At 35.9% G+C, this 144179-nt stretch overlaps 14 protein-coding genes across 21 annotated transcripts; 7 read left to right on the forward strand and 7 right to left on the reverse strand.

The window, feature by feature from the left end:
* Positions 1-3717: 3717 nt before the first annotated feature.
* On the forward strand, positions 3718-5060 carry LOC123691174 (GTP-binding protein 10 homolog). Its single transcript, XM_045635453.1, has one exon. It carries the CDS (start codon positions 3826-3828, stop codon positions 4990-4992), a length of 1167 nt encoding a protein of 388 aa, XP_045491409.1. The 5' UTR covers positions 3718-3825; the 3' UTR covers positions 4993-5060.
* Positions 5061-8966: 3906 nt separating this feature from the next.
* On the reverse strand, positions 8967-22807 carry LOC123691123 (BTB/POZ domain-containing protein 9). 3 transcript variants are annotated; one of them, XM_045635362.1, is made up of 15 exons: positions 22566-22807; positions 22088-22192; positions 21490-21653; positions 20706-20769; positions 20443-20599; positions 19984-20083; positions 15805-15933; positions 15366-15525; positions 14773-14995; positions 14007-14166; positions 12194-12321; positions 11001-11240; positions 10708-10786; positions 9873-10344; positions 8967-9518 (listed from the first exon to the last, which is right to left on the reverse strand). In XM_045635362.1, the coding sequence occupies exons 2-15, from the start codon at positions 22167-22169 to the stop codon at positions 9370-9372; spliced, it is 2307 nt and encodes a 768-aa protein (XP_045491318.1). In that variant the 5' UTR covers positions 22170-22192; positions 22566-22807; the 3' UTR covers positions 8967-9369. The 3 variants fall into 3 exon arrangements, with proteins under 3 accessions (XP_045491318.1, XP_045491317.1, XP_045491319.1); XM_045635361.1 differs by having other exon boundaries at positions 9873-10359; XM_045635363.1 differs by having other exon boundaries at positions 10242-10359; positions 22566-22806.
* Positions 22808-23782: 975 nt separating this feature from the next.
* On the forward strand, positions 23783-63798 carry LOC123691455. Its single transcript, XM_045635858.1, has 12 exons — positions 23783-23912; positions 24198-24419; positions 24498-25286; positions 26582-28657; positions 29248-29473; positions 56731-56870; positions 57696-57867; positions 58303-58456; positions 58938-59003; positions 59136-59196; positions 60103-60267; positions 62780-63798. Exons 2-12 carry the CDS (start codon positions 24270-24272, stop codon positions 62966-62968), a joined length of 4188 nt encoding a protein of 1395 aa, XP_045491814.1. The 5' UTR covers positions 23783-23912; positions 24198-24269; the 3' UTR covers positions 62969-63798.
* A 1807-nt stretch (positions 63799-65605) lies between these two features.
* On the forward strand, positions 65606-68416 carry LOC123691457 (post-GPI attachment to proteins factor 3). The gene is made up of 8 exons (XM_045635860.1): positions 65606-65645; positions 65722-65923; positions 66206-66360; positions 66524-66679; positions 66881-67005; positions 67335-67468; positions 67819-68023; positions 68291-68416. The coding sequence occupies exons 2-8, from the start codon at positions 65806-65808 to the stop codon at positions 68361-68363; spliced, it is 966 nt and encodes a 321-aa protein (XP_045491816.1). The 5' UTR covers positions 65606-65645; positions 65722-65805; the 3' UTR covers positions 68364-68416.
* LOC123691456 lies at positions 68404-71717 on the reverse strand. The gene is made up of 3 exons (XM_045635859.1): positions 71407-71717; positions 69169-71327; positions 68404-69100 (listed from the first exon to the last, which is right to left on the reverse strand). Exons 1-3 carry the CDS (start codon positions 71489-71491, stop codon positions 68528-68530), a joined length of 2817 nt encoding a protein of 938 aa, XP_045491815.1. The 5' UTR covers positions 71492-71717; the 3' UTR covers positions 68404-68527.
* Positions 71718-72354: 637 nt separating this feature from the next.
* Positions 72355-75678, reverse strand: LOC123691475. Its single transcript, XM_045635886.1, has 3 exons — positions 75579-75678; positions 73371-75499; positions 72355-73294 (listed from the first exon to the last, which is right to left on the reverse strand). The coding sequence occupies exons 1-3, from the start codon at positions 75664-75666 to the stop codon at positions 72446-72448; spliced, it is 3066 nt and encodes a 1021-aa protein (XP_045491842.1). The 5' UTR covers positions 75667-75678; the 3' UTR covers positions 72355-72445.
* A 916-nt stretch (positions 75679-76594) lies between these two features.
* On the forward strand, positions 76595-78444 carry LOC123691311. The gene is made up of 2 exons (XM_045635640.1): positions 76595-76910; positions 77973-78444. Exons 1-2 carry the CDS (start codon positions 76635-76637, stop codon positions 78165-78167), a joined length of 471 nt encoding a protein of 156 aa, XP_045491596.1. The 5' UTR covers positions 76595-76634; the 3' UTR covers positions 78168-78444.
* Positions 78445-80654: 2210 nt separating this feature from the next.
* LOC123690903 (D-glucuronyl C5-epimerase B) lies at positions 80655-96618 on the reverse strand. Of its 2 annotated transcripts, none has more exons than XM_045635031.1 (8): positions 96431-96618; positions 95363-95480; positions 94927-95069; positions 87478-88053; positions 86830-86964; positions 85128-85312; positions 83540-83704; positions 80655-83070 (listed from the first exon to the last, which is right to left on the reverse strand). In XM_045635031.1, exons 2-8 carry the CDS (start codon positions 95469-95471, stop codon positions 82704-82706), a joined length of 1680 nt encoding a protein of 559 aa, XP_045490987.1. In that variant the 5' UTR covers positions 95472-95480; positions 96431-96618; the 3' UTR covers positions 80655-82703. The 2 variants fall into 2 exon arrangements, with proteins under 2 accessions (XP_045490987.1, XP_045490986.1); XM_045635030.1 differs by having other exon boundaries at positions 95363-95483.
* Positions 96619-98333: 1715 nt separating this feature from the next.
* LOC123691184 lies at positions 98334-113269 on the forward strand. 4 transcript variants are annotated; one of them, XM_045635465.1, is made up of 5 exons: positions 98335-98519; positions 105908-105972; positions 107270-107366; positions 108872-109045; positions 109824-113269. In XM_045635465.1, exons 2-5 carry the CDS (start codon positions 105952-105954, stop codon positions 110774-110776), a joined length of 1245 nt encoding a protein of 414 aa, XP_045491421.1. In that variant the 5' UTR covers positions 98335-98519; positions 105908-105951; the 3' UTR covers positions 110777-113269. The 4 variants fall into 4 exon arrangements, with proteins under 4 accessions (XP_045491423.1, XP_045491421.1, XP_045491422.1 ...); XM_045635466.1 differs by lacking the exon at positions 98335-98519 and adding an exon at positions 105349-105625; XM_045635467.1 differs by lacking the exon at positions 105908-105972 and having other exon boundaries at positions 98334-98519.
* Positions 113270-117274: 4005 nt separating this feature from the next.
* LOC123691171 (myeloid differentiation primary response protein MyD88) lies at positions 117275-128192 on the forward strand. The gene is made up of 6 exons (XM_045635445.1): positions 117275-117591; positions 118077-118294; positions 119311-119492; positions 120130-120295; positions 126858-127017; positions 127344-128192. The coding sequence occupies exons 1-6, from the start codon at positions 117452-117454 to the stop codon at positions 127636-127638; spliced, it is 1161 nt and encodes a 386-aa protein (XP_045491401.1). The 5' UTR covers positions 117275-117451; the 3' UTR covers positions 127639-128192.
* LOC123691172 lies at positions 123414-124472 on the reverse strand. Its single transcript, XM_045635446.1, has 2 exons — positions 123901-124472; positions 123414-123803 (listed from the first exon to the last, which is right to left on the reverse strand). Exon 1 carries the CDS (start codon positions 124458-124460, stop codon positions 124053-124055), a length of 408 nt encoding a protein of 135 aa, XP_045491402.1. The 5' UTR covers positions 124461-124472; the 3' UTR covers positions 123414-123803; positions 123901-124052.
* Positions 128193-130357: 2165 nt separating the features above from the next.
* LOC123691351 (probable elongator complex protein 2) lies at positions 130358-139756 on the reverse strand. 2 transcript variants are annotated; one of them, XM_045635682.1, is made up of 12 exons: positions 139538-139756; positions 138964-139255; positions 138571-138783; positions 137944-138153; positions 137309-137520; positions 136720-136870; positions 135976-136167; positions 135212-135331; positions 134550-134715; positions 133172-133436; positions 131924-132132; positions 130358-130722 (listed from the first exon to the last, which is right to left on the reverse strand). In XM_045635682.1, the coding sequence occupies exons 1-12, from the start codon at positions 139664-139666 to the stop codon at positions 130584-130586; spliced, it is 2298 nt and encodes a 765-aa protein (XP_045491638.1). In that variant the 5' UTR covers positions 139667-139756; the 3' UTR covers positions 130358-130583. The 2 variants fall into 2 exon arrangements, with proteins under 2 accessions (XP_045491638.1, XP_045491637.1); XM_045635681.1 differs by having other exon boundaries at positions 137935-138153.
* Positions 139757-140047: 291 nt separating this feature from the next.
* Positions 140048-143130, forward strand: LOC123691288 (regulator of telomere elongation helicase 1 homolog). Its single transcript, XM_045635605.1, has one exon. The coding sequence runs from the start codon at positions 140141-140143 to the stop codon at positions 143048-143050; it is 2910 nt and encodes a 969-aa protein (XP_045491561.1). The 5' UTR covers positions 140048-140140; the 3' UTR covers positions 143051-143130.
* A 111-nt stretch (positions 143131-143241) lies between these two features.
* On the reverse strand, positions 143242-144005 carry LOC123691289 (39S ribosomal protein L21, mitochondrial). The gene is made up of 2 exons (XM_045635607.1): positions 143836-144005; positions 143242-143761 (listed from the first exon to the last, which is right to left on the reverse strand). The coding sequence occupies exons 1-2, from the start codon at positions 143891-143893 to the stop codon at positions 143286-143288; spliced, it is 534 nt and encodes a 177-aa protein (XP_045491563.1). The 5' UTR covers positions 143894-144005; the 3' UTR covers positions 143242-143285.
* Between the last annotated feature and the right edge of the window lie 174 nt (positions 144006-144179).

Genomic DNA, 144179 nt, shown 5'->3' on the forward strand with positions numbered 1-144179 from the left:
CGAGATGCAATAATGTCTCTATTATTTCTGTCTACATTTCTCATCCTCATCCTTCTATTATACCTGATCTTTCACTTATACTTTCCTCCGTACCGTCTCCTCTTTTAGTATTGGGCGATTTTAATGCTCAGCACACTTCTTGGGGATCTTCTGTTTGCAATACATTTGGGCACCTGCTAATGGATCTGCTTGATGACCTTGACCTCTGTGTAATTAACGATGGATCTCCCACTAGGAGAGTCTTTCCTAATCAGAGTCTCTCCTCTGTAGTCGATCTATGTATCTGTTCTTCCTCCTTGGCTCCATCCCTCACCAATTTAACTCTTTCTAGTACTCACGGTAGCGACCATTTTCCTCTTCTTTCTTCTCTTTCCCAGTCTGTTATCCCATTGACTTCCCCTTTTCCACCCCTTCTCATGTATAGACTTTGTAAAGCAAACTGGCAGGATTATGCTACTGGTCTTGACAATCTGGTTGAGTCCCTTCCTTCTGTTTCTCTTGATAATAATCTATGTACTTATTCTGACTTTGTGGATTGTATTAAAAACGCAGCTGCGAATAACATCCCTCTTAAGTCTGTTTCTAACTCTGGTTCTCGCAAAATCTCTCCGCCATGGTGGGACGATGAATGCTCAGCTTCTGTCAACTCAAGGAGAGAGGCCGAAATTCAGTATAATGCTTCCATGTCCGTTGACAATTTTATATATTATAAAAGAATAGCCGCGCGTACCAAACTTTTTCTTAAAAATAAAAAGAAAGCAGGCTGGCAAACATTTTGCGAGAGTCTGTCGCCTAGAACACCTGCAACAGTTATTTGGAAGAACATACGCAAATTTCGTGGCTCTCTTTCTTGTAACGACATAGACTCCAATGACTCCTCAGTGTGGCTTGAGGAGTTCGCTGATAAGTTCTCCCCTCCCTTTGTTCCTTCTTTAGATTCTTTCCCTATGGCCACTGGTCCGCTCGTCTCGTCTCATGATAACAACATGGAAGCCATATTCTCCCTGGAAGAGCTAAATGTAACCCTCAGCGGCCTCTTAGACTCTTCTCCCGGATTAGATGGCATTCCTTATTCTTTCATACGCCAATCCGGTCCCATAACCAAACAGTACTTTTTAAACTTAGTAAATTTCTTTTATGAATTCGGTTACATCCCTGACTCTTGGAAATCACATCTCATAATTCCTTTACTAAAACCAGGCAAACAAGCCTCTAGTGCCGACTCCTATCGACCAATCGCTCTTTCTTCGTGTCTGTCTAAGATAGCCGAACACATGGTTAAAAATAGACTTGAGTGGCTTGTTGAAAATAGGGGACTGTTATCCAGGTCTCAATTTGGATTTAGAAAGGGTATGAGTGTACTGGATTGTTTGGGCATTTTATCCACAGACATTCGATCGGCCTTTGAAAGAAAACAGTATTTGGTAGGCGTCTTTTTAGATATAGCGTCCGCCTACGATAGCGTACTTCTTCCGTTACTCAGAAACAAATTGTTACAGCTGAGTATCCCAGTGAGGATGATACGTTTTATCTGCAATCTTTTAATGTCAAGATCCATTCAAGTGCGCCATAACTCTCATATTTCTTCCACTAGGCTTACCTGGAAGGGGCTCCCTCAAGGATCGGTATTAAGTCCTCTCCTATATGCGATCTACACTTTCAACTTGGATACGACAGTCACATCTTTCTGTGACATACTTCAATATGCAGACGACATCACCCTATTTGCTCATTCCCATGACATGGATGAAATCACCTCGCGCCTTAATTCAGCTTTGTCGTATCTTGGTGATTGGCTATCAGAGCATGGTATGTCTGTGTCTGTACCAAAATGTTGCGTTGTAGTTTTCACTAAAAAGCGTCACATTCCCGCACCAACCCTAGTACTTGGCGATGAACCAATTCCAGTCACCAATAAAGTTAAGTATTTAGGCGTTATATTAGATTCTAGGTTATCGGGTTCCCCTCATGTTAACTACATCAGTCAAAAATGCGAAAAAGGGATTAATATATTACGTTCTCTGGCAGGAGTGTGGTGGGGGGCCCACCCATACTGTCAGAAACTTATTTATAATGCCGTGGTGCGTAGTCACTTAGACTATGCGTCTTTCATACTCGATCCATGTAATAAGACGGCACTAAATAAACTAGACAAAGTGCAATCTCGTTGTCTGCGCTTGATTACCGGAGCAATGAAATCTACCCCGATTAACGCCCTGCAGGTTGAGTGTGTTGACCCTCCCCTGGCCCTTCGCAGGCAGTATCTTTGTGATAAATATTTTTTTAAATCTATCTATAACTCTTCCCATATCCTTTGGCCCAAGCTCCATAATCTCCTTCAAATCTCCACTAGTCAAAATCTCCGTCCCTCTGTTAATTTTTCTTGTTTACTGAAAAGCTTCATAAGATTCTCCCGTCTGCCTGATCCTACTGTTCAGTTTGAACTATACCCTCTCTTCTCCGTTAACTTCCAGTCCCTTACGTACAATCCACCTATACTTTTAAATTGTGGCATAACTAAACATACAATTAATGCAAATGCTACATTTAATGAAATTGTAGCCAATAAATGGCCCAATTGGCACCTCTTTTTTACCGATGCCTCGAAAATGTCCGATATTTCATGTGTGGGAGTCGCTGTTTGGTACCCTCAATCCAGCATTATTCTTCAGTTAAAGTGCCCCCCTTTATCTACTGTTTACACTGGTGAAGCTACAGGCATTCTCGAAGCCCTCACTTTCATTAGCTCTCACAACCTTGATAAAGCTGTTATATTTTCTGACTCATTAAGCTGCCTCCAGGCTCTCCTATCTAATCCCTTTCGATCCAGATCATGTCACCCCTTGATCTTAAGAATACGTGTGGTTCTTTTAAATTGCCTCAATAAGGGTCTCCACGTTCAAATAACTTACATACCAGGTCATATTGGTATAGGGGGTAACGAGATGGCTGACTCTTTGGCTAAGTCTGCTACGCAAGTGGGTTGCAATACTCACTTTAGTAATTACAGTCAAGACCTTGTCCCACTATCAAAATCACGTCTAGATAGGAAGTGGTTGAATCTTTGGCAAGAGTCCAGCCGCACGAAAGGTAAATTTTATTGGGACATTCAGCCTACTATTCCACACAAACCGTGGTTTTTCCGTTTTCGCAAATTCGACAAACCAGTAACATCCACTATCTGTCGGCTGCGCTTCGGCCATGCGTGTACTCCTGTCCATCTGGCGAAAATCAGAGTACGTGACCATTCTATTTGTGAGTGTGGATTAGATGAAGGTACTACTGACCACCTGTTCTTTGAATGTACCAAGCTCCGTTCTTCATTACTGGATGTCCTCCCTCCTGAAATCCCTCGTCCCACAAATTTTAAATGTCTGTTGTCCTTAGTGCCTTCCAAATTTGTTGAAATACTATCTAAATTTATTTCCTATAATAAACTAAAGTATTAACCCCTTATTATATTTATAAATCATATTAGTGTATCCTGTAGTTTGTAATGTAATAGAACCTGTATTGTCTTATGTGTTTGTTCTAGCCGCTCCAAGTTGATCAAAATTTCTGCATTTTCCCACTCAGTTCCAAATGTTAAATGTCACAGCCGTATAAGTCTAACTGACTGAAATTTGAGTCCTGTCTCTCCCATATACACTGGACATTGGCGAAGTCCCTTTTTATTGGGTGAAGCCATTATTTAAGAGAAGAAGAAGAAGACATTGACAATAAATATAACCTCTTAAAATTCGAATGACAAATTCTTGTTTAATTATAATTTGTATTTCTTGTGAAGCACACATGTAAGGAAACTATAATATCAGATATAACAAAATGGTTTTAATAAGTAGGATTTTGTTTAGTGTAAAAGAGTTAAAAAAGCCTAGGAAGTATCTACGAACTAAATTTATAGATACAGTGAGACTTCACGTTAAAGGTGGAACAGGAGGAACAGGCCTACCAAAATATGGGGGAATGGGAGGGCAAGGCGGTTGCGTATATTGTATTGGAAAGGAGGAAGCAAATTTGGGAAAAATTATGAGTCAACATCGTGCCAAAACAATAAGCGCTGGACACGGCGAAGATAGCCGTAAAAACAGAATTGTTGGAACACCGGGAACCGATGTGAAACTGGAAGTGCCTCTCGGTGTCACTATTTACCGTGAAGATGGCCATGTTATAGGATCAATTGATGAGGAAGGTCAAACTGTCATAGTAGCCAGAGGTGGCCCTGGTGGGAAGCCCGAAAATAATTTCTTAGGTCATTTCGGTCAGATTTATCACATACGGCTAGACCTTAAATTAATAGCAGATGTTGGTTTAGTTGGTTTTCCCAATGCAGGCAAAAGTTCACTTTTAAAAGCTATATCAAGAGCAAAACCTCGAATAGCAAACTATCCGTTCACAACAGTCAAACCAAACAAAGGTGTCATACAATTTGAAGACATGAGACAGATATCTATTGCCGACTTACCTGGTCTCATTGAGGGAGCACACAACAACATTGGACTCGGACATAAATTCCTTAAACATGTAGAGAGAACAAAATTATTATTATTCATTGCTGATGTGGAGGGATTCCAACTTAGTCCTAAATATGCAAAGCGAACATGTTTAGAAACTGTTTTACTTCTTAACAAGGAATTGGAGCTTTATGATCCTGAACTATTAGGCAAACCTGCAATTTTAGCTGTCAATAAAATGGATATTGAAGGATCTGATTCAATCTTTAAAGAGATCAAAGAATCTTTTCAAAATATACAAGATGTGATAAACAGACTGAGAATACCCGAAGAAATTATTCCAGAAAATATCATATCATTTGAGGATATTATTGGAATATCAGCATTAAAAAGAGAGGGCATAGATGACCTTAAGAACCTACTTAGGAAAAGATTAGACCAATATGCAGAAGAGAACAATCCAGATATAGTAGATGCAAGTGAATTGTTTAAAAAGAATAAAGATGTTGTGAGGGAGAGGGGACCTAGAGTCACTTAAATTTGTACTATTGCTAAATATATCGCGTAAATATTACAAATTGTTATAGAATAAATTGTATAAACTTACATTATGCATATTTTTATTTAATGATCCATAAATTAATAATTTCTTTTTTACTATATAGTGGTATCAACACTTCAATTAATAATTAAGATGTTTTACGATAGATAGATTTTCATCTTTATTGATCAAAGAATTTCACAGATTTAGGCTATTATGAATTACTATATATGAATTCTTAAAAATATCAATTGATACATTGTTCATGTAGTAAATAAAACACCTCTCACAGATTATTTATTTTATTATAATAATGTTCTACAGGATTCTTACAAAACTACACATCTGTATTACCACTACTTATGCTATAACATTCAAATCTATCACAGTCCATACCTCTGACCACGCCGGGACGCACAGAGCCGCGATCCTTCAAGCATAACATTAAAACAAATTGTTCTGACTTCTGTGGGATTTACACATTATAACTGTATTTTATTAAACATAATATATTATGATCACGTTTAGATTTCAAAAAAGATTTACAACAATTTGTAGATATTATTCAAAAAAAGACAATACAAAGTTATGTTTGTTTTGTCTTAGTTCAAGTGTTTAAAAAAAAAATACTTCTATTCTGTTCTTACGTATTGATATAATCTCTTTGTTGGTGGTTGATAGCCAATATTCAAGTAACTGCTGGTACAATAAACATTCGGTAGGCCTATCTTGTACTTACATATTGCCATTTCTACACAAATAAGTAAATTATTATAAATTCTAACATACATATAACTGCATTCCTCTATAATATTACACAAAACTTGATCTTATAGGCTTATAGCTAAAATTATAAGTATTCATGATATTAATTAACACAAATATTTACTACATTTCAGGTAAATTTTATTTCTACGTTGATATTTTTATAAAGAGTTGTAAAGAGACAAAATTGTTCAGTCATAAAATTATGCATCAAGTTGTCGCAGATTGTCCGTGGATGTTCCATTTTGTGTAAATAAAAACATTAATCACAACCACTTAATAAAAATAATATACCACTAAGTAATTGGAAAACAAATACATATCAAACCTAACTATATACTTATACAGGGTGGCCCGTTTACAGTGGTCCAAAAATTTTTTTCAGCTTGAGAGCATCATGAGTAATCATTTAAAACAAACTTTAGTTAAGCGAAAACTTATGGTTTAGAAATTATGATTTTTTTTTAAATAATCCGAAGTTTCAATGTTTTTGTCACAAAACTACTCTGTTATGAAAACTACTGGACCGAATTGAATGAAATTTGGTATAGGTATAGCGCAATAACCTACCTATCGCGCTATAGGCTCATCTTGTGTAAATAATTACACTGAATATTTTTAATTTAACTTTTTCTGTAGTTTTTTTAATTTCTCGGCAAAATGTCGTTTTCGAAAAAATCCTGTGAAAAATAAATGTACCACCAAGGTTTTGCTGGTACTGCTAAAAACTTCCTTAACATAAGGTTATTTACAAAAAATAATAGTTGTCCTTCGATTGTAACATCTTCAAAAACAATATCATGTGCATTACAGCCATTAAAGAAAGCCGGCAGCCATTTAATAGGCTGCGAAGAAATTTCTTACGCAGATGCAGATTATTATGTTTAGCGAAAGGCGGACGGCATTTCGAAAACCTTTTGTAAAAAATAAACAATATGTTAATTAATATTTATGTTGTTTTATTGATTCTCCAAACCTTTTATTAAGATTTAAACCTAAAAACTAAATAACAAAAAAAAAAACTCTATAAATTGACATTAGAATGAAGTAAAGTTATCTTGGCTAGCAGGTTAAAATTTTATTTCATTCATTTTAACTTTTATAGCCATGTGAATACTGACTTGTAACGACTTTTATGGCAATAAATGGTTCTTTAACCAAAAATTGGCCGTTCCAAATGATTAAAATTGAATTATGGTAAATTTCGTAATTTTTCGATTTTCATGTGTTAATGCACATGATATTGTTTTTGAAGATGTTACAATCGAAGGACAACTATGATTTTTTGTGTAAAGAATAACCTTATGTTAAGGAAGTTTTTAGCAGTACCAGCAAAACCTTGGTGGTACTTTTTTTTTTCACAGGATTTTTTCGAAAAATCGATATTTTGCCAAGAAATTCAAAAAACTACAGAAAAAGTTAAAATAAAAAAATGCAGTGTAATTATTTACACGAGATGAGCCTATAGCGCCATAGGTAGGTTATTGCGCTATTCCTATACCAAATTTCATTCAATTCGGTCCAGTAGTTTTCATAACAGAGTAGTTTTGTGTCAAAAACATTGAAACTTCGGATTATTAAAAAAAAATTCATAATTTCTAAACCATAAGTTTTCGCTTAACTAAAGTTTGTTTTAAATGATTACTCATGATGCTCTCAAGCTGAAAAAAATTTTTGGACCACTGTAAACGGGCCACCCTGTATAAATAAAATTAATCGCTTAATAATGTGCATTAAGATGCATAGATAGTAAATATTTATTCTATAGTACTGAAATCAAAGGGAAATGCGTTATTAGTGTAAGAACTAATTTTAGCTACTTCAACTATATTGCTTAGGCACATACAGTGTTGGCGCCAACGCGAACGTTTAAAACAAAAAAGTGTAATCTTCGCCTTAGTTTATTATGCGCAAATTAATAATTAATATTATTGCCTACTTGTGTATATTTAGTTTTGTTGCCATATTTAAAATTATAACAGTGTTAAGAGATAAAATAAATGTATTATTATAAATCTTCCAAGAGCAGGCAGAAAAAATTATTGTTATAATAATATGACGACTTTAATCTCCATATTTTTACTTGAGCGTTATAAAATCTTAATCAGTACATACTGGAACTAGCTAAAGAAGCATTCATTAAAAATAGTTAACATTAATTGAATATATAAAATAAAAGGTGGGTTAGTTATGGTATCTTCTATTAACATATTTTTCTGCCTGCTCAGGGAATATAGACATGCATTCTACATATTTACAGACTAGACAACACTAATAAAACTTATATATAAAAACATAACTTAAAACCATAAAATAACATTTAGTTCTTACTGTAAAATGATACCATAGTCTAGGACCACAGTCACACTGTTATCCCTTATTTATAAAACACATTTAGTCATTTTTCCGATAACTTATGCCTACACTTTTTTATATTCGATGTTGTATATTTTAATTTTTAACATTATTATAGAAGATAAGAATGCCTGCCACGAAACATGTCAATTGATTTTACAAATAAAAAAAAAAATGAGTTTTAAGATATAAATTTGAAGATCCGAAGGAGTCCCTTAAAACAAACAATAAGTGATATTCTTTGAAATTAAAACATTAAAAATATTATAATTAAAAAAAAAAACCGAAAAGTAGTAAACCGTTAATATAAGTATGTTATATTGTTGAAATTGCAGTATAATTTGATAATTATTATAAGTAAACTGATATGAATATGAGTCTTTTTACAAGTTTTGGAATATTTTGCAATGTCAAAACATCACATAATGTTTATATCACAAATATTAAATATTACTACATTTTATCAAGGATTTTTATTATGCAAGACAATTCGTGCTTTTTTTTAACTCAAGCTTTCTCATATTTAAGTAATAGCTCTAAATTTTCGTATCTCATCATCACATCATTTAAATTTAAAGGATTACTCACAAAAAAAATGTTGTTTTTTTATATTTTGACATGTAAATTTTTAATGAACAGTCATAAACAGATCGTTATCATTTAAAATTTTATAATAATCTTATTTGTAATTAATTGTTTCTTATGAGTTCATATGAGAAACTCATAGACGATTCGACACTATTGAAATTTATTCAATGCTTAATCGCTTAATTTTACCAATTTATCAATCGCGACTGGTGCACTAAAATCTCAGTGCACTGTTGCACTATAATTTTCCAAATCAAGTGAAAAGTTAATCCCTTCAACGGTTAGTTTAATATATTTAAACATTCGAATGAACAGTCCTCCTCCTCACTGTAAATCGTATAACGCTTATAAGAAGTAGGATAAGTGCGCTATTATATTTTTACACTAGAAATCATCACCACACCAGTTGGAAAACAAACACATTCCCTGTGGAAAGTGTGATTAGTGCACTATAGTTCTCTCAGTCCCCACTTACACCATAAATAACCAGTCAATATTTATATACTGACTATTATGAAGTACTAGTGCACTATATTTTTCCCACGTGGTGAGTCCACACTCACTACTTATGTAACCGTCTTTAATAACAGTCTGTATGTAATAAGTATTAATGCACTAGAGTTGTTGATGAGTCACGATTCACCAGCTATGCAACCACAGGAGCAGTTAATCGATCGCTTCGTACCGCTCCTCCGCTTCAGTGGCTGTCTCGGCTACGGGCAGAGCCCTACGCGGGGGCTCGGGGGCTGCGCCCTCGCGGGCTGGTGATGGGGAACGGCGCTCCTGGCTGCTGTTGCTCGTGTTGCTGCTGCTGCCTGTGAGCGATGTAGGTTTGAGTTTAGTTTAGTGTGGGGGGGGGGGGGGATCGTAATATAACTTTAAAGGAATCGTTAATGAAACTCTACTTTGACTTGATTGACTTAATAAAAAATGATTATCTGAATTTAAAAATAAATAAACGTTATTCTTATTCAAAATTATTTAATAATACCGTCACGTCATGGAGTAATGTGACGATTTTTGTTACTTTGAAACTTGTTTAACTTTTCACGTTTTAACGTCACACATGCTTTTTTGCTTGTTACACGGGCCACTAAACAGCTGGAACTCCACCTGCGCGGGGCACTCCAGGTGCACGAGGTGCACACCTGCACTGCAGAGCCACTCACCTTGCGGCGCGAGCCTGTCCCCGCCCTCGGCGCGCTGCTTCTTGGCGGCCGGGTCCTCGCGCTCCACCTGCGCGGGGCACTCCAGGTGCACGAGGTGCACACCTGCACTGCAGAGCCACTCACCTTGCGGCGCGAGCCTGTCCCCGCCCTCGGCGCGCTGCTTCTTGGCGGCCGGGTCCTCGCGCTCCACCTGCGCGGGGCACTCCAGGTGCACGAGGTGCACACCTGCACTGCAGAGCCACTCACCTTGCGGCGCGAGCCTGTCCCCGCCCTCGGCGCGCTGCTTCTTGGCGGCCGGGTCCTCGCGCTCCACCTGCGCGGGGCACTCCAGGTGCACGAGGTGCACACCTGCACTGCAGAGCCACTCACCTTGCGGCGCGAGCCTGTCCCCGCCCTCGGCGCGCTGCTTCTTGGCGGCCGGGTCCTCGCGCTCCACCTGCGCGGGGCACTCCAGGTGCACGAGGTGGAACACCTGCACATGATCAAACTCCAGCCTCCGTATAGACATTATTTCATAGCGCACACAAAGTCGAGTGAAAAGTTAACCGTACAGAATACATAAATTCAAAGTAGTTTTTTTTTTAATTTATGTAATAGCTTTTACAGGTGTATAAGAATACTTAGGTTTAACAAATAAAAGGGCCCAATTCATAAAAATGTTTACATTAATTAGAACCAACAAAATGAGACCCGTGGATGTATATGGTCGTGTATTTTGGTCCTTCGAGTCGGATTTATACAATCATTCGGTACAAAATATTAGTTATGAAAGTCGCTTATTGCTTACATCTTGTCATTTGCAAGAAATTTCCATGTTATCAAATTCAATACTCACTTCATTGACAGAATTGTTAGTGCCAACTACACGAATGATGGACACCGGTCGGGGCGAGAAGTAAATAACTTGCCAGGACCTAAAAATATTGTTATATTTATTAAAAACACACACGAGTCACGATAAACATAATTATGTACTACCACACTGTAATTAGTTGTGAGGGTAGTTGTGAGTATTCAAGTCTGAACTGTATTCTTGCATGAATAGGAATGCACAATGTATAATTAATGTAGTGATTTGTGTGCATGATGCCTGCGTGTATTGGCTTGCATGTATGTTTGTGTACATACCTGCAATGATCCCTCGTCCGATCAGCCACCATATCCCAATGCCAGTAGTTGATGGACACCTCGACGTAGTACGAGTAGTGCCGGTAGTCGCAGTCCCAGAGCAGCATGCGTATGGAGGACAGCAGGTAGGGCTGCGCGAGCTGCACCACGATGGCGCCCGAGCCGAGCTGGTGGCACGTGTAGCCCTGCTCCCAGTCGTAGTGCTCCGTGTCGCCGTTCAGTAAGGCGTTACGGGAGCGGCTGTGAACAGAAATATTTTACAACGAAGTTCCTTATCGCGCCTTGTGAAAGGGGGCTAGTCGGAAAAAATTGTCAAGAAGTTGTAACGACACTTTTTGCGACAGAAAGAGACACGTGCACGTGTTTCTCTGTTTGTCTCCCTCTCTCATAGAAAGAAAGTCAGCTATATTAGTAACTTCGTTCCATCCGGGTGTCCCTGACAACTCTCAAAACTATAGTTTATTACATTTAATTCAGGTAACAGACAATAAATTGAACAGACCCATAGAATATGTACCTTACAGACTAATACACACACATTAATAATATGAGTCAATTTAATGGTAAGAAGTGGAGATGTAGGTCAGGAAAGTAGATTCTTGACAATGAAGCAATTTGAGTATTGACAGAAGCAGTACCTAGTAATGCGTAATTATGAGGATGATTTTCGTGTAACAATAAAAACTATCCTAAAAGTAACACTACTAATAATTATCATAACTAAGCAATTTTTTACGGCCTAAACAATGAAAATCCACACACGTTTGAGATGAAACGTGACAGAAATCCTGAAAGTTCAATATAACCTTTTTTCCGTCTCTCTTACTGCTGGGTGTTGGCAAAAATGATAATATATGTTCACAATGAAAACACTATAAGGAGGCATTTTCATGTATCTTTAGTTAATACTAGTTAATCGCCCGCGGCTTCGCCCGCTTTGTATAGAACCTAATAAATTATACATACTAAAACCTTCCTCTTGAATCACTCTATCTATTAAAAAAAACCGCATCAAAATCCGTTGCGTTGTTTTAAAGATTTAAGCATACAAAGGCACATAGGGGCAGAAAAAGCGACTTTGTTTTATACTACGTAGTGAAGATTTTTTTTTGTTCTCTGTCTTTGTCTCTGTATGTTTTCCAATAAATAAAATAAAATAACCCCCCTCCCCTCCTACATATAACCCCACGCACCTGATGCCCTCAGCGACGACGGCGGACAGGTCGACGGTGGCCACGTTGTGCAGCGGCTTGATGAGCCCGTCGCACAGCGGCGGCACGCGAGCCGTGTGCATGGCCTCCAGTGACACCGCGTGGAACACCTAACATGTAATACCATATTAAAAAATAGTTTGGAAAATCCAAAAGTGCACGCCTCATAATCTCATCCTTTACAATAAAATTGATTATTTATAAAGAGTACACTATAAATATAAAAAAGAAATAAAATAAAACAGTTGGAAAAGTAAAGAAAGCGGTACCGTAATAATTGAGCTATTTTTCTTGTGGCCCCACCTAGATGTGAAACTGCGCAGGTTTAAGGGACTGACTACCAACTTATTTTTTTAAACCTTGGCTTATAGTATAAAGAATCGAGTTTATAATGGTGAATTTTGAGTACACTATAAATGTAAAAAAAAAAAATAAAGAATATACATATATAGATATACTAAAATTATGGAGAACAGTCGATATTTTTTTTTTGTTTATTTAATAACAATTAAACCACATCGAATCAGACCCTGAAAAATGAAAGGGTTCTATTCCTGAGCATACTCAAGCGTAAGAGAAAAAAAAGACTCGATTAGTAAAGTATTTCGGTCGCTATCGTGTTAACAAGAAAATCCTCCGCACATACAGACACACGGACGTCCAAGACAGAACTTTTTTAAACTGTTTTTTAACTAGTTTAAATAACAAAAATGACATAAAAAATATCATGAATGTTAAAAATAGTGTTTTTTCTTAATATGTGTGTGTATGTATTATCTTACAAGTGCAATGTATGATACATAAAGACATTTTAAGTTTGAAAAATCAAATGTTTTGCGCGAAGTGACAGTAGTACCCACCTCAACGCTTCGCTTATGAGGCGTGCAATAATAAAAATTTGTGCGTGTACTGGTGTACACACGTAAGAAGTGAAACTTCTTTATGGCGTTATTTTTCAAAAAATAATTTACTATATGCAACTTTTCAGAAATACGTCGAATCACGTGTGGTAGGGATAAGAAAAAGATGGCGCGTAACGGAAAAATGTCACGCGTAACGAAAAAGTGTTACACTAAATTTTTTTCCAACCCCGATAAAGAAGTTTCACTTCAAAAAGCGAAAACTTAGTATGGGATCAGATCGTGCCGTGTGTGAAAATTGACCTGAAATATTTATTATTTTTATATTTATACCAATTGTTTAGGAAACGTTCGTAATAACAGCTCTCAGAAAGCTTCTGATAGCAACTTTTAAAAAAGTTGGAATAATAATTTGGGAAACAGTCGTAATATGGACTTACGAAACGATTGTAATAAGACATTATGAATCGGTCGTAATAGTAGATTACGAAACACCATAAGTGAATAGTATGCATGAGTGTGTAATAAAAGCTCGCAAAAAGTTTTAAAGATTTTGAAAAGCTTGTAGTAACAACTTTCAAAATGAGTAGTTATGAGAGCTTTTAAAAAGATCCTACCTTGCAAAGCGGTCGTAATAACAGTTTACTAAGGTATCGTAATAACAGTTTACGAAGCAGTCGTAATAACAATTTACGAAACAGTCGACTTACTGCTTATGACGCTATCATAACAAAATAAAAAAAATGAGTGATAACAACTTTTGTTGAAAGCTAAATAAAAGCGCATTAAATGTGATGCTATCAGCAACTTTAAGATATCTGGTAACAGATAAAGGTATTCAGCGTAAGGGGTGGATAGTTCTTAGCGTAAAAATTATTAAATATTATATACCAACAGATTACTTACAGTATTCGCTAGTGTTTTACATCAAATACCTTGTTGACCGTGTTGCTGGTGCCCACAATCTTGATGTACTGCACCACCCTGGGCTCGAAGTACAGGTTCTGCCAGGAGCGGCAGAAGTAGTTGCTGTGGTCGATCACGCGCACCCAGTCCTTTTGGTCGATTGATACTTCTATGTAGTACGCGTATGACCTGTAAATTATCAAATATGTGATTAAAAAATTTTTATCTGTCTGTCTGTCTGTATGTGAAGGCATCACGTAAAAACTAACAGTTCGATTTCGATGAAACTTGGTATAATTTTACCTTATTAACCTGGGCATAAAATAGGATACTTTTTATGACGGAAAAATACGTAGAAAAAAAATAAATCTTAATTTCTCTTAATTTTTCCGCGCGGACGGAGTCGCGCGAAGCTAGTGATTAATAAACAGAGAGAAAGCAGCTTCTACCGGAAATATTTTGTTAGGTAGACCACATTCTGGTGACTGAGCAAAGATCAAAATGGAGCCCAATTTCAAACTTTATTCGGGCAATGTTAAGAAAAGTCTTCACATTATCCGAATAAAGTTTGCAAGTCGTGTATGCAAACGACAATAATTTGAACCAAAATTATACACACAAAGTTAAAATAAGCTGTACAAATGTTCTGTTTGGTCAGTATGTGGAATAGATTCTTGTTCATTTTATGCCGCTAATTTTAATTGCAATAGACTTATGTCGACAAAATATTACATTCTAAAGAACATTTTGTGTCAGAATTCAGTTTTTTAGCTAGCCTTTTTCTTCTTCTCCCACCTATTATCCCTATCCCAGAGCAGCAGCCGCAGATGATTGATGATGGTGGTGGTGGCCAACCGCACCACGATGCCCGGGTTGTCGGCCGCGTCGGATATGGTGTGGCGCGTGTACCCGTGCTCCATGTCGTAGTTGTCCACGTCCCCGTCGAGCAGGGCTCCCCTCATGTCTCCGGTGAGGACTCGGGCTCCACGTTTTGCGGTGGCTACGTTTTCTTCTGGCACTGTTGGGAGATAAAATTGTGAAGGATTACATTTTTGCCATTTTTTGTTGTCGCTACATAAGCAAGGGCGAATATTTTTTTTAAGAATGTGGTGTAATTGTTGAATTATTTTTCAAGAATATTAGAACATTTCATCCTCGTTAAGGCAGACCGATAAAAACCTTTGAGAAGTAATCTTTTGGAAAATAAAGGCATTGACAATACATTGTCTCCAATACAAAAATATACTATAAAAACTCCCTACTTAGTTCTAGGAACTGATTTTATCTATTGCTATCTCTTGTGGAGTACTATATTCGAAACTAAATTGCTACAAATAAGGATTGTTTTGCTCTCCCAATGTCTAAATTGCCCAAGATATTGAACTCACACAAGAGCCCTCTATGCGGCAGACCGGTGCTGTTCGTCTGCGTCTTCTCCTGTATAGCATCTAGCAGCATATCAGGTGTCACGAGGGAGAAGGGACGTACAACTGTGAGCAGTTCCTCCAGGCTCATCAGGGTTAGACGGACACACTTTAGGATCTTCTCCTGAAATGAGGAGTGAATTTACTTTTTCCAACGTAATTTGGAAATATTTATTTGGTAAAACTTGGACAAATTGACTTCGACTTCGAAATACTAATAAGCACTCGGGAATTATCGGCACTGGTGAAAGGTGTACAAATAGAAGAAGAAAGAGAGGCTTCGTGTAACAAGGAAAGGATTAAAAAAAAATATAATTCGTGTTTGCTAAATCACGCCAAAAAATATGAATTTCATCTTTAGAAACGAATACTTTGCAATATGTTTAAAATACCCTACACTCACCGATTGTGCCATCCCGCTCTCTGATTTGACCCACTGCTGGTTGGCATTGAACCAGTTACACACAGCTTTGAATATATCCACTTCTGGGGCGAAGAACGAATCTCTCTCTAATAGACCTTGCAGCGCTTCCTGGTTAATACATACATATTTTTTGTATTGAGAATTTGATATTTTTGGTTTAATGGCATTCAAATCTATACTAATATTATAAATGCGAAAGTATCTGTCTGTTACTCATCACGCCTAAACTGCTGTACTAATTTTCATAAAATTTGGTATGGAGATATTTTGATACTCGAGAAAGGACATAGGCTACTTTTTACTTCGGGAAATAGGATAGGTTTTATCCCGGAAAGCCCACGGGAACGGAAACTATGCGGGTTTTTCTTTGACTGCGCGGGCGAAGCTGCGGGTGGAAAGCTAGTGCTTTATAAATATAAATTTATAAAGAATAGAAAAAATTCGATCACGAGGCGGGACTCGAACCCGCATTCTTTCGCGCTAAACCGGCCATTAAACCAAAAATATCAAAAATTCAACAAAAAAGTCCGTGTTCCATCGTTACTGTGGAGTGAGTGTGATTCCTATTTTATTGTATAAGAAATATTTTTCTCACATGTCTATAACGCCTACTAATGTTAATTTAAAAATGTATAACGGGCACAGTGTTAAGCCGATGGGTAAAATAAAATGCGATATTTTGTACAAAAATAAAAGTGCTTATAATTTAGATTTAATTATTGTCGATAGCGATGCGACTTCCGCTCTGTTGGGTCGGCAGTGGATGAAAGCATTAAATATTAAATGTATTAACATTAATAGTTTAGAACCGAATAAATCGCATGACGACATTGACGCAGTTCAGTTAATGCGGCACGATGACATATGTAGGCAATTAATGCGTAAATATCCGAATGTATTTAAATCTGGAATCGGTACCTATAATGGCCCAGAGGTTAATTTAAAATTGAAATCAGACGCACGGCCCATTTTCTGTAAAGCTCGTTTGATTCCATACTCACTTCGTAACGCGGTCGATAAAGAATTAGCCCGTCTCCAACAAGAAGGTATAATCTCACCCGTGGACACCAGCGAGTGGGGTACTCCTATTGTACCGGTTATTAAAAGTAATGGAGATATTCGTTTGTGCGGGGATTTTAAGATAACATTAAATCCGGTGTTGTTAGACGACAAATATCCGATTCCTAGAATCGAAGACATTTTTTGTGAGTTGCAAGGAGGTAAATTATTTAGTAAAATCGATTTAAGTCATGCGTATCAGCAATTGAAGCTGTCGGATGAATCTAAACTCATGTGTTGTATTGTGACTCATAGAGGTATATTTTGTTATAACAGATTACCGTTCGGAATTAAAACGGCCGTGAGTATTTTTCAACGATTTATCGACAAATTAATTAAATTAAAGTTTGTTACAACATTTATCGACGATATTTTAATAACGGGTGTTGATGACGCAGATCATATGAAACGATTAATGAGAGTGTTTGATATTTTATCGCAAGCGGGCCTTAAAGTAGCCCCTAATAAATGTAAATTTTTTCAGAGATCCGTTTCATACTTAGGACATGTTATTGATGCGCATGGATTAAGAACGGAAAGAGTGAAAATTGATGTAATTGATTGATCAACGCCTGTACCGTGTAATGTGTCACAATTAAAAGCGTTTTTAGGTCTCGTTAATTACTATGCAAAATTTTTACCCAACCTTAGTACTGTACTATATCCTTTGCATAATTTATTAAAAAAAAATGTTAAATTTATTTGGTGTACTAATTGTAATAACTCTTTTAAAGAAATCAAGAGAATGTTGTCAGATGACCTGGTGTTGGTCCATTATAACCCTAATTTACCATTGCGCTTATATTGTGACGCGTCGCCGTACGGTGTCGGCGCGGCCCTAATGCAGCGCGACGCTAACAATGCACCCGATTCCGAGCGTCCCGTGGCTCACGCGTCGCGTACCTTGACTGCGTCCGAACGTAACTATGCTCAGATTTGTAGGGAAGGCTTAGCGGTTATATTTGCTGTACATAAATTTCATTGTTATTTGTATGGCAGACAATTTACTCTAATCACTGATTGTAAACCGTTAGCAAATATTTTTTATCAAGAAAAAAGTATTCCGCGCATGGTGGCGGGGCGGTTGCAGCGTTGGGCGGTTATTTTAGCGGAATATAATTATAGAATTGAGTGCGTTCGATCAGATAAGAATTGCGTGGCGGACGCGTTATCGCGATTGCCGTCCAAACAATTAGACGCTGCGGTATGTAACAATGAATCATTTGAATTTTTAAATTTTGTTGAAAGTTCTTTATCGATAACTTACCGCGACATAGCTCAGTCTACAAAGAAAGACATAATTTTATCTAAGGTACTTATATTTTTAAGGCAAAACTGGGAATTTTGTTTAGATGATAAATTTAAGTTATTTTGGAAAGTACGTGACGCCCTAAGTATTGAACAAGAATGTATTATGTTCGGATTACGAGTAGTTATACCGAGTGATCTACGTGAGCGTGTATTAGCAGCTTTGCATTCAACTCATCAAGGTATCGTGCGCATGAAATCATTTGCGAGAAGTTATGTGTGGTGGCCGGGGTTAGATAAGGATTTAGAGCGTATTTGCAATGATTGTCGTACGTGTGCGATGGTTCGGCCGGCGCCGGCGCGTGCGGCTACCCATCCGTGGGAGTGGCCGCAGGTAGCTTGGTACAGGGTTCATGTAGATTTTTTAAGCCCAAAACTGAACGTATATTATTTTATTCTCATTGATGCATACTCTAAATGGATTGAAGCATTTTTGGTTAAATGTACAAGTGCCGATGTTACTATTAACTGTCTTAGAGGGATTTTCGCTCGTTTCGGTTATCCTTATGAATTAGTTTCGGACAATGGTCCACCATTTAGTAGTAAACAATTTGCTGAGTACCTAGGTGTCGTCCATGTTAAGCATATTTTAGTTTCTCCATATAAACCAAGTAGCAATGGGGCGGCTGAGAATTCTGTTAAATTAATTAAAAATTGCCTTAAGAAAGCGGAATTAGATGGCGTAGATTGTGATGAAGCCCTGCAAAATTTTCTATTAATGTACCGTAATACAAAACATTGTACCACAGGGCGTTCGCCATCTGAGTTGTTGCTTAAAAAAAATGTTAGGACTGCGTTTGATTCACTTAAACCCGATTTGAATGAAATGATTCGACAGAAACAACGCAAACAAATAATATCGAATAGACCGACTCGTGAGTTCTCACTTGGTGATAAAGTACTATTTAGAAAATATAGAAATAATAAATCATTTTGGGTAGAGGGAGTTATTTTAGATAGACTGGGACCCCTTTCCTATAAGGTGGGAGAAGGGGAAATGGCACATAAAAGACACATTGATCAACTCAGAGCTTATAAAAATTATTCGGGATCCGTGGAGCACAGTAACCAAGAAGACGTTGAGTGTAAAATTGCTTCTAAAATCGTTACTACCTTTCCCACGGAAGGTGGCTTAATGTCATGTCGACCTGATACATATAGTGTCTTGAATGGTCGTCCAGTCCGGGCTCGCCGAGCCCCGGTTAGGTACGGTTTCGAGTAAAATCTATTGCGTTAATTATATTATGGTCTTTGTTTCATAGCTAAGTTATTTTTAAGATGTTCTACTAGCATAAGTTCAAGGTTGTTTTAGTTTGTGTAAGAGTGCTCGATACGGCTATGTTTGTAGTCATATTTATATTCTTATATATTTCGATTGGTGTCGGGGAGATGTGGTGTATTAGCATTATGCATTATCTGTGGATCATAATTGCTATGTGGGTATTTGTAAAATAAATGTCAGTCTTGATCTGTGGTCTTGTTGTACGTTATTTATTCCCGTGTTAATTCCTTAATTCTATCTTATAAATATCTTATAAATATAACAGTTACAATATTGTATTCACTGATAAGTGTTTCATATTGGTTGAGATGGTTGTTAATCATCACAATAGATGGCACGCGGTGTGTCCCTTAGACACATAAAACTGAAAGATGGGGTAAAATTAAATCATTAAAGTGGTAATTTACTGGAATCCTGTTTTATTTTGTTACACCAAACTTATACCTTTAGAAGGAAATTATTATTAGCAACATCTTTAGCAGTCAATTTAATCATTTGGCAATACTTACGACGGACAACTGAAGGAAAGTGTCGTGCTGTAAGACTTCCGTGGCATTCCTGTCCAGGAAATTGTAGCAGTAGTCCATCAACGCTTCCAGACCGTACAATCTGTGAATAATTGTAATTGTTGGTGATATCATTAAGGATCAGAACGCACTAGGCGTAACTACGCGGGAGCGTAGCGACACGACGCGACAAAGCTTAATATAATTTCAATGAAACTGTATGAGGTATAACGGACTACGGAAAATATATCGCGAAGTTACACCTAGTGCAGTCTAACCATTCTAGAGTTACCAGAATAATTACTATTTTCAGTTTAGATCGAGAATTTCATAATATTTATGATGAATTTGTTACATTTCCTCCCCACCGGGTTACGGGTACCGATAGTGTCACTTCAAAATCCATACCTATATACCAATATAACAAACATAAGATATTTTATACCACATAAATATCTGTACCTGGCAGCATCCAGCACAGCGCAAACATTCCTAAGCGCCAGAACTTGTCGCAAATAATCCGATATGGCCGCTTCCAATTTCTGGAAGTTGAACTGGTGCGCCAGACCCAGCATGTCCAGAACTGTGTCCTCACGAAGGAGGGATAGACCCATGTGACCTGCGTACAGGAAAGATGGTAAATGTAAGCGCTCAACGCTGCTTCTGGGAATAATTTATCCAATGTGTAATATAATAAAACATATTATATGGAAATTATTCCGTACCTGAATACACATAGCGCAGGAGAGCTTTGAAAGCTTGCAACGGCGCTTGTAGCTCTACTTCCGACTAGAATAATATAAAAAATATAATTCATAAGATGTTTGTTGTTATAAGATGTAAATGACAACATTTTTATTCTTTTCAATACAAAGACCAAAGTTTGGTTTTGTCCTTATCAACTAGAGTAAATGAAGAATGTCACCTCTAAACATAAGTGAGTAACATTCTATTCAAATATACAAAAACAAATTGAATATCTGTCTCCTTAGCATCATTTATCAATATGTTAATTGTTAAGCACTTTTTTATGAATAGGTTTCAATGTAATTTCAGCAAAATTTAAAACTATTTGCCATTTTTAACAAAGAATTCAGTTTATTGACACTGTACCGTAAAATATAACTTCATATTAATGTGACTTTCCTAATTGCGCTAACGTCGCGTGCGCAGTTCGCGCGAAGGTCGTTTAGTCGAATTTCACCTTCTTTTTAACCGACTTCAAAAAAAAAGGTTATCAATTCGGCCGGTATATTTTTTATTTTATTGTTTGCATCCAAAATTAAATTCCGTATTTATTAAATAAAATTAATTGACAAATTGTGACTTTATTACTAGGCATTATTGTTGAAATCAGGTTAAACTAAAACCTGTTTTAAATATTTCTCTTTGCTAGGAATGAAATATACTAGACAGAATTTAGCTTTAATTTTTCACATTTAATCTAGATGGTATTATTGATTTAAGTTTCTGAAGTTTACGAAATTCACAACAAATAACAATTCCTACCTGATTGGACTCCCGCATCCCTCCATACAGCAAAGCCCTGAAGTAATCACTACTAGCAGCTAGAATAACTTTGTGTGCGGGGATCCTCTGCCCCTCCACTATTAGTGTCACATCTGAGTACTCTGATGACAGGCATAGTGACCCGATGTGCTCTGACAAGTGACCTGTTGAGCATTTGTTTACTGGTTAGCTGCTTCTATTAATTATATCATGTATTTGATGTTCCCAGGGCAGTATGTACTGTCGTCGTCCACTGCTGGACAAAGGCCTGTACCAGAACAAAGTATGTACTGGTCGCGGAAGAATTCCAACCAATACCCGCTGCCATCTACTGCCCAATGTACTGGCATCTAGGCTTTAATGTTCATAAACATTCAATCTATGTGGGAATATTAACTTATTGTAAAATTTAGTCTGGAAAGCTATTGAAGTCATCTAAATTGCCTTTTTTTTCACAAAGAGCTTATTAATTTACAGATTGTAAAACATAATGAATCGAAATATTCATTGGTGCATTTCAAATTATGTTAACAGTATAGACAATAGTGTATAAATTATGTTAACAGTTAGCATCTGCTATATATAAAGGTTTACTTACTGATATGTTCAATTTCACCAACACGAGTGCTACATCCGCTGTTGACGGACATGTAGTGGTGCTGGTTGGTCATCTTGTCCATCTTGATGACTTATAAGTTACAACCTGTGTCAAAATTATACTATTCAGACTTTTAAATCTAATTTTTCGTTGTATTCCCCTAATAATGACATAGACCCAGTAAAGGAATGTGTAATGAACCAAATTGCTTTTTTAAAAAATATGTTGAAAAAAATCTCCACAATAATGCTCAATTGTACATGATTGAGTCTACGAACGATTACAAATATGTATACGTTGAATCTAATGGACAGTGTAATCGAAACTCATAACTGTGTCATAGTACGTATTATTCTGTATTTGGAACTTTCTAGAGATCTTCTAAGTTATAATCGAAAGTTAAATTGTATGCAGTGAAGATTCCTAAGGTCGAAGTGCTAAAACATGTTTCGATAAATATATATAAATAAAAACTCACTGATATCGTATAACATTGATGTTAATTCATACATAGACGACGTATAAATAAATATTGAATAATTTACACGATTGCTCACAGCATTTCACGTTAATCAATTGTCTTTACATATATGTTATCTATATTAAAATTTTATATCCTTAATTGTAAGGTTGATTATTAAATAAATAAGCAAATGAATTACGAAAATATTGCGACGGCACTTCATGAAAAATATTTTGATTTCAGTATGTTTTTACTTTTTGCTGTCAAGCACCTGTCAAGTGTCATATATCATCCTATAGAACGCTTGTCAAAAAGATAATAAAATGAAAAAATCGAAATTAAGTAAGTTTCCAATAAACAATAAAAAAAAAATATCCAATAATATTTTATTGGGACAAAACGAATTATTTAATTTAATAACTTGGAAACTGTCAATAGAATATAAGAATTTCAAGTTTTAATAATGTGCTGCATATATATTATAATAGTTATGAAATTTTGATTCAGCAGTAAAAGTGTGGAGTGGATCTTATGTTAGATAAATCAATTTTTTTGTTTGGTTAAAATATGATAATTACTGTCTTAGTGAGATTTTATCATGGTATACCTATGTATTGTATTGTTGTACGTGTATCCGATCGGTAAACTTATGTATAACGGAAGCTCAGGAACCATTATATACTGAGAAACACGAAAAGAACAACGAATGAAAACTAGATCCCTCTCATTTCCGCTTATCGTTTAGTGTTTTTTATATTCAATTTTATGCTGAAAATTTGTTGCATTCAATTACAAATTGCGTAACGATATGAAAAATAACGATAAATTTAATTAATACTTGCAAAACTTGTAATTGTTAATCTACATCAAATAAAAATAAAATATTTTATCGTGGCTGCGATAACATATTTATATTATTATTACTTTTAATAGCCTTAAAGTAAGTTTTAAAGATTACTTAGCGCAATATACTGTCTTGAATATATTTATTAATTTGTTTATTTATAAGATAAGGGAAAACTCAACAGAAAAGTAGTTAATTGCATAACAGTTAAGTTCGTATAGAATTATTATTTGAGTATCTGTTGAGCATTCATTTTTTTAGCTGAATAATCGGGCGCGAAAGCTTCGTCATGAAAATGCAAGATAGTGATTGGCTGAAAATTTTGAGAGTACCAACATTAAGGTATTGCATTGAATTTTGGTTATGTTGTCAGAATTATTACCAGTTGTGTAGGCAGGTAAAATTCGTCGCTTTGCTGAATATAATTTATTTTCTTAAATGGTTTTCAATACGATTATGGCTGTAAAATATTTAGAATATTACCTATGAAATGTTTCTTCATATAATTACAACAACAGGTTCGTAATAAATTATTGTTTTAGTGTTTCAATAACTTTTCTTTTTAAAAGGTTGTGGTTCTGCAAAAGTAGCTGCACAATTGATAGAGTGCGATACTCGCGAAAGAAAAATGTTACGATTATGTACTACATTTTATATTTATCCTGAAAAATACTTTTGGTTTCTGATTATTGAAATTTAATTTTATTTGGATATAACTTTTACCAGATGGGTAAATATTACCAAGATTTAGTGGAGTGCGTTTCTATTTCACACCAAAATATTTTATTTTTATTGCATTGCAGGTCGTATATAATGAATTGTTTAAGATAATAAAACATCTGTAATGATTACGGAAATGTTTTGTACGTCGAGAAATGGAGCGACAACATTGTAATACACTTCAAAACTTTGATGAACCAAAAACTGAAATATTAAAAAAAAGATTGCTGAAGGCTACGAACACTTCCGCTAGTGTTAATATTCCTCAGAATAGTGCGCACAATGTGCTATTAAACACATTGCGTGTAAGTTTTAAATATTTCGATGTCTAAATGCGATTATAAATATATGCGCCTTCAATGACTTTGTTTGTTACGTTCCAGGCGCCAACCTCGAACAGTATGATTGTTACCTCGGTGCAGGCGCCACAGAGCTCCATGCCCATAACTCATAATCTCGTAACTCATTCAATTGCTCCTGTGAAAATACACACAAACAACTCCCCATATCCTTTACAACTATCCACAGTGCATGTGCCAGTTCAGATCCCTGGCTCCACTTCTAACATTAATGTGCCTGTGCAATTGTCTGGTACAACTAGTACTGTTCCTTTGCAAATCACTCCCGTTAGTCTTCCAATACAAGTTTCCGGAACAACTAACGTCCCTGTTCAGTTACCAGCTGGCGAAACAATAAATGTGCCACTACAAATTCCTACAGGAAATCAAAACATCCAACTAACAGGACCCACTTTACCTTCTATGCCCCTTCTCCAAAACACAGCTCAGCCACTTCACAATTCTATTATACATTTACACATGGGTTCAAATGCTCGACCAGGCAACCTAGAAGGTAATTCAGATATGAATGTACCGAGCACTCAAATTCAACTGCCAGAATCAGGAGTGCAGGTTAAAATGAATAATCCCACAGTGACTCAAGGACAAATGGGGTCGAATATAGTTCAAATACCCAATTCATCGAGTAGTTCTATACAGTTGTCTCTCCCGAACTCATCAAATTCTGGAGCAGTTTTGAGAGGTGCGCCGAGAACAATGCCTCATGTGGTGTACATTCAAACACCAACAGGACTGAAGCCAATGACTAATACAGAGGTGATTAGCCAAGCCAGCACGAGTGGCAATCCTCCACAGATTATTGTCCGGAGACCTGTAAGTATTGCAAATTATTTCTAATGTCCAATAATTATTCCTATTTAACAATTATTATACCTCTATTAATAGATTTGATTAAGACTTTCATTAATTCATCAATTATGCATAATACATATCAATAAGCTGCTTACATGAGATGTTGTTTACATTCTAAGTAAATCAATAATTGTAGCGGAATTTTACAGAACATTCAGTTTTCAAATTAATAAAGAATATCTTTTTATTTTTGTGCACATAAAATATTCAATAATAAAGAAATTGTGATGATATTAATGTAATATTTCTATGGAAAAATAAACTAATTATACTTTGATGGATGTTCAGAGAAAATAAAATTGATACATTTTATGAAACTGGGAATCTAAAAATTCTGTGTACTAAATATGTATAATATGTATTTGCATAGTAATTGTTATTTATCGTGAGATTTCCACAATATTCTTGTGCCATTTTTTTTGGGAAAAATTAATTTTACATTATTGTGAGAGGCATATGACAAAAAGTTCACAAAAAATTGCATAATTAAATGAATTTCTTAATAATTCCTTAATAATGCGTAGGTAGTTATACCTAAATATAAAATGGAATGATTGGTGGATTATTCATAATTTTGTCAATGAAATTACAGTATTCAATGAAGGAGAATACAATTACTTACTATAAAAAATGATACCTTGTGTAGTTATTGTAGTATGTTTATACGAAAACAAATATAATTAAACAAAATGTTATCTATACTAATATTATAAAGCTGAAGAGTTTGTTTGTTTGTTTGAACGCGCTAATCTCAGGAACTACTGGTCCGAATTGAAAAAAAAATTGGTGTTAGATAGCCCATTCATAGACGAAGGCTATAGGCTATAATATATCATCACGCTAAGACAGAGCCACGCGGGTGAAACCGCGGAGCGCAGCTAGTTAAGGCATAAAAATTTATGTTAACAACAAAATTATGTAAATAATGCTTATTAGGTATTAAAGCAAAGCTTCAATCTAGTTATTATTTCAGTATTTTGACTGGTATGATATGTGTTCTATGTTGCTTCAAATATTTCAGCTTTCATTTCATCACAACAACTTTTGTAATTAAATTCCATTGTTTTATTTGTATTTGAACTAAAAAAGTATTTGACAAAGGTTTTGTTTGACCCTTCTTTGTTTATTTAAATTTATCACAGAGATTAAACATACATTTATTTTTATATCTAGAATAGATAATTGGTATTACCTTAAGATAGTGAAGTGCATACAATATTGTGAAATAACTATTAATGATAATTCTTTTCTTGCAGGTAACAAGCAATTCAAATATCCATTTAATATCAAATGTTGGAAATAAGCCCAATATTGCTCCAAAGCTTCCAGGACAAAAAGGTGCTTCAATACTTGCACCAGCTAATACAGCTCAACCGATTGTGATTCAAAAACCGAAAGGGAATGACAAGATGATGGTTCCAGTCAGTATCGCTCCTGGCACCCAGGGAAAACAAACTATTGCATATTTAAGCTCAGTTAAAAAACCCAGCACAAAGAGCATAACGGAAAACCAATCAATACTGATATCAAGCAATCAAACATCTGTTAATACAAACAACCAAAAACTTTTTATAACACCCATGAACATGCCAAAGATTCAAAACACGAAATTCATTTTACCCGTCACTCTCCCTGCTACTATGTCAACTAAGGGACCTGTGATAAACCTTCAAATAGCTAACGGACAAATACAGAATGATCCTCAAGGGAACATAACAGTCATGCGAGATACTCCAATGGAGTCTTCTGAAGTGCCTCCATTACAACCACTAGGGAAGATAGTTACTATTAATGGCAAGGATGGTTCTATACCTCAAAGTCCGAAGACAGACAAAGGATTTACTATATCCATTCCTGGCTCTAGAGCTGAGCCCACTGGTGAGCAGGGCGAGTACACCTTATCAATACCAGAGACTAATGCATCAATGAATGATGACATTTACACTGTGTCCATTGCTGATGACGATGGTGGACAGAGTCAAGAGCAATCGTTTACATTGGCAATTCCTGAAAAAGGCAAAAGCCTTTTAAACAAAAACATCTTAGATAGAAATGACATAGCACCTGTTACAATAGCGGCTCCTGCCATATTACGGCGTTCCAACTCCGATAATAGTGAACGGAAAATAAACAATGCTAATATTAAACGTCGGATTTCTCTGTGTGTAGAGAATCTAAACAATAAAAACTTTAAACTAGGTCCGCCTCTCATGAAGCCAATGAATAAATCCGATGAACACATAGATACTGATAATAACGACGATCATCGCGTCCCGTCCCTCTTCTGTGATGAAAAGCTAGACAAGGATAGAGATTCAGACAATGAAGATTATAAAGAGAAATCTGACAAAAGCACCGCTAACGATATTACGTACATCACTTTGAAACGTGAAGATCCTGCCATGGAAGAAGATCCACCTGGCTTGATATGGAATAACGGAGTCGCAAAGCTGCAAGGAAGCAGCATACACTTCAGGACTAATGAATTTGGTATCATTGATTTGATTGACGGCAACAAAGACGACAATTCAGTCGGGAAATATCACACGCCTTTGAAGCAAAGAATTGATAAGACAAAAGAAAAGAAATTGTCATCACCTGAAGACCTCTACAGATGTGACGGGTGCGGATGTCACGGCATGGCCGCGGAATTCATCAACCAAAACTTCTGCAGTGTTACATGCCAAACGGAATATCAGAAGCTAAACCACAAGAAACGGGAAAGAGAAAGAATTGAATTGGCGAAGAAGAGGAATAAAATGAAAAAGCTTTTGATGCGGAAACAGAACTCTGATTCTGAAATGTTGCAAGACAAAGAGGACGGTGTTAGGAGCCAGGAACAGGAGACACAAATATCTGAAGTACTATTGATGAAAATGAATGAAGAACTAGTTGAGAACGAGAAATATCCATGGATGTGCGGGAAGAATGGTTTCTCGTGGATGCGTTACTTGGACGTCTGCAAGGCGAAAGCGGCTCCTGTTAAATTGTTTAAGGACCCGTTCCCATACAATAAGAACGGGTTCCGAGTGGGGATGCGACTAGAGGCGATAGATCCGCACCATCCGTCCATGTTCTGTGTGGTGACAGTGGCCGAGGTGCAGGGCTACAGGATGCGCCTGCACTTCGACGAGTACCCGGACGTGTACGATTTCTGGGTGAATGCGGACTCGATAGACATATTCCCGCCGGGCTGGTGCGAGAAGAACGGGCGCTCGCTCAAGCCGCCGGCCAGCTACACGCCGGCGACGTTCTCGTGGCCGATGTACTTGAAGCAGATGCGCGCTATTGCGGCGCCGAGGCAGCTGTTCCCGCATGTCACTACGTCGACGGTAAATATATTCTTATTATCTTTGTTGTTTTTACTTTAAAATTTAAAGTTTGTTTATTGTTTCAATATCACAAATTTTATGTTTTTAATGTCCTTAATTTTTGACTCTCAGTCAAATAACATCTCAATAAAAATGCCAGTTAAGAATAATGTAGCTTTCTGCTGGTGAAATAATTTTTCAAAATGTTGCTTCATTTCAGAGTATACATTTCAAACAAACACAAGTGAAAATGAAAAAATGAAAAATTTCTGTATTAGTTTCAAAAAATGTTACATAATATAGTTACATGTGCTGCATTGAACCCCACACTAGGATCCCCTGTGTTGTGAACTTGAGGCTCAATCTCTTTCATCGTATTACATAAAAAATATTTCAAAGTTTACTTGCCATTTTAAATATTAAGTGTGTGCATATGTGCGTGTGTGTATGCGTGCGTGTATATGTGTGTGTATGTGTATATGTGTTGATGTTGTATGAGTGAAATGTTTCCTCTTTTCAAATCTTTCCTCTTTACGCTTGCACATTTTCATTTTATAACATTAGTAGGTATACATATGTTTACACTTGTTAATTACACCACTTTCACACAGATGGTGAAGCCCACCGGTTTCCGCATCGGCATGAAGCTCGAAGCGGAGGACCGGCACAACGACATGGTGTGCGCGGCCACAGTGACCGACGCGCTGGACCAGCGGCTGCTGATCAACTTCGACAGCTGGGACGACATGTACGACACGTGGGTGGATCCGACCTCCCCGTACATACACCCGGTGGGCTGGGCGCAGCAGAACGGGCTGGTGTTGACTCCGCCTAATTGTGAGTTGTTTTTTTATATTATAGTTTTACTAGCTTACCGCCCGCGGCTTCGCCCGCTTGGTCTAAAACCTAATAAATTATATACTAAAACATTCCTCTTAAATCACTCTATCTATTAAAAAAACCGCATCAAAATCCGTTGCGTAGTTTTAAAGATTTAAGCATACAAAAGGACATAGGGAAATAGGGACAGAGAAAGCGACTTTGTTTATACTATGTAGTGATGATGAACTAAGTACGTATCTAAGGATTGGAACTCTACCGAATACAGTTTTCCCAGCTAAGAAGCCGGTAATCAGTAAAAATAATCTATCCAAATTTAAAGCAAATGTGAATAGGCACCTTCTAGGTAAATGCTCCAACTTAGGACGCGTTGTCACTTACGATCAGGTGAAACAGCGGCTAAATGTTTCCCTATTCATGAATAAAAAAAAAAACTTAAGTTTCTTATCGCGCTTTACGTTGTTACGCTTTTGGGCGGCGTGCGCGTGTATCTCTGTCTGTCTCCCTCTCTCTAGAAAGCAAGCCTCAAGCTTGTTTTAAAGCGTGAGACGAATTTCGAATTGGTCTGATCATCTGACTTTAATAACTAAAAAAATAATCATAGAAACATAAATTTAGTGTCGTTAGTCAGCCTTTCTTTTGATCTGTAACGAGCGAAAAGTAAGCAATATAAAACCAGCCATATTTTCGCTATTTTTTACAACAAAGACATACAAATAGTTCGCAAAAATAAATGGAAGAAATAAAAACAATGCTGCTTCGGCTCGCACGCTGCAGTTCCATTATGCGTAAGCGCACGATGTTGCACGTGACTAGGCTTGCACACGAGTGTACGCACGTCACGTCACGTTGTGCGATGCCCTCAGCTATCCAAAATCTGAACGGGCTGACTCTGGATACAACCTAAGTTACCGAACTTATCTATACTAATATAATAAGTATAATAATTCAAATAATAATTCAGTCACGTCCATACTCTGTAAGACTATGGAACGTGTACTGAACAGCCGGCTCCTGGCACACCTAGAAGCGAACGACCTCCTCAGTGACCGACAGTATGGGTTCCGCCGAAACCGGTCTACTGGGGATCTTCTAGCGTACGCCACCTACATCTGGAGCGAGGCCATCGAGAATCATGGTGAAGCACTTGCTGTCTCCCTTGATATCTCGAAGGCCTTTGATAGGGTCTGGCATGATAGTCTTATTGGCAAGCTTTCATCCTACGGTCTGCCTGCTGGTCTCTGTGCCTGGATCTCAGATTTCCTGAGAGACCGGTCGCTTCGGGTAGTCGTCGACGGCTGCTCGTCCGACCAAATGGCTATTAATGCCGGGGTCCCTCAGGGATCAGTTCTCTCCGCAACACTCTTCCTGCTACATATCAACGATCTGCTGAAACCCGGTATCTATGGGTACGCAGACGATAGCACTGTTGTGGAGAGATATGTATCCAATGCGCGAACCAGTACGGCACAAATTCAGTCTCTACGAGAGGCGATGGTCGATCGCATGAACTTGTCCTTACAGGCGGTCTCCGATTGGGGCGATGCCAATCTGGTCAAGTTCAATGCGTCTAAGACCCAGGCGTGTCTATTCTCCGCTAAACGGAGTCCATTCCATCTGACTCCGACTTTCCAAGGTGTGTCCGTGCCGATAACTAACCACCTCGAGCTTCTTGGTATCACCTTAACGCCTACTCTGAACTTTGGCTCCTTCATAGAATCAAAAGCCCAAGTTGCCTCAAAAAAGCTTGGAATTCTGGCGAAGGTGAGACAGTATTTCAGCCCGGGACAGTTGCTCAATCTTTATCAGGCACAAGTCCGATCGTGTATGGAATACTGCTCTCACCTCTGGGATGGTTCCGCCAAGTACCAGCTGGAGGCGCTTGAGGCGATAGAGAGGCGTGCCAAGAGGCTCATTAACGACGATGATCTTGTAGGCAGAAAACTCCAGAGCCTCGGTCACCGCCGTAGAGTGGCTAGCTTATCGGTCTTCTATCGGATACACTTTGGTGAGTGCGCTGCGGAACTGCACGATCTTGTTCCGCCATCCCCGTTCTTCCATCGATCGTCGAGGCGCACAGATTCTAGGCATCGCCATATGGTGGACGTTCCATGTACCCGGACTAAGCGGTTCGATTCCACATTCTTTATCCGAACCGCAAGGGACTGGAACATGCTTCCTGAATCTGTGTTCCCCGACGAGTACAATATGGGGGTCTTCAAGCGTAGAGTGAACAGGTACCTTCTAGGGAAGCGCGTACCATCTTAGACCACATCTCAGCTTAACATCAGGCGAGATTGTGGTCAAGCTCTTCCCTATCGTCAATAAAAAAAAAAAAAAAAAAAAAAAAAAAATAAGCTAGAGTTAATCTCAAAAACTACTGGTCCAATTTGAAAAATTCTTTCGGTGTTAGATAGCCCATTGTATCTATGTATGTATCTATACAATGGTTAATATATCATCACGCTAAGACAGAAGCGGAGCAATGTGGGTAAAACCGCGGGCACAGCTAGTAGCAAATTGGGTGATGTCAACGCTCGAACGATCGTTCTCTTAATTTAATTGATTGTTTCTTCGATATGTGTTCAAATTAAATCAAACCTAGTGAAGGAGGAACTCTTTGGTTCTATTAATTTTTTCATAAAACGAAGAAGATGTTTCTCTATGGCATATATAAGGCAGAAGATCAAACATCGATCTAAAAAAAAAAGTTATAATTTTATATTATCACAATAGTGAAATCTATCTTTAAGTCTATAGAATTTAGATCTATCCCACCAAAAACATAAATGTAAAAATTGGAGCCGAGTTCAATCGTTGACTTAATTTGCCAAAAAAAGAAATGAGATCTAAATGTGTGCCAAGTTCTGCAGACAGTCCAGAAATTTATTTACAAAAATGTATTAAGTTCTTAGGTTGACTGAAAACTCAATTGTTTTATTTTCCCTTAGAGAACAATGTTTATTCCAAAGAGGCTAGTTTTTAGAACCTCACAAAATATAAACAGTATGTAAAACTAGCCTCATCAAATTATGGGGTTCAATGGGTCATTAGTTGTTTGCTTTGTGAAAATAATTATATTATTCAAATTAAAAAAGTTATATTTTGGAATAAACATTGTTCTCTAAGGGAAAATAAAACAATTGAGTTTTCAGTCAACCTAAGAACTTAATACATCTTTGTAAATAAATTTCTGGACTGTCTGCAGAACTTGGCACACATTTAGATCTCATTTCTTTTTTTGGCAAATTAAGTCAACGATTGAACTCGGCTCCAATTTTTACATTTATGTTTTTGGTGGGATATCATTACTTTTTGTACAGAAAATTACTCTGCAAATTTGATTTACTTTATAAATATAATACTTTTTATACACGATTTTTTTTTCTTGCGGTTTCTCTGTATGGTTTGTTTAGTATTATTTTCTATATTTTCATGTAGGTATGTTATGAATGTCAGCGCACATTGCCCCGTCATTATCTGCAATTTTTTAAACTCGTTTTCTGTTTAAAAGATTACATGATTTTCTAAACATCCAGCGTGAATTTGTACACACACTATTACCAAGATGCAAAGATCGTTGTAGAAGAATCGTCGCCTTACTCCATGACGTTACGGTATTGCCATGACGCGATCTTGAAATTTTACTCTAAACGCGCCTAAGGTTGTTTCACTCATATTAATATTACGCAAATTAAATCATTTCGACCTTCGACGAAGCCTTCTTCCATTACACCATTTATGGTAATTATTTTTGCATGCTTGTATTGGCTAAACATGTTTGTGCTTTATTAATATAATTGTATCACCATTGAATACCATGTTTAAAGCAAAATAAAGATTTTATTTATTTATTTACACTGAAATTAAAACTAAACTAAACACTCATAAATTAAGAATAAACAAATGTGAATATGTAAAATTATATATTATTTTTAACTGTATGAGCAATAAAGGCAATATTTTTATTACAATTTTCTTTTATTTTACGTTTAATAACAGTTTTGAATAAAGAAATCATGCAATCGAAGTAATCCGCCCTAGCGATACTAGCGCGAGTGAGTGTGATGTCAAAGGCGCTTCGAATCTACAGATGTTTCGTCCTAAAATATGTAAACTTCAATAATCTATATCTCAGTCATTTATTGATGGATTTCAAAATTTTTTTCGGCCACTGATTAGTTTTGATCTATTTTTTAAGACTAGTAAGGTGAATATACTATTTTCTTTTTTTTTAAACTTTTCCATTTTTCCATACAAACAAAATTTATGTCATTGAAAAAAAAATTAAATACAAATAAATTCAGTATTTTCTGATTTTTTCCTTTGTACACTCACTATTACCTAGTTGATTACAAAATTTGAACTTCCTAGGTCATCTGGAAGTGGGTTAGGTTTTGTATATGTCTATAAGTCAGTCAGTCTTAAAAATTGCGATTTTTGGATATTAATATCTACGCAACTGTTTAATCTGTATTTATGAAATTTAAGGTTCTTGTTTATCTTGAGGTCCTCTTGATATGTACCAAATTTGGTTTATATAACTTAAATAGTTTTCGAGTTATAAGGGGGTGAAAAGTGGCTCGAAATGGTTCGTGTAAATATACACACGGCTGCTGCTCGCCAGTTCTCTTCGCTTGAACTCGGCTTGACACGCTGCCGCGTGTCTAGATAGTTCATTAATTAAAAATTATGATAAAAGAATCAAACGTTAATTAAGTATCTTAAAAAAACGTTAAACCAAAAAACACTACCACAATCTATAGGTAGGTACTAAAATAACCTAGAGAAATTAGAAATAACCGATTTGCCGAAATAATTATTTTTCAAAAATTTCACAATATGTCTGAAGTTCTTTACGTAATAAAAAAGTCGGGTTATAAGTGTTGTAATTCACCACTGAGACAATAGCTATGAAATTTCCTGTTGATTTATTCGAAATGTAGAGAATTTTCGTATTTGTTTAATATTCTATTTCGATTTGATACACGAAGGTATAATATATATAAGGAAAGTTTAAAATGTTTTTATCATCACTACATAGTATAAAACAAAGTCGCTTTCTCTGTCCCTATGTCCCTTTGTATGCTTTAAATCTTTAAAACTACGCAACGGATTTTGACGTGGTTTTTATTAGGTTTTAGACAAAAGCGGGCGAAGGCGCGGGCGGTAAGCTAGTTAAATGGTAATCACGTCGGGGTCACCAATGTTGAGTAGTGCCTTTGCCCCCGTAGGTTGCCCAAATAATAAAACCTTTCCTTCAACTGCTTTATTACTCTTCACAATACATTAGTGTTATTTATGATAGCCGTTATGCACTACTGATTTTAAATTCTAATAAATCTAAAAAGCGTCGGGGAAACAATGTGGACGCACACATATACAAAAAGCTCGATCAGCGAATTGTACATGTGTGTCCCTACATATATTATGCTTAAAAATAAATTACGCCTAAAAAAGCTCTATACTCTATTGTCATTTAATTAGAATATAGAAAATATATAGATGATATAGAAAGTATAGAAAAGGAGTGCATTTCTGTGTTTAATTTTACGAATTTTATTTTTTTATTTTTGTTCCAAACAATATGCATACGATGATAATTTACAACATCACCAATATATGTGTGAGAGAATTATAACATAGTAGTTGTTATGTGGCTATACCTTCCTATTATAATGAACTCTATGGTGTACAACATAGTGTTGATATTCAATTGATATGAAATGCATGGGGTGTCGGGCCATGCTATGGTTTATATTCTTTGAGTCAGTAGCTCGATGATATAGTCTCGGTACTACCATCGACCGCGCAAGGTGTGCGCACTGAGTCATTATTTAATATTATTTCACATATCTACCTAACTATAATTAATTATGGAGAGTTATTTAAATTCTCTGACATATGTATAAAAAAATATATTTTTAACTACATAATATTATGTCAATAACTATAGTCGAGCCAATTTAATAGGCAACATCTGACGTCTATCAATTTTATCTTCGAAGAGAGGTAACCTGATTAAAAACATCGATTAAAGTGAATTAATCGATACGGATTTGAAACATTTGTAAATCGAATTTATTAATTTATGATGATTTTTATTCACAAGTAATCAATGTATTCGATTCTAGATGTCAGATTTCGATGTTCAGAGTAACGTCTCTGGTATTTAAAAAGAAAAAAGGTTTATTGACACAAAATTGTAGCGACGTCAGTTCTTCAATTCAGAAATTGTTTATTATGTTTAGTATGGTTTATCAGTAAAATGAAATCTTAAAATTACTTGTATCGGTCATTATTATTATAAATATGTAATCATAATTGAAAAAAGTTAAGCAAATGTGCAGTTCTAACAAAACGAAATATCTAGACACGCGGCAGCGTGTCAAGCCGAGTTCAAGCGAAGAGAACTGGCGAGCAGCAGCCGTGTGTATATTTACACGAACCATTTCGAGCCACTTTTCACCCCCTTATAACTCGAAAACTATTTAAGTTATATAAACCAAATTTGGTACATATCAAGAGGACCTCAAGATAAACAAGAACCTTAAATTTCATAAATACAGATTAAACAGTTGCGTAGATATTAATATCCAAAAATCGCAATTTTTAAGACTGACTGACTTATAGACATATACAAAACCTAACCCACTTCCAGATGACCTAGAAAGTTCAAATTTTGTAATCAACTAGGTAATAGTGAGTGTACAAAGGAAAAAATCAGAAAATACTGAATTTATTTGTATTTAATTTTTTTTTCAATGACATAAATTTTGTTTGTATGGAAAAATGGAAAAGTTTAAAAAAAAAGAAAATAGTATATTCACCTTACTAGTCTTAAAAAATAGATCAAAACTAATCAGTGGCCGAAAAAAATTTTGAAATCCATCAATAAATGACTGAGATATAGATTATTGAAGTTTACATATTTTAGGACGAAACATCTGTAGATTCGAAGCGCCTCTGACATCACACTCACTCGCGCTAGTATCGCTAGTGTATCGCTAGGGCGGATTACTTCGATTGCATGATTTCTTTATTCAAAACTGTTATTAAACGTAAAATAAAAGAAAATTGTAATAAAAATATTGCCTTTATTGCTCGTACAGTTAAAAATAATATTATATTTTACATATTCACATTTATTTATTCTTTATTTATGAGTGTTTAGTTTAGTTTTAATTTCAGTGTAAATAAATAAATAAATAAATAAAATCTTTATTTTGCTTTAAACATGGTATTCAATGGTGATACAATTATATTAATAAAGCACAAACATGTTTAGCCAATACAAGCATGCAAAAATAATTACCATAAATGGTGTAATGGAAGAAGGCTTCGTCGAAGGTCGAAATGATTTAATTTGCGTAATATTAATATGAGTGAAACATCTTTAGGCGCGTTTAGAGTAAAATTTCAAGATCGCGTCATGGCAATACCGTAACGTCATGGAGTAAGGCGACGATTCTTCTACAACAATCTTTGCATCTTGGTAATAGTGTGTGTACAAATTCACGCTGGATGTTTAGAAAATCATGTAATCTTTTAAACAGAAAACGAGTTTAAAAAATTGCAGATAATGACGGGGCAATGTGCGCTGACATTCATAACATACAAGAAAATATAGAAAATAATACTAAACAAACCATACAGAGAAACCGCAAGAAAAAAAAATCGTATATAAAAAGTATTATATTTATAAAGTAAATCAAATTTGCAGAGTAATTTTCTGTACAAAAAGTAATGATATCCCACCAAAAACATAAATGTAAAAATTGGAGCCGAGTTCAATCGTTGACTTAATTTGCCAAAAAAAGAAATGAGATCTAAATGTGTGCCAAGTTCTGCAGACAGTCCAGAAATTTATTTACAAAGATGTATTAAGTTCTTAGGTTGACTGAAAACTCAATTGTTTTATTCCCTTAGAGAACAATGTTTATTCCAAAATATAACTTTTTTAATTTGAATAATATAATTATTTTCACAAAGCAAACAACTAATGACCTATTGAACCCCATAATTTGATGAGGCTAGTTTTACATACTGTTTATATTTTGTGAGGTTCTCAAAACTAGCCTCATCAAATTATGGGGTTCAATAGGTCATTAGTTGTTTGCTTTGTGAAAATAATTATATTATTCAAATTAAAAAAGTTATATTTTGGAATAAACATTGTTCTCTAAGGGAAAATAAAACAATTGAGTTTTCAGTCAACCTAAGAACTTAATACATCTTTGTAAATAAATTTCTGGACTGTCTGCAGAACTTGGCACACATTTAGATCTCATTTCTTTTTTTGGCAAATTAAGTCAACGATTGAACTCGGCTCCAATTTTTACATTTATGTTTTTGGTGGGATTATGTTATTCTATGTCGTCGTTACTAGGTTACGTTGTTGAATTTTGTTGAACTGTCAAATGTTGCCTATTAATGCCCGGTTCCTATATTTGAGAAACGATCCGTTTTAGTTACGAATAGTAGTATAATTAACCAAGCGTAAGCGAAAATCGTTCCTATAAAAAACGTCTCGTCAAGCAACTTACCGACGGCTTCCTACTGACGGATGGGAGGGTTACTATTAACGAACGGTAAGCATATTGTATGGAGAAGACAGTTTATCGCGTTCCTATAAATATTTTTAACGTCATTATGCTGTCAAAGTTACTATTCGTATAGCATTTTGGTTACCCGTCGATTTCGGGCGGTTAAATTCTTACTATTTCATTGTTTCCGCTTCAATATCGAAATGTGGAGTTCAGATAGTGATAGAGAAGTGTTTAATATTATATCGAATTTCGGAAGAAGATAGTGGGCGTGAAAGAGTATATATTATAGAGAAGGAGTGGATTTTTTTGCGACCCTGGATTCTCACGAATTTCAATTGAGATTTCGACTTGATAAAGAATCTGTTGAACAATTACTTCTTGAAATTTATCCAGACGTACGAATAAAAGGAGCCAGGTTAGTTTAATGGAGGCATTAATATTATACCAAACACGTCTAACCTTATTACATACCTAATTTATGTTGTCATTTCAGGTATCATGGGGTATCTCCATAACATCAATTACTGTTGACGCTGAGGTTCTATGCTTTAGGCACAACATCGATATCAGTGGCAGACCTATTTCCCTTGGTCACGGCATCACGCGTGAACGGGTGGACCGATTTCGATCATTATTTTTTTATAATATTCCTTGAAGTACGAGGATGGTTATTATGGAAAGAAAACATAAACATGTACCAAGGGCGAAGCCGGGGCGGACCACTAGTATATATATATTATATGTCTATGTTTGCAATGTAGAAATCAATTTTTTAAACATTGTATTGTAAATAATAAAAAATAAATAAAAGTACATAATAAAATGGAATAAAAGTTTTATTTCTTTATTACAGTTTAATTTTACATAATAATATGTAACTACATAATATATGCCAAAGAACTGTCCTGTGATTCTTACGCGACAACCCTCCATCGATTATCATCTTCTATATTATATTCCTTAACGCTGTTATAGGCTCTCTGAATTAAATACATTTTTTACATAAGATTTACATTTAGCACTAAAAAATTCTTTTTCTACCGTATGTCTAGATATATTGCTTAATAATATACAAAAATTAATTAGGTAGTTATTGTGTGTTCAGTATTTCAATTATTGTGTGTTCAGTATTTCAATTATTTCTTCATAATATTTGTCCATCATCCTTATTATGTTTGAATTTTTTGGCTGAAAATAAAAAGTTTTCCTGGTATTTGACCACTTTTTGCATTAAATGTGTTGGTCAACGAAGACCAACATTCATCCTTTAATTTATTCGTAGAAGCATTAGTCTCCTTACTGGTTATAATTGAGCAACCTCGTCTTTACTCATAGCCTTCTTCGATTTCTGTAACAGAAATACCTCATGTTTAACTTTAAGAGTGTCCGAAGCAAAAAGTAAGCGGCAGACGATTTTAAAGAAGAAATATAAAGGCGTACTTACCGGCGTAATATCCATTTTTAATAAATATATAAACAGTCGTCGTTGTATTTTTAGTGTAGCTGTGTGTAGGGAGATGAAATTAAAGATAGCGGCCAATTAAATTTTATATTTCTTCTAAATTACACAAAAGTATATTATTTATATTCACTAACTACAAAACGTGGGTCGGTGGCGCGAGCTATGGGACAACTGAGGGGCGACGCTATGTGACTGTGCGACGCGGCCGAAAATCCTGCGTCAGCACAGCACCTACAATATTCCCCCCTTTTCAAAAAAAAATGTGGAACATTTTTAAACAAAATCAAATTAAATTATCTTTATTAAGATTACTAACTCGCAACAACGAACCCTAACAATTCTGCTGACAGACAAAAATAACAATGTGAAACATAATACAAGATTAGTTCAGGAGTCGGTGAAACATTTTTATAAACACACGAACATTTATTTAAAAAAAAAAAACTTAACATATAAAAATTACTAGTCTGCAGCCATGGTGTTTGATATAACGTTATGATGTCCTCTCTTGGCATCATTGCGGCCATTTGCCAACAATACAATCTAATAAAGTCCTACGATCGAACAACATAACATTACATACACACAAACATTATAATGTAAAGTAACATTATTAATAAAAAAATACGCAATGTATAATATTAAGGTATCATGTACCTAGTACATTAACATGCAAATAAAATCGTTCACAATTAATACGAAAATATAATTAAAATTGTTCCCGTCTCTTACACTATGACGATAGATACAATAACAATGCAATATGTGAAACGTCATGACATTAAAATTTTAATAACACACAAAGAAATATAACTTACATGTTTGTTAATACACAACTTTATTTAATTCTCGTGTTCTTTCCACCTTGATTTCGGGAACAGATAAGCTAGTAGTACTCATAACTTCTTTTTTAAACCAATTACTAGCAACTTTAATACACTGTTGTTTCAAAACACAACAAACAAAAATAGTTAATATAACTGCAATGAAAATTATTATGATTCCAAATATATTAATTTTATTTTCCAGCTTTGAAACATTGGAAATACTTTCGTTAATGACAACACTTTCCTTGGTTTGATTTAATCCCATATTAAAATTGTAAAATATTGTATATAGAAAAATAATTGTATAAAATGTATATATTTAGTTGTATATAGTTTGAAAATAAAAATGTTGAATAAAATATTTAAATATAACCATTCTTTAAATTCCAAGAATTACGTGACCTAAAACAACAACATACAATTTGCAACTTTGCATGGTTGCAATAACAATGGCTATGTACATGATTAAAACATAAATTTACTTGGCGTTTTTCGTATTCGCCCTGATCGTGTAACATAATTTTTACAGCTGGATTTGTCTGTCTCAAACGTTACCTTTTTAATTACCTTTTTTGTATGTAGAGAATCATTAATTTTACTATCACTCATATTAACAGACTTACCTGTGAACTTAGTCACAATATTATTATCATCAGGTAAAACGTATGCAGGTTTTAACCTATCTATTGAAACGTTAAGTTGTCTGTCCATTAATTGAATTTTAAAAGTTTTATCCTTTCTACTAATGACACGATATGGCCCATCATACGGCGGTTGTAATGGTTTCCGTACGGCGTCATTTCTTAAAAATACATATTCGCAATCAATTATATCTTTATGAATGAACATTTTACACGGTAATTTATTAATTCTAGGTACCGGTTTCATACTGTGTATAATCGACCTCAATTTATCAACATAACTATGTTCGTCACACGGTTTTATATTACTTGTGTCATAAAAATCACCAGGCAGCCTTATATTACTGCCATAAATCATTTGAGCTGAAGTTACGCCTGTGTCTAATTTAACAGTTGTGCGTAACCCTAACAATACTGTTGCTAGTTCATCAACCCATGAATTACAATTTAAACGAGCCATAAGCGCTGCTTTTAAAGATCTATGCCAACGCTCTACTGCACCGTTGCTCTGTGGATGATATGGGGTGGTCCGCAACTTTTGTATTCCCATTAATAACATAAGCTGCTTAAATAAATTACTTTCGAATTGTCGACCTTGGTCACTTGTAAGCCTAAGGGGACAACCGAACCTACAAATCCAACCCTCATACAACACCTTTGCCACAGTCTCCGCAGTAATTTCTTTTAAAGGGAAAGCCTCGGGCCACTTGGTGTACCTATCTATGATTGTTAGACAATATCTAAACCCTTCTGATGAAATTGGCAATGGCCCTACAAGATCAATATGTATATGCTCAAAACGGCACGAGCCTTGAAAACTTCCTAAATCGGATACAGTATGTTTTGAGACTTTAGCTCTTTGGCACTTAATACATGTTTTAGACCAAATTCCTATATCCTTATTCATTTCTGGCCAAAAATATCTATCTGTTACTAATTTCTTTGTGGCTCTAATACCCGGGTGACTTAAATTATGCACAGCATCAAAAGCTAAACGTCGAAATTGTTTAGGTAAATATGGTCGAATTCTATCTGTGGATGTTTCACAATAAATTTGTTTATTACAATCGAACATTGCAACACGCTTAAGTGTAAATTGACTGTTTACGTTTGACCGGTGTCGCATTTCTGCAAGTTGTTCATCCGTTTCCTGCGCTCGGGCGAGTTCTGCGAAATCTAACACGGTGGGACATGTTATTGTTTCAATTCTCGATAACGTGTCAGCGACTATATTTTCCCTACCTGTTACATGACGAATATCTGTACAAAACTCACTAATAAACATAATTTGCCTAGTTCTTCGAGCAGTTTCCCTATTTGTACCTATTTTACTAAATGCAAAACAAAGTGGTTTATGATCTGTATAAACTATTAATTCGCGCCCTTCAACCATGTTGCGAAAATGAATAATTGATAAATATATCGCTAACAATTCTCTATCATAGGTACTATATTTACGCTGAGCTTCCGTAAGTTTACGTGAAAAATATCCTAAAGGTTGCCAAATATTGTTAATTTTTTGTTGTAAAACTGCACCTATACACGTATCTGAAGCGTCAGTCATAAGAGACAATGGAGAATCTAAGGAAGGATATGTCAACAAAACTGCATTTTTCAAATCGATCTTACATTGTTCAAAATTTTGTTCTGCTAATTTATTCCAATTAATTTTACTTTTGTCTTTCCGTTTCGCACTACCAAGATATTTATTTAACTCTGACTGATGTTCAGCCGAGTGAGGAATATGAGATCTATAAAAATTTAACATGCCTAAAAATCTTCTAAGTTCTTCTATAGTACTAGGCTTAGGAAAATCTAAAATTGCTTTAACCTTGTCTTCGAGCGGCTTAATGCCCTCGGTAGAAACTTCATAACCTAAAAACTCTAATTTTTGCTGACCAAAACTACATTTTGAAAAATTGATAGTTATACCGTATTGATTAAAACGATCAAAAACTTGCTCTAAATGTTCTCTATGCTGACTTTCTGATTCTGAACTGATAATGACGTCATCGATATAAATAAATAAGAAATCTAAACCTTTTAAAACTGTTTCTTGCATGAAACGTTGGAAAGTTTGCGCAGCATTTCGCAAACCAAATGGCATACGCATAAATTCAAATAAACCAAAAGGTGTAATAACTGCTGTCTTTTTTATGTCATTTTCTGCAACAGGCACAGAATTATAGGCTCTATTAATATCTAATTTAGAGAAAATTTTCTTATTACCCAAAATATATGTAAAATCATGTAAACGTGGTACTGGATAACGATCTGGTTTCGTAATTGCATTTAAACGTCTATAATCACCGCAAGGCCTAATATTACCATCTTTTTTGGGAACTATATGTAGTGGACTTGCCCAAGGACTACTACTCGGTCTACAAATCCCTAACTCTTGCATAACAATAAATTCATTTTTAGCCTTTACGTACCTGTCAGGAGGAAGCTGCCTCGCTCTCGCATGCACCGGCGGTCCTGTCGTCTCGATATAGTGACAAACATCGTGTTTTGGCGTCTCTTTGTAAGAAATAGGTTTAGTTAAATCAGGGAATTTATTCAATAAATCGGAATATGGACATTCCATAATTGTTTTTAAAGTGGGCACAGTAGAATTTGAGATATTTCCCTTAGTACTCAAATTAGTTACTTGATCAATCAATCTACGTCCGTTTAAATCAATTAATAATTTATGATTAGCTAAGAAATCCGCACCAATAATTGGTTGCTTTACATCCGCTAATATAAAAATCCAACGGAACGGTCGTCTCAGACCCAAATCTAGAGACAAAAAATGAATACCATATGTTTTAATTTCCGTTCCATTAGCAGCAAATAATTTATATTTATTACCTTCTGCATAAACCTTACCATACACCACACTACGCGGGATGACGGACACATTTGCACCACTATCAACTAAAAAGTTTAGTCCTGAATTTCTGTCCAAAACACTGAGACGGTTATTTCTGTAGACTCGGTCGCAGGCACCCGTCGCTGGCTGCACCGATGCTAGTTTTCCGCTGGTTTCTCACGCTGACTAGGTTTCCAGTTGCACGGTTTCACACATTTCGTCGCTTTGTTTTTATATTTGTAATGGTATTTACAAAGCCAATTGGGATTATGCCTTTGATTACGTTGAAATCTACCTCTTGACCTGGATCGTGACCTCGTTCTAAAATTTGATGTATTATTTCTTGTTTCCAATCTCCTCAGTCGATTATTTAATTTTTCTATCTCACCAATCAAATTATTTTCTGGACTGTTGCTTAAACTGGACTGTTGAACTGCTGATACCGAGTTTAAGGGTGTCATGCTCTCCATAACTTTATCTGCTATTGATGCCAAAATATCTTCACTTTTACTCTCGGATACGGCTAACACAGCTCTTATTGCCGGCGGTAATAAATTTTGCCATAAAACTAGAAGTGTTTCTGTTGTTACTCGTCCACGCGCCAAATCTTGCATTTTCCTCATTAATTGTGACGGTTTTTGATCACCCAATTCCGTTTCGCCAATTAATTTTTTTATTTGTCGATCTTCCGATTCTTCAAAAATTTGTAATAATCTTCTTTTTAATTTTTCATATTTTCCTGTCTCCGGCGGGCTAATTAAAATGTCCGTGACTTGCTCGATGACTTCTGGCGTTAATTTAGAAATTACTATTTGATATTTCGCCTCATCTGACATTTTCTGTGGCGATAAAACTGCTTCCGTTTGTATAAACCATATTTTCGGCGATTTCTTCCAAAAATCTGGGATGCGGGACGTAATGGAGATTGATGATAAACTTGCAAATTCTTCTTTAACCGGTTCCATGGTGATATTTAATTTTTATATGTACTTTTATGTGTTATTAAATTTTATTTAGTTATTTAAATTTTACCGCTGCCACCGCCCTGTAGTTTCTTCTTGAGTTGTCCGTATATTTATATTTATATATTAATTTTGAATATTTGTTCTCCCTACTACACACTCACGTCGATATATCACGCCGGTCGAGATCACGTCGGGGTCACCAATTTAGTGTAGCTGTGTGTAGGGAGATGAAATTAAAGATAGCGGCCAATTAAATTTTATATTTCTTCTAAATTACACAAAAGTATATTATTTATATTCACTAACTACAAAACGTGGGTCGGTGGCGCGAGCTATGGGACAACTGAGGGGCGACGCTATGTGACTGTGCGACGCGGCCGAAAATCCTGCGTCAGCACAGCACCTACATATTGTTATTCTTTAATTATAAAACTTGACAATGAATCAACAATGAATGACAATAATTTGACAACTGACAAGCAATGCACGCGTGCGCGAGAAAAACGTTCCGTTTTTGCTTTCTGTGTAACGCATTAGGTTGTTTAGAAGGAAAATTATCACGCAGATGTCTACAAATATATAGTTCTTTAGTATTAGTTCTTTATTAATAAGAAACTTTATTCTTAAAGTTTATAATTCGGCTGTATATTTAACTTATTTTGTCCTGAATTTTGTGTAATTTTAATTTCAATTTGGCTTATAACGAAACGCACATCTGTGAGTGAAGAGGGCTCGGTATTTTTATGACCAACGGATGTCCGTCGACAGCACGTCAAGAAATAAAATTGTGGAACGGTAATAACGACTCGTAGTTAGTTCTAGAAAAACGGATAGTAGTTTTGATACTATGACGATCCGTTGAATATAGGAACCGGGCATAAAATGGCTCTACTATAATAAACTGACAATATGAGAATCGTCAACCTTGTCGCGCGGGTTCCGCACACGAAGTATTTTTGTACGCAAACACTGTTATCAATGTCGCTCTGGTTATAGCTACGTAAGTCGAGACAAATTCGATAAATAACATATATTTATTATTTTGCACTTTGTTTGTGTGGAAATTAGCTTATATTATTTAGAATTTTCGATAAGGGTGGGAATGTCATCAGTACCTACTGGTCGCGCCAATATAAAAAATATACGCAAATATATTCTCGATATAAAGTGGACTGTATTTAGATCAACGTGGTGTTAGCAAAGAGGGGAAAGACGGGAACACACGGCACATACCTCGTCGGAGGGAGTAGCGTCCAGAACACACGCCGCGCCACGCGGTCAGGGTCCTCCAGCTCGCGGCGGGCAAGAACGGGTCCAGTCCAACACTCCACACAAACACACACGCGGCGGTGAGCGCGACCAAGGGCCGGGGCACGGGATACCCCGGTGGTGGTACAAAAGCACAATGCCTGATGATCTAGAGAGCCTCGTGGAAGCTCTCCGGCGGTGAGTCCCGATCCTCGCTAAAGATCGGAGAGAACTACTGGCTGTCATTCGTGACATAGGTAGGTCACGTGACGAGCGCTAAATAGCGCGCGATGATTGGTTGTGCTCGTATGTAGGGAAGGATGAAGGAATACACCACAAATAATAAACATTTAATTTCTACATTTACTATTTTAATTATATTGGCGTTACCATATCCACCCGCCCTAAATGGGTCACCATTTAAAACCAATCATAAGATACAGCGAAAAACTATGACTCTAGGATCGCATAATGCGCGCGGGTTAATAAAGTCCTAAAAGCCACGGCGGTAATATAAATAGCAAATTCTATGGCTCCAGGAGCGCATAATGCGAGCGGGATAATAAAAAATCCTAAAAGTCACGGCGGAAAATATAACTAACAAATTCTATGACTCTAGGATCGCGTAATGCGAGCGGAGTATAAAAAATTCCTAAAGTCACGGCGGTATTATAAGTTATAACTAAGAAATTATAACGAAAGCGGTGCAAAAACTTAAAATTAAACTTAACTAACTGCGGTAATATATTAATGCGATATAACTATTGTCTTGGAAGCGGACATAAACGAACGACCGGGCGAAGGTAAGTTCCCTTGGCGGTTTTAACTGTACAAACGCGCGCGACGTCGTCCTTTGAAGGATGTACTTTCTCTACGACGGCTAAAGGCCAGGTTAGGGGCGGTGCATTATCATTTATCACAACCACGACCGTTCCAGGAGTAATAGGTGTGGAAGGCGTATTCCATTTCTGCCTAACCTGCAGACCGTGTAAGTATTCCAATCTCCAACGTTTCCAAAACGACTGGACCAACTTGTCCAGTAGCGAATGCCTATCAAGCAAACTGACGTGATCAGATTTGACTTGCGGCGCGGGTAATGCTAATAAGAGCGCGGTGATTAAAATAACACGAAACAAATGCGTTATAATATTCATATATTTAATATGATAATAATCAATGATCATGATAATTATGTGATCATTGCGCGGTAATATCACTGGATGCTTATGTGCATATTCCAGGGCGGTATCGCTTAGACGTCCGATGAGGATAAGTCTGTTGCGAATAAAAGGCTTCAAGTGATTGAAAGCCTGCAAATAAAATTTATAATAGAGTATATTAGAATACTCCTCTGCAAAATATTTATTTTGCAGGGCGGGAATAATTTTATTTACAGCGAAATTAGGTTCCTCTACGGTCATCATAACACCGCGGCGGGGCAATAATATAAGGAACCTATAAATATAAAATACACGACGCGACGAGACGCGAAGGGCGGTATCGTATAAAGCGCAATGCTTTATAGGCGGGCACACAGTGTGTGTTAATAATTTTCGTTCGGGAATGTCTGCAATAGACTCACCATCGAGACTCCTAAGAGGCCAATCAAACGGGTCCGAACGAGCCCACTGGGGTCCTTGGAACCACAGAGGGTGCGAGACGAGATTTTGTGGCGTAATGCCACGCGAAAGAACATCAGCGGGATTTTCAATACCAGAAACATGGTAGTAGTTATCTGATGGGATGTTATACGCGACTGTGGGAGCAACGAAGCCCATCATGTCCCACAGACGGGCGGCAGTTGACAAGATGGAGCGCTTAGTGCACATCACATCGGCGGGTACGGTAATTTTAAAATAAAAACAATCATCAACGGAAGACCAATGCAGATCAAGTAATTTATGTTGCACGGTCTTATCAAACTCCACCGCGGAGGGTAAAAGTTTGTGCGAAGCGGGAAGATTATCTAACACATTTTTACTATTACTATTCCATTTAACTAGATCCTACTGAGCTCCCTTAAACAAATCAATGAGCTGCTGCGACGCGAAAACTGCTTCACACTCCGTGGGAACAGAGAAGGCGATATCATCCATGTACAACGAGGAAGACGCAATGCTACTCGCGAGCGGATATTTCGCGCCGTCATCTTCTACGAGCTGTCTTACCGTGCGCAGTGCATGATAAGGACTAGACTTGATGCCGAAGCAAACTCGATTAAATTGATAAAGAAGTAGCGGATCCTGCGGGCTGAAACGATATAAAAAACATTGAAAACGACGATCAAACTCACGCACGAAAATCTGCAGGAATTGTTGGCGGCAATCGGCGGTCATGGCAATCGCGTGGAGACGAAAACCTAAAATTATTGTAAACAAATTGCCTTGTAAATTCGGCCCAACATGCAGAAGGTCATTCAATGAACGCTGGCTTCCAGAAGTTGGCATGCTAGCATCTAAAACCATGCGCAGCTTAGTCGACGATTTATCCTCGCGCAGAACAGCGTGATGCGGTATAATATAAATAGGTGTAGGGTCACGCGGATCATACGGAGGCGCGGGTGAAATATAATTCTTCGTTAGATAATCTTTTATGACGTCATCATATGCCAACCTTAATTTAGGTGAAGCCTGTAGCTTTCTTTCAAGGCACATGAAACGTTTGCGGGCAATATTAAATGAGTCACCGAGAGTGTAGAAATCATCCTTAAATGGGAGCGAAACGATATATCTGCCACTCACGGGGTCGCGGGTTGTAGTTAATTTATAATATTCTTCACATTCAACATCATCGGGATGTTGAACGGGCGGTGCGGTAGGAAGCTCCTCGAGCTCCCAGAAACGCCTGACTAATGAGTCAATAGCGGCGGTCTCTTGAACGTGACAACACGTCAAGGGCGGTTTATGTATGTTAGGTATGGTGGGTACTGAACCCATTATTACATAGCCTAACACCGTGCGCAATGCAGCGGGCGCCGACGAGTCACGAGATGCATGAACTACGTCGGGGAGAAGCAGATGAGGGAACAGAGAAGCACCGATTAATAAATCGATTTTATTTGGCGTACCAAAACTCTCATCTGCGAGCGGTAAATGCGAAATATGCGATAAGACAGTAGTGTCTACAACAGCGGTTGGTAATAAATCCGTAACATGATCAACAACTAGCGGTGAAATATTAAAAGATATGTTGTTGTCAAGACGCGAATAAAATTTTATATTTACGGAATTACTATTTATAATTTTTTCTGAACCACCGAACCCCTTAATAATAGTACGTTCGGTTTTCTGCGGTTTAATACCTAAACGTTCACAACATTCATTCGTAATGAAGTGACTTTGCGAAGCGGAATCTAAAAGCGCGCGAATAATAAGCCGTTCGCCTTTACAATTATAAGCTACGACTTCAGCGGTTGATAATAAAATAGTATGTTGTTTATTCGCGGGCGGGTTGCATAGAAATGCGTTATCTATATCAGCTGTATAGCTAGCGGTACATAGCGCTATGTCAGAGCGGACGCACTCGCCCGACGGCGGCGACGCGGACGGCGCAGGCAACGGCGGTGTGCTGCGCGGCGGGGGGCGAGACGCAGGCGCGGGTATAGAAGATTCGCGTTTCAAATGTAACATTGTATGATGTTTTAATTTACAAACGCGACAATTAGAATACGACGAACAACTAGAAACTCGATGTTTTATACTGAGGCAATTTATACACGCGTTTCTATCCTTTACGTATTTCAAACGTTCCTGCGGACTCATTTTATGAAAACTCGAACATTTATATAAATGTTGATGCGTAATATTTTTACAAAGACAACTATAAGCCGAATCAGCTGTTGTTACGTAAGACTGATACTTAGGCGGAGCGGACGAATTATTATTTGAACTGCGGTTATAATTATTCTTTCGAGGCGGTTTATTTATTCCCGAATTTGTGGAAGGATGAATGCGTTCTAATACCTTCGCACGAGTTTGAATAAATTGAACTAAGTTATCAAAAGTAGGCATTTCACTACCAAACTCAGTCTCGAAAGCGCGAACAGTATCTGAGTCTAACTTCTTCAGCGCGATATGAACAATCATTAAATCTGTAATATTATCTAACTTTATATTTTGTAAGGCGCGCACTGCGCTAATAAAGTTATCTGTAAATAAATCAAAGTTTGTTGCGGACGCACAATGCAAAGGTTTAAAATCAAACATTTGATTTAAATACGCGGAAACTAACATACGTTTATCATCATATTTATCTTTTAAAGTTTGTAAAATTAAATTATAATTTTCAGCGGAGGGGGTTATACCAGCTATAACAGTTGTGGCCTTCCCCGTTAATTTACCTAGTAAATAATATAAGCGCTCGGCATCTGTAAGGCCGGGATTGTTATGAACAATTGATTCAAAATTCGAAAGAAACAGCGGAAATGAGCGAATATCACCCGAAAATGGTACTAATTCGATAGGCGGTAATTTAGGCCTATTTTTATGCAAATTATTAATATCTCCGTGTGACGGACATGGTTGCGAATATCGAGATTTAATTCTTATAACTCTGCTATATAAAGACTCGAATGCAACGAGGCTTTTATAATCAGGTTTCGCGGTAGGTGTTAACGATAATAAGCGAGTATTGTATTCGTCTAAACATTTTTCAAATCTTTCACGTAGTGATTCTATCTGCGCGGACTCGTCAAGGAAACTTTCCATAAGCGAGGCGTTGTTATGAACGTTTAAAGACAAATCATACATTTGTTGTACCATTTCGAATATAACTTCGCGTTTAGCTAATAACATGCATAACTGCGAATCATTTATATCTTCCGAATCATTAACATCCGAAGCGTCACTATCAGCTAACTTAGTCATTTTCTTAGGCGGCATTTTTAATAACAAAAGTAAATATTCAAACAGAGAATGTTACAATAAAAGTTACAATAACAAGTAATACGACCAAATAAAGTAGGTCAGTGACGCAAGCGTAATAAGAACCGAGTGTGTATTTCCAATATGGTCGGATTATAACAGCGGATCGCGGAATGTACTCGATAACGTTATAAATTTCGAGTGCGGGTAGACCGTAGATAAATATGATGAAATATGTTCGATTTATAATGATTTTAGCGTTATAACTGCGGATAAACAATATGAATATAGTTTTAATTAACTATTTTAATAATAATATACGCGTAACTTATTGTCACGGGCGGAATAAAATATATTTTAAGCGGAAATAATAGATGACGCAATGTCGATCTATGCGGTTATAGTTATTTCACAATGAATGTACTATTAAATCACTTATTAGGGCCTACAATGAGTATCCTAATAAGGGCGGGTTTAAAATATATTTTATATGAATAGTAGAAGACGCATTGTCGTTCTACGCGGTAAATTAAATAGTATTTCGCATTGAAGATACAACTAATACGCTTATTAGGGCCTACACAATGAGTATCCTAATAAGGGCGGTGGAATCATCAGGTTTTATCCGGTTCGTAATGGACCAATCTATGGTTACTATCCGGATCGAAGGTACCAATCTATGGTCGCGCCAATATAAAAAATATAAGTAATATATTCTCGATATAAAGTGGACTGTATTTAGATCAACGTGGTGTTAGCAAAGAGGGGAAAGACGGGAACACACGGCACATACCTCGTCGGAGGGAGTAGCGTCCAGAACACGCGCCGCTGCCACGCGGTCAGGGTCCTCCAGCTCGCGGCGGGCAAGAACGGGTCCAGTCCAACACTCCACACAAACACACACGCGGCGGTGAGCGCGACCAAGGGCCGGGGCACGGGATACCCCGGTGGTGTTACAAAAGCACAATGCCTGATGATCTAGAGGGCCTCGTGGAAGCTCTCCGGCGGTGAGTCCCGATCCTCGCTAAAGATCGGAGAGAACTACTGGCTGTCATTCGTGACATAGGTAGGTCACGTGACGAGCGCTAAATAGCGCGCGATGATTGGTTGTGCTCGTATGTAGGGAAGGATGAAGGAATACACCACAAATAATAAACATTTAATTTCTACATTTACTATTTTAATTATATTGGCGTTACCACCTACTTATAAATATATTTTTATATTAAAATTTAGGACCATTTTTTAACATGAGATAAGAGGATGATACTGTTTTGTGGGTGGTCAAATGGTCGCACAATTGATTGCAGCAATGTTCAAACTTTTTCTATTCTAAATTTTTTTATTCCAATATTCATAAGAATTGTAATTTTTAATGCTTTAAAACTAAGAATTATAAAGTTGTAAGTAGGTAGTTACAATTATATTAATATAGAGGAAACATTTTCAATAAATATTTAGTAGAATTTCAATTTCTTATGCATAGGGAAATATTATGGATTTGATCAAATAAAATTTATGCAGATTTTTTTAAAACTATGTTTTTGCACCTACCACAGAGTATATAATAGTCAACTACATTCTACACAGTTTCTGTAGTTAATAGTTAATACTTGAATGGTATAGACAGACCATAATTTCTTTATAATTTACATTTTTTAAAGAGGTCATTAGTTCCTATGGAACTAGAGCATTCCCAATGCAATCCCATCAAAAGGCAACAATACAAAGTTTAAATTATAAATTTTAACATTACTTCAAATAATTATTCATGTGAATTGTCAAGATTAAAAATCTGTAAAACTAGACCAGTTCTCTTACGTAGAGTGGATGACCTTGTTTAACTTAAAACACCAAGTTTTACTAAAAAATAAAATGCAGATAAGTATCGGCTAAAATAATGAATTACATATATTATGTGTTCGTGTTGACAATGTTGAAAATAAAAATAGATTATCTATTTGTAGTTTATAAATGAGTCTTGTAGGATCTAACAATTTAAGATATCAAAATAAGATAGAGAATTATGTAATTTAATTATTAAAATAATACTTATATTTCATTTTCAAGTCATTCAATAAAACAAGTTAAATTGCAAGTGTTTACAGTCGAGATATACTGTAACAAGATATTTTAATTGAGATGTATCGATTGAGTTGCAAATTTAAAAATACGCTCGTAAACTCTACTGAACGAAAGCCTTCGTTCAAAAACGCATCCCTCTTTACGTCATATCAAATAGTTATGATTGTCCTATATTTACAAATTGACTACAAAATTTCCTTAACAAAGTAATTATCGCGTTTAAATAATGCGAGTTTTTTAACAAAATGGTGGATAATATATTTGTTAATTACCAGTCTTGTTAATACTTAATAGTAAACACGTCAGTAGCTCACGGACGTCGGGGCGGAGTGCACGCGTGTCGTCTCGCGAGCTTTTATTTCATAACTCAGCTAAGTTGGATCGGGATAGACTGGTGATATTTACATAGCTATTCGATAAGATAAACACTGTTGCTGGTGTAAGACGTGAATTTGAAGCAGTGCATGTAATATTTGTGTTGTTTATTGTGAAACAGTCGAGTTAAATATTTTAATTTCTTTAATAGAAACGTAAAAGTTATAATTGGTTAATTTTCTATCCTGATGGAGGTAAAGTGGGATATCCTTGTAGGAATACAAGACAGGGGAAACAGCTAGGTAATGTTTACGATTATTTGGATTGTGTATAATATAGTAATTAAAATTTAATGGTAAAAACTTTATGATATCGGCGACATAAATTGCTGTTTAGCATAATTATCTGTAGCATTGTTGGTTCTTATATTATCATTGTTAAATGAACGAGTTATATTTCTTACTAGCTTTTTGCAAACGGCTTTGCTCGCGTTGTCCAAGAAATATACTGCTCGGGGGTTTTCCCCGCATAGTTCCTATTTCCGTGGGATTTCCTGTGTTCTTTTTCGGGTCACAAACTATCTCTTTACCAAATTCCATCCGAATTGGTTCAGTCGTAAAAATGAGACAGACAGAGTTACTTTATTTTTGGGGTTCTTCCACAAGTTAGTATGCTTGAAACACTGAAGAGATTTTGATAGAGTTTTGTAGAGCCTGAATTTGAAAACTATAAATTATTATGTATTATATTGATGAACTGGTTTGTTTTATAAATAGGAAAGCAAATTAGTTATCAGTCGTTTTAAATTATCTAAAGGATTCTAAATAGAATTTTATGAAACCGTAGTGAATAGATTTTTATAAGATTCAATTAGTTAGTAGAGCAACTCTAACAAATTGAATTCTCTAGAGAACTGAAGTTTATATTATCTTTGTGAAAAAGGTAACCTATGGTTAGAAAAAACCTTTTGAACCGAACTCTATATTTTTAACCGAAGTTTCAAAATAGGGAGTTCTCAATTCGTACCGTCTTTTTTCTACTTTTTAATGTATTTGTACCAAAACAAATAATTTCTCATGTAATAAAATGAATCGTATACGTAACATTTGCGTATCTCTTCAATTAAATCACTACATAGTAGGTATAAACTATAAAACAAAGTCGCTTTCTTTGTCCCTTTGTATGCTTTTGTATCTTTCAAACTACGCAACGGATTTTGATGCGGTTTTTTAATAGATAGAGTGATTCAAGAGGAAGGTTTTAGTATATTATTTATTAGGTTTTCGACAAAGCGGGCGAAGCGGGGTAAGCTAGTAATGAATAAAACAGCCTTAAAATTATTCACGCATGTCCATGTTTGTCCTTCGAGACAAAGATGAAGGAATCGTGGAATGTTAAACATATATTATGTATTATATTTAAATTACAACGGTGTTTATGTGTACATTGTGCATTAATATGATATTTCAAGGCATATATTGTAATTTGTATCTGACTGACTCTACATTGTTTAAAAGTATCTTTTCAGATTTTAATCTTACGAGAATAAATGTTGTTAATATTTTCGTTACGCAACATAAATAAGGATGAATATGGTATGATACGATAAAGTATGGTATGATAGGGTTTGACTTATAAACATTACAATTCAATTAAACGGGATTAAAACTGTTATTTACTGATTCTTATTATAATAAAAAAGCCTTATTCTTATATTTTTATGTATTGATTTGCCTAAATATATATATTATAAATGAAAATAATACAATAATGAAAAGAAAAAAACCCTATTTCTAATAATCATCTCTTTTACCCAAATTACATTACCTATCTCAATATTATGTAGTATAATAAAATTCCCTTATTTCTCAACTACATAACCCATACACCCGTATTATTAGCTAAATATAATATCTATACATAAAAAGCCAAGATATCCATTGGTCCCATTATAGAAGCCCGCTAGCGTGGCGTCCTCGGCGCTCGCCTTATATAACGTCGCTTATTGAAATTCACTACAATCGTGTTTGTGGAAACGTATCACCTTGCCACTCGTAATTAATTATTTATTTTTACTAACAGATCGCCTGGTTTTGTACGGCCTAACTCCGCGAAAAATGTAGTCTGTCAATCTGTGAGATTACGCAGAATTATTGTTATTTTTAATAAAACTAAACCGTCTTCAAATAGTTACAAACAGACCAAATCCAAACAAGGCCACACGGCCAATCGAGGAACAACCAATCAAATAAAAAAAGAATCATCAAAATCGGCTCACCCAGTCGAAAGTTCTAACGTAACATGCAAAAAAAGAAGTCGGAAGCGGAACGAAATAAACACCCTCCCTTTCAAAGCATTATACAATACATAACATTTCGTAAATCTGTTTTCCTGTCTTCATTTTCGCTGAAAAACTTCTCTTTATAATAAAATTGAATATTGCATATCTTTGAAAAGTATCTTGTTCTTAATAGCCGCAAGGACAAAATAATCACACTGGCTAAGGCCTAAGCTAAGTAAATATTTGGGGGTGATCAAATTACTTGCACCTTGAAGGAAATCAATAATTCAATGTTAAATGCACCTTATATCTCAAGCTACTCACTCAATGTGTCAATGAGATACTTTAACCTTTGCTACTTACGCCACGTGTATTTTTCTAGCCTCTACCTGTCTGCTCTTTATTGATATTTTATAATTAAGTGGACTGAAGCCGCGGAATAAATCCGAGGCGGGAACGTCCTTATTAACCCCATTTCTCTGTAACCGCATTGCTTCTCATTAGATTTCCGGTATTGTAGTTAATATGATTTAGCTGAACTAAAAGTAAAGGTGGAAGTTACCAGCTTTTAATTATGGTTGTTCGGGAGAATATTTTTAATAATGAAATAGTTTTAATAAAATTTTCTGCAACAAATTTCAAAATGGGCCATTATTTCCAGTCTACAAAGACCTCGAACATTCTCATGGGACGCGTACCTGTCATAGACGATATCAATATTTTTGATTAACGCAATGTTTTAGGAAGCAGTAAAACACAAAGCTGTACATACATTCTTCCAATTTACAAAGAACCCGAGTCGTTCACATGGGACGCGTATTTGCCGGAGACGATAGCAATATTTTAATTGAACCTAATGCCCCCAGAACTGACACATTTGATGAAAAATAGCTGTAAAAACATTGCCCTAAACAGAGTAACATTGTGCTTAACATATTTCAAGATGTACCGTAGATGTAGGTATGTAAAATTGACATGTATGTAAAAATTTAAAAGAGCAACTACGGAGTTTCTTGCCGTTTCTTCGCCGCAGCTTTCCGAATTGGTTATAAATGGTAAACTATGTCATGACGATTCAAAAGTTCTTCTAGAATAATTGTAATAAGTATAATATGGAATTAATAGGTATGTAAATGTTTGAGTTTGAGTTTACAAATTGTTCCAGTCTACAAAGACCCCGAGTCGTTCACATGGGACGCATACTTATCGGAGACGATGTCGACGGCGGCGCCGCCGCGCGCGTTCAAGCCGCGCCCGCCCGTCGGCTTCAAGCCCGGCATGAAGCTGGAGGTCGTGGACAAGAGGGTGAGTTGGTATAATATAATATTAATATTATAAAGCTGAAGAGTTTGTTTGAATGAGCTAATCTCGGGAACTACTGGTCCGATTTGAAAAATTCTTTCGGTGCTAAATAGCCCATTTATCGAGGAAAGCTATAGGCTATCAACATCTCATTAAGACCAACAACATAGGAGCGAAGCACTGCGGGTAAAACCGCGGAGCACAGCTAGTTGCTTATCCCTATAGTACCCTATCGGCATTAAAAAGAATGATTTTCGAAGACATACTATGTAGTTACTTACTTAATTTTCAAATAAAAAAGTTTGTTGAATAGACACTTTTTCGTGATATAATTTTTTTTTTTTTTTTTTCGCAATATTCGTTAGTTAATTAAAATAGAATGCACAGTAATTGCAGCAAAGGAAAAATTAAAAATGTAATAACGCCGGATTGCAAGTATACGAACGCAATCGCTTAATTTATCATTCCTTTGTACGATTTATTTGCATGATATGTTGTTGGTTTTATTTTGTATAAAATATTTTCAGTTATAAAAACGTATTTTTTCCTTGAGTTTCGGAATCGTTTGTTTAGAGTTGATATTATGTTTGTCGGTTACTTATGACCTTGTTAAACTTAGTAATTTTTGCGGGTTGAGAGTAAAATTTCAAGGTCGCGTCAGGGCAATACCGTCAAGTCATGGAGTAATGCGAGGATTTTGGTATCTTTCAAATTTCAATCTTGTCGAAGAAGTTTCACTTCTAACACGTGTTCTCGGCACAGCTTGTTATAATATTTATTAGTATGAAGGGTTATAATAGGGTTTATAAATATTCACAACACACGCAGGTGCCGTTCCTGATCCGCGTGGCCACGATCAGCGCGGTGAAGGGGCACCAGGTGCGCGTGTCGTACGACGGCTGGCCCGACGAGCTGGCGCACTGGCTGGACGACGACTCGCCCGACATACACCCGGTGGGCTGGTGCCTGAAGACCGGCCATCCGTTGGAGCCGCCCTTGAGTGAGTACCTAGTTATTAGTACCTACTTTATATCTTTTTTTGTAGTTGGTGTGATTCTTAGGGTGTTGTTTTATCATAGTAATTAACTGGATCTTTTTGCTTCACTTAATTTAATGTATGTGTAATTTTCATATTCCCTTGAACATGAATTGCAGAATACCCAATTTGTAATTTGTATGCTCTTAATTGTCAAAGGAAGTGATAACTGAAACATTGTTTCCCTACTGCTGCCAAAAAATGGAAACTTGACAGACTGGCGCCCTTCCATAGGAATTATCCCTTTAAAAACATCATTTTCTTTGGTAATGTTAACAATAATATGTATTTATGAACGAACAATGAAGCAGTATACCCTTCTATAAGAAATTACCCTTTCAAAAATGTTCTATAACATTGTTATCATGTATTATATGTTTGTATGTATGTACGTTCCAGCGTTGGAGGAAGGCGCGGCGGTGGGTGTGTGCGGGGTGGGCGGGTGCCGCGGGCTGGGCTCGGTGCGGGGCGGCGCGCACAAGCAGCACGCGGCCGCGTCCGCCTGCCCCTACCGCGCGCCGCCCGCACCGCTGCCGCCCCGACTCGTGCCCAGGTACACCACCAGCTGCTCCGTGCCTCCACTCCACCCTATAGCCTTCCTCGATAAATGACCTATCTAACACCGAAAGAATTTTTCAAATCGGACCAGTAGTTCCCGAGATTAGCGCGTTCAAAGAACAAACAAACTCTTTAACTTTACAATATTAGTATATGGATTAAAAATAAATATTTCAGGACAATTTTCACACACACGACACGATCTTCGAAATTCAAACACGTGCTAGCATCCACATAATTATAAAAAAGAGCGTGTGTACCGAGCACGTGTCAGAAGTGAAACTTCTCTGGGAAGATTCAAAAATATCAAAATTGTCGCGCTTAAGCGCGACAATTTTGGCCCTCCTAATATCTTAAACTTACTAGGAGGGCCTTACTACTCCATATTGTGTAAAATTTACAAACGAAATAAACTATTTTTATTTATTTATTTTATGTAACAATTTCATAATTTCGTAATAAATTTCTTATTTCAGGTCGCAAGGGAAATCCGTAAAGTCCATCAATTCATGTACCCCGACCAGCGATACACCTAAAGAGAAGTAAGTTTTTCTTCAATTTTTTTTTTCAAAATTTTAAATCCTTTATTTGGAACATAAAACAAAGTTTTCATATTTTATGCATATTCTGAATAATTTTGACTAAAATCATATTATATGTTTGTTTATACATAGGTTACCGCGTGGTCGACCTCCCAAGCACAAAAGAGTGGAGGAAGTTGCCAAAGCTGAGCCGGTAAGTTTGTAACAGTATTCTGAAACTGAAAAAATAAAATCGACCTTCAAGATATTTTGATAACATAATATTATATAGTTTTGTTTTAATTTGAACTTTAAATTTTAATTGACAACGGACATAATATATAGGGGGTGGGTTGGGTTAGGTGCATGTTTTTTTTAATTACACAGTTCTTGTCTTCTCGTGGATGTTTGGAAAAAGTCAATTCTGTCGGCATTCAATTAACACGCTAGTCATTTAACAAAAGGCCGCCTTATATCCGCTCTGTTCAAAGGGCTGTGTTACTATCCGCTAACTAGTTGGACGTGGAGTGTCGTTAGTTAAACATTTGGCCTAGTTATTCAATTGAATGTCGAGATTCAATCGATTCAACTCGATAACAACGATGCACGATGTGTATATTTTTTTTGACGTGACAACGTCTTATAATTCACACTACACGATAAAGCACGCACGAAAAAACATGACTCATGCGGCGTTACCTCGCTCTGAGGCGTTCCATGTAAGGCTTGAAGTGCGAGCGAGAGCGCGAAACGAGCGAATAAGAAGCACAATCGGACGCTGTCACGTTCAACTATCGTCAGTAAATGAGTAAACCGACATTACAGACAACCAACTTTTTTCGTCAACAGGTGTCACGACGACGCGGTTGGCGCAGTGGTAAAGTAACTGCCTACTGAGCCGACGGTCCCGGGTTCGATCCCCGGTCAGGGCAAATATTTGTATGATGAACTCAATTATTTGTTCTTGGGTCTGGGTGTTATTATCTATATAATATGTATTTATTAAAATATTATATTTATCGTCGCCTAGTACCCACAACACAAGCCTTAATTGAGCTTACTGTGGGACTAGGTCGATTTGTGTAATAATGTCCTATAATATTTATTTATATTTATTTAGGTATCCGACGAGGAGTCGGTATCGAGCAGCGGGTGCAAGCGGTGGCGCGGCTCGGGGGCGGGCGCGGGCTCACGGGCGGCGCGCGAGCCGCTGCCGCCGCGCGCGCTCGTCGCGCACCACCTGGCCGAGCTGGCGCTGTGCCCCGACCCCACCGCCTGGACGCAGGTATTGTGCTGTATATCCTGCGAATTATCGGGGCTAAACTGTACATTATAGGGCGTGGAGTTGAGAGTCATAAATTTTTTTGTGGTTAGCCATTGTCCTATGGAACCTAAATCCTTCCTTTATCAATCGAAGAATCCCACCTTCTTTCACACAATATTTAGTAATCCATACTAATATTATAGATGCGAAAGTAACTGTCTGTCCGTCTGTTACTCAATCACGCCTAAACTACTGAACCAATTTGAATGAGTATGGAGATATTTTGATACCCGAGAAAGGACATACGCTACTTTTTATCCCGGGAAAATGACGCAATCCTGGAAATCCCACGGGAACGGGAACTATGCGGTTTTTTCTTTGACTGCGCGGGCGAAGCCGCGGGCGGGAACCTAGTAAATAATAAACAATGCTACTATAGATATAAATGAAGGTTGTAAATAGGCTAAAAATTAAGTTATTTAAACAACTAGTTTTTGTCATCAAATCTGGTAAGGAATTGCTAATCTAGACACGCGGCAGCGTGTCAAGCCGAGTTCAAGCGAAGAGAACTGGCGAGCAGCAGCCGTGTGTATATTTACACGAACCATTTCGAGCCACTTTTCACCCTCTTATAACTCGAAAACTATTTAAGTTAAATAAACCAAATTTGGTACATATCAAGAGGACCTCAAGATAAACAAGAAACTTAAATTTCATAAATACAGATTAAACAATTGCGTAGATATTAATATCCAAAAATCGCAATTTTTAAGACTGACTGACTTATAGATATATACAAAACCTAACCCACTTCCAGATGACCTAGAAAGTTCAAATTTTGTAATCAACTAGGTAATAGTGAGTGTACAAAGGAAAAAATCAGAAAATACTGAATTTATCTGTATTTAATTTTTTTTTCAATGACATAAATTTTGTTTGTATGGAAAAATAGAAAAGTTTAAAAAAATAGAAAATATTATATTCACCTTACTAGTCTTAAAAAATAGATCAAAACTAGTCAGTGGCCGAAAAAAATTTTGAAATCCATCAATAAATGACTGAGATATAGATTATTGAAGTTTACATATTTTAGCGCGAAACATCTGTAGATTCGATGCGCCTCTGACATCACACTCACTCGCGCTAGTATCGCTAGGGCGGATTACTTCGACTGCATGATTTCTTTATTCAAAACTGTTATTAAACGTAAAATAAAAGAAAATTGTAATAAAAATATTGCTCATACAGTTAAAAATAATATATAATTTTACATATTCACATTTATTTATTCTTTATTTATGAGTGTTTAGTTTAGTTTTAATTTCAGTGTAATGGAAGAAGGCTTCGTCGAAGGTCGAAATGATTTAATTTGCGTAATATTAATATAAGTGAAACATCTTTAGGCGCGTTTAGAGTAAAATTTCAAGATCGCGTCATAGCAATACCGTAACGTCATGGAGTAAGGCGACGATTCTTCTACAACGATCTTTGCATCTTGGTAATAGTGTGTGTACAAATTCACGCTGGATGTTTAGAAAATCATGTAATCTTTTAAACAGAAAACGAGTCTAACTCAGCCCCCGGAATCACAGACACAATAGAAAATGTATTGTGTCGTGGCCCGATCGGGCCGCTCGGGGCTCAATGGGTTAAAAAAATGTAGATAATGACGGGGCAATGTGCGCTGACATTCATAATATACAAGAAAATATAGAAAATAATACTAAACAAACCATACAGAGAAACCGCAAGAAAAAATAATAAAAATCGTATATGAAAAGTATTATATTCATAAAGTAAATCAAATTTGCAGAGTAATTTTCTGTACAAAAAGTAATGATATCCCACCAAAAACATAAATTTATGTAAAAATTGGAGCCGAGTTCAATCGTTGACTTAATTTGCCAAAAAAAGAAATGAGATCTAAATGTGTGCCAAGTTCTGCAGACAGTCCAGAAATTTATTTACAAGGATGTATTAAGTTCTTAGGTTGACTGAAAACTCAATTGTTTTATTTCCCTTAGAGAACAATGTTTATTCCAAAATATAACTTTTTTAATTTGAATAATATAATTATTTTCACAAAGCATACAACTAATGACCTATTGAACCCCATAATTTGATGAGGCTAGTTTTACATACTGTTTATATTTTGTGAGGTTCTAAAAACTAGCCTCATCAAATTATGGGGTTCAATAGGTCATTAGTTGTTTGCTTTGTGAAAATAATTATATTATTCAAATTAAAAAAGTTATATTTTGGAATAAACTTTGTTCTCTAAGGGAAAATAAAACAATTGAGTTTTCAGTCAACCTAAGAACTTAATACAACCTTGTAAATAAATTTCTGGACTGTCTGCAGAACTTGGCACACATTTAGATCTCATTTCTTTTTTTGGCAAATTAAGTCAACGATTGAACTCGGCTCCAATTTTTACATAAATTTATGTTTTTGGTGGGATAACTATTTCTCAAGATTATTCCATCATTCTACTAAGCTTTGTTTATTTTAACATAACTTTTTCGTTTCGCAGAAAGAGGTAGCAGCCCTCCTATCCCGTATCGCGGGAGCCGCCGTAGGAGCAGCGGCAGCCGCAGCCCGGCTCTCAGGAGCTGAACTACTCATGGCTTCCTGCGAGGAGCTGGTCCACTGCCTGCGCCTGCGTCTCGGACCAGCTGTGAAGGTGTATGCAGCGGTGCGACACCTGCGGGAGAGGCTCTGATCACGGCCCCTTGCGCATTCCCGCGCCATGTCCATCATCATGTAGACTTGTGAAGTGTAGTGAAGTGAAGTGAACATGCTAAAGTGACTCAGTGTGGAACGATAGTGACTAGGTTTAGTGAATGTACAGTTTTCACGGCCTCACCTCGGTTGCTTCCATTGATAGACTGATTATAGGTATAGTGTTGGAAGCTTTTTTGCTGATTGCCTCGCTATGTGATCTATAGGTATGGGAAAGATATTGATTGCCACTTTTTGGATTAACTGTTTTATATTTGAGTGCAAGCTTAATTGACATGCTCAGCTTATTTATTACCTCCATGATTTTAAAAGCTGTGTTCACAAAATAAACTTTGTCTGTGTTCATAGAGACAATGTGCACGCTGTGATTTTGCAAAATATTTTTGGGAAGACGTTCACATGAAGCAGTTTTATTTTGCCTGTTCTATTGCAGCATAGAAATTGCGACTTATTTTGTACAATACAACGACAATATTAAATGTTGTTACTATATTATGTTGTAAATATTTAGGAAATTTCTAAGTGTATGAAACTTTTTTATATGTATTAAAATTTGATAGACAAGCACAAATGTATTTGTTTAGATTTGAGGTTGTGATGAACAAATCACTAATGTAAGGGCAGAAGAACATTTTTTTTATCTGTGGTCAATCAGATTTTATTTATGTTTTACATAGATTATAAATCAATGTGTCATGTATGTGAAAAAAATATTTGTTAGCATGTAACTAAATCACAATTTAATGATTGTTACGATGGGTAAATCACTCCATATTACAATTAAGGAACAATTCTTTATATACCACATCCATAAAAAATATTAATCATATTATGGTTTTAAGTGAATCATGTTAAGATTTCAGTCAATGTTAAATATCTTACCGTTAAGACTAGTCATAGCCAAGTAGGTTGATTACTAAATATTGCTTGTTATCAAAATCAAAATGAACTTTTTTATCAAATCAGGTAACTTTACAGTCATTTAAAAATTTATGTGTGTGTAAACTGTTTAATCGTAAAATTATATAGAGATATTTGATGTGTTTCCTAACAATAAATACAACTAGAACACGATAATTATTATGAAATACCAAAGATGTGTAACAAATAATCGAAATTAGATTGTGGAATGTATATTGTTGTACATAATATAGTACTTATCATTTGTACATAGATTTTATATGTAGTGCAATTATAGTATTAATAAAGTTGTAAATAATGTAGTAAAAATCTTCGAAGTTTTTTTGTTTATCGTAAAGAAGTGTTCAGTTTCAGTTCTACTTTTGAGATGAATGGACTTCTGTGGTATTTTTGTAGTGTCGTAATAAATGGGAGAACTGCAAAATGTGCCGTCTGAATTATAATTAAATAATAAAAGGTTGTTATTGAAACCTTTATATGGAATAAAGTACATTAATAATAATTATGATATGCAAGGGAAATGTAACATGGAATGTTGTTTTTTTGTAATAAGGGAAACATTTGTTTGCTAAATTAAATTTATCACTGCTCAAATTGATATAAAATTGTATAAATTCTATACTACATCATATCCTTATTCTCTGGTTTTTACAATACTTTTTATTTGTTGGTATGGGTAAATCAAAATTGGTTATACCTTAAAATTTATATAAATTGTGACCAATAATGTAAAATGATCCATGTAATGTAGTTTAATGGACTATTTCGCATTAAAATCCACAGGATTATTAGGTGTAACTTTTTAATGTATTAGGTAGGACATAAGTTCTTCGTTTAATAAAGTCTATTTTTGTTGAACTTTGTAAATAGAATTTCTGTAAGTGTTTTATACAATGGCCATGTACAGAGTTGTGGTTATAGATGGATGTGAGTTTTTACAACTTCCTAATGCTATTTGTGCCATGTGTTTGGCACGGTCTATTGTAAACTGTTGTTCTGTAATTTAATAAATTTTTTTGTGAAATAATTTTCATTTTTATTTATGGCGCAAATATCCTTTTTTTTCTATAAGATGAAAATATTCTAAAACAATGCCAATTCTTCACAAGGCGCGGATCCATTGCGTGCAAACATTCGCACAATAAGATATCTTAGCGCTCATATAAAAACATTTGCAAATGCTTTTCTACCTATTTGTGGGTCTGCTTATTCGTGCGAATGTGTCACCCAGAGCGACCGGGCATTTAATGGGATCAAGAAGCTTATATCTAATACACTGGAGATTTCAGTATGAACATTAACTTGTAACAAGAAAATATGACATTGAATGAAGCCTGTATGTTTTTTGGTTTTTTTATATCTTTCTGTGGGGGTGACCTTTTGTTTTTACTGTTCTGTGGGTGACCAAGTTAGGTGTGAAAGAGATAAAAAACATACAGGCGTCATTCAATGTCATATTTTCTTGTTACAAGTTAAATGTTCATACCTACTGAAATCTCCAGTGTATTATATATAAGCTTCTTGAATGGGATAATTGGGATTTGGAAAAAGCAGATTATACCTAATTTATAAAATAGGCTCTATGCCTCCTCTATGCAATATTGCCCTCTCTATATTTTGATCGAGATGTCAATGTTAGTGTCAAGTAACAAGTGTCAACAATCATCTGTGTTCTATCAATGTCAATAAAGTGTCATGTGAGGCCGGAGCCGGTCGCCGATCGATAATAACAAATAGGAAAAAATTGTTACAATAATATAAATATTTAATAAAACATAACATAACTTTAATGATATTGTTTTATGATTTTAGTAATGGATACAACAGTGTGATCGTGAATGACTTGCATAATGGTTTTTATATAAATCTTCATTAGACTTGTATTTATTGAGAAACATGTTACGAATCGCGTATTTCTTTGCAATAATAACTTGTGTTCTATGTAGCGATGGTGATAGATCACCTTTCTACAATAAATGTCTCAAAAGTTGCGTTAAATCTAATTGTACAGCAGGTAAAATTGTTTTTTACTATTCATACATCGTATTTTGTAAACGTAATTTCGAATACATTTTGTAAACAAGACGAGATGGTGATTTGTAAACCCATCAAATTTAAGTAAAAGTACAAATAACAATACATTAATAAAACTTATTAAAAGCGCGTACTGCGCGTCTGTACAATTCAATATTGAAAAATTGGAAAGTTAATCTTATCTTTTATATCTAAAGATTAAATATTTATTTTGAAGTCTTACTGGAAAAATGTTCTCTATAAAAATTCATATTCTTTCCAGATGATAGCTTTTTGCCAAGCGCAGCAAATAATCAAGATGTATGGAGTAAAATGTTATTATGGAGCTGTCAAGATGAATGTCGGTACTCCTGCATGTGGAAGACTGTGCAAGGTTTCCATGAGCGAGGCTTTGCTATACCTAAATTTCATGGCAAGGTAGTCAAAAAATTATTATAATAATATGATATTACAAATAACAAAAACACAGTCTTCAGTTTATGCAAGTTTTTATACATTTAAATATTAACAAATTTTTTAAGATTGTATTTCAGCAAGTGTCTTTTCTAAGCAACTCATGTCTCATGATATTTATTTCCAGTGGCCATTTGCAAAAATCTTGGGAATACAAGAACCAGCATCTGCGTTTGCGTCAGTGCTGAATCTTGCTGTACATGTGTTTATGTACAACGAGATTGCGAGACTCTTCCCGACCAGGTCTATGCCTGTTGTGCTGTTTTGGCATGTGTTTGCTGGGGTACGTAAAGTTTAGTTACAATAAATAGAGCATAAAAATATTTCTTGTATGTAGAGGTGACACTCATAATTTGCTGTACGTTTGACCTAAGTACATTAATATTACTTACTAATTACTTGCAAACTTGACATCTAAGTATAAAAAATTTAATATAAAGAACTATTTGTATAAAATGTAATAATTATGGATTTTCCTTTTTAGATATGTATAAATGCTTGGTTTTGGTCTACAATATTCCACACCAGAGACAACTATTTCACAGAGTTTATGGACTATGTTTGTGCTTTGTCTATGGTCATGAGTTTATTTGTTGCGGCGGTATTAAGGTATGTGTTAACATTAATACTGTATCAACTAGTTATATGTGATTTCTTGTGTCTCTTGGTATCTTTTCATTGATCGATTTTATTTACAGTAAGCAGGTGATGAGCCTTCTTTTACTTCGAACCAGGACACGTCAATTTATTCTACGTGAACAAGAGACCGTCAACTAGCGCTCATAAAAACTTAAAAAATTTCACCTTGATTTGTGCGGTCTCTTGAAAAACTGTTAAAAGGAATGTCTATAGTATATTAAACTCCTTTGCCAACTCATCTATGTTAGTTTATAGATATTGACGAATATTTGCATTTAAAATAATTCAATTCATGGCAGGGTGTTTCACAAGCGGAAGACGATATCAGGCGTCGCGCTCCTATCAACACTGGTGTATTTCGTAGAGCACGCGTTATATCTGTATACGGGACAGATCGACTACGACTATAATATGCAAGTCAATGTGATATTTGGTAAGTTTCATGGTAGAGATTATTTTTATATGAAGTTCTATGATAACTAACTTTGTATTGTTACGAAAAATATGCTGGTTACTCGCCTCGCGTGGTCAGATTTTTTAATAAAAAAATGCAGGAATTTTTTTTTAATTTTTGAAATAACGGAATGATTACGAATGAACTAAAATTTTTCGAGTTACATTGTAATAAGTCATTCATTTAAATTAACACCTTATTCACAGGCAATAATGTTCAAAGTCAAAGCACCGAACACTTTTTGATCTTGAGTCTGACATAAATAATTACGTCAATACTATAATAATCTAATAATCCATACTAATAATTATAGAATTTGCCATCCCCAGGTGTGCTAGGCTCCGTGATCTGGTTAACCTGGGCGATCATCCAGTACATAGCCGGTCGTCGCTACGTGCGGCGCCTGATCCTCTTCATCATTCTCTCCGGAGTTGCTCTGACGCTGGAGCTGCTGGACTTTCCACCTAAGTTCGGATGGGACGCGCACGCCTTGTGGCATTTGACCACTGCCCCATTGCCCTTCTTTTTCTATAGGTTTGTATTTTTTGCTTTTGAAAATTTATGCGGGTACTTTTTTTGGTAGAGTTCGGGAAAAGTTTTTTTCGTATTTGATAAACACGTTTGTTAATGGACTATTGGTAAATTTGCGTAGTAATACTAATGAAGATAGCTGGTGAATGGTGAAACCAAAATGTTGAGATTAATAAAATCGTTTCTAAGAAAATCCAGATCAGAACACGATAGCAAAAAAAAAACTTTTTTTGGAAATTTTGTATAACTCATGGAAACATTTTGTTTCAGGTTTGTAATAGACGATCTCAACTATCTCAAGACATCAGTACCAAGCGCAAAGAGTTACGTTAAATCAAATTGAAATATTGTAATTTAATTAAAATATTTAAATAAATAAATAAGTTCAAACCACGATAATTTTATTTTAAACTAATAAACACTGAAATTTACCCCACATTTACGAACACAAATTTAAGGACATGCACTATTGACGAAGGAAGATATTTAGAAGATATTCCAGCACAATTAGTTATCTAAAATTAAGTTTTTAAATCGTTCACCGCACCGGCAATTCAACCCTAATTTGTGTTTCTTTAGAAAACCCATTTTTTCTCTTGTGCTAATCTGCTTGTTATGATCTTGATAGTCGTAATTTAATATTTCACTTTCCGAATCTGTTCTGTCATCGACTATGACACTGCGTACTTCGTAGTTCTTACGATACGGGGTGTTGCGTCGCGGCATTCTGACCGAGCGGCTGGGGCCAGGGCTTCCCGGATAATACTTTTCTTGGAACCTTTCGTTCCACTCCCGTTTCTCTTCTTGCTCCATGTAAGGAGACCTACTTATTCTTTTTCCATTCACTTGTATATTGATAGGCGCTGACTTTTTAGCATATGCTGGCCTAACAGGTGTGGAGACCCGATATTGTGACTGATTGACGCTTTCACTGTATATAGTCTCATAGTCTTCAGTTCCGCTTTCTTCAGACGGTTCAGCATCTTCTTCCTCAAGGTCACTTCGTCGCGGTTTACGTCGTTTTAACCGTTTAACTCCTCTGATAAAGCGTTGAAGAAGACCTTTTTTCTCCTTATTCACCTGTAAATAAATGTTAAATTAAAGGTTGCTATAAAATTTGCTTACGGATGAATCATTTTAAATATTACCATATTGTCTTGCGCATTCGGAACAACAGTTTTATCGCTCTCTTCACCGTCACTCAAAATTTCCGTTCTATCTTCAGAATATTCATTCAGTTGTTGGCGATTTCTTTCGTCAGGCCTATAAAGTTTGAATGCTTCTCTGTTTGATGTCAATGTTGATCTGCCCCTTTTCATATCTTTCGTGTTGGTTTCTTTCGTCTCGCTTTTATCTTCTGATTGTGCACTAGTTTCTGCATATTGTAATTTTGTACGCAAGGGTCTACCAATATCTGAAGATAAATATACTGCTGCATCTTTGTCACTTCTTATAACATCTGCTTCACTTCTCATCGTTGATTGAGTATGTGTGAATTTTTCGGACGAATTATTTTCAGAAGATTTAAAATTGTTATATTCACTCCTAGAACTCGCTTTTGTAGAATAATCCATACTGAGAGCAATAGATTTGTAAATATCTTTTATTAAGTTATTGGTTTCTTTACTTGGTGTATTCACAGAAGTTAGACCACCTTCTGTGTTTATTGCAATGTTAACTGGTTTGTTGTGATGAGAGTGAACGCTCTTATTTGTATAGTAGCAAGAATTCATTTCGTGCCTGTGGCAGGGATGTAGTAGATACTGAAGGTTCTGCATACATTTAACTGGTTGATAAGGAATACTTGCATAGCATAATGGGTTAGGTGGTATGTGTGGGGAATAGGGCGTATAATATGAATTAGCGTTGTGTGATCCGTTGTATGTTAAACTATGCAGAAGCGTTGAACATCCTGGCATATGATTTTGTGACGATCCTTTCTGAACAATTGCATCTTTTTTCGGCTTCTCTTTGATCAGTTGAGAGTTCGTTTTCACTTCGGTTAATACTGATTGCAATATATTCTTTATTTGTTCTAACATCATTTCAGTATTGTTATCGTTTAATAAATTAACTTCAAGTTGGATGCTTTTACATCTTTTTGTTTGGCTTTCAGCTGTTTTTATTTGCACTGTGTTATTCTCCTTTTCCTGTGACATTGTGAGATTATGGTCTGTTGTTATTCTTGTTGGCACAGTTGGTTTAGTGTAAACATCACCACATTCGATGGAACAAGTATTTGAACTTTCCTCTTTTATTTTATTATCGATGTTGAGAGGTTTATATCTCCTTGGTTTAGACATAAAAGAACGGGGGTTTCCTGCTTTTATTGGCGGTTGCTTATAATACCGATGCCTAGCCGGTATTTCGGCTCGATAGCTAAGTGTTACGGGATTAACTCGATGTTTTGGACGTATAGTTTCTGGCCAACGATTAAAGCCTTGTTTTGTATTTCCAGATATTTCCTTAACTGGTACAATATCGTATAAATCAGAGTCGTAGTAAGTCTGATTACTATTTCTGAAGTCACAAACCTGTGACTGGCCTGAATCAACCATAAAATTGAAGCCTTTCCCCATAAAATGATCGATGTTTTGGAAACGCCCGTGGCAGCAAGAACAAATATCCGAATCGTACCTTAGGGGATTTGTTATATCTTTACAGATAGGTCTAGAAAAATCGCTAGTGTCTGAGAATTCTTCAATTCCAAATTTGGGATCATACTGTTTTCTCAGAATATTTGATAAATGCTCGCTCACAATATCTCTTCTCTCTGTAAATTTATTTTTATTCTGATTGTAGGTTGAATGCATGTCCATAAAGGGTATGTGATGAGTTTCAGCGAAGTAAACTAATTGAGTATTTTGTCTACTTTCCTCTTTGTTACTCTTCTTTTTGCGTCCTCTAAATATACTTTTGCTTTTCTCTCCAGATTTTGAATCTTTTTTTCTTTTATCACGTGTCTGAAAATGTTCTGAGCCTTCCTTGTGTGCTTCTAGTGAGAGAGACGAAAGAGCGAAAGATAGATTTGATGGCTTTTCGTTTAATGCACAATTATTGCCAAATGAAGAATATTCTTTTGATTTAGTGCCAGTATAACTTGCACTTATTGATGTCTCCACTACATTTGTACTGAAAACACCAGTTGACTTTCCAGGTATGTTAGGAACGTTCTGGTCATTGTTTACTCTAGCATCTTTAGCTTCATGTAATTCTCTTTCTAAATTTATTATCTTTTGCTGAAGATCAGTTACATCAATAGGAATGCATGAGATAATTTTGACTTCAGTCTGTGATGCGGTGTTTCCTAAGGTAGGTAAAAACGATTTAGAATTTGATAATGTTAAATGGTATCTGAATCACTCACGAAGTGCTTAAAAACATACCTAAATTAAAAGCAACTCTCCGTAAAAAGTTTTCTATTCCTTTAAAACGCTGTTTGCATGTTCTTGGTATGTTTTCATCACACATAACGAATTGTAAAACTATCCGATCTTCATTAAAATGGATATTTCAATCTCTCTTTTATACCTTTTTGTTAACTTTTAAAACTGTTTAATGTAACAATTTCCGCCGTTTATTTAACAACAAATTTAATTTAGAACCTGAAGGGAATCACAAAATAAAATAATATAAACTTTAGTTCACCATTGAATTTAAGTTGTTGAAAGAAGTCAAAAGAGTGACAATATAATTTGTCGAAGAATTTTTATTTTTATTTTATTTTATAATATACTGGCCATTTAAGCTGAGGCTTCACTACCAGGGGTTTTCCGCACATCACGGAAAACTGTTGTTTGCTGTGTTCCGTTGATAAGTTAATAGCCAAAAATATTTATTTTATAGTAGCTGCCCTTTGTGGCTGCCCCGGCACACGTTGTTCTGCCCTTTTGTCTCTAAAAATATTTAGGTACCTATCTGTGATTTTATCATTATCATTACGGTGCATTTGCATTAAACAAAAATAGAGTTCGACCCAATGTTAGAGCTAAAGCATTCTTTTGTGATCTTTTATAGTGTAAACGAAAATTTACGTGTTTACAGCGTAAACTCGTATTGTGTTGTTCAGTGAACATTGCATACTATATTTTATAACGCACTAAGAACAACGAAAAATGCTATACCTGCTTACATTAAAATAAATTTACAAGGTGGGGTTAGTTTAGGTTAGTTCATCATTCGCTATAGTTTGATGTAAATGCAGCGTTATATGTATTATCAAAATATGTACCTACATTTGTTTTTGCTGTCCGAAAGGCGGCTACATCACAGAATAAAACGTTAAAATATTCGTTAAACGTTAAATAAAAATGAAATAAAAGCCAAACACGATATAAGAAATAAATTTATATTTAACACATGAACAACACCTTGTAAAACATGATACAAAACAAAACTTACTTTAATTTTTATGAAAAAAATTTACTATATAAACATTCGTGGTCTATACATTTTTGGGGGTTCACCCCAACTGGATTTGTCTTTACCGAGCAAAGTACGAACAATTAAGTTTCTCGGAGAAAAGGGATTTCTTTTATAAAATAGCTTCTTCAACATCGCGTTTCTTAATTTCATATCACCTTCGGCGAGTTGCTTTTGAGTTTTGAGGGAAAATTTCATTGGATCTGAATTGCTACTCGCTTGCTTAGCTTTCTGTTGCAAAGTTTTCCAATTGAACAAAACATTATTTTCCTTGGCAGTCTGTGTCCCGCCGCTGTGCTGTTGCTGCATCATAACTGGACGACGGATTGGTGGCGGTTGCGTTTTCTTTTTGAATTTTTTGAATATTGACATCTTTCTATCGCTCTGAGTACCGGTACTTTTTACTTCAATTTCTTTTAAACACAGTGGAACTTGAGGAGGTTTAGGTACGTAATTATAACGTGGGTCGTAATCATTATTACAACATGGCGCTGCTTCTCTCGGTTGCATATGGTAGCAGTGTGGAGTTGAATGATCATGTGGACATTGTCTGTGCTTGTAGGGATTATATGGTGATGTTCTTGGTCCACAACCATCATCACCGCACGCATGTCTATGTGATACGTCATGTGCATGACAATATCTCTTCTCGGGTAGCGGCGGTGGATGGAAATACTCTTGCCTGTGAACAGAATAGTCCATAATATGCTGTGGAAATGGTGGTTTAGAGTTACCTCTGATTTTAGCTTCGACTGTGCTATCGCTTTCACTGACTTCTTCTATAACATCTTTCTTCTTTCGTTTAAACAAACCAATTTTACGTAATACTCTGGAGAACTTATGTCCTTTCATCTGTAATTATAAAAGATTATTATTTATAAAAAAGTAAACGTATTGTAATAGGTATAATAAACATTCAATACGTTACCTTTTCAATGGGCTCCTTATCAAGTTCATATTCCGATGACGAGTCGGATACTTCTAAGCTGAGTTTTTCTAAAACAGTATCAGAATAACTAGGATTAGTCGAGTAACAAGTAGCTGTAGTCATTCTTGACCCAATTGCTTCACAACTTTTCGAATAACATTTCATCTGAGGTGTCTCGACCATGACGTCTCGTTTAGATGCGTTGGAACTGCCAACGCTTCTAGATGTTAATATTTTCTTTTCAATGTTCACGGTGTGATCGTTAGCATGATTGAAGCGTTTCGAAGTTGGAGTATTTGGACTTTGTGCAACAAATTTGTAAATCTCTTTTATAAGTTCTTGAGTTTCATCAAAAGATTGAGGCTGTTTGTGATTAGTGGTGGATTTATTGTTATGACAAGTTGTTTCTTTCGAACTGTTTGCGCAATTTGCACACGTGTAACTTGGTGTAGGAAGGACATAACCATTTGGAGAGTAATTGATAGGACATATAGGAAGAATTGGATAACAGCAAGGGTTCGTAAACGGTGACATAAAAGGAGGTACTGGACACTGGCCGAGATTATTGTCATTACAAAAATTTTGTCCAGTGTTCGGAACTTGGCTGGGGATATTTTTTGAATCTGTTTGTTTTTCTGGAGATTTTGTTGGTTCGCTGTTTATTTGAGTGTTGCTTAGAGTAGTTTCCTTTTTGATTTCTTGCAAAAAGCTTTGTAAAATATCCTTTATTTCAAACAAGGCCTGATCCGTTTTATTTGTTGTCGATTCAGTGATGTGTGTTATTAGGGTGTCGTTATTTATATTGTGTTGCTCAGTACAATTCGGTCTTAACATCTCCTTTTTGTGCAAATTGTATTGGTTAAAGTCTTGTAAAGAGTTATCTGAGTGTTCACTTGCCTCATCGATATCATTATGTTTATGAGATCGAGATGGTAAATTTTTATTACGACGTTTTGGTGCTATACTATCTTCGTAATCATAATGTTGAGTTTTTAGATTAAGACGGGGTCTGTGCGTTCTAGGCGATGGAGGAACTTCTTTATAACATTCATATGGAACCGAAGTTTCTTCAATAAATTTTCGTCTAGATTTCGGACTTGTTTTCTCTTTTACGGGAACTAAATCATAGACAGTGGAATCATTGTAATCGTTTATATACGCTTGTTTGTATCGTTTATGCCTTTTCGAACTATATAAGCGTGCATCACAGATGCTTCTCATGTCGCTCAGATCATGTTTATTACAATATCGATGACTGACTCTGCGTTGTCCTTCATAGCAACAAGAACATAATTCACTTCCTTCCTCGATGTCATTACGATTCGAAAATTCCTGGTCACGACAAACTGGCGCCGAAAACTGACTGTAGTCCGATAATCGCCTACCAAACAGTTGTACAGGCTTGTATTGTCTTCTTATGATATCAGCTATGAATTCTTCGTCCAAGTCTGGTAGTTTGTGTTTTTTCCTGCGACTTTTATGATGATCATTAACTTGAGCATCTCGAAGGTCATTTTTTATCCTTTCTCTTTGCTCGTGATGAGTCGCTCTCTCAGCGTAATGTGATGCTTTGTGTTTGCTACTACGATGATATCCAGAACAAGTTGGATCAATTCTATCTTTATCTTTTGGCGAATAAAGATTAATACTTGAGGTAGCTCTATACATTTTTTGTTTATCTGGACGTATGCTGGACATAATATGCTGTTTCTTAACAGATTTTTCGATATTCCTGTTTTGTTTAGTTGATCTGTCTTCAATATCTTGATTATATTTGGGAGGCGATGAACGTGACTGAATTGTTTTCTTCGTAACATTAGGCGGGTACTTTACTGTATACTCGCTTTCGTCGGATTTTATATAGTCTTGTTTGGGAGTTTTATATATAATTCTTGTTTCCACACCTCTTAAACTTTTTTTACTACTCGTACCAGCGCTGAGTGATCGCTTTTCATTGCTTATCGTTGTGCTCTCTGCTCTCTTAATACTGTTTTCGAGACAGGATAAATCACGGCAATGTTTGCTTACTTTGTCTAATTGTTGTTCTATGATATCTATTTTACTTTTTAAATCAGATACACTAATAATTATACTAGAAGTTGTTTTGCAGTCCGTCTGAGATGATGTTCCTATAAAAAATATTGTGGTTATAATTTTAATATTATGTATGTGAAATATAGTTTATCTTATATTATATCTATACATTACCAAGTGTTTTTCTGAAGAAATCTTTGATAGCTCGAACTCGGCGCTTGGTTCTAGGCGAGATACGTCGCCGAGGAGTACGAAATGGCATCACCTTTAAGTACTTTACTGAAAGATAGTTTACTTTTTATATGCAATAAATAAATTCGTATTTGATATTCATGAAGTACGTAATAAGAGGCAAATTAGAAATGCACGTAAGAGGATTAAAATATTTAAAATGTATTGGTAAGTTTTGAGGGTAGGAGGAAAATCATCTTAACACTATGCAATTTAGTGACGATGTATAAATTCCATGAAAAGATATTAAATTGGACTAGCTTACCGCCCGCGGCTTCGCCCGCTTTCTCTAAAACGATTTGAGATTTAAACTATCCTATCTCTCAAGTTGTATCGAACTGCACATGGTGTGCGAATTTTATTATAATCGGTTAAGTGGTTTAGGAGTCCATTTAGGACAAACATTGTGACACGAGATTTATATATATTAAGATTATAATAGTGAATAGCTTTTGGAAAATTAAATAAGCATACTTACTACGTACCACTATTTTCACGATTTGTTAATAATCATAATATTGATTTGTTGTAGTTTCATCACACAAAATAATTTTCATATTAGCAATATCGATTTTTGGATATATGCTTAAAAATTAAAGTAGTTTTATTTCGTTTAAGTATATATTTACTTTTGACTTTTGAATTTCATTATATGAATTGTCAATATTTATTTTAAAGATCCTACCAGCCAGTTATTGTGTAATAAGTGCCCTTACGCACTAGCGGTTAACCGCTAGTGCGTAAGGGCACTAAGAATCTGAATACATTTTACAATTAACAGAGATAGAATAAAAATGTTAAAGTGCCTGTATTTATTCCATTCCTAGAGATTGGGGAGATCACAGGGGGAGATAAATAATCCTTTCCACAGCGGTTAAGTTCATAAACCTTATGACCTGTGCTTATGACACAAATACAAAAACCTAGAATGACATTATGAATCGTCATACATATTTTAAGATTTAATTTTTAAGTGAATTTTTCGTATACCTATTTTTAATGTTTACAGTCAGTATGATCTCAAAATTAGCATTATTAACTAAAAGCGCCCTCCGGCCTGCAGGGAATATGCTAAAAGCCCTACCACCGTGTCGTGCGACTGTCAGGTCGGCAGGTGACTACATTCCTCCCACACAGTACGATGTTCCAATCCCTCGGAGACTATACCTCACTTATGTGCTAACCGTCTATTGGGAAACCGTTCCCTTATTCTTGGTCACTTGCACCAGCCTGACGCTTATGGTTATTTCTATAGCTTGGGCAGTTAATAATAAGGTATGTTAGTGCTTAGTTGTATGGGATTTTATAGAGATTTCTATTATGCTGATGCTGTCTAAAGGGGGTATTATTACTCACTTAGACAGCGTCTAATTGTGTAGACAACTTGTGCATTGCACCATAGAACCTTCGGATGAAGGCTCTATATAAATGGAAACATTACTTAAAAATAGATATCGATTCTCTTTCCTATAAATTAATTAGAACGCTACATATTATTAAGCAATTGTAAAACAGACATGGGCGTAGCTACGGTGGGGCAGGGTGGGGCACTTGCCCCACTCTAGCTTTAACCTGGAAGGTAGGTAGATACCTAACCAAATCTAAAAATTGAAGTAAGTACCTACTAACTCTTTTGACTGACTAACACCTAACAAGTGTCATACGCCCAGCGACCAAACGGCTGAAGATTTTTGGATATATTTCGTGGTGTGGTAGGTGAACAATAAGGTGTTTTGAATAAGAATAATTCGAATAACGAATTACACACGAAAGAAGAAAATAGCTGAGGTTTCTATGTTACATGAACTGTAAGAAAAATGAGTATAGTACCCCAATTAGGTAGTTACCCCACTAACTTATCCAATTTCACTTTTGTTGTTTTACACGTTCTACAACTCACTGATACTTTTTACTTTACACTTATTCGCCATCGCAAATGCCTTCGCAAATGCATTCGCGAATGCCTTCGCGAATGCCTTCGCGAGTGCCTTCGCGAATGCCTTCGCGAATGCCTTCGCAAATGCCTTCGCGAATGCCTTCGCGAATGCCATCGCAAATGCCTTCGCGAATGCCTTCGCGAATGCCTTCGCGAATGCCTTCGCAAATGCCTTCGCAAATGCCTTCGCGAGTGCCTTCGCGAATGCCTTCGCGAATGCCTTCGCAAATGCCTTCGGAAATGCCGGCGGTAAAGCAGCCGGCATTTGAAGACCTGGATATAACTTTGGGTACATACTTGGTACATAGGTACAGTTGCTAGTTACATATTATTTTTTATTGTTGCCCCACCTTGAGCCCATGGCTAGCTACGCCCATGAAAACAGATATTGTGTATTCCAGGTGGACGTGGTCTACACAACCCACAACCGTGAATGCATATCCCGAACAATGGACCTGCGGAACCCAAGTATCCACAAGATGCTCCTCATCAATCAGCGCTACGAACCCTGGCCCGAGATGCAGGACGTTCTTGATAAAATGACGTCAGCGGAAAAAAGAGCGGCAAAACGCGCTGAGATGTGTAGCCACCCCTAAAAATTAGAGGCTATTTGCAAACTTTGCCTGTTAAATGGGGTGTAAATAATAAAAAAATATCTCTGCCTACATGAATGGAGATGTTATTATCAAATTGTCTCTAATCATGGTAATGATGCTGGCTTTAAAATTGATATGCACAAAGCCATTATAATCAGTCAATATGGAAAAATAAGCTTATATCCTGAAATATCTCAAGGATTCAAACAAAAGGCTAGCAATGTAAATGAAACTGTGCAATAGGTAACAAATTGATGAAATAAAGACTTTAATAAGATGTTCGTTTATTATTTTACACCACAAAACGAATATTCATTAGATTCGATTCTAAATGATTAATGCTTGAAAAATGACTAGCATTTATTGTGAAGAACGGGGCATTTACATCAAACGAGCGAATGCTCAATGCTCATTCTAACCCCACTATGTCAAATTCTTTTAGTGAAAACAGGCGCAGAGAATTCTTTCGTTGCTCTTAGTGTATTCTAACAGATTGTATGCAATTTTATAATCTATACTAATATTATAAAGCTGAAGAGTTTGTTTGTTTGTTTGAACGCGCTAATCTCGGGAACGACTGGTCCGATTTCAAAAATTATTTCGATGTTAGATAGCCCATTTATCGAGGAAGGTTATAGGCTATATACCATCACGCTACGACCAACAGGAATGGGGCCACGGGGGTGAAACCGCGCGGAGCAGCTAGTACTTAATAACACTGAATATTGGTTTTCGTTTACACTAAACGATCACGAAATAATGCTCTTGCTCTAGGTCCATGTTCGTTTAATGTAAATGCACCGTTAGGATTATAAGCACATCTTCCTATCTTATAAGTGATTGTAGCAAAATGGATCATGTTGTTATGCAAGCAACTGGGTTTCCAATAAAACACATTATAATTGAGAGTTATTTTATTGTCATTCACAAGTGCACTCTAACACACTACAGTCTACATTATTAAAATTCAGGATCTATACAATAACGTCTTATTTAAGGGCTGTTTTGCGGGTAGTTACTAACATGTGACGACATAACAAAAATAATAATAAATCTACAAACAAAACATCAAATTATAGAGTATTGTTAATATTTTGAATTGTAAATAAAGTATAAAACAAAGTATCTACATTCCATACATTTTATAAATACGTGTTGAATACCTATATTTATTTATTTAATATATAGATACTTAATATGGAAATGGTGTCTATACTTCTTGACTATAGTTGAAGTTATATAGCCAAAGCTATACTCAATGATCCTTCGAGTCGGATCAATCGCGTAGGGTTACACATTATGAAGATGTGACATACTGTTTACTTGTTATACTGTTAGGTATGTGCGGTAAGGCAGGGACCGGGTAAGAAAGAGCACGAGTTAGAAGTTGAGAAGTCGAGAAAGAAACGGAACGGTCGGTACTCTCCTCCGCCTCGCCGCGCACATACCGGCGCGGTACTGCGGTTGCGGTCAAGCTATAACCGAATGATGTGATCTAAGAACTTAAAAAGTAGTTTTAATAGATTTTACCCACGTAATGAGACTATATTAACAATTTAGCACGCCGATATTATTAAGAAATAAATACATAAAAATATATTTGTTAATGCGAATAATATTTTTTAAGCTCATTTAACAATTGGAATGTTGTTTAGTTTCATGTGCAATTTGCATATTAACGTATACAGCTTTCGATATATGATAATACAAATATTATATAATAATAATATTTTGTATAAAATAAATAGATATCGCAACTACATTTTCTTTTTTAGAGAAATTTGTTCTGATATTAGAATATGGTGCAAATCTAAATGGCAAGAATTATAAATTGGATAAATTTTATGTGAAGTGTGATTTTCACAATAACATCTTACCGTATGTTGATAAAAAATTGCAGTTTTGTGTTTGTATCAATCACAGAGTATCAATGATATTTATTTATTTATTTATTTACTGAGACAAAATCACACACAAGACAAAATACATACAAGAGATGCTGGAAATTCTTATTATCTGATTATACAGCCTGAGTTTAAAGATAAAGATGAATAATAATGATTATTATTGATTACTATAATGTTAAAATTTATAACGATGTCTCCTGAAGTGAAAATAATGATATATTTTAATTTTAGTTTAAACAAGATGTGGCAAGAAATTATGTAAAATATTTAAAATTAACATGAAAATAAATAAAATTGTTAATTTCATAAATAATATAAATAAATATATAATATTGTTAACCAATCATAGTTCTATCTCACTCACTCTCGAATCATTTTACATACGGAAGAACGGAATAGTTGTCAGTTTGAATATCAATCAATAAAGTTTACAAATTTTAATATCAATTCCTACTTATGCAATTTGGATACATTATCCACCTACAAGTATATTTACAACGTTTTTATTGGTCTAAGTATGAGAAAATAGTTTTTTAATAATTATTCTTCATATACTCACGAAGTTATCAGTTTATTATATAATAAATGCAAAACTGTATCTGCCATTCACGTATAGCCAAACTACTCGGCTGATTATGATGAGATTTAATAAGTATTAATTAAAATATTTTCAGATGCGAAGTCGCGGGATATATCTAGATTCTAATATTGAATTTTGTAAAATAGTATAGACAATCGTTGAGAGTATTATGGGATCGTTAAATAATGAGAACATTTGACTTTCTTTTATGTACTTACAACTAATATATTAGGTATTAGGGTATAACTTCGTAACATACATCGATAGTTTATTTTCTATTGTTTTTATAGAGTTCTAGTTATTGTAAATTAATTAATTCTACGTGATTTAAAAGTTTATTTGTGAAACTTATTAAAATAAAAAAAATAAAAGGAAATATTTCTGTATCAATAAGAGTTAGTTAAGAGCAAGGAGTATAAAAATTAAGTTATTATTTTGTATCTACAAGACATTCATATAAAATCGACAACATTTTGTGCTTCCCTTCACAACCGTACTAAATTTATCGTATTTATGTACATTTCGATTATTTAAACTGTTTTAAATCCAGTTTAAAATGTTTACCCATGATGATGTGTTAATTCTGGAATTTTTAGAAGGTATTTTGAAAAATATTGTTTAAATTCTTAGAAAGAACCTTCTGCTTTATGGTCCCTAAGAGTAAAAATGATGTAAGTGCATATATGTGCAATGTGCATATCTAATAATTACTAATATTAATTTCTCTGAAGAGGGTTTAGATTCCTTACCTCCTATGAGGAATATTATAACTATGAAGATATTTAACACCATTATTTATTTTGCGTCTATATTTACGTGTTATTTAAAAAAAATCTTCAGTTGTCTACTTTCGATACAAGATATGTTAGTTTGGGACTAGATAGCGTGTGAAGTTCGTGGATTATATATTTCGGCTATGACTTATAAGTAATATTTTTTCTAAACTCAAAAACTGCTTCATCGCTTTCGAAAATAACTCCTCTAGAAGATAGCTACACCATAATGACATGGGATATATTTTTTCATATTTCCTGCGCGAAAAGTAATTATTTATTTATATATAAGTGGGTGTTTCCTTTAAGGCAAGCCCATAAGTATCAAGATTACTCAATCTATCTTCTTTCTAATCTCCTCTTATACAATAATATTAGAGTAAATATAATAAATAGTGTATTTACATTAAGTACCGTTAAATCACATTTTATAACAAATTAAACTTATTCACTATGTACAAGATTACAAAAAGCGGATCGTGGTTAATATTCAGTCTTAGAAAACCTGCTCGATACAAAAGGGGAACATGTTACACATAGAAATTCCACATCAAAAATGATTTTTTTATCAATTTCAATTCAATTAGATACATAATATCTACATAGGCATAGAAAAAAAGGTATATTGATAAAATCACATAAACTACTGCGCTGATTCGGAAATTTTTAAAAAAGTTGTAGCTATGTTTCAGTATTTTTAGTAGAACTACAAAACAAATCGTTGTTAAGAAGGCTTAAATAGCTTATTAAACAAATAATTGTTAATATGTAGTCGATTCAATTATATTCTTTTTAAAAAATGTCAGGACATCTGATTATTTACTGATTTATAATCTAAAATTATAAAAAGTAACAACAATTATCGCGATTTACCACTTTGTCTTTTTACGCTTATTTACTAAAAGCCGTTCGTTTTATATATCGATTTCTAATATAGAAAAGGTTTCATTAACAAACGTGACCATTAAATAATGAAATTCATATTATAATCTCTTAAAGATTTACAATTCATCACCATTGCGAACTTTCTAGTTCACCTTTAAAGTACTTCGTTTATTAATTTTCGATTATACACATTTTAACCGTGTTAAGTTCCAGAACATTCGAGAACTCAACTGATTTCCACTTCTCAATAAATGAACCACAACTTCAAGAACAATAAAGAAGTCATCGTTCTTCTAAACGTCAATTCTTCTTTCACAGAAGAAACATTTAAGAACCTTCGAGAACTTTAGTACGTATGGATCCAAATTTCCAGAACATTCTAGAACGTTCTTCAATTGTGCGCAGCGCGTTTCCCCTGCATGTATCCCTCCCATCTTTTAGCCGTGTTAATCAAAATGGGGTCCGGATCGAGTCCAGCCAATAAATATAACTGGTTCACGTGAGTTGCGTGGTAATCCCATCTTGCTATATTCGGACTAACGCCTAAAGTAAAATGGCGTAGGTCGTAGAAACTCCCGCTGCCTGTATCGAAGATGGGTAGGAGAGTTTTTAGGGATAGCATTCCGTCATCGAACATTTTCTTTGCGAGGGATGCTGAATTGTCTCCTTCTATGATGTGCAGGTCGTAGAGCCCGAGCAGCGTGTATATGAAGCCGTTGAGTACGAATAGGGGCGGTTTCGTGGGGTATTCTTCGTACCTGGTGGTGGAAATGTTATTCTTAGTGAGGGAAAACATGGCATTCTTTAGGAGGTTCCATCGATTTTTATGTTCATATAAAGGAGTTATTAGTTGTCTTTTATGGAACATAGCGCATACGTATGTATATAAGTAGTATTTTATCGCCGTCATATTATTTAATGTATAATAATCAAGTAGACAAGGGTCACAATCAAATTCTTGTAAATAGGAGCTCTGTTATCTCGAAGGAAGGAAGATCTACAAAAATATAAAGGTAATAATATATGTTAGTAATATATTATGTTAGTTATAAAAAGGTAATAAGATATGTTAATGATTCAAAATCCCTGAAACTGTATTATACCATATTTTCAAGTAGTTATTTTATCTATCGAGCGTTATCGCTGCATTGGTACGCTACGTTACCGCTGCGATACCGTGCCCTCGACTCATTGCCGAGTGCCTGTAAATATTTTAGAACAACTCACCATACATATCGATCCATCCACATAGCCTTCACACCGCCCGCACTACTGGCCACGTCCAACAACGCAAGCGCCCGTCTAGCGGCCCGCAGGTACGCTGCGTCACCGCTGCGGTGGTACGCACGGGCTAGCACTGAGATACCGTGCCCTTGGCTCATTGCTGAGTGCCTGGAAACGTGGAAATGTCTTGTATAAACGCATAAAACAAAAAAAAAAGACGTGTGGCACTCGGGGATTGCCGCGGTAAAACTATTGCATGCTATGCCTTCAAGCTACACCTCCGTGCCCGTCGGAGTGGGGAGCGTGAGGTTTTTCGTTACGAAATTCCTGGATTCGGTCCCCGCGCTCAAGGCCCGCGATAGAAGCTATGCAATAGCTTAAAAAGTCTATGCATTGTGTGCTGAAATTGCGATTAAATAAAAGAGAGAAGTAAAGATATATCGACGCCATATGGACGAAGGAAAGGTCTTGTATACGTTTTTTAATCCTACTATAATATTATAAATGCGAATGTTTGTTTGGATGTGTATGTGTGTGTTTGTTACTCTTTCACGCAAATACTACTGAACCGATTGCAATGAAATTTAGCACACTTATAGAGGGTAACTTGGATTAACACATAGGATAGGTTTTATCCCAGAAATCCCACGGCAACGGGAACTATGCGGTTTTTTTTTAAACACGGGCAAAGCCGCGGGCGGAAAGCTAGTTTACAATAATTGAGTTAGATAACTAAAAAGCACTTTTTAAACATTTTTAATTCAGACATTAAATCATGTTCTTATAAATGTTCTTGATAGATGTTTTTTCAAAAACGAAACGGCTACACTTTGTTATGAAACAAATAAATGATTTTTATTTTTTATTTTTTTTTATTTTTAGTATAAAACAGTCGCTATCGCTATCTGTCCGTCCGTAGTTAACTTAGATATTTTCATTCTAATGAATTGAGGCAAACAATACTTAGCGGCAGGTTCAAAGGAACATAATTACCAGACAGATATAATACAGATAAAATATTAACGAATGTAACATGCCGTCTTATCTCCCGGCCTTGAATCTCAGACACAGCCGCATGCAGCTATTTAGCACAAGCATGCAGTACCACTTACATTCCTTATATTGACGGAGTATGTAGAATCATAATTAATTGGAACATGTCATATGTTAGTTTTTACTATTTATGTTAGAACAGAAATGGAAAATATTTTTAAATGGGTGAACTTATAGATGAAAATAATCAAAACATTCATCATATTATACAAATAAAGAACCATAGCAGCAGTGAAGATGATGATGGTGTAGGTGATGGTGAGAGGAATGATGATATAGGTGCTGCAGGGTGATGATGATGATAAGTGATGATGATGGTATTGATGATGGTGATGATGATGAGTGATGATAGTGATGAAGGTGATAGTGATGATGATGAGTGATGATGGTGATGATGATGATGAGTGATGATGGTGGTGATGATGATGAGGACGATAGATCACAGATGATGGTGATGAGAGTGTAGGTGATGATGATAGTGATATTGATGATGATGATTATGATGGTGATGATAGTGATAATGGTGATGTACACTGACCATCCGGGTCGCAGGTCGGGCACGCTCGCGGCGACCCGGCGGCGCGCCAGCACGGGCCAGCCGCCGCGCGCGCGCTGCGAGCCCGCCAGCCAGCGCGCCGCCGCGAAGAAGTGCGCCATGTGCTCGCTGCTCGACACACGCATGTTGGCAGCGCTGCCAACACCGGACAGGTGGATGCTCGCTATCTGTGGTAAATATCAAGTGAAGGTCAGTGAAGTCGAGGAAACTCCATAAAAGCAGCTTGAAAACGATTGTAGAATCGCCGAAAAGGTCACAAGTGTTTCGAGCAAAACCGGCCAAGTGCGAGTCGGGCTCGCGCACAAAGGGTTCCGTAGCAGCAAATATAATAAACTTATTATGTCAATTTATACACCTGGTGAATGGAGCCTAAACTCTCCCGATATTTTGCCTTGTACTTTTATGTATGAATATTAATATTAATGGCGTATTGCTTGAATAAGCTAATATTTCTCGTAAAAAGTACCTACATTATAAAGATTTTATATCATCGCGGATTTTTAAAGGTGTACAATACTGTAGTATATTTTTTGATCTATCTTATAAGGTTCAGCCATCGTTTTCAGTGTAAGCACAATAACTTAACCAAAATTACAGTTAAATCAACCTATCTCAAAAACTATAAGAGATACTTTGATCAAACCAAAAATCGTTGAAAGAGTTAATTAGCATGCATCACCTCTATTTTTTTTAGAATTTTATACCCCGTAGTTATAAAAATAGAGGGGGGGGGACATACTTTTTACGACTTTGAGAGCTGATATCTCAAAAACCGTTCACTTTAAGAAAAATGTTTTTTAGAAAACTTTATATCATTTTAAAAGACCTTTCCATTGATACCCCACACGGGTATGTACATCGAAAAAAAAAATTTCATCCCTCAGTTACATGTATGGGGGGCCCCACCCCCAATTCTTTTTTTTACTATTTAGTGTCATATTTTTGTAGCGGTTCATACAACACATATTCCCATCAAATTTCATCACTGTAGTACTTATAGTTTCCGAGTAAATCGGCTGTGACAGACGGACAGACGGACAGACGGACAGACGGACATGACGAAACTATAAGGGTTCCGTTTTTGCCATTTTGGCTACGGAACCCTAAAAAGCCACTCGTAAAACATTCATTGAAATTAACACCTGATTTCGTGGAAGTAATGTTCAAAATCCATTGCATGGGATTGGATTTGGATTTACCAATGGCTATTCAACCAGAGGAGCTGGTGTAGCTCTGCTTCAATATAATTTTGTGATCTTTCTAAAGCTTTCGATTGTGTTGAACACAAAACATTAAATTTTGATGGATTGGATAGATTATTACTTATTTACCATTACTTATCCAACCGAATTCAAAGACAAGGACAAATCTCAACAGGCACAGCTATGCTAATGGGTGTCCTACAAGGTTCAATTTGAGGTCCGTTTTTATTTAAATATATTTATATTATTATATTCCTTCATTTTTAAGGTAAACATTTTGATAGCTGTGTCAAACTACAACAAAAAAAATATTTTTCTTAATCTTGTCTTTCGATCGAATTTATTTTTGTAATGTTGTATTTAGTAAACACCGTATAATACAATTTACATTAAAAATGTAAACACACTAAATAAGTTGAATTTAGTTAACAAGCTTCAAATAAATTTCTTATGTTCTATCTTTGCAGAAATACAATACTTACTCTAAACTTATTCCTAGGAGATTTCCGCTTGGGCCGGTCGAGCAGCGCCCAGCCCTTTTGCATGTCGATGATGAGGTCACGTGTGAGCCGCCGCCATTTGTATTCAACGCCGATGCCGTAGTATATGTGCTCGTCCTACGAATTATAAGTACACACGTAAATCAAAATATAAACATACTAGCTTTCCGCCCGCGGCTTGCCCGCGTTTTCTGAGAAAACCCCACATAATTCCCTTTCCCGTGGGATTTCCGGGATAAAACCTATCCTATCTCTCAAGTTGGATCGAACTGCACATGGTGTGCGAATTTTATTATAATCGGTTAAGTGGTTTAGGAGTCCATTAAGGACAATCATTGTGACACGAGATTTACATACATTAAGAAGATTTCTAGCAAAACAAATATTTTTCTTTAAAGTTACTAGTAGGATCGATCCGATTAATTCTTGAATTTAAATGCGTAATTACTAACATTTATGTTTGTTGCAAATAGTTTTTATTCGTATAAGATACCAATTCGAATGCCCTTACTTGATTTTAGATTACGTTTAGGACATCGAAATTTTTCATGAATGGGAATTTATCGAAAGATTAAGTGCAGGAGAAACTAATTATTGTACACCAAATTCAAGCTATACTGGTCAACGTACCTGCGCATAAATCAACTGCATACTCGTCACATAGTGCAAGTACACCGTTTCTTTCTTATCCTTATTCTGCAACACGACCGACAGCGACGAATTCGGCTTCAATAACAAATCCAAACTCAGCACGAAGTCCTGGCTTATATTCACCTTGCACCAGACCTGACTCCCCACTTGGTCCGTCGTCGCGAATCTTATAGCATTCGACTTCAATGCTTTATCATATTCTCTAACCAATGTCGCGTCGCTGCTAACTGTCCAACTGGCCAAGTTTTTATCCCCATCGTCTATAATTCTGACTCTAGGCTCTGGTTCTGTCAAGTTCTTGCTATAATGGGCAAGGCCGAACTGGGCTATCTGTGTTGGATAGAAGAAGCCCCTTGGCTCCCATTGTGTGGACACTGGCACTCCTTCTATACCGCTGATGCATTTCACCCTATCCCTGACCTCCACGTTATAATTTTCGAAGGTAGTGAATGTGCCGCGAGGATCGTATTTCTTTTTCGGGTGATATATTTTGCTATAGCTATGCGACCATTCGAATTTTTCCACGCCATCTGAAGCCGATATTTTGCCGTATACCTGGTAAGTTTTAACATTTATTACTACTCTCAAATGAGATTCTATATCGTGTTATAATTGGTGTTATATACATAGTGTTTGCAATGCGTAAAACTACATAGACGTCAAGATTAAAAAGATCCTTTCTACAACCTAAAACAAGTTGTTTTTGCTTTAAACTGAAACTTCATTAGTTTAAAACGAAAATATCAATAAACGATCCGTGTAATATAATGACGCGCCAAGCAAGATATCTGTCTCATAAAGTCATATCTCACATCAGAACGTCACCTTGGACATCGCCCCAATTATTCATCCGCTACAAGTCACAGCCCACTCGACGGGACAAACACTCCATTTCCAAAAGCATATTAGTCTAATCGGATTACTCTGTGCAATCTCGACATCAATTGGACGGATTGGTCATTATCCTAAATAACTTTAAAAGCATTGGCTCGCCCTCGGGGCCGTAGGTGCATGTAGGTATTAGGTCGACGTGAATGCATTAGTAATACGAGGTATTTTGGCAACGTTGCCTTTGCTAATTACGAGCAGATCTGTTGTAGAGATAATTACTTTATTTTAGAACGTTTTTGGGTCGTGACTTGCGGGAATAAGTTATTAGCGCGTTAATTACACGAGGTGGAAACTATGTCGTAAAAATGCGATGTGTATGTGTTTGCCTTTCATTATCTTACTGGTCGTGAAATGTATTTTCTTGAAAAACATTGTTTTTTATTGGCCGCAATTTTCTTTCTTTTAATTTAAGGAACATTACTGGTTATAATGAAGATTTTTTTTATAATAAGTTTTATTTAAGGAAAATATCAGATTAAACTGTTTAACTTTTACCTAGGTTTTCCTATTATTTGATTTTGATTTTTTGAAAGTTGTATTAGGTATGTAACAATATCATTAGATTTTTAATAGCTGTGTTTTACCTGAAATAAAACACATATTAAATACTTACCTATATTTGAAGCTTACTTATTGAGAAGGTACCTAGCTTTTTCCGCCTATTTTCCCTCTCTTTCTCGTTGTATATATGCTATCTCTCTCGCACACGGCACACCTCTCACCAGGTGGCGCGGCCGGCGCACGATAATGTGCAGGCGCTAGATCTTCTTCATTGAGTCGAAATACTCAACAGGTGGACGTTAAGTGTAAGCTTCAAATATAGGTAAGTATTTAATATGTGTTTTATTTCAGGTAAAACACAGCTATTAAACACTTGACCGTAATTTGAAGCTTACTTATTGAGACCTGTTTGTTACCCACCTGGTGTACAATATATGGACGCCAATGTGAATTTGAATAGGTACATAAGTAATTACTTATTTCTTTATTTGAAAGAGTAAGGTGTGCAGATAGTATACCAATAAATCACACAAATTTTTAAATTTTTATATTATTTATATTAACAATAAAAAGTAAATCATAATGATTAAAAGTATTAGAACTTATGAGATTGGTTCAAGCGTACCTTAGTTAACCTTTTGGGCTTGAAAAGTTAAAGTTACTACAATTTCCACTATCTTTAGCGTAAATCTGCGAAAGAGCAAGTAACGACTTTTAATTACGCATTTAGATGTTACTTACAAAATTAAGCAACAGCTCATCACCGACGAGGCAAGAATACCTCAAACTCAAACCTTTATTTATTCAATTAGACTTCTGTAGAAGCACCATTGAATCCTAATAACATAGATTTACCAGCTGTCTCAACTCACACAGTTCTAACCCAACCTGCTACTAGCGGACAAGTAGAGACCTTGGTCTTTACTTTTAGGGTCAAATAAATTAAAAGGTCATCCCTTGGATAAGGTAATAAAATAAACCAGGTAAGCGGTTTAAATTATAATACAGATAATATGTAACATCCAACCAAAGCGTGCGGTGTCTATTAATGTTTAGAGCCAACGCCACCGATCATAATATAAACATGGCTGGTACTTTCAGTGCAATGCATGAATTATTTATTTAAAACTGATAGGTTTTAAACTCTGTACTGGAAACATATAATGAACTCAAGAAGTTAGAGACTAAAATGATAAGAGCTTACAATTACTACAGCTAAGTACGTTAAGTTTTAATCAAATTAATTTTAAGGTATAGTTATGGTTTACATCAGAACTTATATACCAAAAGTCTCGGGACTACATAACGTGACTTATTTATAATGAAAGTGTTTGTGCATAACATCTAGGCCATCAACAGCTATATGAACGTCAGATAGGAAATGAGCCAAATTTATCCAGTAAGTAACAAAGGTTTTTAATTATACTTATTCTAATTCAACCAACTTCTACTAGCTACTCCGTATGTCTTTTGGGTAGACGGAGGCAAATAGGATTTTTCTTCCGACTATAACATTTGATATTTGGAAAATGTATACATTTCTGTATACCTTCAGAGTCAGATTCTAGTGGTGCAGCACTAAACACTGTCTATTAGGTGAATGGTGCTGCTGACCGGGCCTTCAGTTCTGCTTTCCAGAATACCTTCGCCCTTCTCGGTGCTACTAATACTGAAATATAGTTCAGGCCTCGAACTGACTAGGATTTCTCATATTATCGTTACAACCCTCGCTCGCTCTAACGAGAACAAATTATCGCTAAGGAATTCTGCTGCAGGACAATGGCAACAGATTAATATGCATTATTATGTTCAGGAATATGGTGCGTTCTGAATACTATCGTCGTCTGAAGGTATCTCCTTTCGATTAACTGCATTAAGGGTGCAGATCTGATCCCATTTTTGTTCCGTAGGAATGCTACGACTGCCTAAACGTTAAACTGGACAAAGAAAGTTGCCCTGAATATGGTCGGTTGTTCCAACATCCCTAATATGGCTAGCTTACCTTAGTTACCCCTTGATTGTAACTGCTACCAATGGAGGCACTGCTCGTGGGTTGTCCACAGTTTTTCGAGTGCAAAAATGAAGAACTGAACTCGTGGGGATCTATGTCGAATGAATCTGTTTTAAGATTATGAAAGGACAGTTGGTTGTGGATGCGAAGACAGGACGTTACTTTAGTCATCTGTAACCACCACGAGAGGCAGCCACGGACAGTGATATAGTAAGAACTAAACTAGCAAAGTTTAGTTGGCTTACTAGACTTTGTCATGTTTAAAATGCAGTATATCATCTGTATAGAATTGCATTTATGACCATTGATAAACTTAATTCAACCGCAACCACGAGAAGCAGGCACGGATATCGATATAGCAAGAACTAAACCAGAAAGGTTTAGTTCGCTTATCTGGTATATTTATAATGTTTCAAAAGCCGTATAGTCTGTATTGCATTGCATTTATTGCCCCCCCCCCCTTCAAATCAAAGAAATGTGAAGTCATCTGGCAGAGCTTTCTCGTGAAGGGTAGGGGTTCCAAGTAATATCTAATAATACGAGGCTTTTGTTTGGAAGGATTGACCTTCCGTTATTAATTATCCTCTATCCTAAGTAACTCAATAGTCAGAATTCACAGCACTCGTTGAGTCCTTAAACGTTTTACGTTAATAGTTGCATATAAGTTTATTATATAATATAATAATCCTGGTGGGATGACAAGAAACTTGTCTAAGCAAATGATTACCCTAATCCCTCAGCGATTTATTGTTTGAGCCCTGAAGAAAAACTCATGGGTGCCATAATGAGGCCAAACGGGTTGATAAACGAGTCGAATAAATTGCCTACAAGATCGGGCAACTAAAGTAGGCCTATGAGAGGTCAACTATACATAACCAATCGTAATTTGTTACATTCAATCGCTTTGCGATTAAAAAATCTCTTCAGGTGATTTTATGTGAAAATTGGTCGGCTAGTGCCATGGAATTACGATAACAAATATACCATTGACACAAGGCTTGGTGACAATCCTGGAAACCACCGCCACAAATCATCTGCGAGATGATATTTGATCCGACTCGCCTCCCTTTGTTGTGATTCTCTGCATTGTGAGGCTCTGCATTGGTAAATACAATTTGTTCAAGTCGCAATTTCCATAATTGATAAACCAATGGTGGTTTCCTGATTAAATAAGCGTAAGCTAACCTTTTAGGATACAAAGTATTCATTTCATGCGTCCATTATTTAACGTCTCTTACCTATTTTATTGTATTTATTAGGTTATATTACTATACTTATATTGTATAGATGGCCCACTGTGAATTAGATTTCAAAACCTTTTTCTACCTACCTTAGAAGAGTGAAGATCCGTTACTGTCATCTCTAACATTTTCGTGGGTCCTCGTTGACGAAAGCAAATATCTATGATCATTTTAATGATCAATCCTTTGTATATTTGCACCAACCGCAATCAAAGCCCCGCGAGGGCCGATATATATTTGCACCATTTCCCCGTGAGGGACGGTCGTAATCAAAGCCCCGCGAGGGCTGATATATATTTCCACCATTTCTCCTTGAGGGCGGTTGTAATCAAAGCCCCGCGAGGGCTGATATATTTGCACCTATTTCCCTGCGAGCGACAGCTGCGCGAGGGATGTTTGTAATTTGAAATAAGTAGGGCCTTCCCAAAAATACTTAATAGTCACCCTGCGAGGGTGGGTTTAACCTGGCTAACGAACCTAACCTGCGAGGAGTAGCGGTTAAACCTAGCGGCCACATTTATGTAATCTGCTTCGAGCAAGATTTAAGGTGCTAATATAAAATTAGAAGTTAATAATCATTTAAAATAATAATATAGTAACAAGGTACTTTAACTTATTTTCCAATGCTAGCAACAGCTGTCCAGGATGAAATAAGAATTGATTTGACAATGGTAATTAATTGTTATGTATATGTATATAAAAAGAAGGCTTTAACTATTTAATAAAGTCAAAATTCAAATCATTTACACAAAATTTTAAAATGAACTTCGATTCATATTTAATTTAGTTCATACAATCGATGTCACATTCAGTTGCTTTATATCCGTTAACATTCCTTACGAACGCAGCCATACGTGGCCATACCATCGTAGGAGGGTTTTATTGCACAAAATAATCTCCGCTCACCCGCAATTTTTTACTTTTTGTCAAGGTGTACAAGTTTATAATATTATTCTAAAACGTTAGAATATGTGAATAGTAAATCCTTTGAAATGTCTCTAAATTTAATTTCTAATTAAGGTATCTCGATAACTATACGATAACGTCTCTTTCCAAACTAGAAAATTTAAATGTAAAATTTTGGCACTTACTCGTTTTAACCAAAAAGTTGCATCATTTGAAACATAGGAAACGTAATATAAATAAAAGTAATTTTCAAACCAAAATTGCTGTGTGTAATACCTATGTCTATTTTCGCTTATATACGGATCAGATTAATACTCATAAAAGGACACGTATAGACTACGGATACTTTTGAATGTGTGGTACGTTCATGGTACCTACTGAACATGTGCATTGTGCGTATTCCATCATTATTCAGATGAGCGGCTAACTCCCGGACGATTTATAACATATCTCGACATGTTCGGACACATTGTGATTCGTGCAATTACGCTAACATCAATTTGTTCCTGTTATAGGTAATACCTATATAATTTGTTCTTTGAGCTGACTCATCTCGTTCGATAATTTTTAGTTATAAACTATACTCCGAACCGTTCCTAGTGATAACGACAATGTAATAAAGTCGTAGCAATGGATTGCATGCCTGTTAAGCTTTGAGTTGGCTCATAGGATTAGCCTTGGATTTATCCATACATACTATTAATATTCACTTGTAACCTTGTAATAAAAACACATTAAAAATGAAATAAAATAAAAATATCTATATAAAAGAGAGGGTATTTGATATATTTAGTCAATATCAAATAATCACAAAAGTAATATTAACGATACGAGTAAAGCCGAACGGTAAATCCGTTAAAATCTGCTTTACTCACAGTATTAGAAATTCAAATATTCATTAGTATATATTGCATTACTTATAAAATATTTCAAAAGAAAAGTTACTATTTCACGTAAAATGTAACGGTTGTATCGTTAATTTTAAATATCTAACATGCTATTAAGTATTTAAAGCATATTGAAAAATAAACTATTGCTGAAGGATTCACTAAAAGACCTCAGCATTTTAAATAAAGTCCAACGGATATACCGTCGATTTAAAAGATTTTTGCTCATTTTTAAGTAAAATGTCATTACAATAGATGTAAAAATAACTCACTGTACCGATCCGACGGGATACACTTTTTCACACTTTTAGCACTTGCAATATGCAATACTTAATACTTAATAGCACCAAGGTTGTAGTCTTGTAGACAACCTTCTCGCGGCGGAAGCTAGACGCCAATGAAGAAGATCTAGCGCCTGCACATTATCGTGCGCCGGCCGCGCCACCTGGTGAGAGGTGTGCCGTGTGCGAGAGAGATAGCATATATACAACGAGAAAGAGAGGGAAAATAGGCGGAAAAAGCTAGGTACCTTCTCAATAAGTAAGCTTCAAATTACGGTCAAGTGTTTAATCAGCCATTAGATTTTTTAATTTATGGGTATTAATTTCTACTATTAAAAATTAATTGTAGAGCATTTTATTCTCATGTCTTTGAAGTTTCTCAATTAATAGTCTGTTTTCTTGCAAAAAAAAAAAAAATTATTCTCATTAATACTTATATTAAATTTTCATAAATTCTAGTCTGTAGGCTACTGTATCGCCTCGGTATGTCCATCGGCATTACACATGGGAATGATAGACTAGTAAGGAGTAACGGTAGTTTCTTCGCTTATGTTATTCATGAAGCTTTGTGTCATTATTTGATAGACTTATTGAAAAACTTTTATATTACTCATATTAAAAAAAAACTGTTTCGTCTAATACAGATCAAATAACCAAGATTTTGATTTTTTACTCAAATGTTTTACAAAAATTGTAAAAAGAAAACCCACCTCAAAGTACTTGCGTATAAAGGAGAACGGCAGGTACACTTCGTCGTGATCTCGCCGGCAGCCCACCGAGTATTCCCCATTGATCACACAGTCTATATCCTCATTGCTTCGTTCCACGAGGCTATTGCTGAGCGCTGAACCAACTGGTGACAATATTATGCATAAAATGTAATTGAAATATATCAGAAAAGTCAAATTACGAATGTGTATTGGTTTAATACAAGATAAAAAAATCAGGGCAAACCTGAATCATTTGCTACTTATTATGTAAAATTAGAAATAAATTCATATGATATTAAAAGAGCCTCTACTATGTGAAAGTGCTTTCTGAACCGGGAATTCTTTACACATTATGGTAAGTCAAAAGTGATTCTCATAGAAGTATTTATAGTCAATTAGTGGTAAAGTTTATATCCACTCTAAACATAAAACTCACTTGGTCTCCTCGCGAGATCGCCGCAGCGGCTCCAATACAGCATGATGAGCAGCGCGCCGGCACACAGCGCCGCGAGCGCCACCCGCATGTTCAGCCGCAGCAGCATCATTGCCGATATCTGCTATAACAATTACACCTTACTTAAAATCTACCTATACAAGGTACTAGCTGTTCTCCGCGGTTTCACCCGCATTGACACGCTCTTGTTGGTCTCAGCGTGATGATATATAGCCTATACTCTATAGTCTTCCTTGATACATGGGCTATCTAACACAAATAAATTTTTCAGATCAGATCAGTAGTTCCTAAGATAACCGCATTCAAACAAACAAACAAACTCTTCAGCTTTATAATATCAGTATAGATTCCGCAATTTTGTAAGGAATTCTTTACAAGTATATATCAATTACAGAGCACTGATAAATTTTTATTATTACTTATTTAGTTCTTATATAATATTATAGTTTAATGATAAATCTAGAACAGTTGTTTTATGATAATTCTAACTATAAGCATATACACACAGCAAAAAGTATAAGAGACAAGTCACAGGTAGTCAAGATAATAAAATCAATTTATGTGTAACATTTATCATAAATAGTACATTATAAATAAATTGTTGAATTATGCTCCATTCTAACATAAATTGCAGCATTGCTTAAACCATATAAGGAAATAATCATTATGTTAACTTTAAGTTCAAACAGGTAAAACACTTTTAATAAGTCACAAAAATTCTTAGCATAACTTTGTACATTATATGATTTATATTCAGGAGACTAAAAAACCTACACTTTAAAATTATCATTATTGATTGTATAAAGTATATCCGGCTAAATAGTAGACATAAATATGTACAGAAGGCTACATATGCGACGATAAGCACTGTGTAAATAAAAAAATGTATCAAGCTATGAATTGCTGTTTAGAGTTTATCAAATATGGATACTTGAGAGAAATTTTGCTAAATTATAGGCTGTAATCAATTTGTATACAATTTAAAATATAAATAAGTTCGACATTTAGTTCTATTTTCATGTACACAATGTATTTTAAAGAAATGCTTACTTTTCGCACAGCGGTCCATTCGTTTGAACTTAAATTAAATGGACACTTCTTTCATATTGATGAATTAGTCTGTATTTCATATTAACACTTTTAATTATTAACATAGCACAGCAGTCTTAACTTTCACACGGCTTTTCACTTGAATAATTTTACATTTAAAAATGTAATCTCCGAGTACTTTGCGTGTTCATCTCACTTGATATGACAATTGACATTATACAAATGACAATTGCTCCGCTGACAGTTGACATTTGACAAACGTCCGTGAAATGAATGAGCGGATGAAGTTACCTACCTAACGATTCACTTTTTTTATCTCACCGGTCACTGGACGTTCTCAGAATGCGGTTCTTTTGGGATTTGCAGCATGCATATGATTAAAAAAAGCGAGGAAACTTAATAAAATTGAAGTGCAGTGTGATTTTGTTGTGGGTGTTTAGTGATTAATTTCCTTTATATTTCTTTTTCATTTCATTTCAAAATGTCGCCTAAATACTGCTACTTCATTGCTAATTAACCCTACAATAGCTCATGAATAATCTCCAGGTTTTTAAAGGACGTGGGCCACAATTTTTTGTAAAGTATTATTAAATAAGTTAAAATCATAAACGGTTGCCTTTATAACATTTGGTAGTTCGGAATATGTTATTATTTATAAATATATATTTGAATAAATAATATTTTATTTAAAGAAATATACAATTGGATACAGAGGTATGAAATGTAACGAAAATGGCTTCAGATCAATTCTAATAATAAGCTTAACGGTAACAGGATTATCACGTGTCATGATTCAAGCGACCTTCACAGTATATTTAATACATAAACGAATCCACATATTGTGTGACAAAGTAGCGTATTTTGAGGAAATCTGTGTTTTTGCATAAACAAAGCAAAGTAAGACGGTTACCTCCTGGCACTCTAATCATTTAAAATTACAACGGGTTATACCTATCCCAGGCTGCCTAGCGAATCATTTTCCGACATTGGGAATAATACTATCTACTTTAAGACATTATCTTAACCCCCCAGTTACATGAGCATTAATTTAAACGCTATTTAAACTGACCTTCCGTTCAAAACTTGACATTGGCAGAATCCGTCCTCACAGGGATCGGGAGTTGCCATTTGCTAAAAAGAAGAAGAAGAAGAACCCCCCAGTTCACGTCTTATACATAGGACCCTGTTAATTTAACTTAATAATTAATTTTATTTTTCTGTAATTTCGTATCATTTAGATTTAAATTGTTGTTATACTTGAGTGATATAATAATTACAATTGATATATAATATGGAATTCAGTTTGGATGATGGATCAGATCTAATTTTATTATGTGGTTAAATGGGTTAAACAAAAATAAACGAAAAAAAGAGCAAATTAGATAATACTGTTAAATTAAAAATTTAAAAATAATATTTAAATGTAAGGCCGGTGGTATGAATGTGTTTCATATATGTATATTATATATTGCACACTGCACGGAATGAGGATTAAACTTTCGATCTCTGATTAAAATGCATGAAATACAGAGGCCTTTGAAAATTGAGATAAAAAATATACATAAAATATGACTGTGACTAAATTGTATTCGCATTTACAAGTAAAATCACCTCGACTGCTAACAGTCTAGTTTGATTTCACAGTTCGTTATTCATTGTTTGCCTCCCGGGCATATAAATACCAACTTATCTTACTACCTTACAGTGCAATAGATGTCCGTTGCCAACAGATTTTCTACCGAAGTGCTAAATTGCCACTCGACTATCGTCTTAAAGTGAAGGGTCTTAAGCTGTCAATTGCTCGTGGAGTCGAATAAAATAGGGGAGGTGTACACGACGCATCGCGAGTCCATTGGTAGAAGGAGGTCAGTGTGCGCGCGAAGTGGGTCAGGGCGGATGCATCGGGCGCTCGGGGCCCGTCGGCGGCGGTCGGGCGCGCAGGCGCGGGAGGCACATCGATCGCCGCCCACGCGGCGCAGCGCTAAGTGTTCCCCGAGTCGTGACGCGAGTCCCGGGCTGTGCCCCTCGAAGATGGCGGCGTGAACGCGCGCCCGCGGCCTCCGGCGGTCATGCCGCGATGGCCAGAGAGGTAACCCTCATGCGACCGGCGCCGCCGCTTACGTAACCGATCACTGACACGCCCGGAGATGGTTATTATCACGCCCTCGTGCCTGCCCGTGTTCCCGTGTGCAGTAGTGCTAGTGCAGCAGTGCTCCATCTAGGGTCTGGTGCCGCAGCCGGCGTCCTGTTCTCGCGCGCCAAACCGCCATGCGCGCGTCCCTTTCTAGCCTATATGTGCACATGCAGTCTGCAATAGAACAAATCTTATCAACCCTCGTATTATACATGTTACTATAATATATTAGAATACGTATGAAATAGATCGATTTTCCAGTAAAATATTATTCGCAAAGATTCCTAACGGCATGGTGTGTGTTCTCTCGACAAAATATGAAAGTATTGATTTGAAAGGAAATAGATACAAAAGATAGGAGAAATATCTATAAAAATATGCATTAGAATGTTGGCACATGCGTGAATATAAAACCCGTAGCCCGTAGCAGGCCCGTAGCGGTTGCTGTAGCGCGTAGCATAGATAAAATAGATTTTTTACTACCGGGCTCTGTCGCAAAAATGTACACCATGACAATCAACAAATTAATTTAATAATATTGTATACACAGAAATGTACATACCTATACCATAATATAATGTTACATATTTACAGTAAATGGAAAGGTAGACGACGATATTTGTTGTTGGTGTGTGAAATCAATAGAGCTTACACTGTCGAAGAACCATCCAACAAGCACATTGCCAAGTGCTCTAAATATTACATACTTCATGTAAAATATTTTATTATATTCTCAGAGCTATTCCTTTTTTATATTTTAAAGTAATTGAATGAATTATTCACTTTTCTTAAGTCGTATACGTTTTTTAGGTATTTACCTATAAGGTTTATTTCATTAATAAATTATATCTAATACTATTATAATTATGTCTCTCAGTATGATTGAACTATACACTAATTATAAACGGAAATACAATATCACTATCGTACTGAACCAAGTTACAAGTAGATTTGCAAAATTTTATCCGAATTAGTTCAGTAGTTTTACTAATAATACATACAATATGATATTAATGGTCTAAGAGCCTGTAGGACATCGACCTTTATCGATTTGTTATCTAGATGAGACACATTATATTCAATATTTTTGATATCTGTTATTACCTATCTATCGTATATATTATCGTGTATATAAGTATTATTATCTATAAATAAACATATTTATTATTATAAAGGGTTCAAGGTTATTTTTAATTAGCGATTCAAATGTTTTCCTTAACTTTAATGATGATCAAGAAACGTTTATTAACTTCTTTCTTATGATAACCAAACGTCACAAGTTCTTGACATAGAGAATGTGACTCCTAATTAGTTCTTAATTAAAAGAAACGGCAATAAAACAAAGTCAATACAAATGTAAATCTATTAAACAAAAACGAAATTCTCCCCATTTTAAAATTCTTGATTATGTAGAAGGTGACGAAGTATCACCCACAAAAGTTCTCAAAAATTATGTAGGTATACTGTATATAGTCTTATAATTAGCGTGAAATTTCAAATAACCTTCCACTCACGAATAATTTTATTTCGTATCTTATGTTGACTAAAAAGGACATTAAAGAGAGCAATTACAATCCATACTAATATTATAAATGCGAAAGTAACTCTGTCTGTCTGTCTGTCTGTTACTCAATCACGCCTTAACTACTGAACCAATTTGCATGAAATTTGGTAAAGAGATATTTTGATACCCGAGAAAGGACAAAGGCTACTTTTTACCCCGGGAAGTAGGATAGGTTTTATCCCGGTAATCCCACGGGAACGGGAACTATGCGGGTTTTTCTTTGACTGCGCGGGCGAAGCTGCGGGTGGAAAGCTAGTATATTCATATATGATATATAATATTTCAATCAGCTGTTATTGGCGCTATATCTTCGTATCTATAAAAAAGATCTTGATTGTCCTCATCAAAGATAATCCACGTTGAAGGACACTCCATCCTTAATTAAGTTTAAATGAACAGTTACATAAAAAGGCTATTGATACAAACTTTTCATCACTATATAATATTATTTAATAAACTAGGTACCCACTTTTAATTAGCGTAAACATTCTTCCCGATTTAGTTAAAACATTTTTTAAATAAATAAAAAATGCGCTACGATATTTTTAAAAGTGCTCATCAGACTTTAATCGGATATATATCTGATATGTTGAATTTGTTTCCTATGACTGACAAAAATTTGAAATCCTTTAAAAATCTTTGATCCGGGTGGACGCGATGATAAACTAAATAAATGAATTAAAAAAATTTATTACATTAAAATATTTTTGTGTTTGATAATATTTTAGTTAATGTACCTGAAATAAATTTTTCGTGTAGGTAATCGATAACTTCAAAAGGTTGGCAACGATATCACTTCTAAATTTAAAAATAGTGATAATTGTTTACACTTTACAAGTACTAATGATTTTATCCACTTATCGTAAATACTCAGTGTGTTGAATGTAAAATATACTAACACAGTTATACTAAATACGTAACTTACACCTAATTTTTTATATACTAATATGTGTTCTAAATATCGTTTGCTTTTTATTTAGTAAACAGTCTTGTAATTGACTTGCTTATAAGTTACTAGCTGTGCCGCGCAGTTTCACCCGCGTGGCTCCGCTCCTGTTGATCTTAGCATGATGATAATATATTATAGCCTTCCTCAATAAATGGGCTATCTAACACTGAAAGATTTTATATTTTTTGGTTTTTATGGCATTCAAATGCTTTATAAATATAAATTTATAAAGAATAGAAAAAATTCGTTCGAGTCCCGCCTCGTGATCGAATTTTTTCTATTCTTTATAAATTTATACTGAAAGATTTTTTTTAAATCGGACCAGTAGTTCCCGAGATTAATATAATATAACAAAGTCTAGAATTTAATTTTTCCAATGTTAATAATTAGCTTGGATAAACATTTATGTCTTTTCATATTATATTTTGCAATGTAAACAAAATAATTAATTCAATTATTCACAATATAAAATTATATTATAACAAGTCAATACTTGTAAACAATACATACGTAATACATGTTTATTATTCTTTAAATACACAGCTCGATAATATATTCTTTTTCATAGCGACATGCGTAGCTATCGATTCAGTCTAATGAAGTATAAGGAATAGGGTTCATATTAATACGATCGTTTCAGAATTAATAGCCTCATAAAGATCCTCATAAACTTCTCCGAGATCAGTTTTAAGGAAGGTTATGTTCATTTCTGGTGTGTATTCATACACGTGCCATAAGCAGGAATAGTATGCGAAAATTTGAGTAAAGAGAGAAGATTTTGAAAATTTCTGATGTTATTTTTTTTTATTGAAAAATAAAGCTTTTCGAGTGTTGCATAACTCACAATTTTTGACAGATAAGTTTGAAATGTTTTGAGTTCAAGTAACTTCATTTCTGACTTCAAAACTGTTAAATAAATATATTATTTTATTTAACTTATAAACACAATTATAATAAAGGTAGCTGTAGCATAACCCTAATCCAAGCGGAGACAATATCCAACAGGCAACAAACTAAATATCATTGAACAACACGACTTTCTCTTAAATTTTTATTGATATGGGAGGAATATTTTCATAGATAAGTTTGAAGTCGCGATAAACAATTTTCTTTTATGAAAACTGTATTGATGGAAATTTATCTTTTCCAAAGAAGCTGCGGTCAACAGATTGTTACTTACATAAAATGCAATTTACTTACCTATTTCTTAAAAGCATAAATATTGGAATTTCATAGCAATAAAAAGTTTTCATAAAAATTTACATTCTGTAATAAAAATAGAATGAAATAAATAACAACGGTTACGTTTTCTCATTAGTATATAAATATGAATTACATCATTAAGAAAAAAAGTAACCTAGAATCATTTTAAAATAACCATAAAAATGTTCAATGAAAAGAAAAATATAATTCATACTTTTGCTATATTATGGCAATCGTTCAATTAATTTCTTTCGGTCCGTATATACCTACACTCTTAAGTCATTTTCAGTTTAGCATCACGAATCCACTGAAGGTATATAGCTGTATCAATAGCTCGTTAATATGAGTAGTTAAGGCGAGGTCTCAGCTCAACAGTGAAATCATTTAAGTATGTGCCACAAAATAATTAAGCATAACTGATAAAAAAAATACAAAGTAATAAAAGTACCTACTAGTGTACACACGTAAGAAGTGAAACTTCTTTATGGCCTTATTTTTCAAAAAATAATTTACTATATTATGCAACTATACAGAAATACGTCGAATCACGCGTGGATGAGAAAAAGATGGCGCGTAACGGAAAAATGTCACGCGTAACGAAAAAATTTTATACTAAATTTTTTTCCAGCCCCGATAAAGAAGTTTCGCTACAAAAAGTAGATAAATATATTAAAAAGCACTCGATAATTTAGAACAGGTATGTGTAATTATTAATACTGAGATAGGTGGCAAATGTGAAAATTCTTTAAGGGCAAGCTGTCAGATCGCTGTTCTCATTAAGGCTCCACGTCTCAGAACTTAATATCTCGGTATTTGGAGCCTCCTCTTCAATGTTGTTAAACTATTTCTGTAATAACGTTCCGCCCCGTGTTTTCCTTTGTAAGAAAAATTTGCTTTATAATGCAAGATTCAACGTAACTGACGTTGAATTTTTTGCTTTAATTACTTAGTTAGGTACTTCGTTTAGAAAGGGTTTTGAAAATAAATTAGATGAGATGCTAGATAGTGCGATGCCTTTTAGGTACAGTATATTAGAAACTAGGTCTCTTTTTATCATTTTAATTAAAATGATATGACTGCATTGTTTTTACTTGCTCACTTACCTATGTAAGAAGTTCATGATGATTTGTGTCAAGTTATTCTCGGTACATATCAATGTATTAAATAAGTTAGATATTTTAATAGGTGCTAAGCTTTCTTTTTTAAGCTAATATTATATTCACACTCATAAAAAATCAAATGCGCAAATAGTAATCCACTAATATGATAAGCAAGGAAATACCTAACTCTATATTCTTCTAGCTCGTAAATCTCCATTTTTCGTATCGTCCTTATAATTTTTATTAAATACTAGCGGTCCGCCCCGGCTTCGCCCGTGGTACATGTTTACGTTTTCTCTAAATAAGAACCATCCTCGTACTTCAAGGAATATAATAAACAAAGAATTATCGAAATCGGTTCAGCCGTTCTCGAGTTATGCGCTTACCAACACATTTTGTGATTCATTTTTATATATAAGACTTAACGAAAAATATTTGAAATAAATTTACTAACATTAGTCAAAGGCGTTTAAATCACGTCGATATATATTGTATTTTGTAAAGGTTAACATGTAATTTAATACGTAAAAAATTGCGGACTCCCACTGTTTCGCAGTAGTAAAGGTTAACATCTTTGCGTAGGTCTGTTATTTTATGTAGAAGTTCCAGTAAAGATAATATTTTAATAACATTTCATTTATTGCAATACTTGTATACTTATTGGTATGAATGATGTATTTATAGACAGAGTTTATGCAACTCGTTAACTTACTTCGTATAAGGTTGGCAATACTGCGTAACTTTTTATAGCTACACAAAATCGTCTTTTCGATCGCATTTAAAATTTAAAAAATAAATAAGTTTTGAAAGAACCATTCTTTTTGAAATCATCCTCTTACAAAAAATATAAAAAGGTAGAAAAAATATTGATATGTGGGATACGCAAAATTTTAAACTAATGCATAATGAAAAACTAGATTATGTCCTATTTGTCCTTTCAATCATTAATTAATTAAAGAAAAAATACAAAACATTACACCGAATTATGTCCATCTACATCGTTTTCAATAAACCACGGTACAGATTGATTAACTATAAAATATAAGCAGTGTCTGTTGCAAGCAGCGTCGAGAAAATGTGCTAAATTCATTCTTCCCTACGTTTGATCCATTAAATGCACCAATATTGAAAATCGTAACCATTTTCCATTTGGAAACGTGGCTATGAATCCCGCATATTTTGATTCTAATGCATTTGCATAGCTAGAATGAGTAATGTAGGTAGAGATTTCTACGTGAATTTATGTGTTTCATAGATTTAAATATTCGTTTTATTACTTTCATACTAGTTATTTAATTGTAGTTAGTTATAAAAAATCATAACACTAGCGATAAAGTTTTAGAGAAAATTTCGAATATGTTTTTGTTGCCGGAAGTTCATACAAACTCAAAATCAAACATTTACTTATTCAATTAGACTTCTTTTAGAAGCACTATCGAATCGTCATTACATATTTTTAACAATTACCACCGATATAATTTACACCGATACAGGCATAACGAAACTCGTAATATACCTAATTTTAAACAATCCTGATAATCTTATAAATCTGTATAGTACTTAAATAAATGAAAAATAGCATAAATTTCTAATAAATACCATTGTCTACAAAACTTGCTACGAGAATATCGTAGCTCATGAGTTCGTAGCACGGCAACGTTTAAATACAGCTTTACCGTATCGTGTAGTCCGGATTCGATCCTTTTGAAATATTTGTAATTGCTTTTATTTTTATCTTATCCAAATAAAATATAAATAGTATGAAAACATGGAAAGCTAAACGATGTAATTCACCGAAAAGTTGTATTTGCTACAAAACATTCACGCTAAAAGCGAATCACAAAATAGTGTTGCAATCCATTCATCATATCGACGCTCTACGAGTTCTGACAGTAGGTTAAATACTTTTTAATATCCACGCGAAAAGTGCATCATTGGTGTTGTTAATTTCGAAGATGTTACGGCATCGGACGGGCGCTGCAGTGCGGGTCTGAGGCCTCAGCGGGGGTGCGCGGCGCGCGGGGCGGGGGCTCCCTCCGCCCTCAGAGGGAAGGAGGCCGCGACCCGGTCACGAGTTACGATTCGCGAGGCAGCAGAGCCGCCGCGGCGCTCGCCGGCGCACCGCGCCGTCCAACTCTATTTAACCTCTAAAAACTATAATTATATTACATGTATAACGTACTTAATAGCATTTTATTTTTCCGCGTGAACCTGTAATTGGATTACGAGAGCGTCGGATTATTACGTAAAGTTGTTGAGTGGCAATGACGTTCGCATTTGTCAAGTTTTACCGTGCAGTGATACAGAAATGTTTTTATAGATATTATTTACGCGATTTTATATATTATAGGAATATTTAATGAACGTTGTGCTTTTCCATTTAATGGACAATAAACGTTTCTTATATTTTGTGATTACGATTTGTTTTCAAAATGTTATGTAACTGTAAAACAGTATGTTTAACATTACGTACCATTTTCGTCTGTCGATTAATGAGTTGATATTTTTATAATGTTTTACTTTAAAGGATAGACAATTAAGTGGACTTTGAGTGAAGTGAGTGCCGTCAAAATGATTGTCGAAATACAAGAGGTAATTTTAGTAATCATTGACCTTAGCTGCATCCTCATCGCTCATTCCGAAATTTGAAATTATTTGCCAATTTATTTTACACCAATCCCGATAAAACATCTGAAATATTTTTTTAACATCCCTCTTCTTCATAAACCACCTCAATAAATAATACGGAATGCAATATGTTTCATTTGCTTATTAAAGCGGTCAGTTTTGATAGAAAAAATAAATTGTTTACGCACAAAATTATATCACAAGTTTTACGTACATTATATGAGTATCAGCTGATTTGAAACATTCAACAAAATATTATAGGCATCCGTCACATTGACGGAAGTGGATATGAACAGTCTTGTTATTTATGCCCACTGTTGGGACAGTTTAGATTAAAGATCGTAGAAGGAGTCAGTAGGTCAACGCACAGTGCGTGCAGGGGCGTGTCAGTGAGTTGGGCATGTGCGGGATTGTAAGGGGGTTACGAGGGGTCCGCGGGGCGGGGGCGCAGGTCGCTCGGGCGTTGCACCCAGTGCAGTCTTGCAGCTAGTGCAGGCTAGCAGGACATCGGCTACGCTGTAGCCGATACGGCGCACCGCGTAGCACGCGCATGATTTTTCAGTTTATGCTTTGTTTTAGTCATAAGCCCTCATTTCATGAAACATTTTTGACATTTTCATACCTTTGCAGATTGTAAATAATAAATGATGAATAATTATAAAACGTTCAAGCGATACTTTTTGCTACGATGGAAAAATGAATAAAAGATGTGTCCCAAGGTCTTCGAATATTTTGTTTTTTTAGTAATTAGATAAATATTGTAATATTAAACACTTATGTAGGTTTTTCATGCACTAGTTTTTAAACTGCTTATTTCAACCATTTAATTAAAATTTCAAAAGGAACATTATCGAAATTAATTAATTACTTACTATCACATAATTGCTAATATTAAAAGTACTTTGTCTACGTATTGTTTTTGATTTTAGCAATGTTTAGAGTGATTAATTACTTTACTATTATTTTATACTTGTAAACAACTTGTACTTATACAGTCTACTTGTATAACATGAAAAATCAAGGCTCCTTATTTTGTAATTGCGACTGTAATGATATCATTGCACAGAAGATAAAATCTTGCATAATTAGATTTTGAAAGTTTATTAAAACTTTTAGATTGTTCTGGAATTAATTACTAAAATAGGTAATGCGATAGATTACAAAATGATACGCTAGGACTTATAGGGTAGTATGTAAATAAGTAATATGAAAAGATCTAAGCAGTTAGCAGGGTTATGTTAATGAGAATGATTTCTTTCAGGAGGTTAGAGGAAAGAGGCCTTTCAAGATATGGGACAGCTCTCGTAATGTAAGAAAGGGGTTGGTAGTCACTAGCTTTGAGGAGTTAATACATAGAGGTCAGTATCCTAGGTTTTTAAATAGCATATTATAATCCTTACAAACACTATTAATGTTGTGGAACTAACCAATAGGGGTATAAAATAAATAATAAAATATGTATTACAATCGGTATTTTAGATGTTAGAAGAAAGTGAATACTAAGTCTAGGTCTGCCTATGTATATATAACTAAATTCTTAAGGAGTTGTAAAGCATATTGATTGTTGTAGCAGAATGTACCGTTCTCTACGTAAACAAGACTATGCAGTTTTTCATTAAAACAAAATTAATTAAGGGAATTGTACAAAGTACATATAAGTAGCATAATATACATCGATCAAGTACTATTCTCTATTCCATGTGATGCTATATTAAACTGAGTCCAATATTTTTATCAAAATTTTCATCAAAAGAAAGTTATTGGTAATTAATGCACTTTATATTCCTTAATAACTTGTATCTTGAAATTATTACAATCATAGAGTTATAATTTTGTTTTTTCTTGCTTTTGGCTTATAAGTATATCTTTATTGGACTGACTTTTACATAAACTTGTTGCATTACATCCATACTAATATTATAAATGCGAAAGTAACTCTGTCTGTCTGTCTGTTACTCAATCATACCTTAACTACTGAAGCAATTTGCATGAAATTTGGTATAGAGATATTTGGATACCCGAGAAAGGACATAGGCTACTTTTTACCCCGGGAAATAGGATAGGTTTTATCCCGGCAATCCCACGGGAACGGGATCTATGCGGGTTTTTCTTTGACTGCGCGGGCGAAGCTGCGGGTGGAAAGCTAGTTATAAAATAAAACCAACCGTGCTTTTAAAAATGACTGATGACATCTACTACAAAGGATAATTCGAATTATTCGTTATATTACTTTCGTAACATTATTCAAAATTAATGAAAGCATACCAATAGATTTCCTTAAATTATCGTATGCCTCACATAATTCACAGACACACATATCAAATTACGAAGATGTCACCTAAGCCTAACACCTGATGTGAGGAATGCACATTGCACATCTGTAAACTGTTTACAGCAGGTCAATAGAATTTGTCACGGTTGTACGCTTGACCTGCTTTCCTGGTCGCGCCCTGGTCAGTCCCCAGCGGTGCTACGTGCAAAGTGCACGTCTTACACACGTTTTTACTATGAAGTAGGTAATTAGTGTACAATAGACTACTGCTAATCGGTTAAAGGGGCGCGGTTGCGTAGAGTAAAGTTAAAATGGGGTATGCAGAAGTTTGAAAGTGTTTAAGTGATTTTTACGTATCGCATTAGGAACTATAATATATTATAGGTATATAACTTAAATGCACATTGCATAATACTTATAATTAAATCATAATTCAGTTTCTTTAATTTGATATGATTTTACAAACTGGTGGTATCTATATGACATAACTAAAAAATAAGGCTATTCGCGTCCATATTGTCCTAACTTTCAGTCCTTTTACGTGAAAACGTACTCAAGCGTATAAATCTAATGGCCATAATTCGATTGTAGGAAAGGAGAAGTTATCGGTAGCAGCGAGTGAGCCCGTGCGGCTGGTGCTTGAGAGCGACGGGACGCAGGTGGAGGACGGCGAGTACTGGCGGACTCTGCCCCCCAACACCGTGCTGCTGCTGCTGCGGCAGGGCGAGCGATGGTACCCCACTGGAGTCGACGTCATCAAGGCCGGTACGTTCTATATCTATACTAATATTATAAAGCTGAAGAGTTTGTTTGAACGCGCTAATCTCAAGAACTACTGGTCCAATTTGAAAAATTCTTTCAGTGTTACATAGGTAGCCCATTTATCGAGGAAGGCGAGGAGGAAGTCCAACAGGAGTCACAGTTTAAGTCTGCTCTTGCAGGAATATTTATTATAGTCATTTTCTATTGAGAGCACTCAAGTGGAATATTTTTGCAATTGCTTGGAGCGCAATTTTATATCTTCTTCGATAAATGGCCAAACAATAATTTACATTCGAACCAGTACCTACCTAGTTTCTGAGATGGACACGTTACAACAAACTAATAAAAAATAGTTTATCATTATAATAAAGTTATTTATGAGTTCCAATAAAATATTTTATTTGTGTGTGAAATATGCGATCAGGCATTATTTTACACCAACGGGTGGTGCATCATTTTTTATAATATTATGATGTTTTATTTTACGAGGAATTTATATATGGAAATTGTAACCTATAAAATTGGAAGCGTTTAAATTAAATTCCCGAAACATTCTATCAGGATTCAGGAATACGGTAACATTATAATGATGTATTAACCTATTTTATGAAAAGATTTTATTAAACGCGTTTTCATCGCACACAGATTAAAATTAAAATACAAAAATAACATTTTATTGCATTAAGTTTACGCTTCACTTAATTGTAATACATTCTTTTGTACATAATTCATGTCGATTTATTTTTTACGGTCTCAATAAAATACTTTAATTCTTTTCCAGCGATATCGGCAATACCAAAAATAGTATGCGAAACGATCCACGCGCTCGAGTTGCACGATGAGACTCCTTCATGGAAGATCATGGACAACAAGGGGCGAGTTACCGTGGTGCTGCACTGGGACCAGCGGCCGCAGGCGTCGCCCGCCGCGCGCTCGCCGAGCCGCCAGGCCAAGCCCGACCGCCGGCCCTCGCTGGTCATCCAGACGTCGCTAGACAGGCCGCAGCCCCCGCCGCCGCACATCACCGTCGTCAACCACGACGAGCCGGGGCCCGCGCGCGGCCGCCTGTCGCGTGCCTCCTCCTCGCTCGACCACCACGTGCACACGGCGGAGTGCCGCGCCGCCGCGCCCCCGCACGCCGGCCCGCACTCCGCCCACGCCCCGCCCCCGCACCAGCACAGGCCTCCCACGGACGAGTGCGACTTCCACTGCTGCGCTCTACACGAGGAGGGCCGGCGCATCGCCGTGCACAAAAGCGTAGCTACGTCGCCCATACAAGATTCCCAACCGCGCGCTTCACCACAGGGTCGGCCGAAGGGCCACGTTCGCTTCCTGGACGCTGAATCGGCCCGGCGCGGCGAGCGGGACTCTTCCGAAAGTGAAACGGAAAACACTCTGGTCGAAGACGAGGCTGTGACGTCAGAGAAGTTTCTTCTTCTAATAGATCAGCTCAGCGTCGATCAGAAACGCCATCTCACCATTAAAGATATAGGTATCATATTAGAAAGATTAAGCTCGAAAATATTGGACGTCGAGAGGCTCGACCGCGAATCGGAGTCGGACGATTGTTACAACTGGACGATCAAGGCGACCATACGCGGGGACGCGCTCCGGGAGCTGGGCGTGATATACAACGGCAACTACTACGCGATCAGTGAACACCCGGGCTACCGGGAGGAGAACGAGGAGGCGGGAGACGAGGGCGAGGAGGAAGAGGAAGAGGACAGGCTCTGATCGGGCCTGTGCGGCGCCGCCGTGCCCGCCGCCGCCGCGCTCCGCCTGGCGCTGTGCCGCGTCGCCGCACGCTGATCGCCGCACTGCCCTCGTCGCAACGCCCACTGCCCGCCGGATCTCCCCCGTGTGACACGACTCGACGGAACCGCATCCGATCGCCGCGCACTTTCCGAACGTGTTTTATAGAAGAATTCGAATTCATTCTGGTGCATCGGGTACGTGTTTGACTACAATTTTAGCGACTTTTTGGCTCGGAACGTAGTTTAGAGCGTGATAGGTCGCACTTAGAGACTTTTATGAAATTTTGCCGCGGTCGCCTCGCGCCGTCCTCGCGACTTCGTCTGCGGGGCGAGGCGATGCCGAGGCCTAGTTAATAAATAGTGAAATTAATATAAGTAAAACTGACTTCCTATCGTTTTCTAAGATGACTAATTAAGCGTGCCGCCGACGATCACGACGGTCGCTCAGTTCCCGCGCCTGTGCTGGGAGCGAGCGGCAACGTGTACACGATGTATTGCGCCGTCAACAGACATGGTATCTGCACAAATGTATATCATCGAGTTTGTTTTCAGTATGTAATTAGATATGTAATAAATTATACACAATTTAGCGACTACTCAAGAAATCAAATTTCATAATACATTAGTATATTTGGTACGAATTAACGATTTTATCTCCTCTCCGACTTTACAGTGTGCCAAATTTTCGTATTACTTTACAACCGTGCTTTATTTATTTTCTATTTTGGCCTAAGCATCGTTTACAATTTTTACAAACTTCCTTGTTACGTTGGTCACTTACATCGTTCATAATGTAACACGACTCTATATATACGTGAATAAAAAACAATAAATATAGAAAAATTAGTCTATTATACACGAGACGTTCGTATTCGGTATAGGAAATTAAATAATTACAGGATAAGGCAAAATAATATTGCTCATAATATATTCGTTTATGTACAACGTGTTTGCGATATCGGTTGTCGGATAGGGAATAGTTGGGTCTTCTGGTAAAGGAGTCTGCTGTCTGAGCGAGCAGATACTGTATCGTAGACTGCACAGAGTCGCTACCTTGCAACATTCGACCTTTGAAGGACACAGGCTTGTCGTCGATGCCGGAATAGAAAGCGATACTTCAGAGAGAGTGAGTTAGGAAATATGATACCTAGATAAAATAAATTATACTTACTAATCGATAAAATTACACTGTTATAAAAGAGGTTGTAATAAAAATATGAATAAACCACGATTGCATCTTATCATCGTGCAGAATCGACATGGTAGTAGTAAGTTGGGTCTTGTATCTAGCTCTATGGTATTGTAGTATTATTGTAACGTTTTTAATTTTTGTATAGTACAGTCATGACACACTGTTGTATGATATATGAAATTTAATAAGTTTTACAGTCCCGCCGGGGCGTCATAAATTGTATAGTTATTTAAGGTTAATATTAATGATTATTAAATTATTATTGGGTAAGTACAGGTCACCAACACATGTCATGGATGAGAGGTCACGGTTCACGCGTAATGTCTAGTTTGGTGCACGGAGCCTGTACGTGTTATGTGATGTCTTTTTATTGTTTAATTATTAATAATATTGTGTTAAATAGTCCATGAAATCGCATCGAAATCCGAATACTCCGATAAGAGCTTTAATTGTTTCTGCTCAATATTATACAAAATACCTTTAGAAATTAGTCACAATTAGGCTTGTCTATAACCAAATCTACCGTAATCATAAATTTAATATAGCTATTGAAAAATGTATCTATTCGTATACATTAATTTAGATGGTTTTGAAAAAATGAATTTGAGATTGTCTCTACAATAGAGACAACACTATGTATCTACCTAATTATATAAATAGTCGAATTAAAAAAAGCACCGTTTCTAGCAAATTCCAATATCAGAAAAATATATATATATCTATTGTACTTAATTACTAAATGAAACACTTCATAACTGTTTCTTCATCACGGTATAGGTATTGAAGGCAATAAAAATATACTTTCTAAGTAGGTACCTATGTATACACATATTGTTTACATTTATACACATAAATATAAAAAAAGCGATGTTCATGGACTATTTCATACCGTCTTTTGATATTTTGATACATGATTAGAAATTTTATTTTAAGGAGTTTGATAATGTGCATTTGTTAAATAATTAATTAATTTCTAAAATTACTCTTACTAATAAATTAAGGCGAATCTACTACAGAACAAGTGGCTGAGTTTTTATGAAGCATTGTGGATTTTAGGATACCTACTTTAAGAGAATTTGTACCTTTAACGGTGTATAAAAATAGTTTCATGTCAAACGAACTATGAAACCGACAAAACACGAAACAAGATATGTTTGATACTTAATTTCGTCATATAGAAGTCTAATTTCCCAGATAATTTTATAATTTTTAAGTGTACATTTTAAATATTTATCTTCATTAGTTAACGTTAGTGAAGAGTCTATTATTGGCTTTTAATTTGCAAATAATAAAATACAGTATACAGTAAACATAATAATACTGTACTCCACAATTATTATGTACGATATATATAAAAGACAGTGACTTTCAATTAAATACATCAATTTTGATTTTTACAATATCTACTTACATCTTATTAAAAAAAAAATACTCATATCTAAAAATGCATGTGTTTTGTGAACAAAGTCCTTTAATAATATCGAAAATAATCAAGCTTTTCAAATTGATCAATGTTTTTACATCGATGATAAAGGAGTGTTATAAAAAATATATACCTACCAAAGAGAAAAAAATTGGCGACGGAAAAGGCATAGATCGGATATCTTAAATGAATTAGCATTTTCTGATATGGAAATAATTTTACGTTTACCGTTTATCGTCAAAAATCGGCTAAAATCTATTGTAAATAGATTTTCACGTCTTTGTGTCTGTATGTATAGCCATTGATGCATTCAAACAATGTTATAAATTACATATAGTAATTCTCGTAAATAAAGGAGATTATTTATTAATTCAGTATTAAACTATTTTAATTATTTACGTATTAATGTACCTAATTAGTAAACATATTGTGTTCACTTATTTTTTTAAACGTTCTACTCATTGTTTAAAGTATTTTTATTTTTTAAGAAATGTGTTATAAATATAATAATTATTATATATTAAAATATTTACGATAAAAATACCTAGTATGAAATATTTTGTATCGACTAGTCATTTAATCATTTTAATATTAGCAATGAGTTATGTTCTATGAGTTGAGTTATTGTCTAAATTTTATCAACTTGTTTTCCTTGATTTAGTTCTTATTACATTTCGGGTAATATTAATTATTATAATAATCATTATCTTATAATATATTAGCGTACTCAATTTAAATCAAATATATGATTGTACAGGTTTTAATAAGTTTACGATGTTATCATACGTTACGCACACATTAATAAAATAAAACATTATATTTATAGACATTCTGTTTTTTAAGCATAAGGAAATTATTATTTATTTTTATTTATATATTTTACGAAGATAATGCTTGTATGACAATTATACATGAGAACTTTCATTATGTATTAATTTTTAAGGTGTTTGAAAATACATTTTTAAATGATTGCTTCTGAAATAATTGTGTGAAAAATTGTTTAGATTTCACGTCACATTTACACCAATAATTTCAATACGTATCTATATAATATATCGAAGGGAAGTTTTGTTTAGTGAAACATACACTGTAAATATGTTTTCGATTATGAGATGAATAAAATATAAAAATATATGAGTGTTTAGTGGCGTAAAGTTTCCAAAGCCATAGACGCACCTGAGTCGTAGCTGCAAAGTTTTAATAATTATGTTTAGTAGACGACTCGAAAATTGGGATAACATTTTTGATATAACGATGGAATGTTTAGCATTTTGTTATAATTATAGTTTCCTTAGAGGTATCGATGTTGGAGGAATCGATTGCGAACTGCCCTATTGTAAACGTTTTGGATGGATGAGTGCAAACGCACTTATTGCGACGTTATTCGTGATTCTTGAAATTTACTTACGTCATCTCCTTGTAAAGTGCCAAAGTTTTCATTAATATACCCTGTGATTGTACCTATATCTCGGAGTCGGAGTCTTTGACAATAAATCACGATGAAAACCAAATACAATTATTATATTATGTACTACAAAGACTTCGACACCTTCATCGTTTTAGCTAAAGTAATTTTATTTGTATCGCTCATAGACTGAGGCAGGACCGGATTTAGTTTGTTAAATTAAGTGATGTACCCAAAAAATTCACTGCCACTAATTTAAAAATAAAAATATTGGAAATGATATGATAATTTCTTTATTTTTTTAACTTCCTTAAACTTATATCCTTTATTACATTCAAATTAAATTATTTGACAAAACACGTTGCTATTGATTAGAGTAGGTACTTAGTCAGTATAGCCCAAGTAGAGCCCTATTTCGCTTTTAGCGGAATGTTCTATGTCAATTTGTGGTAGTTTTCCAATCAGAGCATAATGCGACTCAGTTGCGCACAATGCCGAATTATGCTGATGCTTAATTAATTGGAACGTGAATTAGTTTTCAAATGCACCAGCAGGTTGCACTAAGTTCAGTGTTGAAAAAAAATATATTCATAGAGTTAGCAATAACCTCATTAATGTGTAAATAAAGTGGTATACATAATAATTGGTTGAAAACTATTTACGGTTATTTTAAGTACCTAATTTGGATATTGATTATTTCATTAAGATTTTTTTCAATGTTTTTACCTTCATCCATACTTATATTTATTTTTTTAACACAATTTGAATTAACTTTGATTATTTCGAAAAAAACTACAATGAAACGAAAGCTTTAATTTTTTTTCCGACAGCGCCACATATCTACGGGACCTCTTTCGCGGCAATCTGTGTTAATAAATTATCTGAAGCTTGGCCTATATTCTGTGGTTTGAAAATAAAACATTATATTTATTGACATTCTGTTTTTTAAGCATAAGGAAATTATTATTTATTTTTATTTATATATTTTACGAAGATAATGCTTGTATGACAATTATACATGAGAACTTTCATTATGTATTAATTTTTAAGGTGTTTGAAAATACATTTTTAAATGATTGCTTCTGAAATAATTGTGTGAAAAATTGTTTAGATTTCACGTCACATTTACACCAATAATTTCAATACGTATCTATATAATATATCGAAGGGAAGTTTTGTTTAGTGAAACATACACTGTAAATATGTTTTCGATTATGAGATGAATAAAATATAAAAATATATGAGTGTTTAGTGGCGTAAAGTTTCCAAAGCCATAGACGCACCTGAGTCGTAGCTGCAAAGTTTTAATAATTATGTTTAGTAGACGACTCGAAAATTGGGATAACATTTTTGATATAACGATGGAATGTTTAACATTTTGTTATAATTATAGTTTCCTTAGAGGTATCGATGTTGGAGGAATCGATTGCGAACTGCCCTATTGTAAACGTTTTGGATGGATGAGTGCAAACGCACTTATTGCGACGTTATTCGTGATTCTTGAAATTTACTTACGTCATCTCCTTGTAAAGTGCCAAAGTTTTCATTAATATACCCTGTGATTGTACCTATATCTCGGAGTCGGAGTCTTTGACAATAAATCACGATGAAAACCAAATACAATTATTATATTATGTACTACAAAGACTTCGACACCTTCATCGTTTTAGCTAAAGTAATTTTATTTGTATCGCTCATAGACTGAGGCAGGACCGGATTTAGTTTGTTAAATTAAGTGATGTACCCAAAAAATTCACTGCCACTAATTTAAAAATAAAAATATTGGAAATGATATGATAATTTCTTTATTTTTTTAACTTCCTTAAACTTATATCCTTTATTACATTCAAATTAAATTATTTGACAAAACACGTTGCTATTGATTAGAGTAGGTACTTAGTCAGTATAGCCCAAGTAGAGCCCTATTTCGCTTTTAGCGGAATGTTCTATGTCAATTTGTGGTAGTTTTCCAATCAGAGCATAATGCGACTCAGTTGCGCACAATGCCGAATTATGCTGATGCTTAATTAATTGGAACGTGAATTAGTTTTCAAATGCACCAGCAGGTTGCACTAAGTTCAGTGTTGAAAAAAAATATATTCATAGAGTTAGCAATAACCTCATTAATGTGTAAATAAAGTGGTATACATAATAATTGGTTGAAAACTGTTTACGGTTATTTTAAGTACCTAATTTGGATATTGATTATTTCATTAAGATTTTTTTCAATGTTTTTACCTTCATCCATACTTATATTTATTTTTTTAACACAATTTGAATTAACTTTGATTATTTCGAAAAAAACTACAATGAAACGAAAGCTTTAATTTTTTTTCCGACAGCGCCACATATCTACGGGACCTCTTTCGCGGCAATCTGTGTTAATAAATTATCTGAAGCTTGGCCTATATTCTGTGGTTTGACAAATGACAGAATACAATATTCTAAATGTTGGTAGTCTTGATTTTTGGCGATTGTGATTTGTGTGATTTTATGTTGTGTGTGTAGAAATTAGAAAACAAAGTGTATTGTATAATAATTATTAAACGTGCTTATAAAATAAGTGTTACGAACTGGCGACATGTTTGTATGGATGGAGTAGTAATTAAACGTACAGAAAACATTGAAAGTTATAATGAATGCGGTGGTAGACAGTGACCTAAGAGCTTCTCCACTCACAGCTCTTACCCATGAATCTCTCAATTTGCTATCGTCGTTGCTAAATACAAGAAAAATTTTACTTACTGTTTGTCCAGATCAGCTTTCAAGACACAGGTTAATATGTGAAGTATTTTTTATTTTTTCCTATTCATATGAGATGTCAAAAGGTTATCGAGTTGATTGTTTTCGATTTGTTTACAAATGTGGGGAAGAACATTTCTGTGATCTAATTAATTTTTGTGATACTATTTTCCTCATAATAAGTGTAAAAGGCCGAAAAATATTTACGGTTAAAAATTAAATCGGCAAATATACTAACTACTGTTTGTACTTGCTGTTGATTATCAACAGGATGTTGTGTGACCTACAAAAGTGTTACACATTTTAGCAATGGCACAATCGTTTCATTGCTTAAATTTGCAATTGATTTGGGTTGCAATGTAATGGATCAGTGAATTATGACTTTACCCATAAAGCTTTATTAGATTACTACTTAGTACCTATATTATAATAAATTAAAAAAATGCAAAGCTTCTAAACATGTATGTAGTGTGTAGCACATACCTTTTATAAATTTTAAAACACTACTACACATTCAGGGATTGGAGGGGCATTGCATCGCTTGCCAACATAAGTTCAGAAGTAGCGGCCAGTATCAGAGAATACAATGATAAAACTCGACGGGTGCTAGATTTGTGGATACACAGCAATGATGGTACGGCAACTGTCGGGAGGCTCCTGGAAATCCTGCAGTGGATTGATAGACATGATGTGTATGATGATTTGTTGGATCTCGCTAGCAGAAATAAGCTTATAGGTGAGTCTATCTACATATTTTCAAATAGTAAATTTGGGAATGTCTTCTAGTGCTTAGTATCCGTTCCAGCCTTCTAGGACGTTCACTGCAAGACATAGGTCTCCCCCAAAGATTTCCATAACAAACGGTGCTTAGTATCTATACTAATATTATAAAACTGTAGAGTTTGTTTGTTTGTTTGAACACGCTAATCTCAGGAACTATAACTGACCTGATTTGAAAAATTCTTTCGGTGTTAGATATATACCTATGAAGGCTATATATCATCACGTTAAGACCAACAGGAGTGAAGCACTGTGGGTAAAACCGCAGGGCACAGCTTGTAACTAAATAAAATGTGAGTGTATTTAAAAATAGTATAAATCCTTTGAGTAACTTGCAATCTATAGTTTATCAATGTATCGGTTTAAATATAAATATTTCATAATTTGCAATATTTACTGAAACACAATTTTAAAATCATTATCTTTATCGGCTATTCTTTCATATGAATGAAAAATTATAAACAATTTTTTAATTACGTAATTAGTATTTTTAAAGTTATAAAATCTCTTAATTAGAATGCACTGATTAAGTGATAACAATAAAAAGTGATAGTTCCAATTTGTAAATATTATCATTTTTTGATAAGCTATTGTTGATTAATTATTTATATAATGAAGTCTCATTTGAGTAATAAATTATTTTGGTCTTGAGGAAAATTTTACAGATGTATTATGAGATGGAAAGCTTACTTAGCTTTGATTTTCCTTCCTAAACAATTATATCTATACTAATATTATAGAGCTGAAGAGTTTGTTTGTTTGTTTGAACACTCTAATCTCGGGAACTACTGGTCCTATTTGAAAAATTCTTTGCGGCGTTAGATAGCCCGTTTATCGAGGAAAGCTATAGGCTATAATATATCATCACGCTAAGACCAACAGGAGCGGAGCGATGCGGCTGAAACCGCGGGGAACAGCTAGTTATATTATAAATCTTGTTATATCCTATTCATTAATAACTAACATTTTCAGTTAAACAAGTGAATCAAAATGGCAACCAAGAGTTGGTGGCAGTGTCAGAAGAGGATCTGATCACGGACGATGATAAGAAGTTTGGTTGTCCGCAACGTTATCACGCGTACGTGTTGTACGCAAGAGAGGATCGGGACTTTGTTAATGAGCTGTTGAGTCGGCTCACAGAGAATGGGTTTAGGGTATGTATGCAAATCTTATAATATATATATATAAATCTCGTGTCACAATGTTTGTCCTCAATGGACTGCTAAACCACTTAACCGATTATAATAAAATTCGCACACCATGTGCAGTTCATCCAACTTGAGAGATAGAATAGTTTAAATCTCAAATCGTTTTAGAGAAAGCGGGCGAAGCCGCGGGTGGTAAGCTAGTCGTATATAATTTCATTTCGAAATAGGTTTATACATTATAATAAACATGATGTAATATTGCAATGTATGGATCTTTTGGACAATTAGATAAACAGATTATTTGTAGTGATAAAGTTTCTTTAATTCATGTTTATAATGACAGCATTCAAATCCTTTTTTTTATAATAATCGTCACAATACTTGTTTAATAATTAATATTTGTGAATGTAAAAAAAGGTACTCTTATAGCGAAAAAATACGTAGTCTGTCAAGGTAGATTTGGATTTTCGCCTACTTGCAATAAAATTAATAATCTGTTTATGATTCCAAATGCAACTGTCATGTAAAATATTACTTAAGGAGATGATAGACTACAAAGTATCCTTTGTAAAATAAACTATACAATTTTTTAACAAACATTGTTTATTAAAACCTATAATAATAATATAACATTCATCCCCAGCTATGTACAGAAGACGATCTCCTCCCGGGTCACGGGACACGTTTCGCGCCAGTCTCTCGTCTGATCTCAGAACGTTGCAGTCGCATCATATTGATATATTCTCCAGACTTCCTGCGCAGCCCGGCTAATACGTTCTTCATGAATTTAGCGCAGGCTGATGGAATTGGTGAGTGGAATGATGTATGAGCTATTAATTTTCAAAAATATTGCTTTTGAACCATTATAGGTACCTAATACCTAATAGACGGGCATTTCTCCGCAACTCGACGTCAAGCGCCTATTTTGCGTGAGAGAGGGAGGTGGGGGAAACCAGCTAAAACTGAAACCACCCGAGCTCCTCCATGAAGCCAAGCAGCTTGTGAGGGCTGCCAAAGGCTTCGGGGAGGGACCCAGGAGACCCCAGGTGTCTTGCCCTGTACTCCGCAACCCCCTTACATTCCATGATGACGTGGGCTGCCGTTTCCTCGGTCGCCATGCAAGCTCTGCATAGCGGACTGTCTGTGATCCCTAGATTGAAGAGATGTTTGTTGAAGGGGCCGTGCCCTGTGAGGGTCCCTGTTATTACGCGTAGTTGCACTCTACGTAGGTTGAGAAGCCGACGTGCAAGTCTCGAGTCAATGTCCGGTAGGGCTTCTCTGGCTTGCTTGCAGTCAGATCTGCTTGACCATTCTGCTCTCTGAGCAGTGCTAGTGAGCTGGGTAATCATCATCCGGGTCCAGCTAGCAGGTATCGGTATAATGGGAAAAGGTCCCATGACCGGTGTTTCAGATGCCCTTCTGGCTAGTATATCAGCAGCATCGTTTCCACGTGAGTTACTGTGTCCTTTTATCCATTGTAGTACTAGGGAATTTCCCAGGTCACATACCTTAGTTAGGGCTAAGTGACACTCAAGGGTCAACCCTGAAGTGATTTCATGGCTTTTGATTGCCATGAGTGCTGCTTTGCTATCCGATAAGATCCGAATCGAATAGTTTGTTACATTTCTTTTAATTATGGCCGAAGCTGCAAGTAGAAGTCCTAGGCATTCAGCCTGAAAGACTGTATTATGGGGTCCCAAGGGGTGCGAGATGTTAATGTTTAGGTCCTCAGAGAAGACCCCAGCACCCGTCCCATTTCCAGTCTTGGACCCGTCCGTGAAGATTAGTAGGTCTTCAACGCTGTTGTGTTCTGACGTGTATTCACGCAGCTGTATCTTATATTTCTTGTCAAAGATGAATTGTTTTGGGATCTTATCACTTATGGCAAGGAGTGAGGACTCCTTCTCGGCTGCCATAGTTAAGATCTTACTGTGTGCTGTAGGCAACATTCTCCAGAGGTTTTGTGTCTTTAACCTTACAGCTGTCGCTAGAGCTTCTTGTCTTACAAAAAGATGTAGTGGTGGCAGGTCGAGCATTGCCTCAATCGCAGCAGTCGGTGTTGTGCTCATGCTGCCAGTGATTGCCAGACAGGCGAGTCTTTGAAATCTCTGCAGTTTGCTTATAGCCGCCGATTGTTGTGTCTTTGGCCACCAAACCACAGAGCCGTAAGTTAGCGTTGGTCTTATGACAGTTTTGTAGAGCCACATTGTGACTTTCGGGGAGAGCCCCCATCTGTTACCAATCATTTTGTGGCACTGCCAGAAAGAGATGCTTGTTTTTTCGATCTTATTCTCAAGGTGTTTGTTCCAGTTGAGTTTATCGTCTAAGGTAATCCCGAGGTACTTAACCTCTTTCGATAACTGAAGTACGGAGCCAAATAGCTTTGGTAGCTGGTAGCTTCCTAGAAGGCGTCGGTTAGTGAATAGAACAAGTTCCGTCTTGCGCGGGTTCACTGAAAGGTCATATTTGTTGCACCAGCGCTCAACTATTAATAGAGCGTGTAATTTCACAGACAACACTCGTGAACTTACCGGAGATAAGTATTACTAGGTCATCTGCATATCCAATGGTATGGAATTTGTTTTTGTTTAGTGTGCTGATCAAGTCGTTCACAACTAGGTTCCACAGGAGCGGTGAAAGTACTCCCCCTTGTGGGCAGCCTCTGGTGACCAGCACTTTCTTTGTTTTATCCTTGCTAAGTTGTATCTCTCTACTGCCTAGCATGTTTATAATCCATGAGGCTACTGTGGGGTTAACCTCATGCTGTGATAGGGCGTTTTGTATACTTGAGTAGTGTGTCTTATCGAAAGCTCCCTCAATGTCTATGAAAGTGCCCAGGCACATTGATTTTTCTTGTAGGGCTTCTTCTATTTTGGACACCACACAGTGTAAGGCTGAATCGGTAGATTTACCATGGCTGTAAGCATGTTGGTTCCGATGTAGTGGAATACGCACGAGGGCAGTATCCCTAATGTGTCTATCACAGAGCCGTTCTAGTGTTTTGAGTAAAAAGGATGTGAGGCTGATAGGTCTGTGGGCTTTCGCATCCGTGTAGTCTGTTTTCCCTGCTTTAGGAATGAAAATAACGTCAACAGTCCTCCAGCTGGTCGGTATATAGCCGTGAGCAAGACTGGATGTCAGAATGGCAGATAGATGAGACGTGAGTATCGGTCCCCCCCATTGTAGTAAAGCCGGGTATATACCATCTGGACCAGGTGCCTTGTACGCTTGAAAGCTGTCGATTGCCCATTGTACTTTTTCCTTACTGACTATGAGCTCAGCAGTACTCCAGTTTTCATCACATGGTTTGTGGGTTGCTGTGTCTTTCCTTTCGTGTCGTTGTATGAATTTGCAGCCGGGGAAGTGTGTCTGCATCAGAACAGCTTCCGTCTCAGCTGGTGTTTTTGTAAGAGTGTTGTCACCTTTTTTGATCGATCCCAGCTTGGACGTATTGCAGCAGGAGATGACTTTGCGCACTCTGTTTGCTTGATTACATGATTCAATGCCATCACAGAATTTCTTCCATCCTGCACTGCTTCTGAATCTTATTTGTCTTTTGTATTCAGTTTGTTTTCTTTGTAAGTGTTCCAATCATGGTCGCAGTTAGTGTTCATTGCACGGTTTAGTGATCTTCTGACCAATTGTCTTTGTTTGGCAAGTTCCGGTCCCCACCAGGATTGCTGTTTGGCACCTGTTGCTTTCGTTACCCGCAGTGGGCAGGCAGTGTTATAGCTGGAAATAATATTTGTAGTTAGTTGCTCTGCCAGACGTTCTAAATCCGGTATATGCATTATTCTATCTGGAAAGCATGAATTCGTGAGGAGGTTTTCAAGATGGGCCCGGTAGAGTGTCCTATCAGTTTTCCTGGGATTCCTCGTAGGAATGGGTGTAATAGTGTTTACCTGTAGGCTAAAACGTAGCCACCTGTGATCGGAGCAAGAAGCCTCCTTTGACACGTGCCAGTTGTTAATGCTACCTATGATGCCAGGGGTCGCCAGTGTGAGATCAATGATAGTTCTACATCGGCGAGTAACGAAGGTTGGTTCGGCACCTGTATTGACTAAATTAAGACTAGTTGTAAATAAGTATTCAACAAGGTCTCTGCCTCTGTTGTTACCTGTAGGCATCCCCCATAGGGGGTGGTGTGCATTGCAGTCTGTGCCAGCGATAAGCTCCAGACCCTCTCCCGCGCAGTACTCCACCAGCCTGGCAAACTCTCGTGGTGGTGGGTCTTCGTCTGCCGGCATGTACGTCGAGGCGATCACAATGTTGGGCCTGTGGTTGTTGTCGCCTAGTAGTAGGATGGCGCATACATCCCTAGAACAGAATTCTGTTAGTGCATGCACTTGTAGATTATTAGAGACATAAATACAGGATCTGGGTTTATTAGAACCTGTTATGGAAATAATCTTACCTCCGATGTTAGTGAGGCCGTTGATTTTGCCAGAGTTGCTTACCCACGGCTCTTGGATAAGCACAATGGCCGTAGTGGTTACCTCCAGCCATTTCCTGAGCTGAGCCGTAGCGCTCTGACTGTGCTGGAGGTTTGCTTGAAGAAAGTGGCATTCAGATGAGGGGTTCGCCATCATCAGATAGCATCCCCCCTTCTTCCTGACCAAGGGCCAAACCACCGAACCTTCTGGTGTACTCATCACCACTCTCCGAAACAGCCGACTCAGGGTCGTCCGAATCTACTGAGAGCAGGATGAGTTCATCGTCAGGCGTCACCTCCATAGGCGCATCAGTTGTGTCGCGCGATGTGGAGGGAGCTGTGGCTTGCTCCTCACTTTCTGTCGTTAAACTAGGCAGTGTTGCAGCCTTGTTTAAGTCAGAATCCGACTTTGCAGACGTGGTCACGTTTTCCACCGTTGGTTTGTCCCATTCGGGGGGCCGTTCGGTATATTTACCCTTTGGCCCCTGGAACTTAATATAGACCGAGCCAAAGAAGAATCCTAGGCAACGGTTATGCTCCATGACCGTAGAGACCAAATCCTCCGGTATGCTGATGACAAGAAACGTTTCCGCCTCCTGTACCTCAGCCCGAAGGAGCAACCAGCGGTGTACCTGCGCCCAGTCATTGTGGTACTGGAGTTGAAGGCCGACATACTTCATATCCTTCCACACACCTGGGAGCAGGATGCCACAGCGCACTCTACGCGGCACGTCCGCAAGTCTTCTGACGCAGATTTTGTCACCAGAAGGCAATGTAACCTTCTTGGTGGCTGCTTTGAGCCAATCCACCGTCCTCGCATCGTCGCACCATAGCTTAAGGACGCCCCCCTTAAACATGGGTTTGCCCTTAAATAGGATGCGAGCGTCTCCTTCCCTATAGTTCAATGCTTCCTGATGAAGCAAGGGTTGGAGTGATGCCAGGATGTGGTCGGCTTGTTCTTGGTTAAGGTGACCAGTTGGTGTGTCAGACGTTATCGCCACAATTAGATCACCTTTAACTGCATCCGCATAACTCGCGGAATGGACAGCCCGGGACTCATTAAGGCAAGGCTTCTTTTTCGCCCCTCTCGGTGATATAGTGTCATCGAGACGCGATCGTTTGGAGCCAGCAGGGTCTCTCGAGCTTGTCTGAACGGGTTTTGAATGCCGATTTGGCCCTGGTCCGGAACCCGCAGCAGCGGCAGCTGAACCGCTCATAGCCGCGGGCACATGCGGATTTGGGCCAGTAGTTTTATCCAATTCGGATTGTAGTTTATCACGAGCCATTAATTTCCGTCGTCGTTTTCTACTCAATCGGTTTTTTGTCGTACTGTCGCTCGAGTTGGAGGTCCGCTTCCCTGATGGGTCGCTTTCCTGGTGTTTCCCAACTGGTGCATTCTTTACTTTGCGACTCTGTTGGGGAACAACGGTCCAGTTCGAGGACAGATCGCCGCCGACCGATGACTGTGGGCGACACGACTCAGGCCCCGCAGGAGATTTCTCCCCTGCAGGGTCGAGGGTCCCCCGCAGCCTAACCTTCGGCGCATTGGAGACAACCAAATTTGTAGGGGGGCGGGAGCATGATTGCATCTCAGTCACACCCAAAGCCGGATTTCCTTCAACCAATTCCATCGGTCCCGTCAGGTATTCTGAGGTCCCTCTGTTCATGGTCGTCGGTGCACCGGCTGGTCGCGACTTTGACGCATCAACTCGTTCCGCTGTCGGTTTTTGTGTTTTTTGGTTTTCTGCGCTACTCATCTCGTTCACCACATCAGCCGAGGCTTCAGTGTAGCTCGGCGGAGAAGCGCACGCCGAGCTGGCCAACTTTTTGGGTTTTCCCATAGGATGGCCGTGTTTTGAACGAGGCCCCGCCTCAGCCGCAGGTCGGCAACACAAGCCCGAGGGTGGTCGCGTCACTTTGGCCGAAGCAGAGCCCCGCCCCAAATTTGCAGGCTTTGGTCCCTTGGGTTTCCCCGGGGGCCCAGCGCCTATAACATTAATAACGTTTATCGGTCCAGTAGTTTTTGGCACCGAGGAGGCCTGGGATCCCACCCCCTCAGTGACGGTTTCTTTAAGCAAGTTTTTGCCCCCCCCAGAATACGTGGGGCTGCCTGAGTTAGACTCAGGGAGGGATTCTCCACCCTTGGTGGTACCCTCCTGGGGTAGTTCCTTTTTAAAACCTGCTTCCATTCTTCTCCTCCTCTCCCCTCCAGTTTGCAGTACGCCTGCCGGGTTAAAACCCGCCAGCCGCTATCTAGGGCTGGGCCCTTTCGGCTCCACAGCGGCCTCATCGGCCCCAACCCCAGTACTAGGTGATGCTGCGCACATACCATCACCTAGGAGTATTATTTAGCAGCCCTCCGGCCAGTTGTCACTCGGTTAGCACCACCCGGGGGGCACGTGTAGGGCAGGCCTATTATAATTAGGTGGTTAAAACCTACGGACGCGAGTGACGCCGCCAAACCCCAACCATTATAGGTACATTTAGGTAACAGTTTCTGTAATATTTGTGTAGTGTCCCCTCAATATATGCAATTCGCTGATCGAGCTTTTTGTATATGTGTGCGTCCACATTGTTTCCCCGACGCTTTTTAGATTTATTAGAATAATTATTAGTCAGTAGTGCATAACGGCTAGCATAAATAACACATATGTATTGTGAAGAGTAATAAAGTGATTGAAGGAAAGGCTTTATTACTTGGGCAACCTTGGGGGCAAAGGCACTACTCAACATTTGTATTCTAATGATTAAGCAGTTTAAAGTGACACATTATATAAGAAGCATAGAAGAGTTCTAAAAATCGATGTTTTAAAGCCTATATACATGCAACTCGCAAGAAATAATAATCTGCTCTATAATATACAATCAAATAATGGAATATTTAAGTGAGTATTCTTATTTCAATATACTACTATTAAAAAGTAATTTATTGATTTCAGAAAAGAAGCAACTGAAAATCATACCCATAATGTACAGGCATTGCATCCTACCATTACACTTGACATACTACCACAATCTATACTACAGTACTGATCGGAAATCGCCCTATGAGTTCTGGGGCAAGCTCGAGCGGTCGTTGGAAGTACGGGATGTGCCCAGGTAATGTGTTTCTTTATTAATATATATTTGAGAAAAATTGCCAGATTTACTTTAATGTTGTACCAAAAATTGTATGTCACAATAGTTGAATCTTAGGTTAGTATGAAGTGTTAATGTTATCAAAAGTAGGCTCGTTTCTTAACAAATTTTCATTATTATATTGTTTGGATTTGTCAAATGTACTTACGAATTTTATAATTCTTCTGGTATATATCTAAAGTTTATTAAAATTATTTTTTTAACTATGCAATGAATAAATCATATTTGCCAGCTATTTATGCCTGTCATTTTATTCTACATTACATACATATTATGTATTTCCCCAGATTGACTAGCTCATCATCCACCCACTCGGCTATGAGAATCGAAGAATTACCGAACAGCGACACAAACCGTTTCACTCCAGAGAAGAAACAAGATAATTTCCTCAAATTACCGAGTCCGCCAACCGACACGTCCTCAATGAACGACCTCCGATCATCGACTGATACCAAATCGTCATACGAAACAAAGTCTTTGAACTCAAGCATTGATATAAAAAAGAAAAAGTCAGGATTTAGAAAACTTTTGGACTCTTTCAAGGGTAAAAAGCATAAAAAAGCGATTATGTTGCAAAATTAATATCGAGTGCTCATTGGTAGAGCTGAAATATCAACGAAATTCAAGACAAAATGGCGGGAAAAGAAAAAAAATTAAAAAGAAATTGTCATTCCAAATTTGAATCCAAAAATATTTTTAAGAATGCCATTGTGATATGGAAAAATATGTTTTGCTTTGGATAAATATTATTTTAAAATTAAATTCAACGATATATTTGTGTTTATTTAGTGGAATGTGATAGGGAAAGTGCATTTTCATTTATTCTTAAATGTTTTATGTGGCAACTATGTTTTGAGAAATACTACAGTTGCCTAAATTTCATCTTCTAAGAGATTATGTAGAGATTTCATAATATATGCACAAAATATTACACAAAAATAATTAATATTAAGTGAAAATTAAATATATAATATTTCCTGTTATTAATTCAGGAACTATGTATATATGCTTGTGCTATGTATACAACATTGGGATATTAGTACTACGTATGGAGGAAACACCACGAACAAAATCTGTGCGCCATTTTTTTGCTCTAAGTTTTAAAAATTATTATCTAGTTAGGTACTTACCGATGAAAGTTATTCCTTTGCAATTTTCCGTATTATTTGTGCAATATCGTAACACACACGAAGGCATATTTGATGCGTTTCACTTTAAAACAAATAAAAAATGAGCGTGCAGTTACGCCATATGGCGTATGTTGAGCGGAACATAAGTGATGTAGGCGGTGTCGTCTCCATATGTATATCTCAATGGTATACAATTAATTATTATACCTGTAAGAGACTTATATTTGATTTGTGCAATTTGATTCTATAATTTCGGTCACTAGATTTTCTAAGTCTGTGTCTGTTATTCATTGAAATTTCATTGAAATATTATTAAACGCAACAATACATACAGACAGACAAGTTCATACGAATTACATTGATTGTAATTTTATTTTAAAAGTTGATGCTTTTTAGGTATTTGCTATTAGTTAAAGAGATGTGTAATTTAGACTTTATTATATAGAGAATAAATGTTATTTTTGTTTTGAATGATATGAGACTGCATTATGTTTCGAATATTTTTTATTTAAATATTAAAGAATCAGTATCAATACGTATTAAATAAAAATAAATAATGAAAAGATATATCCGTGGATATAGAAACAAAACACTACCAGCTATTATTAAGTTTATATTTTTAAAACTGTTAAAAAGTTTTCAATTCTTAGCACAAAATGTTGTTATTACAGGTTTTACAGAAATTTATTAAAGGAAAAGATTAACTTGTGATATTAAACATCCTCAAAAGGTGCTTCCAAGGTATTTATATACTTTATATGTATAGCGTATATGTGAATTGTTATTTTAATCGTGAACAATAAAAACAACTGAAATGTTTCAATATATTTGTTTTATTTCTAAAAACATATTTACATAGATCTAAGTATACAAGTACATTAAACAGTAATTTTACTTCAAAAGTATTTGATAACTAGTATAAGAGCTTCAATCTCTTAGGCTGGTTGCAGAGCTTGACCGACCGTCAGTGCGTACCGTCGGTCCTGACGATACGCATCAACAATGTGTGACTATGACACTAATGCGCATGACAATACGCGTGCGTGTGGTCGGTCTAGCTATGAACGGTTTTATGAATTTCCATACATATGACAAGCGGGACCGACGTACGCACTGATGGTCGGTCAAGCTCTGCAACCAGCCTTAAAATATATCATGTTTAAAAAACAATATAAATTTTCATAATAATACACTTAAATATGACTAAGTACAACACAAATAAGGAAACAATTTGTTTTACAAACAAATCTTTTGTACTGCACAGACAAAATAGAAAGTAAATAAACTTAACATGACTTAAATATAATTACGATACATTCAAACATTTATGGTTTTACGCTGTAACAGGCAACCCTACAATTTTTTATTATCTATGGTTAAATGAGTGTTTCATTAAATATGGGAACACTACATATTAAGAGATAACGCGCAAAAGCAACTTTTGTCTCCGCAACTATTTAGTCTCTCCCATCAACTCTATGGGGAGTTGCGTCGCTACGTGCGCGCACTTTCTTACTAGCCCATAGAGTTGATGGGAGAGACAAAATAGTTGCGGAGACAAAAGTTGCTCTTGCGCGCTAGCTCTTATAACATATATCTCATACATTACTTGAGATCACACAACACCAATATATGATTTAAATTTTAACTGTCTTACCACAAAAAACTTAAGACAGGGTTTTACTTTAAGCGCGGGTTCTCTTCAATCTGGTTTTGTCGTATTTCACATAGACAAATATTTAAGTGACAGATCCCTGGTTTAAATTTAGACAGTGTTTAAATTGTTTTGTGGTAAGACCAAAAGTATTTATTTATGAATACATCAATTACTTCACTATAATATAGGAAGGTGGAAGTCGAGCTTTTACGGTAGACATACCAGTATGACGTCATATAGTAGCATTTTTTTCAACTATCTCAAAAGGAACTATGATAGAAATTACAATAAAACAAAAATTATCCGAAGGAATGATCAGGATTTATGTACATTTTATTTTTGATAAATACAACATGATATATGCCTTCTGCCCGTGAATTTGGCACTATATTAAAGACCGAAATTAATAAAATTTTTATGTGTCCATATGTAGATAAAATAAATTCAAACTCAAACATTTATTTATTCAATAAGTCTTCTTCTAGAACTTTTGATCGTCATAACATATTTCGCAAGAGTTAAAAGTGGTTTAGGGCGGCCGTATACGGACCGCTTCAAGCAGTTCAGCAGACAGCTCGAGCAGTCAACAACCGACCGCTCGAGCAGTCCGTGTACGGCCGCCCTTAGACTTAAAATTCTTGGGCAAAAGTAAGTAATTCTTTAAAACTTGTTACAAATGCTACTAAAACGTCATCCTAGCAGCGACACACGATCTTCAAGACTTCCACTGTGATGTTCCGTTATACGGTCTTCGCTATGATGCTGTTGACTCTCACGAAGTTATCCGCGCCGCAAGAGGCCAGGATCAGTTCGTGTTTTCTGTCCTTGTCCAGTTTCGGCTTGAAGGCTAAACGCTTTACCGCGAGGTGATGGGCTGCACTGTAAGAGGATATAAATAAAAATTATTGTAATCACTACATATTATAAAACAAAGTCGCTTTCTCTGTCCCTATGTCCCTATGTATGCTTTTGTATGATTTTAATGCGGTTTTTTTTTAAGATAGAGTGACTCAAGAGGAAGGTTTTAGTGTATAATTTATTAGGTTTTAGAGAAAGCGGGCGAAGCCGCGGGCGGAATGCTAGTAAGGATATGATGAGCTACAAAATTAGACGAAAGTATACAGAAGTCACTTAAATAATAGTAGTGATTTTACACATGAAACAATATTATTATAAAAAAAGCATGTGCTCGGCACACGTGTCAGTAGTGAAACTTCTTTTGCAAGATTAGAGAAAACCAACATGGTCGCCGTACTCCATGAGAGTATTTCCATGACGCGACCTTGAAATTTCACTCTCAACGTGTCCAAAAAAGTTTCACTTCAAAATGTATATTTTAAAGTTTATTTTTGACATCAATTCTTCTTTAAAAGATAAAATACATAATTAGAATACATTTTAAGGATGCAGCAAGATTTTTTGGATAAGGTAACATTATTAACATTTAATATTATTTGAGAATCAAAATCAAATTTTTTAAAATAAAGACGATTTGAATGTGTATCAAATCGCCAAAATGAATTGAACTTTATTAACCAACTTCAAAAAAAGGAGGTTATCAATTATTCGGCCGGTATATTTTTTTATGTATGTACACCGATTACTCCGAGGTTTCTGAACTGTTTTACGTGATTTTTTTTAAATATAGTGATTAAGTATTTAAGTCGAGACGTAATCAACGCAATCACGTCATAACAATTATATATTATACTAGCTGTTGTCCGCAGCTTCGCTTGCGTGGAAAAGATAAATTTTCATGGTATAAGTTTTCATCGCCTATTTTACCCCTTTAGGGGAAGAATTTTCTAAAATCCTTTCTTAGGGGACGCCTACGTTATGACATCTACCTGCATGCCAAATTTCAGCCCGATACGTCCAGTGGTTTGGGCTGTGCGTTGATAGATCACTATATCAGTCACCTTTGAGTTTTATATAATACATAGATGCTCCGCGTGGTTTTACCCCCGTGGTTCCACAATTTTTCAAATCGGACCAGTAGTTTCCGAGATTAGCGCGTTCAAACAAACAAACAAACTCTTCAGCTTTATAATATTAGTATAGATATTTAAATATAACTTACTTCCTATCCATTTCAAGCAGCAGAGACCACGTATCCTTGAACGTGTACAGCAAAATGACCCCTGTCTCCAGCCCAATAGCGGCGAAAACCCCTGGCAACGGACCAAAAGCCAACGCAGTTACAGATGATTGGAGTTCCAGTTTTGACACTAGAGCGTAGTTCCTTAGCGATGTGTCCGTCTGTGTGTCGGTTTTGGACCAGAGACACACCTGGAATATAACAATAATGTTAAATTATACATTTTTAAAGAACGGTAAATTTGAACGCTGTAAACAATTTAAAATGCAATTTAAAAATAATATACTATACTACAATCTAAGTTTTAATAATAATAAAACGTAATTAATTTTACCTACTTATACTTATGTGAAACGCTAAAAACAGATAATTCAAGATTAATTGTACCAGTGTTTTTTACTTAATATATAATTTTTATAATCTTTTATATTTATCACTATCATGTATCTTGTTTCCTCTTCTTTAAGATTCGAATGTACATAGAAATTTCCTCTAAAACTCAAACTCAAACATTTATTTATTCAATTAGACTTCTTTTAGAAGCACTATCGAATCGTCATTACATATTTTTAACAATTACCACCGATTCGGAAAGCAGTATCTATGGAGAAGAACCAGCAAGAAACTCCAAGATTCGAATCTACTTCATATGCTTATCTCAAAGCTATTTTTTTCACATTCACAATATAGTTGTATCTTTCACCTCAACTATATTGTGAATGTTACTAAATTGCACAGTTTAGGTTTAGAGACATTTATTTTCAAAAGAATTTTACAATTCACTTATTCTAATTAAATAGTGTTAACTTGTACACCTTGACAAAAAAGTTAAAAACTTGCGGGTGAGCGGAGAACTACTCTGTGCAAATATATCGTCTTATGACGGTATGGCTGTGTTCGTAAGGAATGCTAACGCGGATATAAATCAACTAAATGTGACATCGAGTGCATGAACTAAAATAATTAATATTAATTGTAAATTTATTTAAAAATTTAGTGTAAATGACTTAACTATTTAAAGTAATTTTACAATCTTGAATATATACATTATACAATCTTGTTTTTTTTTTGTTTTTTACTTTATATAATAACTAATTCATAATATTATGTTATAATGGTTTTTACTCTTTTGATTATTTTTGTATATATATACTTTTTAGTTTAAAAGTTGTAACCACAATTTCTACACATAAATTATTCACTTTACTATCAATTACCCATTACAATTACCTTTCCATCCCTAGACCCAGTCGCGAACCCAGTACCATCATAGAACCAAGCGCAACACCAAATAATCCTCGTATGTACTCCATTAGACTTATCAGTACCAGCCACTGCTTCAATCGAATTTGTCTCTATGTCCCGTTGGTATAGAGTCCACTTTCTATCTCTCGAGACGGTGACCACAAACTTGGAGTTAGGCGAAAACGCGATTTGTGTGACCGTGAGCTGATGGGATACTAGCTTGTGGGTTTGGTTCCAAGTTTTGGTGTCCCTGCAATTAAATGAATTTGTTGGAAATAAAAGAAAACACAAAAACTTTACCCTGTTAAAAAAAAAAATTGGTTGTCTGTAATGTCGGTTTACTGACGATAGTTGAACGTGACAACGTCTTAAGGCCGATAGTGCTTCTTTGTCGCTCGTTCCGCGCTCTCGCTCGCACTTCAAGCCTTACATGGAACGCCTCAGAGCGAGGTAACGCCGCATGAGTCATGTGTTTTCGTGCGTGTCACGTTGTCACGTCAAAAAAAGATTATTTTTAGTGCAGTCAATTTAGAATATAAAGGCGGTCGAACACGGACCGCTTCAAGCAGTTGAGACCGGCGGCTTGAAGCGGAGACCGCGCGGTGAACTATAGATATTCATTCACTGCCGGACACGGACTGTTCGAGCAGTCGCAACCGCTGCAAGCTGTCAACTGCGCGGTTTGTAGCGACAGCTCGAGCAGTCGAGCAGTCCGTGTACGTCGCTCAACCATTAACTGCTCGAGCCGCCCGCTCTAAGAGCCTATTAAAGTTTAAATATTTTTTGTAGGAAAGAAGTTTCCGTTTCCATTCAAACTTTAATCAGTTTCTCCAATGTAAAAGGATGAATTTTCAATCAATCTGCATGTATCAGGAATATAGTTACAGTACATATTTTTATATAAATTTTGTTCAAAAGTTAGGTACTGGGTTTCCAAGTACAATCTTTGTTTCAAAATGTGTTTAAACTGAAATTAATTTTATTTTGATACGCAGCAAATACAGAATTTGATTTTGTGAACCTGCGTGTCTAAGAGCGGCCGTACACGGGCAGCTCGAGCAGTTAACGGCTGAGCGACGTACACGGACTGCTCGAGCTGTCGGTCGTTGACTGCTCGAGCAGTCGCTACAAACCGCGCAGTTGACGGCTTGAAGCGGTCGCGACTGCTCGAGCAGTCCGTGTGCGGCAGTGAATTAATGTCTATAGCTCACCACGCGGTCGCGGCTTCAAGCCGTCGGGCTCAACTGCTTGAAGCGGTCCGTGTACGGCTGCCTTTATTGGCGAATTTATATTCTTAAATATAAATTACTGAAAAATTATCTGTACGAAACTGTGAATAAAATATTTAAAATATTATTTTTACCATATAAGCACAGAAGCATGTTCAACAGTAGTTGCCTTACAAGCGGTGGCCAGTAACTGACCATCGGGGCTCGCTTCAACGCAGTACACTTCATAACCGTGGCCGTAGAGTTTGTTCGCTTCTGGCCAGAGAGTGTTCTGCATGAGGGTCTCTTCTGTTGGCGGTTCTGATGAAGATATTTGTGTTAGTAATATTGTATAATGTAATTTATAATTTAAGATATTTGCACGCTCAACTACGAGCAGAATGTCTAAGAACCTATAAAATTATTACCTCAGCTATGTAACTACATTCAGCAAATAAAGACAATTGGAATTTTGAATTTTAATAAAAAATATTGTACCTACTTGTTTTGATTAAATATCAAGTATAATAATTTTTTTTACGTAAAATTTACCAACGTTAAACTTTACGTAAAAATGTATGCAATAGCTGTTCTGCGCGGTTTCACAGACGACCATCATCGAAATCGGCTCAGTGCTTTTCACGTGAATAGAAACATGCATTCATTCAAACATACAAGTACGATGTTTGGAATTTGTAAACAAATTACTTTTTATCGTATAAGAAATTCCGTTTAACAAAGCAATGTATCAATCTATATATTTAAATGCATATTTTTATTAAAATTTGCTATTCAAAAATATTCTCTTTAAACTCACCATGCATTTCCATAGGCACGAAATAGCCATCCTTATCAGCATCAGCGTCTGCCATATCGTCTCCGCTAAACACAGCTTTGTTGGAAAGCCCCAGGGAAGGAACCGACGCACCTTCAGGTCCTGTACGGTATTAAAAATATACGATATTCATTATTGATTAATTTATGTAGCGGTATTTACTATCAAATAAAGCATGTGATGTGTCACTTTTAAATCTTAATATATATAAATCTCGTGTCACAATGTTTGTCCTCAATGGATTCCTAAACCACTTAACCGATTATAATAAAATTCGCACACCATGTGCAGTTCGATCCAACTTGAGAGATAGGATAGTTTTAGAGAAAGCGGGCGAAGCCGCGGGCGGTAAGCTAGTATATTTATATGAATGTAACCGTAAACTGGTAAAATTAGCTATTTCATTAATAGTCCAACCATCAAGATCCACCTTTTCATCAAGTTGTTACTCCTGGAAACAATCCTGTACCTACACATAGACATACTCACCCTATATATCCCCCAGCTCTTCATCAGTTATATTCTGGAAGTTCTGTATGAAGTTGGCCGGTGCCTTAAACATACAGACTACCTTCCCCTTCACAAAGTGACATCTCTACACCTGTAGACCCTCACCTTGTGTATCGCCCTCCAGCTCTTCATCAGTTATATTGTGGAAATTCTGTATGAAGTTGGCCGGTGCTCTGAACACTCGGACCACCTTCTCCTTCACAAAGTGACACTTCTCTACACCTGTAGACCCTCACCTTGTGTATCCCCCTCCAGCTCTTCGCCGGTGATATTCTGGAAGTTCTGTATGAAGTTGGCGGGTGCTTTAAACACTCGGACCACCTTCTCTTCAGCAGCTGACGCGTACTCCGTGGGAGAGATCATGGATACGGAGCACATGTCATACCCGTGCACTTGGGGACGGGCTATCTCGTGCCATTGGTATGCACCTGGGATAATAACGGTTTGGTAAGAGAGAGGTATTAAATTATGACCTTAAAAGTAAGAGAAGAGGTAGTTAATTGTTTTAAAGCTTTGATCAACAATACTAAAAAACGGGTTACATACAAAATGTGAATTTAAAATCTGCTGGCATGCTTAAGTTATGAAGTTACATTTCAAAAACTAAACATAGGAACCAAGAGCTCAAATCTAAACTGCGATCTTATTTGCCGTTACGATTTTTTGCATAGACTAAATATCCTGTTTGCATACAAAACAGAATAAATAATATCTATAGTGTATTCGATAAAAGTCGTTAGATATTATGTAAAGGAAATATAATATATTCCTATATCTAATACTAGCTGTTCCCCGCGGTTTCAGCCGCATTGCTTCGCTCCTGCTAGTCTTAGCGTGATGATATATAGCCTATAGCCTTCCTCGATAAATGGGCTAACACCGAAAGAATTGTTCAAATCGGACCAGTAGTTCCAAAGATTAGAGCGTTCAAACAAACAAACTCTTCAGCTTTATAATATTAGTGTATATTTTCCCCTCACCATACATATTCTTCTTCCAGGGCGCGTGTATCCTGGCGGTCTGGTCGAGGGAGACGCTGAGGACGTACCTCCCCTTCGGCTCCCACTTCATATCCTCCACTGCGCCGAAATGCCCGCCCAGCACTACGCTCGGCACGCATGTTTGTAATTCCTGAAAAAAGTGGTAAAATAAGTTGGCAGTTGAAATTTGCGTTTCAACGAAATTCGGAGTTACTTTTTGTGATTTTTAGTTATTTATGGTGACTGATACACTAGTTTTTCCTTTATTTTGACTATAATGGCGCACAAGTCACATGATTAGATTATTAAATTATCCAAAGAACTACAAAAGGTAAGTAAATAAATATATGCAGTCATCTGATTGAATCTGCTATTGATGACATTTAATCGAATGACTAGGCCGATGATTTTAATGTTTTTATGTCCCGGGGTAAAAAGTAGCCTATGTCCTTTCTCAGGTATCAAAATATCTCTATACCAAATTTCATGCAAATTGATTCAGTAGTTAAGGCGTGATTGAGTAACAGACAGACAGACAGAGTTACTTTCGCATTTATAATATTAGTATGGATTTTTATTGAATACTAACTTTATCCAATGTCCAAAGGTGCAATGATCCATTGTACCCGTGTCCCAAGAAGCCAGTCGGCCCAAACCGGCTCCCATAGAAGCCCAACCCATTTCCCCCCACTTCTCCCACTCTTATCTTCTCCACCCACGCTCCCCCGAGTTCTGGCTCCCAGAGGATAATTGTTTTATCTAACGATGATGATAGGATGCGATGTAGGGGTTGTTTATTATCTGTGAAAAGGATTTATGTTGTTTTAATAGTTCTTAAAGCAACTAAAATATAATTTATCAGCTCATTACCCGCGAAAGTTTTGGATAATAACCAACAACACTAACGTTACTTTATATCTTATTAGTAAATGTGTCCAAATTTGATTTAAAATTTTATACCATTAAAATTTTGTGGAATATAATTTTTTATCAGAATTGGGACTTTCATACAGCGGCGTCGCTTGACAACTCGACTCATGAATTTAATTTTTTTTTATTGTCGATAGGGAAGCGCTTGACCACATTCTCGCCTGATCTTAAGCTAAGATGTAGTCTAAGATGGTACGCATTTCCCTACAAGGTACGCTTGAATCTAGTTGAAACTAAGCAACCCTAACTCCCAGTATTAAATCCACATTTAAATACAAAAATGACCTTTCTCACTGAACACATCCCACTGTACTCCATACACCCAGCCCTCATGTCCCGCCAGAACTGCTTCCAGCTTCACCGACCACAGTATATCATAAGCTTCGAACACCTTCCGTTCCACCTTGATGCCCGTGGAGGAGCACGGCTCGTCGTCGAAGCGCTGGATGCGCCACACGCGAATGTATGTGTCTTGAGAGCATGAGGCAAGGAGGATTGTGTTGTCTGAAATATGTAGAAAATTATTTTTGTTATATGTAATGTAGTATTCATGAAATTTACACAATTTAATTCAAATTCATTTGCTTATTGCTTGAACATGTAAATTTAATATTGTCTTCTGAATATTATACATAATATATTATACATAATCATTAGTTATGTGATCATATGCATGCAAATTGAATGCTAGTGTATAATTTTACTAGTTTACTGATATGATAGTGTTAAAGTCTCATTCAATGAATGTGCTAGTCATTCAAGAATATATCGAGCATCTGCTCTGATCAAAGAGCTATTTTAAAATTCGCTAACTAGTTGGATTTTAAGCATGGCTGTTAAATCAATGTTCAGCCTAGTCATTCTGTTGAATGTGTTCAATTCAATTAATAAAATCAAAAATATCTATATGCATAAACTTACCATCCATCACCGTATCCAGTCCTCTCACCCAATCTTCGTGGCCCAACAGGGTATCCACTCGATGATATTCTCCATTCAAAGCAAACACATGTACTTTATTATCATCGAGGCCCAGGAACAGCACCGGTTTGCTGACGATGGGCAGCATTTGTGCATGTAGCGTGAGGCAGAGCCCAGAGTTGAGGTGTATAGTTTGCTTCAGGAACACTGTATCTGTAATTTGTTTGCATGTTAGTTAAGGATTTTTTCTCTTTTAAGAAATAAATTATAACCAAACTCATAATCTACTTATACATTATCTTATTTTATATGCAAATTGGAAGTTTTTTTATAGCTAATTACAAATAAGAATATAATCAAAGTTCTAATATAATTTTCTTGCAAAATACATACCATTTGATCGCTCCCATACTTTAACAGTGGAATCAACAGATGCAGTGAACACAAACAGATCATTGCCGCCTGTGTACATCCCGAAGATGCAAGTAACACCATCCTCATGGCCAGCGAGCACACTAGTCACCTTCCAGTCTCCCTTCACCAGGGTCCAGATTGCTGCTGTTTTATCTGCAGATGCTGATATCATCTCCGTACAAGAACCATCTGGTCTTGTGAGCCATTTTACGGAGTTAACTCGAGCATTGTGATGATTCAGAACTGTTATAGGATCTTTGTATATTATTTTCTGTAAAGGATTGAGTAGGTTAAAAATGAGAAATAGAGAAATTATGGGTTCTTAAGCGATACACAATTAATTAAACAAAAGATATATCGTAAATATGATTACTATAATGAGAATAATCCTCAACCATAAGTTTCCATGGAATAAGTTATAGTGTAGAAAAATTATATCAAAGATAGTATAGAGAAAGTTGTATAATAAAATGATACCTAAGCATTGACTGAATTTATTTTAAACTTATTCACAATAATAAATGATTAAGCAAATAAATTATTGAAATTTCACCGTATCATAAATGACGATCGCATTACAGGCTCCATAACAAATAACTCCCGCTTTATTCCAGTCTACAATTTCTGGGGTTCGGTTGCAAGCCACTGAGGTATACACCTGCTTAGTGTTGATCTTTAACATGGTGTATTTTCATCAAATTTTATTTATTTCTCAAGATATGTGCGACTTGTTGAGTTTGTTGTGAATTTTTTTGACACTACATTTGCAAGTCCGACATGCGCTGACACATTGTATTGATTAAGGTTAAAATATTCGTTTATTAATTCTTTAATCTCAGTTTGCTATTTTCGATAATTTTTTATGTGAAGTAAAAATCTAATTTATGCAAGAAATAGTTAATTATACGAATTTAAATTATAAAATAATAATATTCTCCTTCTATGTTAACCAAAGTGTCTCTAATATGAAATAGTTAGATTGAACGAATGTAGCTTTTGGCGGGAAACGATGCCATGACATTATTACATTTTGACTTGTGTTTTTTGCAGTAGTCAGCAGCTGGCTGTCAAAGAAATATTTATTTTAGTTCTAAATAAAATGTTTAACCTTAATTGAGTTTTTAAAAATTAAACCTTATCATATTATATCTTCAAGATGCCGGAAGTTATGATATGCGGTATACCTGTTAACTTTCCATTTGAGCCTTATGAAGTGCAAAAGGCTTACATGGCCAGAGTTATTGAAAGTTTGCAAAATAATACCAACGCTCTTTTGGAATCACCTACAGGTACTGGAAAGACATTGAGTTTATTATGTTCCTCTATTGCCTGGTTATTAGTGAAAAAAGCTCAGCTGCAAATGAATGCCCAAGTAGGGAATTTTTCCGAACATAGTGGACCGGATAACTTACGGGAAAACCTAAAATCAGCTGCAGGTAAGAAGAAAGACAATACATCATGGGGCATGCCTAAGATTATATATTCATCGAGAACTCACTCACAATTAACACAAGCTATGCAAGAATTAAAACGTTCGAGCTACAGGCATGTTAAGGCAACAGTTTTGGGATCTAGAGATCAAATGTGCATACATCCTGAAGTCTCCAAAGAGACAAACAACATGAATAAAGTTCACATGTGCCAGCTTAGAGTGAAGTCAAGAACTTGTCATTTTTACAATAATGTTGAATCAAAGAAGGATGACCGATCAGTTAAGGGTGATGAAATATTGGATATAGAAGATCTAGTTACTGTTGGAAAAAAATTAAAATGCTGCCCCTATTATTTGTCAAAGGAATTGAAGCAAGATGCAGATATAGTGTTTATGCCTTATAATTACTTATTAGACCCTAAATCAAGAAAAGCAAATGGTGTAGAACTCATGAATAATGTTATTATACTTGATGAAGCACACAATGTTGAAAAAATGTGTGAAGAATCTGCTTCTTTGCAAATAAGAACCACAGATGTAGCTTTATGCATTGATGAAATAACACATGTTATGAAGTCATTTGCTGAAGGTGGGGAAGAAAATCTAGATTCAACTGTAGATGCAAATCAGCCAAAGGATTTCACATGTGAAGACTTATGTGTGTTAAAAGAAATAATGCTTGCATTCGAGAAGGCAGTGGATGAAATTGAAGTTGGTGCTGATGGTTCGACATACCCTGGAGGTTTTATATTTGAACTATTAGCTAAAGCTGAGATAAAAGATCATAATCAAATGTCTGTTATAACACTGATAGAGAATTTGATACAATATTTATCTATGGGGAGTGCATCACCGTTCCAGCGTAAAGGTGTTGGTTTGCAGAAAATTGTGGATTTGCTTAATGTTGTTTTCAGTGGTACCACACATACTTACAAAGAAAGAGTCAAGATGTGTTATAAAGTCCACATACAAATTGAAGAAAAGAAAAATAACAAGAAAACAGATAGTTGGGGTGCTTTAAAAACTACTAATGCAAAATCAGCTGAAAGAGTTCTAAGTTATTGGTGTTTTAGTCCAGGTTTTGGCATGAAGCAACTTTTAGATCAAAATGTTAGGAGTATTATTTTAACTAGTGGTACTTTAGCACCACTGAAACCTTTGATATCTGAATTAGGAATACCCATTGGTGTGCAATTAGAAAATCCTCATATAGTAAAATCAAATCAAATTTGTGTTAAGATTGTGAGTCAGGGACCTGATTCTGTACAGCTTAATTCAAATTACCAGAATAGAGATAATCCGAAATACATATCATCTTTGGGACGGACAATATTGAGTTTTACTCGTGTTGTTCCTGATGGTTTACTAGTTTTTTTCCCCTCATATCCTATAATGACTAAATGTCAAGAAATGTGGCAAGCTGAAGGCATATGGTCCAGTATCAGCAATATTAAACCAATATTTGTAGAACCGCAACGGAAAGATACTTTTAATGCTATTATTAATGATTTTTACAGTAAAATTAGTGACCCTAGTACAAGAGGAGCATGTTTCATGGCAGTATGTAGAGGAAAAGTATCTGAAGGGCTGGATTTTGCTGATATGAATGGAAGAGCTGTAATTATAACTGGGTTACCATTTCCCCCTCTGAAAGATCCCAGAATAATTCTAAAAAAGAAATACCTGGAAGAACTGAGGGCAAAAGATAAAGATTATTTGTCGGGGGATGAGTGGTATTCTTTAGAAGCTACAAGAGCTGTAAATCAAGCTATAGGCAGAGTAATAAGGCATCAAAATGATTACGGAGCTATTTTATTATGTGACACTAGATTTAATAGTCCAAAATTAAAAGGGCAATTATCAGCTTGGTTGAGAGATTACATAAAGGTGTCAAATAAGTTTGGAGAAACAGTTAGTGAAGTATGTAGGTTTTTCAAGAATGCAGAAACAACACTTCCAGCACCTAAGCTAAAACCGGTACTACCACATGAGGCTAATATTTATAAAGATGATGGACCTAGAAATATTACTGGAGTATCATTTCCTACAGTCAACTCCAGAGCTATTCCAAAATCTTCCAAAGCATCTGTCAGTCAATATCCCAATTCAAATGAAGTGTATGCTGATTTTTCAATGGATTTCTATAAAAATGCATCTGCCTATCGTAATGAATTTAAACCTAAACAAGCAAAGGATTTGTTCAGTGCTATAGACTCCAGCAATGATACATCACAAATGCCTAATACATTAGTGACCATACATAAGAGGAACGCTGATGAGACTAATGTACCTCAAGCTAAGAAAAAGAAGTTAAAAATTAAAGCATTTGGGTTTGATGAGAATTTACATAATGAACCTAAAACTGATATTGAGAAGCCAGAAAAAATAGCTCCTGAGTCACTAATAGATTTCGTGAAAGAGATTAAAACATTATTACAAGTAGAACAATATAAAACATTTCAACTGTCTATATCAACATACAAAAAGGAAGGGAATTATGCAGAATTTATCAAAACTTTAACAAGTATATTAGGTAATAGGAAATTATTTTATTTACTGAAGGGAATGAAAAGATTTTGTAAAGAGGAACATAAGGTTTCTTTTCAAGAGTTTTGTGATAATTTTAAATTTTGACATTGACTATGAAATTTTAAAGAAAAGATGTACCTATTAGCTAATAAAATTATTTAATATAAATTAATAAAATTGTACAATTTGCGGAACTGATTTTAATAATATTATGGATAATGTATAATTATTTTAAAACTAATATTATGTACTTTTTATCATAATTTATAGAATAAGGTGTAAATAAAATCTCATCATTTTATATTGTAACACTTTATTCTAAACTAAATTCTATACTTATCTAAAACACATTCTTCGGGGCTTCATTAATTCTATTATTGATAACCACAGAATTTATCCTGAGCATAGTTTGTTCTGCTCTCTGGAAGTTAATTCTCATGAACTGCTTCCTTCGCTTCTTTTTGAAGTGTGTTCGCGTGTGTGAGAGGCCTTTTGATATTATTGTTGCAGTAACAGTGACTAAACCTGGTTGAACAATGGGTCTACCAATTAGAGAGAAATCTTTAGTAGCAGCGAGCAGAACTTTGTCTAATGTTATTTTATCACCAATATTTGGCGGCCAGTAACCCTCGACAACTAATAGATCACCATCTGTAACTCTCCACTGTTTACCAAGCAAATGTACAATGGCAAAATTTCGTGAAACTCTATCTTCAATAAGTTTATTACACGTAGATATTACATCTTTCGTAGTATCGGCTACTGATTGAGTTTGTGCTGGAGCATGGTTTGTTATAAATCTTGATAGCATTCCACCTGAAAACGAAATAATAGTATGAAAAATATTATAAGCAGCTAGTTTGTGTAGTTTTCGATAAAACAATAGTTACCTTGCCCATTGCTAAACACGCTGGCTAGCCTTTGCAAGCCAGCTCTTATTAAGGCCATTATTCTCAATTAAATATGGTAATAATTGGCGATATTTATAATATTTTGTAACAAATTTTTATAACCTCATTTGAACAAAATAAGTACAGAATTATCGAGTGTCAAAATAGCAAACTGACAGATTATGCCTAAACATTTGACAACCAAATATACGTTCGGAAATTTTGAAATGATTTAACTACATAATATAAGATCAATACGCTTCTATAATTCAAGACTTTTATAGTATGAGTCGTCTTTTTATTGTTTTTAAGCTATTGCTTAGTTTCTATCGCGGGTCTTGAGC

The sequence above is a fragment of the Colias croceus genome, chromosome 4 (genome assembly GCF_905220415.1).
Source record: "Colias croceus chromosome 4, ilColCroc2.1".
Taxonomy (NCBI): domain Eukaryota; kingdom Metazoa; phylum Arthropoda; class Insecta; order Lepidoptera; family Pieridae; genus Colias; species Colias croceus.

Bases quoted from the DNA above. Each gene is read 5' to 3' on its own strand.
- LOC123691174 (XM_045635453.1), top strand. From the start codon at position 3,826: ATGGTTTTAATAAGTAGGATTTTGTTTAGTGTAAAAGAGTTAAAAAAG.
- LOC123691123 (XM_045635361.1), bottom strand. From the start codon at position 22,169: ATGGACAAGATGACCAACCAGCACCACTACATGTCCGTCAACAGCGGA. The intron at 15,526-15,804 runs GTGAGTGTAGGG...TCCTCATTTCAG, and splicing joins AGAGCGGGATGGCACAATCG to GAGAAGATCCTAAAGTGTGT. The intron at 11,241-12,193 runs GTGCGTGGGGTT...TTCTGTTCACAG, and splicing joins GTCGTCGCTGAGGGCATCAG to CCGCTCCCGTAACGCCTTAC.
- LOC123691455 (XM_045635858.1), top strand. From the start codon at position 24,270: ATGGAGCGACAACATTGTAATACACTTCAAAACTTTGATGAACCAAAA. The intron at 28,658-29,247 runs GTAAATATATTC...ACTTTCACACAG, and splicing joins CGCATGTCACTACGTCGACG to ATGGTGAAGCCCACCGGTTT. The intron at 59,197-60,102 runs GTAAGTTTGTAA...ATATTTATTTAG, and splicing joins AAGTTGCCAAAGCTGAGCCG to GTATCCGACGAGGAGTCGGT.
- LOC123691457 (XM_045635860.1), top strand. From the start codon at position 65,806: ATGTTACGAATCGCGTATTTCTTTGCAATAATAACTTGTGTTCTATGT. The intron at 67,006-67,334 runs GTATGTGTTAAC...AATTCATGGCAG, and splicing joins TTTGTTGCGGCGGTATTAAG to GGTGTTTCACAAGCGGAAGA. The intron at 68,024-68,290 runs GTTTGTATTTTT...ATTTTGTTTCAG, and splicing joins TTGCCCTTCTTTTTCTATAG to GTTTGTAATAGACGATCTCA.
- LOC123691456 (XM_045635859.1), bottom strand. From the start codon at position 71,491: ATGTGTGATGAAAACATACCAAGAACATGCAAACAGCGTTTTAAAGGA. The intron at 71,328-71,406 runs GTATGTTTTTAA...TACCTACCTTAG, and splicing joins GAGAGTTGCTTTTAATTTAG to GAAACACCGCATCACAGACT. The intron at 69,101-69,168 runs GTAATATTTAAA...ATTTATTTACAG, and splicing joins CGAATGCGCAAGACAATATG to GTGAATAAGGAGAAAAAAGG.
- LOC123691475 (XM_045635886.1), bottom strand. From the start codon at position 75,666: ATGCCATTTCGTACTCCTCGGCGACGTATCTCGCCTAGAACCAAGCGC. The intron at 75,500-75,578 runs GTAATGTATAGA...TATTTTTTATAG, and splicing joins TTTCTTCAGAAAAACACTTG to GAACATCATCTCAGACGGAC. The intron at 73,295-73,370 runs GTAACGTATTGA...TTATAATTACAG, and splicing joins ATAAGGAGCCCATTGAAAAG to ATGAAAGGACATAAGTTCTC.
- LOC123691311 (XM_045635640.1), top strand. From the start codon at position 76,635: ATGTTTACAGTCAGTATGATCTCAAAATTAGCATTATTAACTAAAAGC. The intron at 76,911-77,972 runs GTATGTTAGTGC...TGTGTATTCCAG, and splicing joins CTTGGGCAGTTAATAATAAG to GTGGACGTGGTCTACACAAC.
- LOC123690903 (XM_045635031.1), bottom strand. From the start codon at position 95,471: ATGATGCTGCTGCGGCTGAACATGCGGGTGGCGCTCGCGGCGCTGTGT. The intron at 85,313-86,829 runs GTAAGTATTGTA...TATTTACCACAG, and splicing joins CTCCTAGGAATAAGTTTAGA to ATAGCGAGCATCCACCTGTC. The intron at 83,071-83,539 runs GTGAGTTGTTCT...TTCCACCACCAG, and splicing joins TGGATGGATCGATATGTATG to GTACGAAGAATACCCCACGA.
- LOC123691184 (XM_045635465.1), top strand. From the start codon at position 105,952: ATGATTGTCGAAATACAAGAG. The intron at 105,973-107,269 runs GTAATTTTAGTA...GATTTCTTTCAG, and splicing joins TGATTGTCGAAATACAAGAG to GAGGTTAGAGGAAAGAGGCC. The intron at 107,367-108,871 runs GTCAGTATCCTA...ATTCGATTGTAG, and splicing joins TGAGGAGTTAATACATAGAG to GAAAGGAGAAGTTATCGGTA.
- LOC123691171 (XM_045635445.1), top strand. From the start codon at position 117,452: ATGAATGCGGTGGTAGACAGTGACCTAAGAGCTTCTCCACTCACAGCT. The intron at 118,295-119,310 runs GTGAGTCTATCT...TAACATTTTCAG, and splicing joins TAGCAGAAATAAGCTTATAG to TTAAACAAGTGAATCAAAAT. The intron at 120,296-126,857 runs GTGAGTGGAATG...TATTGATTTCAG, and splicing joins AGCGCAGGCTGATGGAATTG to AAAAGAAGCAACTGAAAATC.
- LOC123691172 (XM_045635446.1), bottom strand. From the start codon at position 124,460: ATGGAGCATAACCGTTGCCTAGGATTCTTCTTTGGCTCGGTCTATATT.
- LOC123691351 (XM_045635681.1), bottom strand. From the start codon at position 139,666: ATGTTAAAGATCAACACTAAGCAGGTGTATACCTCAGTGGCTTGCAAC. The intron at 136,168-136,719 runs GTGAGGGGAAAA...TTATTATCCCAG, and splicing joins CTGGAAGAAGAATATGTATG to GTGCATACCAATGGCACGAG. The intron at 135,332-135,975 runs GTGAGGGTCTAC...AATACCGTACAG, and splicing joins GCTGGAGGGGGATACACAAG to GACCTGAAGGTGCGTCGGTT.
- LOC123691288 (XM_045635605.1), top strand. From the start codon at position 140,141: ATGCCGGAAGTTATGATATGCGGTATACCTGTTAACTTTCCATTTGAG.
- LOC123691289 (XM_045635607.1), bottom strand. From the start codon at position 143,893: ATGGCCTTAATAAGAGCTGGCTTGCAAAGGCTAGCCAGCGTGTTTAGC. The intron at 143,762-143,835 runs GTAACTATTGTT...TTTCGTTTTCAG, and splicing joins CGTGTTTAGCAATGGGCAAG to GTGGAATGCTATCAAGATTT.